The sequence below is a fragment of the Amblyraja radiata genome, chromosome 8 (genome assembly GCF_010909765.2).
Source record: "Amblyraja radiata isolate CabotCenter1 chromosome 8, sAmbRad1.1.pri, whole genome shotgun sequence".
Taxonomy (NCBI): Eukaryota; Metazoa; Chordata; class Chondrichthyes; order Rajiformes; family Rajidae; genus Amblyraja; species Amblyraja radiata.
The window spans coordinates 940061-1084239 of NC_045963.1; the positions used below are offsets into that span (position 1 = coordinate 940061).

The 144179-nt window shown below is 42.5% G+C and overlaps 2 protein-coding genes across 2 annotated transcripts; one reads left to right on the forward strand and one right to left on the reverse strand.

Moving 5' to 3' along the window:
* The first annotated feature begins 24169 nt into the window (after window positions 1-24169).
* On the forward strand, window positions 24170-25940 carry prr18 (proline rich 18). Its single transcript, XM_033025028.1, has one exon. The coding sequence runs from the start codon at window positions 24424-24426 to the stop codon at window positions 25099-25101; it is 678 nt and encodes a 225-aa protein (XP_032880919.1). The 5' UTR covers window positions 24170-24423; the 3' UTR covers window positions 25102-25940.
* A 3585-nt stretch (window positions 25941-29525) lies between these two features.
* Window positions 29526-84023, reverse strand: sft2d1 (SFT2 domain containing 1). The gene is made up of 8 exons (XM_033025029.1): window positions 83809-84023; window positions 64532-64618; window positions 62044-62126; window positions 59323-59404; window positions 50197-50232; window positions 48218-48276; window positions 33192-33221; window positions 29526-30619 (listed from the first exon to the last, which is right to left on the reverse strand). The coding sequence occupies exons 1-8, from the start codon at window positions 83869-83871 to the stop codon at window positions 30580-30582; spliced, it is 480 nt and encodes a 159-aa protein (XP_032880920.1). The 5' UTR covers window positions 83872-84023; the 3' UTR covers window positions 29526-30579.
* Between the last annotated feature and the right edge of the window lie 60156 nt (window positions 84024-144179).

Genomic DNA, 144179 nt, shown 5'->3' on the forward strand with positions numbered 1-144179 from the left:
GGGCCCCATACGAACCGGCAGTGTTCTTCCTGCCGATATGGGGTTCAAATTCACCGCAAATGCAACGTTCCAATCGATCGCGTTCCAGAAGCAAGATGATTAAAATGACCTTTTTTTTTGGCCAATCATGTCATAAGCCGTCCAAATTGTCTATATTTTGAGTTATTCTCTTTCCATGATCATTATGGGTAAAAAGTTGTTCGGCACGGACTTGTAGGGCCGAGATGGCCTGTTTCCGTGCTGTAATTGTTATATGGTTATATGGTTATATGGTTATTATTTTAAAACTAAATATTCACGACAGTTTGAGTCACATGTATTGCACAAAAAACAATCATTTTGATTATATTTTGCGTGGATGTTTCTGGATTAATTTATGGGAATTAAACATTAAATTTCTTCCATCTGGCATATAAATTCATGACACATAAAACATACTCACGGATAGACTATTTTCTTGTGGATACAAAATTAATTCCGCACACTATGAACCCTAAATACCACACTAATGCGATCTCAGACCACTCCCCGTTAACTTTTGTTTTAAAACTAGAAGGAATGTCTATGAATAAATCGTTCTGGAGGTTTAACTCGCAAATTTTAAAAGACCCACAAGGGAGTATATATCTAAAAAAACAGATGGACCTATTTTTTGAGATAAATGATACACCAGATATATCCCCCACGCTATTATGGGAATCCTTCAAAGAATTTATTAGAGGAGTCATTATTTCATTTCAAGCTTATCAAAATAAAAAGAATAAGAATGAACAAAGACATTTAGAAGAACAAATAAAACAATTAGATACAGATAATGCTAAAGATCCAACTATGGATAAACATAATAAAATCCTATTATTGAAATTCAAGCTAAATAAATTACTGTCAGAGAAAGTTATAACATTATTTCAAATCACAAAACAAGAACACTTCGAATTCGGGGATAAACCCCACAAACTTTTAGCACGCCAACTGAAAAAACGGGAAAAAGAGAATGCAATATTAAAGATTAAATCAGATAGAGGGGAATTATTAACATTACCCAAGGATATCAATAAAAGATTTGCTCAATTTTACCAGAATCTATACACATCTAAAACGTTAATAGACAATAATAAAATTTCAGAATTTCTAGATAACTGTAACCTACCACAATTAGAACTGAGGGAACAAGAGGAACTGGGAGCACAAATTACTTCTAAGGAGATAGAAGACACAATAAAAACACTAAAGAATGGAAAAACACCAGGACCAGATGGATTCAGTAATGAATTTTATAAATCTTTTTATCACATAGTTACTCCACGATTACAGAAAATGTATACATATGCTTTTGAGGAGCAAAGCTTACCTGAAACACTAGCAGAATCAACGATCATATTAATACTTAAAAAATATAAAAATATAGAAGAACCAGGTTCATATAGAGCTATTGCTTTGTTAAATACGGATCAAAAAATAATAGCGAAAACACTAGCCAGTAGACTAAGCAGGTATGTTAGTAGACTAATAAATGAGGATCAAACAGGATTTATACCTAAGAGACATTCATTCAATAACTTGAGACGTTTGCTTAACATAATGCACTCACATAAATCTCACGACCAAGAGTTAGCTATCATCTCACTGGATGCAGAAAAAGCGTTTGATCAAGTAGAATGGGATTATATGATTAAAGTATTGCAAAAATTCCAATTGGGAGAGAACTTCATTGCATGGATAAAACTATTATATAACAAACCTACGGCTAGAATACTAACTAATAATATATTATCCTCGAAATTTGAACTATCAAGGGGCAATAGACAAGGTTGTTCATTATCTCCGCTGTTATTTGCTTTGGTAATTGAACCCCTTGCTGAAAAAATAAGAACACACCTGGATATTTACGGTTATAATACAAAATATTCAAATAACAAAATATTCCTATATGCCGATGATGTACTACTGTACATCACAAAACCACAAATTAGTATACCGAATATATTAAATTTAATTGAGGACTTTGGATCCTTTTCAGGATATAGAATAAATTGGAACAAAAGTGAAATTATGTCGATAAAACCAAAAGACTCAACACATCTCAGGAAATTCCCCTTTAAAATAGCTACAGAAAAATTCAAATATTTGGGAATTGAAATTACTAGAAATTACCAGGATATGTTTAAAGCCAATTATAATCCTCTACTTAAGAAATTAAATAATTTGATTAAATTCTGGAAAACACTTCCGATGTCCTTAATAGGCAGAATAAACGCTATAAAAATGATTTTCTTACCACAAATTCTATACCTATTTCAATCAATACCTATATATCTCCCAAAAAAGTTTTTCAAAAAATTGGACTCAGACATTACAAATTTCATATGGGATTATAAACCCCATAGAATACAAAGAACACACCTTAATAAACGAAAAGAGTGGGGGGGTCTAGCGCTCCCTAACTTTATGTATTATAATTGGGCAGTAAATATTAAAAATATGATTCACCTGCTGGACAATTCTGCCGAGCAGGCGGACTGGATTGTAATGGAAAAAGGGGATTGCTCCCCGAGTAATATAGGAGCGATTATCCTCTCACCAATAAATCTGAATAATAAAAATTATAATAAAAACCCAATTATACATAGCACAATTAGAACATGGAAACAAATAAAACAGAATCTAAAATTAAGAAACCTATCTCTCTCAATACCAATAGCCAATAACCCATCGTTTAAACCATCAATCATAGACAAATCATTTATACATTGGGAAAGAATGGGAATCAAAACGCTCGAAGATCTGTATGAAGTGGGAAAATTACTATCATTTCAACAACTACAACTGAAATATAATTTGAAAAATAACCAATATTTTAAATATCTTCAAATTTGTGATTATTTGAAAAAATACACAAAAGACTATCATAATATGCCTTCCGACTTACTGGATGAAGCAATGAAGACAAAGGCGGAATCAGCTAACTTAATATCGTACTTATATAATATCATTTTAAACATAGAAATACCCACAACAGATGGAATTAGAAGAGACTGGGAACAAGAATTAGCTATAAAAATTTCAAAAGAGAGCTGGGATAAACATTTACTACAGGTGCATAAATGCTCGATCAATGTACGACATACGCTTATCCAATTCAAAACATTACATAGACTATACTATTCAAAAACTAAATTAAATAAAATCTTTCCTAATGTCTCACCAATCTGTGATAAATGTCTGTGTCAAGAAGCTACCATAGCTCACTCTTTTGTTTTTTGTACAAAAATCCAAAAATTCTGGCATGGAATATTTGATATTCTTTCAAAATTAATTAAAATAAAACTGGTACCAAAACCAGAATGGATCATTTTTGGGATATCGGAAGGTATCCCTGAATTAAACGTGTATCAGAAGAATTTACTCAATTACGGGCTAATAATGGGAAAAAAGCTCATACTTAAATTCTGGAAAAATGCGCCCACACCAACAATAAAAATGTGGATATCAAATATGTTTGAAACATTACATCTGGAAGAGATGAGATTCCTCTTAGCAGATAAAGCAAACCAATTCCAAAAGACGTGGTCTACGTTTATGGACCTATTACAAGCATGAGGTGCAATAGTAATTTTAAAAATAAATAAATGGTATCAGGACCTGGCATTGGGAGATAAAACAACAAAAACAGACTTGGTTGGTAATCTTTCTGTGGAGTTTAATGTTATAATAGAGCGATTGTCCTTACTTTCTTTTTCTTTCTTTTCTAGGGTCTACTTTCTTACTTTACTTCCTTCTCTAACTTCTTTTCTAAGGGGCTTTCTTTTCCCAACACTCTCCTGCACTTCACAACTCTTGCGCACCTTCTTTACTTTCCTTACTTCTATCTTTTTCTTAAAGCTTTAAAAAAAAAAAAAAATGAAGCGGTACAAAAAATGTATTAAGATATATGTGTTGTGTGTTATTGTAATTTACCGTACTTCTAATAAAAAAAAAATAAATAAAAAAAAAAAAAAAAAAAAAAAAAAAAGAATAAAAATATAAATTCATGACTGAGATTTAAAATTCATGTTATATTGTGAATTCTTGTGTGAATGGGATTAGTTTGTTATTTGGATACTTAGGCTATTTAAAAAAATTATCCTTTTCTTAAGAAATGGAATCTACAGGACATTCTTAATGGGAAAGTAGTGGGCAGAAAGGCATGTCATGCGTGGTTTGAAGAGCAAAAACTTGTAGTTTATAATGCCAAAATTGAAAAGTTGAGGAAAAACAAGGTGTACAGAGTTGCTTATTGGTTACAATCTGAGGAGTATGATGATGCTACTGATTATGATATGCCAATGTACCAGCTAGCAACTGATCTTCTCCATAAAGACTTGGTCTATTGCTAGAAATTGTAATTTATTTACCTATCTGTTACGGACTTGCAGCATATAATACAATAATATTATAGTTCTGATCTTGAGAATATCACATCTTTGAATTTTCAAGGCAGTCTGGGTGTTTATTACTATTTCCGTCACAACGGTCAATTTTGTAATTAACTACAATTAGGTAATTAACTAATTATATGCTTTAATTTCAGGTCATCCAAGTAACATGTTTATATTTGTTTCAGAATGGTTCAATCTATAATAACTGAACATTTCATTCAGTTCTCTTAATTTTTAAGAAAGTTATGGGCTTTTGACTGTCCTCGATCGCAGCTTTTGTGTTAAGTCAATGGAAAAGCAATAGGGAACAAGATGCTAATTTCCGAGTATGAAAATAGCCATAACTTGTTTAATACTGAAGATATGAAAGTGAATTAGGTGTCAAATTAAACTTCTTTTTATGCTTTATCTGATGGGATAAATTGCAGACTTGATTTTTAAAATCTCAAAATGTTGTAACATTGCTACATATGACACCTGGGTGTCCTTGTACATCAGTCACTGAAAGTAAGCACGCAGGTGCAGCAAGCAGTGAAGAAACCAGTTGGCCTTCATTGAGAGAGGATTTGAGTTTAGGAGCAAGTTGTACCTTTGTCGGGCCACACCTAGAGTTCTGTGTGCAGTTTTGGTCTCCTAATTTGAGGAAGGTCATTCTTGCTCTTGTGGTAGTGCAGCGTAGGTTCACCAGGTTAATTCCCGGGATGGCGGGATTGTCATATGATGAAAGAATGGGTCAACTGGGTTTGTATTCACTGGAATTTAGAAGGATGAGAGGATATCTTATAGAAACATATAAAATTCTTAAGGGATTAGACAGGCTAGATGCAGGAAACATGTTCCCGATGTTGGGGGAGTCCAGAACCAAGGGTCACAATTTAAGAATAAGGAGTAGGCCATTTAGGACTGAGATGAGGAAAAACCTTTTCATCCAGAGAGCTGTGAATCTGTGGAATTCTCTGCCACAAAAGGCAGTGGAGGCCAATTCACTGGATGTTTTCAAGAGAGAGTTAGATTTTGCTCTTATGGCTAAAGGAGTCAAGGGATATGGGGAAAAAGCAGGAATGGAGTACTATTGAGTACCTCAACAGGACAGGCAGCATCCTTGGATAGAAGGAATGGGTGACCTTCTTCAGACTGAGAGTCAGGGGAGAGGGAGACACAGAGTGGCAGGGAATGGGCAATCACTTTTACCACTGTTATTCAATGTTTCTGAACAAGCCTCCTCATTAACTGCAACCCATAAGATCTAGTAGCTTTCAGCCATTTAATGCCCCAACTATACAGCTTCAGGGGTTTAGTTTAGTTTAGTTTAATTTAGTTTAGAAATACAGTGTGCGGAAACAGGCTATTCGGCCACCGAGTCTGCTCCGACAAGTGATCCCCGCACATTAACACTTGTACATCTACAGTAAACCAATTAACTTACAAACCAGTATGTCTTTGAAGTATGGGAGGAAACCGAAGATCTCGGAGAAAACCCACACAATCACAGGGAGAACATATACGCTCCGTCAGACAGCACCCGTCGTCAGGATCGAACCCGGGTCGCTGGCGCTGCAAGCACTGTAAGGCAACAACTCTACCGCTGCACCACCGTGTGCAAGGCATTGGTTGACTGATTCTAAAGTTGCAGATTGACCTGAGAGTTTAGTTATCTAAACGATATCAGCTTTAGATTTCTCTCAACATCATGGTGTGGTGGCACCCGGTGGTTGGGCCACTTGCTACACGAACCCTCAACAGTCGGGGGTAGGGTCACGTGATTTGGCAATGGCAGGGAGGAGTTGTCACAGGGTATAGGGGTGTGACCTAGTATATATCTCCCCGTTGGATTGCAACCTTGTCGGGGTCGGGGAGCTTGTGTGTCTCAGTGACCCCTAGAGCTATGCCAACAGGAGATTCGTCTCCTGTTAGGGTCTCCCATGCTGGACAGGTCGAAGGATAGAGGCGAGACGGAGAGCGATCCCACTGGTTCTCCAGGTTGGGGGTTGAGCACAGGGCTAACAACCCTGTCTCGTAAAACAAATATGTTACGGAAACAGCAACTGAAGGAATCAACGAGGAGTGGAGGACCTTCATTGCTGCCCTACATGCCAGGAGGCACAATAGGCAGTAAGTAAGTAAGTACTAGTATATATAACAAACCCCGGGTCAACCCTCTCTCTCTCTCTCTCTCTCTTCTCTCTTAGAGGACACTGTCCTACCATCTCAGCAAGACCTCAACAGCCTTGCAGCAACAACAATAACTTGTGTTAGAGGACTAAACGTGCATGGATATCTAACCTATAATGCCTGAATAAAGAAACCGTTTATTCACAATGTTCAGTGCCTCTGGCTCATTTCAGCTCATGATTTCACAGCAATAATCCTGTTGCAGCAAGCTACTAGATCATATGGGCTGCAGTTTATGAGGAGGCTTCAATGGACAGCACCGTTCAGAAATATTGAATAACAGTGGTAAAAGTGATTGCCCATTCCCTGCCTGAGATGAAGGGAGTGGACCTGTCACGGGAATCCAGACAGTGCATTTGACCTGCTGTGCCTGGTAATATGTTCTGATCAGAAGTCACACAAGGTGCTGGAGTAACTCAGCGGTTCATCTCTGGAGAACATGGATAGGTGCCCATCTTCTGACTCAATATTTTCTGATCAACTCAATAATCTTATGGGCCACGGTTTATGAGGAGAACAGAGAGATCACCATTAAAGTTAACACAAACTACATTTTAAGGCTGACAAATAAATATAGGCAATTGAAAGTTAGGTCAGAAGGGCTTCTGACAGAGATCATGAAAACGGCTCAATCGTCTTTGTTATGGGGCAACTAGGTGTGCTTCCCCCATGGAATATATGCAGGCAATTAGGAAAACAAAGTTGTGTAGGAAAGAACTGCGGATGCTGGTTTAAATCAAAGGTAGACACAAAATGCAGGAGTAACTCAGCGGGACAGGCAGCAACTCTGGAGAGAACGAATGGGTGACGTTTCAGGTCGAGACCCTTCTTCAGACTGTTAGGAAAACACAGTTGCCACATCTGAGGATATAAAGTCTAAAGGTCATAAGTGATAGGAGCAGAATTAGGCCATTCGGCCCATCAAGTCAATTCTGCCATTCAATCATGGCTGATTTATCTCTCCCTCCTAACCGCATTCTCCTGCCTTCTCCCCATAACCCCTGACACAATCAAGAATCTATCTATCTCTGCTTTAAAAATATCCATTGACGGCCTCCACAGCCTTCTGTGGCAAAGAATTCCACAGATTCACCACCCTCTGACCAAAGAAATTCCTCCTCATCTCCTTCCTAAAGGAACATCCTTTAATTCTGTGGCTATGACCTCTGGTTCTAGACTCTCCATTAAGTTTTCACATTAGGTGAAGTAACTGGATTTGGAGAAATATTCCTGTCATTGAGGTATTTGGCAATAATAACATCACCTGCATCAACTGCAGTGCTGGCAATTTTGAAGACGCGATGCAGATGTTTATTTGAGCAATAAATGAGGCCACGTCATAAATCAGTTGGTCCAATAGTTCTGAACAAATGCTGTACAATTTGCAAACTCGATCTAAAACACAATCTAAGGTAGCTCAAACAAGATCTATGTAGCTATGAACAGATTGTTTAACAGCATCTGCATTATAAATGTTGCAATTTATTGACAATCAATTCTGTGGGAACGTGACCAATACAGTTCTAATTATCCTTATATTAGATGAGTAGGAATCTTTCCCCAACAGGGTGGCATGGTGGTGCAGCGGTAGAGTTGCTGCCTTACAACACTTTCAGCGGCGGAAACCCGGGTTCAATTCCGACTACGGGTGCTGTTTGTACGGGGTTTGTACATTCTCCCCATGAACGTGTGGGTTTTCTCCCAGAACTTCGGTTTCCTCTCACACTGTAATGATATACAGGTGTGTAGGTTAATTGGCTTGGTATAAGTGTAAATTGTCTTGTGTGTGTGGGATAGTGTTAATGTGCGGGGATCGCTGGTCGGTGCGGACTCGGTGGGCCAACGGGCCTGTTTCCGCGCTGTATCTCTAAACTAACTAGAACCCAAGCAAGAGAAGATTACCAATCAACTAAACTTGCTTCATTCCATCCTGCATTTAAGCATTGCCTTTGTCCTCCCAATCCACTGCATGTGAGATGACGCAGCATTTATGGCCCTGTTGCCACGGTAACATTGTGCACCATGGAGACTCACAAACAATGTTTAAAATCATCAGGCAGCAATTAGTTTGTGCTTGAAGGGTGCTCATTATTGGCTCTCTGAATCAGAGCAGCAGCTTGGAGTCTGATTTTCAAATTTGAGTTAGGAATTAGATACCAGCGATGCGATCCATCCAATCTACCAGTTATAGTAAGCACAGACTATATGGGTCTGTATTCCTATAGCCTCAGAATTGAAACATTTTAATTTATTTTGGTAGATTCATGTGCTTCACCACTTACACAAATATTTTTAGTTTAGAGATACAGCGCGGAAACAGGCCCTCCGGCCCACCGAGTCCACGCCGACCAGTGATCCCTCCCCGCACATTAACACTATCCTACATATACTTGGGCCAATTTCATAATTTTACCAAGCCAATTAACCCACAAACTTGCACGTCCTTTGGAGCGTGGGAGGAAACCAGAGATCCTGGTGAAAACACATGCAGGTCAACGGGGAGAACAGACAAACTCCATAAAGACAGCACCTGCGGTCAGAATCGAACCCGGGTCTCTGGCGGTATAAGGCAGCAACTCTACCACCACGCCACCTAGTTGCCTAATGTGGGTACTAAATAAGGGGAAAAGAGACTTGTGTTTCCATCACTAGGTGATGATCCTTGGCATTTGTTATGGCTATTTCAATGGCATGTACAAAATCAGTAATATCCAAAGTAAATCACACGAATGCCAGCTCATAGACATTGTGCCACTAATGTGAAACTAGTAAACTAAACTGAACTTTGTGTCCTTTGCTCATTCACATAATACATTTAGAACTTCTGAAGTCCCATCTGCATCCTTCTTGTAGCCAATAATGCTTTCCATCTCTGTGTCAGGCAGTTCCAATATGCCCTCTGTGGAGAAACCTGCACCTCCTATCTCCTTTAAATATCTTCCATCTAACCTTAAACCTGCACCCTCTAGTTCAAGACTCGCCGACCCTGGGTGAAAGACTTTGACTATCTAACCTATCTACACTCCTCATAAACTTCTACATTGCAAAGATGACTGCATTTCGGTCTTGCCTATAACAAAGTTTACTTTAATTTATTCACATAATTATTCTCTGTAGTGAGTTACTACCAACGTCCTGGTGTATCAGTCCATGTATTTTCTGGTCTCACTGGGTGTGTTGCTCAGTTGATGTTCCATAAGATTTTACTTCTTTCACTGCTCCCTTCCCAATATTTAGAGAGTTAGTTGTTTTATTCGCCCGTGGAATCTAGGCATTACCTGTAACATTTGTATTCAATGGACATCCCTATTTGTTCATTTCAATGTTGCAGCGAGAAGCTGTCTTTACAAATACCAATACTCCCGTGGTTTCTATGAGTTGGCAGGATTTTGAGCCACTGGCAATGAAAGAATGGTAATATATCTGCATGTCCAACAATCTACAACTTGGAGGACAACTTGTAGGTGATAATGAAAGTTTAATAATGTTTTCTGAGGGATTTTGAAGAACCACAAAAATGTATTACAGTACAGTTTTGTGAGTAACAATATGATAGGCTGACCTGCAACTCTGCATCATTCCATGTTCGCTCCTGTATAAGAATTTTTGTTGTATCTTTTAACAATCCGTGATACATTTCATCCAGGCCAATCCACCCATGCATTTTTAAATATTTTATATCATTTCAGATTTCCTCTCTTACTAAACTTATCCCATTCACTATTTTTACAATTGTCCAACTGAACTACATCAATCATAGAAATATAGAAACATAGAATATAGGTGCAGGAGTAGGTCATTCAGCCCTTCGAGCCAGCACCACCATTCAATATGATCAGGGCTGAACATCCAAAGTCAGTACCCCGTTCCTGCTTTTGAATATAAGCCCAGTCGACCCATTCTTTCATCATATGTCAGTCCCGCCATCCTGGGAATTAACCTGGTGAACCTATGCTGCACTACTTCAGTAGCAAGAATGTCCTTCCTCAAATTAGGAGACCAAAAACTGCACACAATATTCCAGGTGTGGTCTCACCAGGGCCCTGTACAACTGCAGTAGGTCCTCCTTGCTCCTGTACTCAAATTCTCTCGCTATGAAGGCCAACACGCCATTTGCTTTCTTCACTGCCTGCTGTACCTGCATGCTTACTTTCAGTGACTGATGTACAAGGACACCCAGGTCTCGTTGCACCTCCCCTTTTCCTAATCTGACACCATTCAGATAATAATCTGCCTTCTTGTTCTTGCCACCAACATGGATAACCTCACATTTATCCACATTATACTGCATCTGCCATGCATCTGCCCACTCACACAACCTATTCAAGTCATCCTGCAGCCTCATGGCATCGTCCTCGCAACTCACACTGCCACCCAGCTTTGTGTCATCCGCAAACTTGGAGATGTTACATTTAATTAATTTGCCTAAAGAATCAACATCCTGTTTTTTCTATTGTGAAGACAGCCATATATGATTCCTTCTTGTTTATCCACTTAGGAACACAAAGAATAGAAGGAGGAGAAATAGAAGGGTGGCATGGTGGTGCAGCGGTAGAGTTGCTGCCTTACAGTACCAGAGGTCAGGGTTCGATCCTGACTACGGGTGCTTGTCTGTATGGAGTTTGTACGTTCCCCTGCTTGGGGTTTCTCTGGGATCTCCAGTTTACTCCCACAATCCAATGACATACAGGTTTATAGGTTAATTGGCTTGGTATTAATGTAAAAAGGTGTGTATAGAATAGTGTTAATGTGCTGGGATCGCTGGTCGGTGCAAACTCGATGGACCGAAGGGTCTGTTTCCGAGCTATATCTCTAAGCTAAACTAAACTAAACCAAGGTATAGGTTACTCAGCCCAATAATGTCTGCTCTACCAATCACTAAGTGTAGTGGCCATATGGCCTGTTTTGCATGTCATTGATGATGGCATGTGTCTTTAAATTTTAGACTGGCCGTTATATTGTGTGTGGTATTTATGACGTGTTTTTGGCCGTGTTTGGAGCTAAGATGCTTGCGCAGAAGTTTAGTTTTTAGTGTAATTTGGAGCGAGCCAGTGAGAAGGTTAACACTTTGACCAGGCGAGCCATGCCAGATCTTGCGGGACCATGCAGGCCACACGCCAGATCAGGCGGGATCATGTGAGTTTTAATGGAGATCATGCCAGTGTAACGGAGATACGAGGAGATTTTAATGTTTTAAGTAACAAGCTGGAGTTCGATCAAGGTTGCAGCAACGAGTCGGAAGAAACATGGATGTATCTTACTGTTTTCTTTCAACAATAAAGCATTTATTCATCAAAAGACTGTGATTTTAAGCCATATCTGTGAAGAAGCTCTGAAGGTCTCTGTGAGCCAGCTCGTATGCGTATCGAAGATGTTCCCCTTATCCCTGCGCATCCTTTTAGCGACTACTGAGTTAATTTCCCGAAAGATATGAAAATCTGCCGCTGCACTAAGTTCATTGCTAATCTTTTACCTCAGCACCAACTTGCTTGATTAACCACACATCCTTCCACTTTCCTACCACATATACCTACATTGATTTTGTTTTATCTCTGTGCACTTTGAAGAAATGTGATTGCTCATAACTTGTATGCTTCAGTTCAATTAAAAAATAAAAATAACAAGAATATCACAATCAGGATACAGAATCAGTGCACAAATATGGCTACATGCCTAATTACATTGACGTCAGTAATCAAATGAGACATTTGATTCTGATTGCAAGGTTGGTTAGTAAGGATAACAATGTCACATTGGTGGGATTATATTCACTTGGGAATATATTGGGTGGAGCTTCATTGTTCATCTAGTTCTGAAATGCAGAACTCAAACTGGGGAAACTGCTTTACTCAACAAAGAACAATCAACTTCAATATTTTGGGATATTTTAGGAAAGAAATTATGACAATAAAAGTGTTCTCTTTTAATTTCCCACATCTCCTGATATCTTTCTTTTAACAAATGCAAAGCATATTATCAAATGAAAAGTTCTAATTTCAGCACAAGTGTCCAGGTAATTTATTCCTAACTTGCAAACCAGCCAACAACTTGCCATTGTATTTGGAAGCATAGTAATGAAAATTAGATGATGGGTTCTACCTGTTTCTTGAGCCGTGGTGGAAGGTATGCATCCAAGAGAGAAGGAAGGCTGCTTTTCATGTGTGTGCACATTGTAGTTGAAGGATAGCTGCAACAAAAGGAATTTGTTATTCATTTCTGTAAGGCTATCTTCAGTGTACCAGTCTGAGTGTCGCATCTCCAGCTGCATGCCTGGGGCAGTGGAGCACTCTGCAAAATACCTCTAGATTGGTTGACTGCAGACCTGAAGGGCGGCATGGAGGCGCAACGGTAGAGTTCCTGCCTCACAGCGCTTGCAGCGCCAGAGACCCGGGTTCGATCCCGACTACGGGTGTTGTCTGTACGGAGTTTGTGCATTCTTCCCGTGACCTGCATGGGTTTTCTTCGAGATCCTTGATTTCTTCCCATACTCCAAAGATGTACAGGTTTGTAGGTTAATTGGCTTGGTAAATGTAAAAATTGTCCCTAGTGTGTGTAGGATCTTCCAGCATTTTGTGTCTATCAATGTTAATCCTGGCCAGATTGGAGGGGCTAAGACTCTAAAATTGGGTAAAAGCTTCAGGGCTGCTGGGAGATTTGGTCAATTTAGAAGTGCTCTCTGTGGAACCTGCAGAGCGGTGCCAGTTTTTCTAGAGCCTAGATCCAAGCTGCAGGAAAAGAATAAGAACATCTACAGACCCTGTCAATTAGGTGCAAAATGCATTGAATGAAAATTGGATGACTGCAAAGCAGACATACACCTTGTAAATAATTGTAAATAATGTTGCAGAGTTACACTTTGCCGAATGTTGATTGGATGAGGTATTGAGCCTTGTCTGGTTTTCTTGCAGATCAGGGTGAATGTTGCTATGTTTGCTTCCCTGAGAAGCCCTGTTTGAATATAATGTATTAGCTGTTGTATTATTGGGTTAGGGAAATGTCTGTTATGTATGGGGTTAATCGATATCTGTAATTGGATTGCAAGGAGACCACCCCCATGTGGTTCGGCCCCTCAAGGTCCTATAATAGCGTGCCACGTGCCACGAGGTCCCGCTTCTGGGAGAGCGCTTGGGACTGCGTGACCTTCTGGAGTGTCTCTGTTTGAGCGAGGCCTAGAGGGCTTGATCAGGCAGATACGAGGATCGAACCCGCGGTGGGATAGGTACAGTAGTTGAACTGTAATTGTGTTTTGTCAAAATAAAGATTAGTTGATCAAGTGCTTTATTCAGTGGTTTTTGAAGCTTAAAACGAGCTATTTACATCTTCGCCAGAACAATAACCTTGCTCTCAACATTAGCAAGACCAAGGAGCCAATTGATGACTGCAGAAAGGGAGAGCTGAGGATCCATGAACCTTCTTCATCAGTGGGGTGGCGGTGGAGTGAATCAACTGTCTGGGCGTGAATATTTCTGAAACATAGTACATTGATGCTCTTGGGGCACATGGAATCAAGGGATATGGGGAAAAAGCAGGATCGGTACAGATTTTGGATGATCAGCCATGATCATATTGAATGGCGGTGCTGGTTTGATGGGCCGAATGGCCTACTGCTGCATCTATTTTCTATGTTTCTATGGTGCAATCAGAAAGAAAGCTCATCAAGACCTTCCTTAGAAGATTGAGGAGATTCTCTATGTCGCTGAAGATTCTATCAAACCTCGTCAGATTAGAGAGCATACCTCCTGGTTTGGTAACTCGAACACCCAGAAACAATGCTGAAAGTGTAGATATTGCCCGCTCCATCATAGACATTGACATCCATGCCATTGAAGTGATTTACAGGAGGCGTTGCTTCAAAAGACAGCAAAGACGGGTTTGATCCCGGGTTTGATCCTGACTACGGGTACTGTCTGTATGGAATTTGTACGTTCTCCCCGTGACCTGCGTGGGTTTTCTCCGAGAATTTCAGTTTCCTCTCACACTCCAAAGACGTACAGGTTTGTAGGTTAGTTGGCTTGGTGTAAATGTAAAAACTATCCCTAGTATAGGATAGTGTTAATGTGCGGGGATCGCTGGTCAGTGTTGGAATCGGTGAGCTCAAGGGCCTGTTTCCACGCTAAATCTCTAAACTAAACTAAACCAAGATTGTGGTTTGGCTTGTGCAAGTCGAAGTTGTCAGTGAATGCTCTGACCAGACTGATGTATGTAACAAATCCAATGCTATTCTAGAGGTAACTTCAGAGTCCCTTTCAGTTCCAATGTACTTTAGGATGCCTGTGTTGGTGGATGGCCCTCTGAGAACTTAGTCCGAAGGGCCAGTTTCCGCGCCGTATCTCTGAACTAAACTAAATCACACTGGCCACATATCATCTCACTGATACCATTGGGATGAAGGTACAGGAGCCTGCAAAGCACAACCTCCTGCTTTATAAACAGCTTTTTATCTGGAAATCATCAGACTCTTGAACCACAGTGCACAACCCTCACCACAACCCTATCTCAGCAACTATGGAATGTGGACAGTCTGGTTACCAAGTATTATTGATTACTAAATGGTTGTATTATTAATTATTGTGCATTTAGTGGGTGGGTTATTGCATTAGTGGGCCGGTAAACCAGCAGTTAATAAGAATTTCATTGTTCCATTCTCGGTTCATATGGCAATTAAACACTCTTGACTCTCATGATTCTTGACCATGTCAACGAAGGAAAGTGAATCAGGCACAACAAAATGTAGTTCTGGTCCAACATATCTTGGGTACCAAACACTTCAAGAGATAAGTAGTGTAGGAAGGAACTGCAGATGCTGGTTTAAACCGAAGATAGACACAAAATGCTGGAGTAACTCAGCGGGTGTTCTCGTTATCATCGTTACTTTTTAGTTTGTTTGTTCTATATCTCTCTACGTCTCCGTGTCCATATGTCTTGCTTCAGTCCGAAGAAGGGTCTCGACCTGAAACATCACCCATTCCTTCTCTCCAGAGATGCTGCCTTCCCCGTTGTTACTCCAGCATTTTATGTCTACCTTCGATTTAAACCAGCATCTGCAGTTCTTTCCTACATTTTCAAGAGATAGATCGTTGATATATCATTGCTCATAGAACAATGCGAGTCTCCATGGTCACTTCAATTGCAGTTGCAATAAAAGCACCGGGCACTTGCAGAGCTTCTTCTAGTTGTGGATATCAAGCAGGATCATCACTTACTTAAGATAGACACAAAAAGCTGGAGTAACTCAGCAGGTCAGACAGCATTTCTGGAGAGAAGGAATGGGTGACGTTTCAGGTCGAGACCCTTCTTCAGACTGATTCTCTCATTTCATTTACCTTATCCACATGGTGTACCGTTTTCATTATTTCAAAGTTCTTTTTGGCAAGCCGGTGTATATTAATGGACAGTTACCATACATTCCTATATTTAACGTGTATGTGAATATGAAACGTACAGTATTTAGCGAGGAGGGATGGCGGTGCGCGCTGGTGGTGCATTTCGGAGTCGTGTGCGGATTTCCATATGAACCAGCGTTTCTTAAATTCCCGTTTTATGCTCCATAAACACTAATGCTCTTCAAACCGTAGGCATAACTTGATTTGGAAGAGTTAACCATCCACAGACCCACTGGGGACATTGTAATCACCGGTAATACACTACGTTAAGAAGGAAACGTGAGCAGACTGCATCAGGTGGCAGCGTCCGGCGTAGAATAGGTAGAAAGAGCATGCAAGATCTAGACACTAAATGCTTAAAATGCACGATGGCTTTAGATTTTGTGAATCGGGGATCTTTCAGGCAGTACTTGCGCGTTTAGTTGTCAAAGAAACGATTACATTATATGTTTCCAACGAAGATAAACACAAAATGCTGGAGTAGCTCAGCGGGACAGGCAGCATCTCTGGAGAGAAGGGTCGAGACTCGACGAAAATGCTGGAGAAACTCAGCGGGTGAGGCAGCACCATTTCTTCAGACTGAGAGTCAGGGGAGAGGGAGGCACGGAGACAAGGGAGGGAGATAAGGAAAGAACAGGGTGCTTCCAAAACCAAATCTTCCAACAAGAAGGTGAAAACGGCAGAGTTTAAGAGCAAAAAGACTTGTGGAGGAGCAGTGGTGTACTCACCCCTAGCGGGAACGGTCCGCCAACTCCCGCATAGTGGTTGCTCGGGGAGATGAGAGACGCTTCATCAAAGGCATCTCGCCTCCTGCGGCTCGCCCGCCAGCAGCCACCGCCTTACCCACCTCCTGTGGGATCCCAGTATTTATACGGTTTGAAGAGCATTCATTTCTATCAGATTCCTCGCCTTTCCGTTAACACTAACCTCCTTATGACTGTAAATCAGATCATAAGGCATAGTAATAATAATATATTTTATTGTTAGATATTATTACTATGCTGTACTTATGATGAACTTGTTATTATTAATATTATTACTATTGTTACATATTATTATTACTTTCCGTTAATACTAACCTCCTTAAGACTGTAAATCAGATCAGAGATGGTGGTTGACTTCAGGAGGGCGGGAAAACAACACCATACACCTCTGCGCATCGATGGAGCTGATGTGGAAAGGGTCAGCAGCGTGAAGTTCCTAGGACTCCACCTGTCAGATGACCTGACGTCCACGACCAACACCACAGCACTGGTCAAGAGAGCCCAACAGCGACTACACCCTCTCCGAAGACTACGGAAAGCAGGTCTCCCCACTACACACCTACGAACTTTTTATAGGGGGACAATCGAAAGCACATTAACCTACGGCATCACTTCCTGGTTCGGGAGCTGCAAGGCGTACGAAGGGCACCAACTAGACAGGATTGTGAAGACCGCCAGCAGGATTATTGGTGCTCCACTCCCTTTCCTGCTGGACATATACAGGAAGAGATGTATCAGCAGAGCCATCTCCATCATCAAAGACCCCTACCACCCATCGCATCACATATTCTCCATCCTGCCATCTGGGAAGAGGTACAGGAGCATTAGCTGCAAAACCAGCAGGATGCTCCTCAGCTTCTTCCCGCAGGCTATAAGACTGATAAACGGACTTTGCCCCCTGCCAAAGTATCGCGCACCAACCACCAACCTGGACACACGGCAGCAGAGCCACTGTCGTGCCGCTGCCGATCGGAACGCCTGTTGATGTTTAGTAGAGAGTAGAGTGTTTAATTTGTTCATGATATATGTATTTTTATTTCTATTTATTTTTTACTGCACACTGAATGGACACTGGTTGAGCAACGTTTTTTTGTTTCCTCTGGGTATGTGAGTACTCAGGAAAATGACCATAAAGATATACTATACTAAACATAAGACATAGTGGAGATTTGGGCCATCAAGTCAGCTTAATTGTTCCTTCTCACCCCCATTCTCCAGCCTTCTCCCTGTAACCTTTGAAACTCTTACTAATCAAGAACCTATTAATCTCCGCTTTTAAAAAAAAGACTACCTATGTGGCAATGAATTCTGCAGATTCTCCACCCTCTGCCTATATAAATTCCTCTTCATCTTCATTCTAAATATGTCCTTTTGTTCTGGGGCTGTGCCTTCTAGTCTTTAGACTCTCCCAATAGTGGAAACTTCCTCTCCACATCCACTCTATCCAGACCATTATTTGGTAGATTTGAAGGAGATCCCCCCCCCCCCTCCCTCCCTCATCCAGTACCGGCCCATAACCATGTACTGGATGATAGATGGTCAGTGTGGGCTTGGTGGGCCGAAGGGCCTTTTCCACACTGTTTTTCTCTAAAATAATGTTGGGGCCCAAAACTACTCACAATATTCCAAATGTGGTCTGGCCACTGCCTTATAAAGCCCCAGTATTACCTCCTTGCTTTTATATTCTAGTCATCATGAAATGAATGCTGACATTGCATTTGCCTTCCTTATTACTGCCTGCAAATGAATCTTTTGGGAATTGTGCACCAGTGCTTCCCAAGACAAGGGGGTTGGGTAGGTTAATTTGCCTCCGTAAATCCCCCCTCATGTGTAGGCAGTGGATGAGAAAATAGGATAACGTAGAATGGGGTGGACAAGTGATTGCTGTACCTTGTGGACCCAGTAGACCAAAGGACCTGTTTCCATGCTGTATCTCTAAACTCCCAAATCCCTTTGCACTTCTGATTTGTGAATCCTCCTCCTATTTAGAAAAGAGTCTGCATCTTTTTTCCTGCCACCAAAGTGCATGACCCATGCTGTATTCCATTTGCCAGTTTTCTGCCCACTCTCCCAACCTGTCCAAGTAATTTTGTAAACTCCCTGTGTCCACAACGCCAGCTGTCCCTCCACCTATCTTGATATCATCTGCAAACTTGGCCACAGAGCCAACATTTCCATCATCCAGACCTACGAACAGATCAGGAACTCTGGTCAAATTATCCATTAGTGCAGATCTTTTTACCTTAAACTAAATAAACTGTGAGTTGTTTACCAGCACAGACAGGACCTCGGGTCTGAAACATTCACTGTTTCTCTTTACACAGATACTGCTCGAGCTGCCAAGTGATTCCAGTATTTCCTGTTTTTATTTTAGACAAATAATTATGTTTCTTCCACCCCTGGTCGCAAAAGCTGAATTTTTATAGCACCGTATTCTGAGATAAACACACCTGCAGATATTAAAAACAGACACGCCAATTTGCAGCAGTGGAAAATAGTTCTTTTGTTTGTTACTTTATTGACCCAGTATTTATGGGTAAGAGGCTGGACTTCTTGCAATATTAAGGGCAGCTTTCGTTGTTCTGAAATATAATTTGCAAGCATTTAATTTGGTCATTTGGGGCGGCACGATGGCGCAGGCTCCGGTAGAGTTGCTGCCTCATACCCCTGTCCCACTTAAGTGATTTTTTAGGTGACTAGGCTGTCGCCACATGGTCGCCGGGGTGTCGCCTATATGGTCTCCTCAGTCGCCCAAAGAGTCGTACTTTTTTTCTGGTCGCCGCTGGATTTTGAAATGTTCAAAACTTTTCGCTGACAGTCGGCGCCCGTGGGCTTGACGCCAATGATCATAGCTTGACGTAGGCGCTGCCGCCAGGATGACATAGGTTGACGCCGGTGCTGACCTCGGTGCATTCCATTGGCGACTACCTACATCAACCGGCAACAGGTACTGGCGACTGAATTGTCTTACTTTGTCGTAGATTGTCGTGGGTGGACATAGGTTGACGTAGGTAGTTGCCAATGGAATGCACCGAGGTCAGCACCGGCGACAACCTATGTCATCCTGGCGATAGCGCCTACGTCAGGCTACGATCGCCAGTTGTCGGTAGCTTGCCGTCAACTAGGAGGTAGGTTGTCGTAGACATTGTCATGGGGGGCCCAGTTGCCGGTTTTTCGGCGACCTGCTATGACTATGACAGTCGGTGGCAGTCTCCGAAAAAAATCGCCTAAGTGGGACAGGCCCATTACAGCACTTTCAGCGCCAGAGACCCGGGTTCGATCCCGACTACGGGTGCTGTCTCTACGGAGTTTGTACGTTCTCCCCATGACCATGTGGGTTTTCTCTGAGATCTTCAATTTCCTTCCACACTCCAGACATACAGGTTTGTAGATTAATTGGCTTAATATAAATGTAAATTCTCCCTAGTGTGTGTCGGATAGTGCATATGCGCGGGGATCGCTGGTCTGCGCTGACTCGATGGGCCTGGTTCTGTGCTGTATCTCTAAACTAAATTTGTATTTGAATTATCTCATCACATTTTTAGCAAAAAGTGTATTGAGTTGGATTTACTGCATACCCACCTCTCTGGTTATTATCTGTCAGTGACCAAGATTTTAAAATGTATATATAAAGCACCTTTGTTAAACTGCCTTCTGCTGGAGAATCATTCAGATGATATGTTTCTTTACAAATAGACAAATAGGACTGGGGAAATTTTAGTTCAGGGTGTTATTGGAGGAGGTTATAACAATGAACAGAATTCTAATTTAGCATTAATTATACAAACATTCCAGCCAAGATTTGCAGTTAGAACATTGAACAGCACTGCAAAGGAATAGACCCTACGGCCATAATGTCCATGCTGAACATGATGCCAAGATAAACTAATATCTATTGTCTGCATGTGATGCATATTCCTCCATTCCCTGCAAATTCATGTCTTTATCCAAGGGCCAAAATCCAGTTACATTCAAATATCCGAAAACTGCAACCTGACTTGGACTGTTCTGTTGCAAACGTTACAAAATAGACGAAGGGGAACAAAACATGAGTTGGAAGAACATGGACTCCTTTTTGTTGCTTCATATAACAATCATATCACTGAGTAGCACAACACTGTCAGATATTCATGGCCGTCTTCTAAACATGATACGGGTGAATCACCAAAATTCAAAGCATACTTGACCTGATTGGCAATGCCCTTTGACACTCATCCTCATTTAAGAGTCAGGTGGGTCACCGATTTCAATGATCTCTTCCCTTCTCTCATCTGCTTGTCGATAAGGGTGATTTTGCATTTCCTGATAAGTGTTGATAAAGTGACAGCAAGAAGGATGGTATGGAACACTTCCAGCAAGTCTGAGCCCGGTAGTCCTAAATAGCCAAGTGCAACTCAGTTGGTAAGCTCACGAAGGCAGACACAAAGTGCACAAGTAACTCAGCGGAACAGGCAGCATCTCTGGAGAGAAGGAATGGGTGACGTTTCGGGTCAAGACCCTTCTTCAGACTGGTTAGGGAGTAGGGAAACAAGAGATATAAGCTATCACTTCTGGGTGTATTTTCATCTAAAATGAATTGTTAGACCTTGTTACTTCATCAAGATTTTGCTTGCACATTTTTTTGCTTTCTCTTGTTTTCTTGACTGGTCCTGACATTAGACCACAAAATCAGCATGAATCAGTTAGGTGAAATGCTTCAGTGATCAGTTAATCATAGCTGGCAGGGTCCAAGCTGTTTATTCCTGCTTATCTCATAGTCATACAGCATGGAAACTGGCCCTTTGGCCCAACTTGTCCATGTCAAACAAGACGGCCCTTCTTAGTTGGTCACATTTGACCAGATTGGCCCATATCATGCTAAATCTTTCCTATCCATGTACAGTACCTGTCTAAATGTTGTTTCAATGTTATAGTACCTACCTCATCTACCTTCTCTGAAAGCTTGTTCCATTTCACCCACCACCACCTGTGAAAAAGTTGCCCTTTTGAAGAAGGGTCCCAACCCGAAATGTCACCCTATCCATGTTCTCCAGAGATGCTGCCTGACCCGCTGAGTTAATCCAGCACTTCTTTGTAAAGCAGCATCTGAAGTTCCTTGTTTCTATACTTAATACCCAGAGTGATGAAGGCCAATGTACCGCAAACCTTCTGTACCACCACTGTCAGGGAACCATGCACCTACACTCCTATATCCCTCTGCTTTACAATGTTCCCCAGGGCCCTACCATTTACCATGATGTTTTGGCCCTGGTTTGACTTCCCAAATTACAACACCACGCATTTATTTACATTAACCTCCATTAGCCGTACCTCATCCCACATGCCCAGCTGATCAAGATCGTGCTGTAATCGTTGATAACCACCTCCATTGTCTAACATTACACCTACTTTAGTGTCATTTGCAAATTTACTAATCATATCTTGTACATTCTTATCCAAATCTCTGACACTTTAGCTCAGTGTGATTGTTTTAAAAGTGTCAATAGTTTCAAGATATTTCTGTCCTGATTATCTACTTATTTCAAATAGATTATTGCATTAATTGGTTCTATGTATGTATCCATGTAGTTGATTCTTGTATATCCTCTGTAAACTCCTACTTGAGACACTCTACTCAGACACAACCAGGGGTGGACAATTGGAAGGCCCCATCTTCCCAAAAATAGTTTGTTCAATAATCTTTTTTGTCTTTCTGTCCTGGGCCTCCTCTACTGCAGAGTGAGTCCAGCGCAAGTTAGAGGAACAGCACCTCCTATTTCGCTTTGGCAGCTTACACCCCAGTAGCATGAATATTGACTTCCCTAACTCCAAATAACCCTTGCCTTCACTCTCTCTCCATCCCTCCCCCTTCCTAGTTCTCCAACCAGACTGACTGTCCCCTGGTTAAATTTTTATCTATTTGCTTCGTTGTCACCTGCTCCTAACTAACATTTTACTTTTCTACATTCTACATTTTCCTTGTGCTTCATCTTTCCTGATGTCTCGTTTTTACATCTTACACTTCCTTATTTCTGTGTTTCCCTCTCCCCTGACTCTCAGTCTAGAGAAGGGTCTCGACCTGACACGTCACCCATTCCTTCTATCCAGAGATGCTGCCTGTCCCGCTGAGATACCCCAGCATTTTGTGTCTATCTTTATCTTTTTTTATATCTCATCCTAATTTACTCTCGCGATCTATTTTTTCCTCATCATCTTTTTTCCCCCATCTTAGCCTCCTTTGTTAGCCGTGGATGGATTACTTTTCTTGGCATTTGTTTTTCTCGGTGAAATGTCTATTCGGTGCATATTAGCCGAGATACCCATTATACCACACAATTAGGTTCATGAGTTCAGGACAGTAGTTTACAACCTAATTTGAACTATCCTCTGTACTAAGAAGCATGTTCAATGTTGGAGTTCAGTCAGTAAACAATTGAGTGGAAATGTTGTATATTATTATTCCATGGAAATGCCAAAGATGCAGAAAGCAAACACATATGTCTGGTTACATGAATAATCCTCAGCATTTCTTGCCTTTCCTACCTTCAGTCAAATTATTCTTCCACATTTCTTACTGTATCTGATTTGCAATTGAATTCAACCCCTTTAATGCACTGTGACTGCAAAGCCCAGTACAATAGATGGAAAATGTGTGATGATGAAGTCTGAAATCGTGTATTCTCACCATACTGCAGAATACTTGAAGTACTAGATACACAAAAAGCTGGAGTAACTCAGCGGGACAGGCAGCATCTTTGGAGAGAAGGAATGGGTGACGTTTCGGGTCGAGACTTTTCGTCAGACTGGTTTGATAAGGGAAACGAGAGATATAGACGGTGATGTGGAGCAATAAAGAACAATGAATGAAAGATATGCAAAAAAGTAATGATGATAAAGGAAACACACCATTGTAAGCTGTTTGTTGGGTGAAAACGAGAAGCTGGTGCAACTTGGGTGGGGGAGGGATAGAGAGAGAGGGAATGCGGGGCTACTTGAAGTGAGAGAAATCACAATTCATACAGGTGTTGCATCTTCTGCAGGGGAAGGTATATATATATAAATAATATTATTCAACAGTTGCAGTTCAAAGTCAAACAACTACTAGGAGGGAATAAATAATGGGATAAGTGAGGTCTTTTGTTAATGAAATATCACCTGAACTCTGTAACGTTTAAAATTACAAGGAGAGGTGGTAAATCCTGGAAAAGAGAACAAAGTGAACGCCTGTTACAGGACTGAGTGATACAAGTGGTAACTAATACCACGTCGACTGTTTGTAACTTAGTGCAGCAAATGCTGTGTAATTAATTTCTGCTATTTAATCTAGTATCTGGGGATCTAATTTCTTAGGTTGGAAGGCGCGGGTGCAAACTATTTTAAAGTCTAACAATTACCCCCGTTGTGTTCTTACCACTCGAATGAAACACATGAGGTAATAAAGCTGTGTAGGAAGGAACTGCAGATGAAAGATCTTATCGCAGAGCTCCGCTATGGGATCTTTGCTGCAAAGCTGTGTGTGGGCGGTGGTTTTTGAGCCGGGGCCGAACCAGGGTCTTGGCCACTTAACCGTGTCTCCGCCCCCCGGACTCGGGCCGCCGTCCAGTGGCCAAATTTAGTGACAGTTTTCGCGCTGATCCGCCCACCCTGCCTCTATAAAGTGGCCGGTGGCGGCGGGCTGGAGAATCTGGCTGCACCTTGTCTTGCAGAATGAAGACGGAGATCCCAGCCAGGAGCGCGGTGCCTTTCCCCCCGATCCGCAGCCCAGGCAAACAGCAGGAGCCCAGGCGGGCACCGAAGAAGAAAGTGCAGCCGCCGCAGCCGCCCACCCCCCAGCCGGCGGCGGCGCCGAGCTTTTCCCACTCATGGCCCAAGGCAGCTTTCCAGCTGGGCGGTGTGCGGCGGCCGCAACAGCAGGAGCAGCAGCAACAGCAGCAGCGCTTGTTGCCCCCCAGGACAGCGGGCGGTTCGTGTGCCAGCTCTCCGCCCTCCACCGCCGGGAAGAGCAGCAGCCCAGCTGGCGCCGGAGCGGGCGAGGCTGAGCAGCAACGCTTCTCTCTCAGCCTGACCCCCGAGGCCGTGCTGGTCATCCAGAAGCGCAACCTGGAGCGGCGGCTGCAGCAACAGCAGCAGCATCGGCTCACAGCCCGGCCCAGGGGGAAAGCACCGCCTTGCTGTCCGGCCGAGCCACCCCCGGCCGACGTGGGCAGCTTGCTGAAGATCTCGCTGCTCAACGAGCAGCACAAGTACGACGACGTGGAGTACGAGGAGGACGGCGGGCCGCCCGACCGCTCGGTGCTACACAAGTGCCTGGAGTGGCTGCAGGGAGTGGAGAACGCCCGTGGGCCGACGACCAGGCAGCCTGGGCTACCCCAGCTTGCCAGCTAACTGCTGCTGCAAGACCACCTTGTCTTCAACCACATGTACTTCCAACCACCACTGAAGGAAGGAACTGCAGATGCTGGTTTCTGCCGGTTAAGATAGACACAAAATGCTGGAGTAACTCAGCGGGTCAGACAGCATCTCTGGAGAGAAGGAATGGGCTGAAGATCTGGAAACATCATTCATTACTTCTCTCCAGAGATGTTGCCTGTCCCGCTGAGTTACTCCAGCATTTTGTGTCTACCACTGTTCTGCAAACTAAACACCTGGGATACCGTCTCGAGAGAAATTGTTGCATGAATGTTTCAAAAAAAAAAGAGCTACATGAACAGCAAGATAACCAATTGTTGGAGGAAGGGTCTCGACCCGAAAGCTTGCCCATTCCTTCTCTCCAGAAATACTGCTTGTCCCGCTGAGTCGCTCCAGCGTTTTGTGTCTATTTTCGGTTTAAACGTTTAATGTAATGTTTTCTGCGACATCTAAACACGCAAGTACTGCCTGATCGATCCCTGATTCACAAAATCTGAAGCCACCGTGCATGTTAACATGGCCGGGGGGTTGGAACCGTAATTTGGACACAAGATGTTTAAATGAATTACACCGTGTTTCTAATACCAACCCAATTTCTAGATGAGCCACTCTTTTCAGGAACTGGAATGGGCGTGCACTGGAGAGAAAAATCGAAAAGTGGACAATGAGTAAACGTTTATTTTTGTAGCTACTAGTTGCTGGCAACATGTATAACTGCTCAAATTGTACAGTAATTTTTCATTTACATGGAACATTTTAGTTAGCCAGTGTACCATTTATTGCATACGTTTTTTAATAAAAGTAATTCCTTTGTATTCCTGGTATTTCATAAATTGGCGAAACCACACGCGTGTATATAATAGAAATTTAAATACACTGTTCATTGAGATCAATTCACACATCTCGTTTCTAAAATGGTTGTCGAAAAACTTTCCATTTAGAACAACTTCCTAAATTATTCAAATTGGGTAAGAGAATACCATAGGGAACTAGTGGAACATTTTGAGGAATTGTTGACTTGGAAATGTGGATAGAAAATAACAAGAAGATATAATTGGCTATCCAGTTACTGCTAATAGGATTAGACATTTTTGAGTATAATCTAAAAAATAAACCTCGAAGAGTATAAATCAACATATTGTTTGCAAATAAATTACACGATAGTTGTGGATGATTTTAATCTTCATAGATTCTTAATTTATTGTCTCCTATTCATGCAGTATATTTTGATTTTCTGACTGCAAATACACAGTGGAAATATGTAGGGGCGAGAGAAGGACAACGTTAGATCTAGTATGCATCAAGAAAATATTAATGAAAACTGGTAATCATGTTATAAGGGATCCTCTGGGATAGAATGATCGTAATGTTTCTCATTCATTTAAAGAACGCCAAACCGGTCTGAAAGTAGTCTTAAAAGCATTTCCAAAAAAGGCAGTCGACTATTGTCAACTGGATTAAAAAATGTGTAAGGTAATCTCAATAAGCAGTGGTTTAAGAAACTTATGTATTTCATAATTTTCCATTCTGAAAACAGTCCTACAAAAATAATCTATTCATAGCTAACTCGGGATGGGTGGTGGTGGGGACCAAATTGGAAAAAACCCCACATGCAAACATTGCTGGTCGGAAGAAGATCCCGCATTCTTTGCTATGAAAGGATAAGTGAAAAAGGAGGGAGAAACTGCATTGAGACAAAGAGAGCAGTTAAGGTAAATGCTGGCCCTGCAAAAATGGTGAATTAATGTGAAATATGGAAATATTTCATTTGTTTTCATGAAGGCATTAAAAGCAGGCCGAAAATAATAGAACATCTTTGGGCAAAAGGGTGGAATTTAAAGCAATCACCAGCACGCAATGAAATTATCAGTAGGACCAAATACTGCCAACATCCAGACTTACTATAAAAGCAGAAAATGTTGGAAACATCTAGAACAGGCGAATTGCATGTCTGATCTGCTTCCAGCAAATGGTGTTTTTATTTCAGTAAAAGTATCTGCAGTTTATGGTTTTCATCTCTTGGACTGGATGACTTGCATTCTTCGGTCATAAGAAGTGACAAGAGATAGGACGATCACAACGAGTGCCTCCACAGCAGTCTGGAAAACTACAAATGTATAGCCATTCCTCAAGAAAAGGGTCAGAAACAGAACACAGCAAAGTATTGGTCATTGAGGAAAGTAGTGGAATCTATTAAGTAGCAAGGCATTTAGAAAGTGTAATATAAACATGGTTTTATAGAAGGAAAGTGAAAAATATATTGGAATTCTCAGCCTGTAATGAACAAGGTGAGGAAAGAACAAGAAGTGTCTTCAAATCAAATCAAGTGGATGTGGTGTACTTGAAATGCCAGGTGATTTTCAATAAGAAGTTAAATGCAAAGCCACTGCACAGGAAAGAGTTGATAGTTTTAGGTCTAAAATATTCACCCAGATTAAGGTTTGACAATAGGTGCAGGAGTAGGCCATTCGGCCCTTCGAGCCAGCACTGCCATTCAATGTAATCATGGCTGATCATCCTCAATCAGTACCCCGTTCCTGCCTTCTCCCGATATCCCCTGACTCCGCTATCTTTAAGGGCCCTATCTAGCTCTCTCTTGAAGGTATCCAGAGAACCAGCCTCCACTGCCCTCGAGGCAGAGAATTCCACAGATTCACAACTCTCTGTGAGAAAAAGTGTTTCCTCGTCCGTTCTAAATGGCTTGCCCCTTATTCTTAAACTGTGGCCCCTGGTTCTGAACTCCCCCAACATCGGGAACATGTTTCCTGCCTCTAGCGTGTCCAAGCCCTTAACAATCATATGTTTCAATAAGATCTCCTCTCATCCTTCTAATTTCCAGAGTGTACAAGCCCAGCCGTTCCATTCTCTCAGCATATGACAGTCCCGGCATCCCGGGAATTAACCTTGTAAACCTACACTGCACTCCCTCAATAGCAAGAATGTCCTTCCTCCAATTAGGGGACCAAAACTGCACACAATACTACAGGTGTGGTTTCACTAGGGCCCTGTACAACTGCAGAAGGACCTCTTTGCTCCTATACTTGACTCCTCTTGTTATAAAGGCCGACATGCCATTTGCTTTCTTCACTGCCTGCTGTACCTGCATTCTTACTTTCATAGACTGATGAAGAAGGACCCCCCAGATTCCGTTGTACTTCCCCTTTTCCCAACTTGATGCCATTTAGATAGTAATCTGCCTTCCTGTTTTTGATACCATAGTGGAACCTCACATTTATCACATGGACTAACTATATTTCAGCCAAATTTGATTAAATGAAGCGGCTTGAAAAACAAATTATGAAGGGGACGCAGAATGTACAAATGGATACAGGTAGATTTAGTTGAAAAATGCAAGGTTTGCCTGGAGGTAAATCAGAATATTTGTTTAAATGATAAGAGACCACAAAGTTGTGGCACCAAACACACTCACTATCTTCCTGCATGAAAATGTTAGCAGGCAGGCATAGCAAGTAATTACAAAAGCAAATCGAATGTTGGTCTTAGTGTTCAGAAGAAAGTAGAACCAATTCTGAAGAGGTTTGACAAGATAGAAACTGACTATCTTCTCAATGGGCAACTGAAAATAGAAAACAGTTTTAGAATAAAGGGTGGCCTTTGTGAGGATCATGACTGTTTCTTTTGTGAGGAATTTGACAAAGTTTTGTTCCAAAGGGTAATTAAGGATTATCAGGGATAGGCAGAAATGGTGTGTACAAGATTATCTATTCAATGGTGGAGCAGGCCCAAATGGCCATTTGAGCTATTCTTGCTTTAATTTTTTTTTGTTCTTTAAGTTGAACACATTTCTCTTCCCCCCCCCCCTCCCTCCCCCCCCCCCCCCCCCCCCCCTCCCCCCCCCCCCCTCCTCCCCCCCCCCCCCCTCCTCCCCCCCCCCCCCCCCTCCCCCCCCCCCCCCCTCCCCCCCCCCCCCCCCTCCCCCCCCCCCCTCCCCCAACCAACCACAACACCTTGCAGATGTTGATTAGTTGTCATATTAAAGATGAAAAGATAGTTGATTAAACAGTCGATGGAATCGGAGTGCAGTTCATCCACAGCAAAACAAAATCATTCTGAATAATTTTCAGGCAGAGATAGATAGATTCTTGATTAGTACAGGTGTCAGAGGTTATGGGGAGAAGGCAGGAGAATGGGATTAGGAGTAAGAGATAGATCAGCCATGGTGGAGTAGACTTGATGGGGCGAATGGCCTAATTCTACTCCTATTCCTTATGTCTTGTGATTCAATTGACAGAGTCCCGATAATAAAACAGACAATTTACAATAGGGGTTTGTACAATAAGGGATAGGAATGTTTGAAAGGGAACCATACTCAATGGATACTTCCCTTCTCTGGATTCTTCAAAGTCAGTATTTATTTAAAAAAAAGACATTTGCATTACTTTCATTTTTGTCCATTTTTATTTATTTGCAAATGCACCAAATGTAACAGAAACAATTCAAACTTTGAATGCAGAAAAACAATGTTGCCAGTAGCACATTCTGCTCCTTCAATATCTACATTTGAACTTGGGGACCCTCTAATCCAGTCCCCTGCCGTCCTCTACCCTAAAGATTAATGGAATGTTTGAAAGCTCTCTCAAGGTGAAGAGAGGGAAGAGATCAAGGAATAAGTATAAAGCAAAGGTGCAGTATCGCTGCCCCTAATCAAACCATATCATATGTACAAGAGAGGTAAGTATTTTGAAGTTTAGTATAAATTGACTCCACTAAGATTTCACTTCTGAAACAACTTAATTCTGCTTTTAAAACGTTAGCTTTATGGATATAAACTAAATATTTCATACTGCAATTCAAAGGTTTTGAATGAATGGAAGTCAAAGAAAAATTATTCTTCATACAGTAATAACACTTTCTTGCATTTGCAATTTTAAATAACTTAGCACCCTTTCTGGCTGCAAGAAAATAGTTCAATAAAACTCACAACTACGCAATTTTAATTAATTGGCGGATCTTTAATTAAGTGAAATGCTGCTTCAAATTTTATAAACAGGCTCATTTCTAGTAATAGGAATATTCAGCACAAAGTGGCACACAGTTTTAGTCATTGCAAAATACATGTTCATTATAATTATATTAGCTTTACACAAATGTATCAGTAGAATTTATTTATCACATCAGCACAGCAATTTAAGGCATAAGTAAGGTAAATGCATCAGAATGGTATCAAATGTGAAATAATTACTTTTAGAGATAGAAATTCCTTGTAAAAGGATGAAGGCTTGATTCTTTGGTTCAGTATAATCAGTAATGTGCAGTAGAGATTTAAAAAACAAAATATTACATCATTTTCTTTGTAATACATCAAAATAAACAAATACGTGGTACTTAGTTACCAAAGTAACAAAATATGCAGTCTGTAGATCTTTCTCCGTGGCCACAAAGAGCCATTGGAAAGAGTCTTGGGATTTAACAAGTTTTTCCTTCTTCCTGGACTTATCCAATGCAAGAGGTGCAACACTTTATTATAGCATCTCTGAAAGGTAACCGAAAAGAATTCGTAAGTCACAGAATAGCTTACAAATATTGTGCTTTTCATTACCTCAGGAATAAGTACTTTTCAAATGTAGTCACTGTTATAGGGCAAAATTGCAGTAAGGAATATGGTAGACAAACAACATACCTAACTAATTGTGCTAAAACTATGGAAACAGCAGACGATCTTGGTTGCTCAATAGGATTTGTGAGATTGGTGCAAAAAAATTCTGATGTTGGAAGTTCAAAGCAAAAACAGATTTAAAACATGTGAGCTGTATGTACCTTCCCCTGCAACCGCAAGAGATACAACACCTGTCCCCTATACCTCCTCCCTTGGCTCCGTCCAAGGATCCTGACAGTCCTTTCAGGTGAGGCAGAGGTTCACTCGCACCTCCTCCAACGCCATCCACTGTATCTGTTATTCCAGGTGTGGACTCCTATAAATCAGTGAGACCAAGCACAGGCTCGGCAATCGTCTCGCTGAACACTTCCGCTGAGCTCGCCTAGACCTACACAATCTCCTGGTTGCTAAACACTTTAACTCCCCCTCCCATTCCCATACTGACCTTAGATGGACACAAAAAGCTGAAGCATCTCTGGAGAGAAGGAATAGGTGATGTCTCAAGTCTTGACCTTTCTGTCCTGGACCTCCTCCACTGTCTGAGCGAGGCCCAATGCTAATTGGAGGAACAGCACCTTATATTTTGCTTGGGCAACTTACAACCCAGCAGTATGAATATTGATTTCTCCATCTTCAAGTAACCCTTGCTTTCTCCCTCTCTCCATCCCTCCCCCATCCTAGTCCTCTGACCAATCTAACTATCCCCTTGATTAAATGTTATCTTTATATGCTTCATCTACCCCAGCTAACAATGATCTATTCTACCTTTTCCTTGATCCTCATTCCCTTTCATGTCTCGTTTTCACACCTTACCCTTCCATATCTGTGTCTCAGTCTGAAGAAGTGTCTTGACCCAAAACGTCACCCATTCCTTCCATTCAGAGGTGGATTTGTCTTTCTTCCCTTTATAATTACTGTGCTTAAACTTACTGAACTTGTCCAAGCAACTTAATAATTATTTTAAAGATACACACAATAAAATATTATTTTTATTATTTTTTTTTGCTGATACATCACAACTGCAGCAAAGTCATTGTATTTAGTATCAAATGGCTCATAAAAGAAAATAAACAGAATCTGCACACATGTTGTGCAAGGAAAAGCAAAGCTTTCTGTGATTTATTGCCACCAATTTTTACCAATGGTCCATGTTGCACCTTTTAATTCACGTGCTACTCTGAGTTAAATATTGCTTTCAACCACACCTGTGAAATGCAGACCGTTTGATCATTTTTGGGCTCCACATTTAAATCTAGAGATAAATGATCCTGGTTAAATCCAAGCTAAGCCCGAATGAATGAGCATGATTAAGTGTTGGATGCTACTTTCACGGTCAAACACGCACATTACCCTCGATCCTACCTTCACTTTAAGGTAGCTTTGTATTTCTCCTAGCAAGTCTTTCTTGTCTCCTCTCTGAATCAAGGTTTGAAGATATTACCAAGTCAATTAATTACCGATGGCAGTAACTTATAATTCCATTATAGTGGAAGGCAATCAATGCCTCACTGCACCCTGCTTTGAACTGCATTTATTTATTTGCCTCTGTACTCCACAATTTGAGATTTGTAATAGAAAAAAAATAATCATATGTGATTAAAGTGCACATTGTCAGATTTTAATAAAGGCCATTTTTATACATTTTGGTTTCACCATATAGAAATTACAGCTGTGTTTATACCATGTCCCCCCCCATTTCAGGGCACCATAATATTTGGGACACAGCAATGTCATGTAAATGAAAGCTGTAATTTCTACATGGTGAAACCAAAATGTATAAAAAATACCCTTTAATAAAATCTGTCAACGTGCACTTTAACCACATGTGCTTTTTTCTATTACAAATCTCAAATTGTGGAGGACAGAGGCAAATAAATAAATGATGGGTCTTTGTCCCAAACATTATGGAGGGCACTGTATCCTTCCCATTTAGCACCTAAGCACCACCACACTATACAACACAATTTGTGTGAAGGCAGAATTTCACCTCCAGAGATATTCACTGGTTTTCAAGATATTGACATCCAGACCCAATACATTCTTTGATCTTGCATCCTAGTCCTTCTTTCAAATGATGTTCAACCCATAATTTCATGTTCTAGGAGCAGAATAAGGCCATTCGGCCCATCAAGTCAACTCCGCCATTAAATCATGGCTGATCCATCTTTCCCTTTCTACCCCATTCTCCTGCCTTCTCCCCATAACCCATAATGTGTCCCCCAACTTTACGCCCCTAAATGGGGGAGAAACAAGACTTTTGAAGGATTATTTCTTGAAAGGCTGTGCATTTACCCATGATAAAGTGGAGAACTACAGTCCATGCATTTAACATTAAGATGAGGAAAATATTCTTCAATTAGGTCAGAAAGCAAAGGAATCTACACTTCAGGAGGCTATGAATGCTCAGTCACTACATGCACAGCCAAAAACAGTTTTTCCAAGGACTCACCTTGCAAAAGGAATATATGACAGGCTGTACCTGAAAAGAAAATTAGGACAAATCTTGAGAAATCTGAATAAGCTTTGACGGTAATCTATCTATCATTATGAAAGGGTTGAACACACATTTCATAATACTATAAATATTTTACACTTAAATTAAGCTGAATAAACATCATACTCCAGCACAAACCAATTGTTCAGGGTGGTTCAATGTAAAACCCCCCACTATTATTAGGAAACATTTATATTAGTTCAATAAAAATACACATACTTCTTTACATTCTTTGATATTTAATAACTTAAGAATAAGTATCCTTAATATTTAATAAATATGCACAGATGGAATTCAATTGAAGGACACCCTGTTATCTGGCTCATTTCCACCCTCTGTACCCTAGAAAGGAAAAATGCTGCATGATTTCTAGTGTTGAAAAACAATAGTGAATTTTACATGCAAAGAACAGTGCACCAGATTATAGACCGGAAGGGATAAACAAACCCTGATTAAAAAAAATAGCAGAAAGCAAATTAGGAAAATGATCAGATGATTTGTTTTGGAACTATTAATTGGGACAGGAATATTGGATAGGATAGCAGGAGATATTTCTTGCTACACTTTGAATAATCACATAGATCTACAATATCCATCAAAAATGTTCAAAACCTCAGCTAAATGTCCCCTTTAAAAAAATCCACACAAAGCAGCACTCCCTCAGTGTTGTACTGGAGCATAAGCTTTGGCAGTGTTCCAATGTTGCCTCTAAGGAATAAAGCAAGTCACAACTTTTTGACACCTTTCATAATTTCAGGATATTAGAGTCATAAAGTCGTAGAGAGATGCAGTACTGAAGCAAGCCTTTGGCCATCAAGTTCTGCTGTAGAATACAAAATGCTGCACTAACTCAGTGGGTCAGGCAGCATCTCTGGCTGACTGTCCTAAAACATTATAGAGTTAATAAAGAACTAAATGTAATTGCTACTGTCATATACAAACACAGAAGGCAAAATGCACACTGCACGATCCCGCAAACATCAAAGTCAAACAAACAAAGACAACAGATTAGAAAAATAGCATTTGCTATCTGAAACAAAAACAAAAAATATCCAGGTCAGGCAGAATCTGTGGGAAAGCATTTCAGGTTGACAACCTTTGATCAAAGCTGGGAAACATTAGAAAACATGCATGGATTAAGTGATGTGAGGGAAGGAACTGCAGATGCTGGTTTAAACTGAAGATAGACACAAAAAGCTGGAGTAACTCAGCGGGGGGACAGGCAGCATCTCTGGAAAGATGGAATGGGTGACGTTTCGGGTTGAGACCCTTCTTCAGACTAGTCAGGGGAAAGGGAAACAAGAGATATAGACAATGATGTAGAGAGATAAGAGTGAAGAGTCAAGAATGTTTTAAAGGTCGGTGGGGGCGCTGCGAGACGGCTGCCCTGCCAGCAACGTGTTCGTTATTTCTACTTTTTCCATGTCGCCTCCCTCGCGGCCTAACATCACCAATTGGAATGGTCTTTCCCGGAGTTGGGCCCAGAACATCGGCAGCAGGCGCAGCGTGGACATTCGATCGCGGAGTGGGTGAACCCTTGCCGGGAGTCGCCAGAGAGGAGTGCTCCGATTGCTGGCCTGCTGTCGTTGACATCGTGGGGCTGTGGTCTGCGGAGCTTCTAGCCACGGGCGGGTTGTGGACTTACCATCCGGAGCCCGGGATCCCTCGTTAGGGATCGCCAGAGAAGAGCTCCGTCCACCGGTCTATAATATCCTGAAGCGACGGACTCCGGTAGGAAAGTGCCGATTCGGGCACTCCAAGCCACGGAGTGTGTTCGACCGTTCATGGCCCCGCCCACTGGCTGAACTTTGTGCCTTCCACCAGTGAAGAATGCTGCGGTGGGTGTTTGTGTTAAATCTTATTGTGTATTGTGTGTTCTTTTAAATGTATCACTGCTGGCAAATTCATTTCACTGCATGTAACGTGCATGTGAGGAATGAAATTTACTTTGACAACAGAATATGTTTACAATGATAGACGAGAGAAGACACACACGCACGCACACACACACACGCAGAGACCTCTCCATCCGTAATCCCCTGGTCAATTCGCCACTCCCCACCCCCTCTCCTGGTACTTTCCCTTACAACCGCACAAAATGCTACACTTGTTGCTTTACCTCCCCCCTCGACTCCATCCAAGGACCCAAGCAGACTTTCCATGTGAGGCAGAGGTTCACCTGCACCTCCTCCAACCTCATCTATTGCATTCACTGTTCTAGGTGTCAACTGCTCTACATCGGTGAGACCAGGCGCAAGCTCGGCGATAGCTTCGCCCAACACCTCCGCTCAGTTCGCATTAACCAACCTGATCTTCCAGTGGCTCAGCACTCCAACCCCCCCTCCCATTCTGAATCCGACCTTTCTGTCCTGGGCCTCCTCCATGGCCAGAGGCCCACCGCAAATTGGAGCACCTCATATAGGTATGTTGCAAAGCCTACCTGAAGCGTCGCTGAAAATCTGTCGCTGCGGGTGTGCGCGATTTTGACGCCGTTTAGAGGGGGCGGGTTTAAAACGCGATTTTCTCTAGGCTGTTCAAATCGAAGATGTTCAGCGTTGTTAATTATTAACGAAAAATCGCTGGAAGACCCCATCGCAAAAGCTATTATTAGTTTTAAAGGCCTTGGATAATAGTTATAGTAGTTTAAAAATCAATCTATAAACCCGCGACCACCGACAGCCGTCAGGGTCGCATAGAGCAAACCACAGAAGGTATGTAGCTTATTTTTACATTAAAAAGGGCTTCTTAAGATCCCTTTATACAAAGTTTAATATTGCGAGTAGCTCATTTTGGCCCCATTATATCCCGCAGTATTTTTCTGGGCATTTGGGGGCACAAATCTACCGCAATGTGAACGTTCTAAACCAGCGCGTTCACAGGATCCCACTAGAAAGCTGATTTAAATGCACTTTAATTTACAGCAATTGAACACTAAATTCCTTCCATTTGGCCTATAAATTAATGTAAATGAGATTTAAAAATCATGTTTTATTGTCAATTATTTATGAATATTATTTGCACACTTAGGCTATTTAAAAATGTTAATCATTTATTAAGAAATGGATAGATGTTTAGATTAGTAATTGAAGTTTGAAATTAGCTACACTTGGGTAACTAACTAATTATATGCTTTAATTTCAGGTCATCCAAGTAAGATTATTTTATATTTGTTTCAGAATGGTTCAATCTATGATAACTGAAAATTTCATTCAGTTCTCTTAATTTTTAAGAAAGTTATGGGCTTTTGACTGTCCACGATCACAGCTTTTTTGTTATGTCCATAGAAAATCAATAGGGAACAAGATGCTAATTTCCGAGTATGAAAATGGCCATAACTTTTTTAATACATGAGATATGAAAGTGAATTAGGTGTCAAATTAAACTTATTTTAATGCTTTATCTGATGGGATAAATTACAGACTTGATTTTTTAAATCTCAAAATTTTGTAACATTGCTACCTCATATTTCGCTTGGGTCGTTGACACCCCAGCGGTATGAACATTGACTTCTCCAATTTCAGGTAGTCCTTACTTTCTCCCTCCTTCCCCTGACCATTTCCGGCTCCCCCATAGCCTACTGTCTCCACGTCTTCCTTTCTTCTTCCTGCACCCCCACCCCCACATCAGTCTGCGGAAGAGTCTCGACCCAAAATGTCGCCTATTCCTTTGCTCCATAGATGCTGCCTCACCCGCTGAGTTTCTCCAGCATTCTGTTCACATATATATATACACACACATACTCACAAAAAAAAATCAACAATCAATCATTCAACAATGAATAAAAGATATGCAAAAAAGTAATGATGATAAAGGAAACAGGCCATTGTTAGCTGTTTGTTGGGTGAAAACGAGAAGCTGGTGCGACTTGGGTGGGGGAGGGATGGAGAGAGAGGGAATGCAGGGGTTACTTGCAGTTAGAAAAATCAATATTCATACCGCTGGGCTGTAAGCTGCCAAAGCGAATTAAGTGAATGCTTGTAATATTAACTGAACATTTGCCTCTCCACTGGTGCTCCCTAAACTGCTGATCATTTCCATATAACCATATAACAATTACAGCACGGAAACAGGCCATCTCGGCCCTACAAGTCCGTGCCGAACAATTATTTTCCCTTAGTCCCACCTGCCTGCACTCATACCATAACCCTCCATTCCCTTCTCATCCATATGCCTATCCAATTTATTTTTAAATGATACCATCGAACCTGCCTCCACCACTTCCACTGGAAGCTCATTCCACACCGCTACCACTCTCTGAGTAAAGAAGTTCCCCCTCATGTTACCCCTAAACTTCTGTCCCTTAATTCTGAAGTCATGTCCTCTTGTTTGAATCTTCCCTATTCTCAAAGGGAAAAGCTTGTCCACATCAACTCTGTCTATCCCTCTCATCATTTTAAAGACCTCTATCAAGTCCCCCCTTAACCTTCTGCGCTCCAGAGAATAAAGACCTAGGCAGAGAAGAGTAGTGGGGGGTGAAATAAGGTTCAGGGCATAGGGAAGGGGGGGGGGGGGGGGGGGGGGGGGGGGGGGGGGGGGGGGGAGAAAGGAGGGAGGTGTGGTTAGTATTAGGTTACCTAGCATTGGAAAATTCAATGTTTGTACTGTTGGGGTGGAAGCTACCCAAACAGAAAACGAGGTGCTGTTCCTCCATTTGAGTGTGGCCTAACTCTGGCAATCAAGGACCCCAGGACTGACAGGTCAGTATGGGAATGTAGAGAGGGGAGTTAAAATGGTTAGCAACCGTGAGGCCTAGTAGGCCTCTGTAGATCGAGCGCAAGTGTTCAGAGAACACAATTGGAAACAATTAAAATAGTGGTGAAAGATAGGAGACAAGAGATTGCAGATGCAGGTATCTGGAGCAACAATCTGCTGGAGGTACTTAGCAGGTCAAACAGCAACTGTGGGTGGAAAGGACATTTTGGATCAAAACCTTACATTAGTGCAGAGGGGAGATGGCCAATAGAGAGGGGGAGTGATGAAATAGAAGTGAGGGGTTTGGTGAACTAACAAGGAATGTAAGATAGACATAAAATGTTGTAGTAACTCAGCAGGACAGGCAGCATCCCTGGAGAGAAGAAACGGGTGACAATTTGACTCGAGTCTGAAGAAGGGTCTCGACCTGAAATGTCACCCATTCCTTCTGCCTGGCCTGCTGAGTTATTTCAGCATTTTGTGTCCATCTTTGGTGTAAAAAACAGCATCTTTAGTTTCTTCCTATACAAAGAGTGTAAGATGACAGGTATGTGGAGGTAGGGAGGAATGGATGTTGGGAGGGATGGAGTTGGAAAGCTGAGGCATGTGAATGATGGAGGCAGGCGAAGATTAAAAAAAAGAGGCAGATGGGGGAGGGGAGGCCAAAGTGGAGACAGCTGCTGGGAGGTGATGAGCAGGAACACAATGGCTGCCAGTTCTGGAATCTTATAAACAAGGAAGGTGATAATGGGTAGGAACTGCAGATGATAATGGGAACCATTAGAGGAGAGATGCAAGGCAGATGGAACCTGTATCAGGTGGTGGTGAAGCCTGTGGGGGAGTGGGAAATCTTTGGGTGAAATTTGTTTGTAGTAGGTGGTTTGAACCATGAGGGAGAGACAAAAAGGGGGAATCAGGAGAGCATCAGGAGAGGGGATGGTGGCAAAAACATCTGAGGGGAGGGTTACCTAAAATTGGCAAATTCAATGTTTATATCATTGGATTGTAGACTATCCCAGCAGAATACGAGTGTTATTCCTTTGGTTTGAAAGTTAGTAGGAAAAGGTTTTTTTTGACATGCAAAGCGTGAGCAGGAAAGTAAGATACTTCATGGAAATATAGAGGCACTGGTGGGTAGATGGAAGATAAAGTTTAATGCTGGGGATACGCATAGTGTGAGATGTTGGTAGTAAGAATAAGAAGAGGCAATTTGAACAAAGACACAATTGTAAGACAAAGAAATATGGGGGTATAAGTGCATTGTTTATTGAAGTGCCAGAGCAAATCACAAACTCAAGGCAAGAGCTGGGAACTCATGAAGTATCTCTATAGAAGTGGAATATGGTCTCCTGTTAGGAAAGATGCAAGCTTCAGCAAGAGGGCAGAAAGATTTACAAAATGATCCCAGAGACATTAGTTATGTGGATAGATTGTCCTGATTTCGAATACCGGAGGTTTTGAGGGGACAGCATTCATTGAACTGGTTGCTGGTCCACCAAAAGTTGCATTTAAAAATTATTAATTTTGTGTTCAAGGTTCTCAGGATGCTGCTTTTCATTAACTCCGTAAATCGTCAAAGAGGTTTCTCCAATTCTAAATTAATCCCTATTCCTTCCGCCACATCGTTGGTTGCCATGATTCCACTCACTAAATCTGCAATTTCTCAGAATTCTTCCATTTTTCTTTAATTCAAAAGGCATTGACTAATGAGTACCGTTAACCATTATTTTAAAAATTGATTCTAAAATTTGGTTTGATTATACATTCTGAAATGCTTCTTACATGGAAGTTGGAATATTCTACTGTTAGAAAAGAACTGGTAATCTTAGTATATTTCATCTATAAATCCAACACCAATCTAAACAGCAACTCAAAACTAAGTGAATAACCTAGGGCCTTGTTCATGAGGTCAAGTGATAGTAGAACTTAGGCCATCCCGGCCCATCAAGTCTACTCCGCCATTCAATCATGGCTGATCTCTCTCTCCCTCCTAATCCCATTCTCCTGCCTTCTCCCCATAACCTCTGACACCTGTACTAATCAAGAATCTATCTACCTCTGCCTTAAAAATATCCACTGATGGTCTCCACAACCTACTGTGGCAAAGAATTCCACAGATTCACCATCCTCTGACTAAAGAAATCTCTCCGCATCTCATATTGTTCATATCATATAATAGTGATGAGTCTGCATCAAGCATGTTGTATCCCGTCCTGATTATTACAACACAAGGGCGACATTCAATCATTGCATATGTACCATTTAAAAAATATATTTTAATGTCTATTTAAATCTCTTTCCATTAAAATAAAAAGGGCATTTTATTAGTGCACGTTATCCCGCTTATTAGAAATTAATTTCCCAGAATTTCCCAGTCTTATTCAATTCTGCAGCTTTATTTTTGCACAGCACTGTTCATGGATGCATTGATTTAAATAAAACACAAGCCCACTTTGTCAATAGACTATTGTTGCAGAGATTTCTCTCTTGCCATACTCCTCCCACCACAGGCATTCCAACAGGATGAACAGCAGCCTGTAAAACAAACCTAGCAAAGGAAGTCTTGCTGCTTGCTGGCCGTGCTTTTGGATTCACAAGGTTACAAGTGGTTGCCACATCAAAATATTTGAAGAATGCAGCAATGACTCAAGCTGCCGTTTTGCAATATCTCACAAAGGCATAAATTAGCTTTCAATAACACTTACAATTGGAATTCAAATATACAGAGTAGCAGGGAACCCCTCGAAGTTAAAGGAGGGTAGACAATTAAATGAACCAATAGTTTTTTTTTCTCTTTGTTTTTAATTAGCAATTGACAATGGAGGTGGAATTGGGGCATAGCAAAGTTTGGAAATCTCCACACGATGAAGTTGGAAGACAAAGACATTTTATTACATAGAAACATAGAAAACAGGTGCAGGAGGAGGCCATTCGGCCCTTCGAGCCAGCACCGCCATTCATTGTGATCATGGCTGATCATCCCCTATCAATAACCCGTGCCTGCCTTCTCCCCATATCCCTTGACTCCACTAGCCCCTAGAGCTCTATCTAACTCTCTCTTAAATCCATCCAGTGACTTGGCCTCCACTGCCCTCTGTGGCAGGGAATTCCATAAATTCACAACTCTCTGGGCGAAAAAGTTTTTCTCACCTCAGTCTTAAATGACCTCCCCTTTATTCTAAGACAGTGGCCCCTGGTTCTGGACTTGCCCAACATTGGGAACATTTTTCCTGCATCTAGCTTGTCCAGTCCTTTTATAATTTTATATGTCTCTATAAGATTCCCCCTCATCCTTCTAAACTCCAGTGAATACAAGCCTAGTCTTTTCAATCTTACCTCATATGACAGTCCCGCCATAGAAACATAGAAACATAGAAAGTAGGTGCGAGAGTAGACCACCAGGTCCGTCGAGCCCGCACCGCCATTCGCTCATGGCTGAACACTAAACAGACACACTTACCCACAAACAGTAGACACAAGACACAGAACACAAGACACTACCCTCCCCTTCATACCGCTATCACCCCTCTCCACCCCAAGAACCGCGTGATCTCCTGGGGGAGGCAAAAAACCGGATAAAAACCCAGGTCCAATTCGGGAAAAAAAATCCGGGAAATTCCTCTCCGACCCCAATCCAGGCGATCGACACTTGTCCAGGAGATCACTCAGGTCTTACTATACTAACCATACCTAGGTCCATATCCCTGCCCTCTCCACGTAGCCCCTTATCCCCTCGGCAGCTAAAAAACCATCTATTCTAGACTTAAATATATTTAACGTTTCTGCTTCCACTGCTCCCTGGGGCAGTGAATTCCATAAATTAACCACCCTCTTGGTGAAGAAGTTCTTCCTCATCTCAGTTTTAAAAGAGCCCCCCCTTATTCTGCAACTATGTCCCCTAGTTCTAGTTTCCCCGATCATTGGGAACATCCTCAGTGCATCCACCCGATCAAGGCCCCTCACGATCTTATATGTTTCAATGAGATCGCCTCTCATTCTCCTAAACTCCAAAGAGTAGAGCTCCAGCTTACTTAACCTTTCCTCATATGTCAATCCCCTCATTGCAGGAATTAATCTTGTAAACCTTCGCTGCACTGCCTCCAGGGCTAGTACATCCTTCCTTAAGTATGGACCCCAGAACTGTACACAGTATTCCAAATGTGGTCTCACTAATACTGTGTACAGCTGCAGCAAGACCTCCGTGTTTTTATACTCAATCCCCCTAGCAATAAAGGCCAAAACTCCATTGGCCTTCCTGATTGCTTGCTGCACCTGCATACTGACCTTTAGTGATTCATGTACTAATACCCCTAGATCCCTTTGCGTTGCATTACAACGCAGCTCCTCCTCATTTAGAAAATAACTTGCCCTATCATTTTTTTTCCCAAAGTGAATGACTTCACATTTATTAGTATTAAATTTCATCTGCCAAGTTGTTGCCCACTCACCTAGCTTATCTATATCCATTTGCAGACTCTTCCTATCCTCCTCATCCCCAACTTTTCCTCCCATTTTTGTATCGTCCGCAAATTTTGATATATTACACTTGGTTCCCTCCTCCAAATCATTTATATAAATTGTGAACAACTGGGGTCCCAGCACCGACCCTTGCGGAACCCCGCTAGTTACCGGTTGCCATCCCGAGTATGAACCATTTATCCCCACTCTCTGCTTCCTATTTGTCAGCCAATCCTCTACCCATGCTAATATATTACCCCCAATCCCATAATTTTTTATTTTTAGCAATAGTCTCTTATGTGGCACCTTGTCAAAAGCCTTTTGGAAGTCCAAGTATACCACATCCACCGGTTCCCCTTTATCCACCCGGGTTGTTACTTCCTCAAAGAATTCGAGCAGATTCGTTAAACAGGATTTCCCCTTCACAAAACCATGCTGGTTCTGTCCGATGAAGTCATGTTTATCCAAGTGCCCCGTTAGTGTTTCTTTAATAATTGTCTCTAACATTTTACCCACCACCGATGTTAGACTAACCGGTCTATAGTTACCCGCCTTCTGTCTACTTCCTTTTTTAAATATAGGTGTTACATTGGCCATTTTCCAATCCACTGCCTCCAGGGAGTTTTGGAAAATTATCACCAATGCATCCACAATCCCCACCGCTATCTCCCTCAAGACCCTTGGATGTAATCCATCAGGCCCAGGGGATTTATCCTCCTTCAGTCTCATTAATTTCCCTAATACCACCTCCTTGGTGATCTTAATAGTATTTAGCTCCTCCATTCCTACCGCCCCCTGTTTATCCAGCGTTGGAATATTTTTTGTGTCTTCTATGGTGAAGACTGATACAAAATACTCGTTTAATGCCTTTGCCATTTCCATGTTCCCCACCAACAACTCTCCAGTCTCACCCTCCAATGGACCAACGTTCACCTTAGCCACCCTTTTTCTTTTTATATAGCTATAAAAACTCTTACTATTAGTTTTTATGTTGTTCGCTAAATTCCTTTCAGTCTATTTTCCCCGTCTTAATTAATCTCTTAGTTATTCTTTGCTGACCTTTAAATGCTTCCCAATCCTCTACCCTCCCACTATCTCTGGCTACCTTATATGCCCTTGCCTTCAGCCGAATACTATCCTAATACCATCCCAGGGATCAATCTCGTGAACCTACGCTGCACCGCTTCAATCACAAGGATGTCCTTCCTCAAATTAGGAGACCAAAACTGTACACAATACTCCAGATGTGGTCTCACCAGAGCCCTATACAACTGCAGAAGAACCTCTTTACTCCTATACTGAAATCCTCTTGTTATGAAGGCCAACATTCCATTAGCTTTCTTCACTGCCTGCTGTACCTGCACGCCAACTTTCAGTGACCGGTGTACAAGGACACCCAGGTCTCGCTGTACCTCCCCCTTACCTAACCTAACCCCATTGAGATAATAATCTGCCCCCTTGTTTTTGCCGCCAAAGTGGATAACCTCACATTTATCTATATTATACTGCATCTGCATTATTAACATTTGATTTTTTTACAGGAGTTTTCTATGAAATTAAAGTGCGTTTATGATAAATTCATGTTATCTATCGGAATGAGATGAATGAAAATAAAAATGAACATTTGGAGTCATAGTAGGTCATACAGCACAAAATCTTCGACCTAAATTACCCATGTAAACCAAGATGCCCCATCTATGTTAGTCCCACCTGCCTGTGTTTGGCCCACATCAATCTCAATCTTTCCTACCCAAATACCTGCTTAATATATTTTAAAGTTGCAGTATCTACCTCCTCTGGCAGCTTGTTCCATATATCAACCACCTTCGGTGTGAAAATGGTGCCCCTCAGGTTCCTATTAAATCTTTCCCCCATCATAAACCTATGCTCTCTGGTTCTTGACTCCCCTACTTCGGAAAAAAGACTGTACAGATAATTCCTCTCATGATTTTATTCACCTAAATAAGATCACCTCATCAGCGTCCCGTGCTCCAAGGAATACAGTCCTTGCCTGCCCAATCTCTCCCCATAGCCCCTGGCAACATCCTCACAAATCTTCTCAGCACTCCTTTCAGCTTAATGCCATCCTTCCTTCAGCAGAGTGACCAAAACGGAACACAATACTCCAAATGCAGCCTCACTAACAGCCTGTAACATTACATCACAGTTTCTATATGCAATACCCAGACTTTAGAAAACTCTTTCTTCCAGTGGCTAAAATAAAGATGGAAAATGTTAAAATTGGAGCTTGACCCATTGCGGAAGGAATTCACTCTAAATACCCAGACCTTTAAGATTGAGGTTCCAAGATTCTATTTGATGAAGGATGTATGGAGTACAGTCAAAGACAGGGAAATAAATATGGAGACACAAAAGACTGTGGATACTGGGAGCTGGAGCAAAAAAAACAAGATGTTATAAGGTCATAAGTGACGGGAGCATAATTAGGCCATTTGGCCCATCAAGTCTACGTCATTCAATCGTGGCTTATCCGTCTCTCCCTCCTAAACCCATTCTCCTGCCTTCTCCCCATAACCCCTGACACCCGTACTAATCAAGAATCTATCTACCTCTGTTTAAAAAATATCCATTGACTTGGCCTCTACAGCCTTCTGTGGCAAAGATTTCCACGAATTCCACAGATTCACCACCCTCTGATTAAAGAAATTCCTTCTCATCTTTACCCTAAAGGAAAGTCCTTTAATTCTGAGGCTATGACCTCTGGTCCTAGACTCTCCCACTAGTGGAAACATCCTCTCCACATCCACTCTATCCAGGCCTTTCACCATCCGGTACGTTTCAATGAGGTCCCTCCTCATCCTTCTGAACTCCAGCGAGTGCAGGCCCAGTGCCGTCAAACGCTCATCATATGTTAACCCACTCAAAATGACCAAAGATTATTCACCATAAAACGTTATCACAGCATTTGGAGCTTTCTGAATCTAAAAGGCAAGGATGTGGTGGCTCTAATATTTCCATAAACAGGATAAAGAACCAGTAATTTATGAAATAGATTCAGGATAATTTATTTGGGAAATGACATTGTGGAGAATATATTTTGATATAGAGCAAACCACACTCATTATGTCAAATCAAAAATTTAGATTGCACTAACATGCAAATTCAGAAACAATTCCCAATTATTTTTATGACGATATTTGCACCTTCATTCTACCTTTCTGTTTATCCTTCAGAGAATCAGGGCATTAAAATCTAGTTAACAGAAATTATTTTGTCATTATTATTGTTTGTGAATCAATTTGCGTTGGTCACCACCCTTTATGCAGTATAACCCTTGCTTTTCAATTTACTCTATTTCAACAGCATATTAGAACATTCTTGTATTCTTGGTTCAGTTTCTTTCCCCAAATTGTCTTCAATCTGTTCCGATGGATGGAAAGTTCATTGAAAGGCAATCACTCTATAGTACCTCCTCCATGCGGTTATTCTTCATACACGCTTTGTGAATTTTGACAAGTTATTTTACCCCTAGAGTCATAGGAATCATGCAGCATTGAAAAAAGCCCTTTGGCCCACCATGGCTATCATGTCCATCTATACTAATCCCACTTGCCCGCATTAAGGGCCTGTCCCACTGTACGAGGTAATTCAAGAGTTCTCTCGAGTTAAAAAAAATAAATCAAACTCGTGGTAAGCACGTAGAATGTACGTAGCGGGTACGTCGGAGCTCGGGACTTCTCTTAGCTGCTCGTAACGCTAACGGCAGGTACTCGGGAAATGCGGTAAGCTCGTGAAGATTTTTCAACATGTTGAAAAATGTCCACGAGAGCCCCGAGTACCCACGAGCGGCTATTACTGTAATTCTCCGAGTTGGAATCAGGGGAAACTCGGGAGAACTCTTGAATTACCTCGTACAGTGGGACAGGCCCTTTAGTTCATTACACTTCTCTGCCCTGCTCATTCCACGACCTGTCAAGATGTTGCTCAAATGTTGTTACAATTCCAAGCTCCACCACTTCCTCTGGGAGCTCCAACAAGATACCAGTTATACTGTTGGAAAAGAATCACCATTCAGATCTTCTCTAAACCTCATCCCTCTCACCTTAAACATTTTCCCTCTAGTTTTAGAGAGCACTACTATGGGAAACACATACAGATCATCTATCGTATCTACGCCTCTCAGTTTTATAAACCCCCATGTCATCTTTTAGCTTCCTTCACTCTATAGAATACAGACCCAGACCTATCCAATGGTATGCTTGCCTTTATCATTTAGGACATTGAGCATAAAAGTTAAGATGCCATGTTGCAGCTTTATGGCAGTTTGGTCGAGCTTAATTGGGAGTATCGTGTGCAGTTCTGGTCGCACCATGACAGGAGGGAAGCAGAGGTTGTGGACAGGGTGCAGAAAAAGTTTACCAGAATAAGACACAAAGTGCAGCAGTACCTCAGTGGGTCAGGCAGCATCTCTGGAGAACATGGACAGGTGACGTTTCTGGTTGGCACCCTTCATCAAACATGGTCTGCGTTACTCCAGTGCATTGTGCTTTTTTTTGTAAACAAGTATCTGCAGTTCCTTGTATCTTCCAGGTATAGGGTGATTTCACTAAAGGTCACTGGAGCGTAGATCCGCACCCACGTGACCGCAAAATTTAACTGGAGCACATGCGTCACTTCCGGTACATGTTAGTGAATGGGAAAACACGCACTTTCACACCCGTTAAAAACATCGAAAACGGCCTGTTTTTGAGCTGCAATTAACTGTGCCAGTCGGGGTGACCGTGAGGCACAGCTACCTAAATTTACAGTCCAAAAAAAAGATAGAAACTAAGGTAAATTCAAGAGGGAGCTGAAGGTGCAAAAACAGCGGAAGTGCTTTTGATCGTAAACTATCAATGCGTTTTGAAATAAATTTTACTGATTGTGCAGGCTTTAAACAAGAAACATTGAGAAATATATTTTGGCAAATAATAAAATGTCCTGATTTTGTCCAACTAACAGCTGACAATTATCCCATTCCTTAGCTTGCATCTGAGTAAAATGTATTTCAAAACGCATTGATAGTTTACAATTATTTAAATGGTAAATGGAGCTTCAGAAGCGTTTTCATTTTGCATGTCAAAACCCACCTGAGAACCATGGGCGATTTTGCAATTTTACTGACGGATTTTTCACTTTTAATACTTTTCATATAACAAATGAATAAAGATAAAAAGTCAATAATGCCACTTTTGATGAAATGCAGCGAGCAAACGCGATAATTCCCGATATTTTCGATCTTTAAATCTCCACGGCAAATGTCCGATAACAACTTCCGCTGTTTTGACACCTTCAGCTCCCTCTTGAATTTACCTTAGTTTCTATCTTTCTTTTGGACTGTAAATTTAGGTAGCTGTTCCTCACGGTCACCCCGACTGGACAGTAAATTGCAGCTCAAAAACGGGCCGGTTTCGATGTTTTTAACGGGTGTGAAAGTGCGTGTTTTCCCATTCACTAACATGTACCGGAAGTGACGCATGTACTCCAGTTAAATTTTGCGGTCACGTGGGTGCGGATCTACGCTCCAGTGACCTTTAGTGAAATCACCCTATACCCGGATGATGCGTGGAGGGTATTAGATAAAAGGAAAGGTTAGACAAACTTGGATTATTTTCTTTAGAATGTTGGAGTTTGAGGGAAATCCTGGTAGAAGTATACAAAATTATTAGAGGCACAAAGTGCAGCAGTACCTCAGTGGGTCAGGCAGCACATGGTGCTGCAAGATTCCTATGACCACAACTTCAAGTGCCATTTACAAGCATAAAAATATAATTGTCGGTATATTTTACATTCATTTAATTTTATTTTAAGATACAGATGATGAGTCTTACCAAGTTGTTGCTAGGAACTGTAATATGCAGAAGATTAGAGCAAGTCCTTTCTTGTGCCACTGAAAGACCAAACAAAATCTAACTTGACCACCAGGTATATAAAAGGTTGGAAATATTCAGCACTTAATTAGTAGCTAACAGCCATAATAGAAACCCATATACTGCCATGCAATTTCTCCTTCGACATATGCTATTAAACAACATGCAGGGTATCTGTTTGAGAGCATAATGTGTTAAAATTCTAGTTGTAATATTTAATTTTGCCAATTTCTTGCATTACAGCAAAATTAATTTTAAAAGTAAGCAAATGTAAGCAACACGGTACTCTTGCCTTTTCATTCATATTTTTTATTTAGATACAAGCATCTAAAGTACTCAGGATACATTGCCAGAACCAAGAGCATAGATACAGTGGTGCAGTCGGTAGAGCTGCTGCCTCACAGCACCAGAGACCCAGTTCGATCCTGACCCCGGGTGCTGTCTGTAAGGGGTTTGCATACTCTCCCTGTGACCACGTGGGGGTTTGCACCACATTTACTGACAACAACATTCTCCCAGACCTGAAGATATCTCAATGGGAAGAAATTCAAAGGTGGTTGTTGGCCCCCGAGCTTGTTTTTGTACACAAACCTCTGGGCTGAAGAAAAAATATGTAGACAAAAAAAGCGAGGGAAACAAAAGGTTCTGTATTTCCAATGCGAATGATGAGATTGTAAGATCCAAGCGGTCTGTCAACATGTGGAGCAACTGATGCCCGTTCCCATGTTCACCCCCTTGCCCAGTATGAACTTGAAACCCACACCTTGGTGCTAAGTGGCTACACTGCTCATCCAACCATGCCTAACAGCAGCTTTCACTGGAAAGACACAAAAAGCTGGAACAGGTCAGGCAACATTCCCGGAGATCATGGATAGGTGACGTTTCAGGCCGGGACCCTTCTTCAGACTGATTCCAGTGACGGGAGAAAATAATGCTAGACACTGGAGGCCTCATCCACCGAGGCAATATAGGTAGAGGTCAGAACCAAGAAAGATGCTGAGACTATGAAGGGAATATTCTAAAAGCCATCAAATAGCCAACGGAAGATAAAGGAACAGATATGTAGGCAGATTACGGAAGGATACAAAACAGCAAGGTTGTTTCCTGAATAGGTTTCTGGGACTTCCTTAGCGCGAGAGGCTTAGATAGGGAAGACGCCTGGCATCTTTTGCTCTGCAGGATACCAGTATATGGAGTCAAGAAGATAGCAAAAGCTTAAAAATTATAGCTACACTATTCAGTGACACCAGTAAGTGTTTATTCACAAAAAGCTAGCAGAAATGTGTGAATCTCTCAATCAGAAGGCTATCTTGCTAAGATTCAGTTACATTTTCAATTGACAAGAGTGTTTGTTGAGTTTGTTAAGTAAGGATATCACAGCCAAGCCATACAAGATGGAGGCAAGCTATAGATCACCACATGACCAAAATTAATGGCAGAATGGCCCCCTCCAATTGCCATGTCCTTAATGTTTTATAAGCAAGATTTTAGCTACAGAACAGTCAGTGGCACAGCCAAGGAGGCATCGGCTTATAATATTCCATAGAAATTTAAGTTGTCAGTTTACTGTGACAACAAATTTGGAAGCATCAGCTGAATTATGAACATGGATTCCAATAATTCTTTAGGCGCATGGCTCTCAGGTGGCTGTTCTTCATCTGAGAGTGATTACCAGCAATGCAGTTCAAATTTAATGCCACCTATTCACACTTTCCAATAAACATCACAGCAATATTTAACTTGAAGAAGCAGCACAAAAGTTAACTGTTAGCATTAATTCAGTTTATCAAAAAAACTAATATTGAACAAGAGACATTCTAGTCCATATAGCATAGAATTGTAGGAGTTAATCATCAATTGGGAAGCCACCGTATTGTGTAATTTTTAAATATACTGACATTTTATTCCAGAGCATAAAGAACATAGTAAATGATACCTACCCAAAACACTGCACATAATGTTAAAACGAAGCACAGCTGTAGAATAAAACAGAGAATAATGTTTTACTTTTTAAAACAAGAATACTGCATAAGTTAGTTCAGTCATAAACAAATCACTGCCTCGGCTGATTGCAATGTTCCTTCGGAAGAACGAATGTGCAACTGTTCAATCGATAAGAATTTTTCCTGCAAAATCTATATGAACAAACGTTAAAGACTGGAGAGAATATTTTTTAGGTTAGAGGGGAAAAGTTTAAAGGAGTAGAGTACGTTTGTTTCTTACAGAGTGGTCAGTGCCTGGAATACACTGCAAGGGGTGCTAGTGAAAGCAAATGCTTCAGTGGCATTCAAGAGGTTTTTAGTTGGCACATAACTATGCAAGGAATGGAGGGATATGGATCACATGGAGGCAGAGAAAATTGGTTAACTAGCCAGCATTTTGGCACAAACATTGTGGGCCATAGGGCCTGTTCTTGCGTTGTACTGTACTATGTTGCTTTAGTTTGCATTGGGTTTCACCCTTGCCACATTCCTCACCATGTTCTATGTCCTTTTAATACCCAGTTTACATTTGTGTTGTATTGTAATCATCTATGGCCACTGATGGATGAAAACCAAATACCTTTTACCCAAGTCATTATTCATTCCAGACACAAGGATTCACAGATGCTGGTTTACAATGACAAAGTGTTGGAGTGACTCAGTAGGTTGTTGATAATTCTTCAGTAATTCAGTTTACGCAAGCTGTCCAAGAAAATTAACCGTCTTCAGTTTAGTTTAGTTATACAGTGCGGAAGCAGGCCCTTCGAACCACCGGGTCCGTGCCGACCAGCAATCCCCGCATATTAACACTATACACCCACTAGGGACAATTTTTACATTTACCAAGCCAATTGACCTACAACCTTGTACGTCTTTGGAGTGTGGGAGGAAACTGAAGATCTCGAAGAAAACCCACGCAGGTCACGGTGGAGAACGTACAAACTCCGTACAGACAGCACCCGTAGTCGGGATCGAACCCGGCTCTCCCAGGCTGCAAGGCAGCAACTTTTTCGCTGTGCCACAGTGCCGCCCAGTCTTGGGGATGGAAATATTAACAGGCGAGTTAATGTTAGCAATTAAATGATATAATTAAATGATATAAGCCCAGATTTTGTTTGGTTTTGCCATATGGAGCTGTTGGTGTTTACCCAAGAGCCTGCAAATTTTGTAACTCCTGTGCGAATGCCAATATCTGGATCTAGGTGGCCAAGTTCTATTGCAATTTCCCAGTCATGCCCTGTCACTGGACTCCAAAAGGAGTCTAACGATGAATAACAGCTAAATGAAATTTGCTAGACTTTGCCGTAAGGAAAATGCTCAGGTTAGATTAAGGAGAGATGCTTGAGCTCATTCATTTGAATAACAATTGTACACAAGTGAGAAAGGAAAGATTAAGACAAATGAGTGATTCTAACTCAAGTGATTTATAATTTAAAAATAAGTCATATAGTTAATTTTCAATGTTAGCTGTACCCAGAGGCATTGAAAAAATATATAGCTTTGACCAGAATTGTATACTGGAATAGTGATGATTTATTGAAGATTTCAGTCTCGGGGATGGTACTGTTTCTATCTTAATTATTATTTTGAATGATAATCAAACAAAGCTTAAGGTGTCATAAATCCTTTCTGAACCACAAATAGGATAATCATAGAGTCATACAGCACTCATAGAGATAGGCCTTCAGCCCAATTTATCCATGTCCACCAATGTGGCTCATCTAAGCTTGTCCAATCTATTCACATTTGGCCCATATCCTTCTAAACCTTTCCAGTCCACGTACCTGTCCAAATGTATTTTAAATGTTATTGTACCTGCTTCAACAACTTCCTCTGGCAGCTCATTCCTTACACCCACCACCTGCTGTGTAAAAAACTTTGCCACTTAGGTTCCAATTAAATAATTCCCCTCTAGTTCTCGATTTCCCTAGTCTGGGAAAAAGACTGTCCATCTACCCGAAATATTGCCCTCATGATTTTATACACCTTCATAAGACCACCCCCTCCTGTGCTCCAAGTCCTAGCCTGCCCAACCTTTCCCCATAGCTCTTGTGTCATGACAACACCCAGGTATGTTGCAAAACCTACCTTAAGCGTCGCTGCAGATCTGTCCAAGCCCGTGTGCGCGATTTTGGCGCCGTTGAGATGGGGGCGGGTTTAAAAGGCGATTTTCCCTAGGCTATTCAAATCGAGGTTGTTCAGCCTACTTAGTTGCTGATGAAAAATCGCTTGGAGGTGCGTTCGCCGGAGCTATCTTTACATTTAATTGGTTAATTTAATTATTATAGTAGGTTAAAAATTATCCTCTAAACCCGTGACCGCCGACAACGGTACGGATCTCATACCGGGGACAACGGAAGGTAGGTTGTTTATTTTTACATTAAAAAGCGCTTCTTAAGATCCCTTTATACAAAGTTTTATGTTGCGAGTAGCTAATTTGGGGCCCCATTAAATCCCGCAGTATTTTTCTGGGCATTTGGGGTACAAATTCACCGCAATGGGAACGTTCTAAACCAGCGCGTTCCACAGGATCCCACTCGAAAGCTGATTTAAATGGCCATTAATTTACAGCAATTGAACACGAAATTCCTTCCATTTGGCCTATAAATTAATGTCAATGAGATTTAAAAATCATGTTTTATTGTGAATTCTATGTGAATGTTATTTGGACACTTAGGCTATTTAAAAATGTTAATCTTTTCTTAAGAAATGGATAGATGTTTAGATCTAGTAATTGAAGTTTGGAATTAGCTACAATTGGGTAACTAACTAATTATATGCTTTAATTTCAGGTCATCCAAGTAAGATTGTTTTATATTTGTTTCAGAATGCTTCAGTCTATAATAACTGAAAATTTCATTCAGTTCTCTTAATTTTTAAGAAAGTTATGGGCTTTTGACTGTCCACGATCACAGCTTTTTTGTTATGTCAATAGAAAATCAATAGGGAACAAGATGCTAATTTCAGAGTATGAAAATGGCCATAACTTTTTTAATACTTGAGATATGAAAGTGAATTAGGTGTCAAATTAAACTTCTTTTTATGCTTTATCTGATGGGATAAATTGCAGACTTAATTTTTAAAATCTCAAAATTTGTAACATTGCTACAACACCCTTGTAAACCTTCTCTGCACTCTCTCTAGCTCAATGGCATATTTCCTATAGCAAAGTGACCAAAACTGAACACAATACTCCGTGTGACTTCACCCACATCTTGTACAACTGTAACAATGCCCCAACTTCTTCACTCAATTCCCTGACTGATGAAGGCCAATGTGCAAAAAACGTTTTTCTTTCATTGTAACTATCTGCAACGCCACTTTCAAGGAATCATATGCTTGCACTCCTAGATTCCTCTGCTCTACGACAAGCCCCAGAGCCCCATCATTCATCATGAAGGTTCTGCCCTGCTTTGACTTCCCAAAATGCACCATCACAGTTATCTGAATTAAACTTCATTTGCCATTCCTTGGCCCACTTGATCAAGTTTCCATTTCAATTTTTGGTAATCATCTTCACTGTCTAATACCAGTTATTTTAGTGTCATCTGTAAATGTACTAATCATTCCTTCTACTTTCTCATCCAAATAATTGGTACAAATAACAAATAGAAAATGTGCCCGGCACTGATCCCCGATCCCCGATCCCCCATCTGTGGAGAGAATGGACAGGCAAAGGTTTTGGGTTGGGACCCTTCCTTAGACTCTGAAACCAAAACCTTGCCTGTCCATTCCTTCTCCAGAAGTTGCCCAACTCACTGACTTCCACCAACACTTTGTGTTTTCCTCAAGATTGCAGCATTTACAGTTTTTTTCTGTCCACAATAAATTTAATCCTCGATCTGTCTAGATTTGCATTTTTTTCTTAAGCAGAAGTACAGATGATGTAGTAACAGGGGACGACAGATGGCACAATGGGCTAAGTGTTCGGCTGGCGACCGGAAGGTAGCCGGTTCGAATCCCGCTTGGAGTGCATACTGTCGTTGTGTCCTTGGGCAAGACACTTCACCCACCTTTGCCTGTGTGTGAATGTGTGTGAGTGATTGGTGGTGGTCGGAGGGGCCGTAGGCGCAGAATGGCAGCCACGCTTCCGTCAGACTGCCCCAGGGCAGCTGTGGCTACAGAAGTAGCTTACCACCACCGAGTGTGACTGAGGAGTGAATGAATAATGCGATGTAAAGCGCCTTGAGTATTAGAAAGGCGCTATATAAATCCCATCCATTATTATTATTATTATTAACAGGGCCCAAATTCAAATTAACTGTGTGCTGAGCAATCATTGTTCTAGTAACACAAATGGAAATAGGTAGACTCATGACTGGATTCAGCAGCGATGGCCTCAGTCAAATAGCTCTGCCAATATTGTACACATTAGTATAATATGCCCAGTAGCCTTTGAGCTAAACTTTAATATTGAGTGGGAAGTAAACCAACGCATCCCCATTGCAAACCATTTCTACCAATCTGTGGCTGAACCAGACATCACAATCTTGCTATAGTATCCAAAACTAAAGTAAGCTTTTACTTATTTCACTGGCTCTATCCCAACATCACCTGATTCTTAACTCATTTGTATTTGAAACCCTCATTAATTCCTAGTCAGGTCTTATTCTTGACATTGCTTACAATTTCAGGAATACATTATATAAAAGACACCTCTAAAGGTATTAGGTAGACAAAAATGAGGGAGAAACGAAGGGTCTCGACCCAAAACGTCGCCTAATCCTTCTCTCCGTAGATGCTGCCTCACCCGCCTAGCATTTTTACCTACCTTCGATTTTTCCGGCATCTGCAGTTCTTTCTTAAACAAAGTAAGCATGCAGGTACAGCAGGCAGTGAAGAAAGCGGATGGCATGTTGGCCTTTATAACAAGAGGAGTATAGGAGCAAAGAGGTCCTTCTGCAGTTGTATATGGCCCCAGTGAGACCACACCTGGAGTATTGTGTGCAGTTTTGGTCCCCTAATTTGAGGAAGGACATTTTTGCTATTGAGGGAGTGCAGCGCAGGTTTACAAGGTTAATTCCCGGGATGGCGGGACTGTCATATGCTGAGAGAATGGAGCGGCTGGGCTTGTATACTCTGGCATTTAGAAGGATGCGAGGGAATCTTATTGAAACATATAAGATTATTAAGGGTTTGGACACACCAGAGGCAGGAAACATGTTCCCGATATTGTGGGAGTTCATAACCAGGGGCCACAGTTTAAGAATAAGGGGTAAGCCATTTAGAACAGAGATGAGGAAACACTTTTTCTCACAGAGAGTTGTGAGTCAGGAATTTTCTGCCTCGGAGGGCGGTGGAGGACGGTTCTCTGGATACTAGCAAGAGAAAGCTAGATAGGGCTCTTAAAGATAGCGGTCATGGGATATAGGGAGAAAGCAGGAACGGGGTACTGATTGGGGATGATCAGCCATGATCACATTGAATGGCAGTGCTGGCTCGAAGGGCCGAATGGCCTACTCCTGCACCTATTGTCTATTTCGTCTAAAGGTATCAGTGTTGTCAAGTAGATCCAGCAATACATGTCTGACAGATATTTAGTTTAGCTATGACAAAGTCTGTACTTAAATGTTGACCTGAATATACAAGTAAATCAACCTAAAAATAACTTGTGCTGGTTTAAATCGAAGGTAGACACAAAATGTTGGAGTAACTCAGAGGGACAGGCAGCATCTCTGGAGAGAAGGAATGGGTTACGTTTCGGGTCGAGACCCTTCTTCAGACAATAATAATAATAAAAATAACGTTATACACAAGACAAATTCCTGAGCAGCTTTACTAGTAACACTAGCCAGAATTTACAAAAGGTATACTGTAAACAAAGTAACTGAACAGGAAATAAATTGCCAGGATATGGCAATTATGAGTCACATGCGAATAACCCAAGAATTTCTCTGACGCCATTTCATGATCAGAATTAATAACTGAAAATTCCAACAGTTAATTATTAGCCAACAAGAAAGCTTGGGCTCTGCATTAAACAGGAGAAAGGAACATAATTTTGAATAAGAGAAACTGCCGTTACGTCACGTTGTTTTCCCAACCATGAAGGAATTTGGCTTTGCATTTGGATGCGTCCGATCAATGCCCTGCTGCTGGAATGTGGCCATAGTTCCTGTTTACATGACAAAGTTGCTGTGAACATTGCTCTAATTTAAGGCAACCTTGTAGCTCCTATCAGGGCCGGTTGCCTGAAAACAGGACAGTTAAATAACTGATAGCTGCATACATGTGACTACACCTGATCCAGCAACATCGACCAAAGTAGGCAAAAATGTAACCAATGTTAGTGTCTTGAAAATCCAATCTCTCGTGCCTCTTTCCGAATTAGAACTGGGGTACAAAAGCAGCCTTAAGGGGCTGTCCCACTTGGGCAACCTAATTGGCGAGATTAGAAGAGTTTAAAAAAAATGACATGTTGAAGACCACCTTCGACCTCCTTCAACTATGCTGAAGACCAGCTTCGACTAGCTTCAGGAAAATTGGACACCGAATAGTGGAGAGTGAAGACGACCTCCTTCGACCTCCCTTCGACTATGATGAAGACTATCTACGACTACCTTCAACTACCCTCGATTACCTACGACTAACATGCCGACCTACTACGACTAATAAACCTACGAGTAAAAAAAGCATCGATTTTTTCCATGGCGACCTTTTTATTTTACTCAACATATTGAATAAAACGCCGCAACCTAGCTGAGGCCTCGAGTACGTGGAGACCACTCTCGAGCATGAAGGAGAGTTACGAAGATCTCCTACGACCTCGTGTCGACCATGCTGCGAGTATGAGGCGAAGGCAAACTCGCCAGAACTCGCGGATTAGGTCGCCAAAGTGGGACGGGCTCTTTAAATAAGATCATAAATCTAAGTTGGAAAAAAAATGTCCAAGATGGTCTTCGCACATTCCGTTGAGGAAAAACGAAACATGATACCATGGGGGTCATTTATCTTGTTCACATAGCAGGTGGGAATATACAAATGCTCAACCCAGGAATTATTACAGATCAGAAGTTGCAGTCACAATCAAAATTAAAAAGTGAACCAAACAGATTTGTTCAAAATTTGCCAAATCATCAAACATTCAACTTACTAAGACAAAAAAACAGACCAATAATACCTGTTGGGAACAGTAAAGGCCAATATTCTGCAGGGATAGAATCCTGCATTGCAATTTTTATTAAGATGGTCGGCATACAATCCTCAGTCTGTTATACTATTCAATAACAATATATTCTGTTCTCCATGTCCACTCTGCACACCTGCTCCTTCACCACCCAACTCATTTCCATTTCCTCTGACTCTCTTGCATCTTTCATCCTGTTTTGAACATACCACAATATACATTTCCAAATATTATATCCCTTTAAAGAACACATGAAATTCTGTACTGAATGACCAACTTTTTATTCCAAGACCATTGTCACTGGCTTTAGATACTATCGCTAAAGGAAATAGCCTTTTTGCATCCATCCTGCAAATTTCCTTTGTTTAGTTAAATTCATTTACTTGTAATGTCATCCATTGTCATAGCACTATACTCTCTTCCCATGAATCAATTAAGGATGAATGAACCCAAAAAAACAAGTCTATTCTTCTCCAGGTATGACAACCAAAGATGGACACAAGATGCGAAACAAAGACAAATCCAAAAGTCCTATACAATTTCAGTAAACTTTACTTTTTATTCTCGAACTTCTGTAGTGGGCAACTTTAACCCCCTACATTGAAAGGGACCTAGTTAGTGCAAAAGGCTTAGATGGGGCAGAATTTGTTAAGTGTGTCCGAGAGGGCTTCTTAAAATGGTACGTGGACAGTCCAATATGAGGAGGGAGCATACTGGATCTAGGATGCTGGATGCAGTACTGGGAAACAAGACTGGGCAACTGACAGGTATTTCTATGAAATTGCATTTTTGGGATAGTGTTCACAAGTCTATAGGTTTTAAGATCGTTTTGAATAGGGATAACCGTGGACCTTGGCGGAAATGAGTAAATTGCAATAAATCAGATTACACTGTTTTTAGGCAGGAGCTAGGGAGAGTAATTGGGAGTATTTTTTGTTGGGCAAGTCTGCATCTGACATGTGGGAGCCATTTAAAAGCAAGTTGATCATGTTCCAGTATGGAAGTGCAATGAAGATGGCAAGGTAAGGTAGCCTTGGATGTCCTAAGAATAGTAAAATGGTTAAAAAGAAAAATGAAGCGTATGTAAGCCTTTTAAAGATGAAATCAGACGGGGCTTTGAGGAATATAAAGCATGGAGGAAAGAATCTTTACAGTAAGCAGTGGGGCCTGGGGAGCGTTTTGGAACAACGGAATGTGTGAAGGCCATCAGGGACATTTTCTTCCATCTGAGAATTATGATTTAATTTAAGGCTGCATTTGTAACCCAGTTCTAATAAACATGTTTTGTTTTCAGGAGGGTTTCGGTTCTATGATTTGAAATGAAACCTCAAAAATGTTAAACCATCCAGCTAAAAGTAACATGCCAATTAGAAAGTGTTTTGTTTATTATTATTACCAAATGTAGAAGCACCCGATTATTGCATATTGTATATGGGAATTTGAAAAAAATTCCAATCACAAAAAATGAAATCACTTTCAACCTCAAGTGTTAGGATCCAAGTCAAGTGAGGATCTTTTCCTCACGCTTCTGGCCGCCTGCAGTTTAAAAGAGCCGAGTACAAATATTTTCCAAATATGATAGTGATTTTTGTTTAGAGCGGCTGGGCGAGGTTACTGGGAAAGAAAGAGGAAAAGAAGAGTGATAATAATAGTAAACCAGCTCATGCTGTTACACTTTGAGTTTGTGAGAACTTCAGACCTTGATCTCCAGTCTACTTTGTAACAGCTCATGCAGTTTTTTTGCTATCTTTCTGTGTAACTGTAATACTATATTCTGCACTCTGTTCCATTCTTGTTTTGAACTAGCTGTTATACTCATGTATGCTATGACTGTCCTCATGTGTGGTATGATTTGCCTGGATAGCAAGCAAAGCAGTTTTTCCACCGTATCTCCATACACATGGCAATAATAAACAAAATAATAAACAATATTAAAAATGGCATAAAATGGCAATTACCAACATAACAATGGTGGCAGCCAAGCGGTTTGGGTCAACCATTTTCTTCAGTTGCTTCAGTGGTCCCATAAGAAAACAGGTGCTAGAGATGAAAAGACAGACAACAGTTTAAAACTCTGAGAAATTAGTTTTTTAAATTTGGCAACATCAAGGCAGACTGTTTCATGAGAAGGAAGGGCCAACCACAATTACCAATTCATTCACGTCAAATTATGCATAAGAAACCTAGATCAGAATTACTTCTATAACTTAATTATTAAAAAAAGTTCAAGATGTTCTGACCATCATCAAACAACTTCGTCATCATTGGACAATAGTACATACAAAGCAATAAACTTGTGATGTTAATGTGAGGTCAGCATTGGCATAATTTCTCGACTTTAAATTCAAAACTAGTCATTAAACAACGAGGATTTTATTCCATTTGGGCTTTCTGAAATATCTTTCTCTAATACCCCTCCACCACTACCCTCAGTCATTTATAACCAAGCCAATTCTGTATTCAATTTACCTGGATCCCATGTGATTTGATCTTCTGGATCAGCCTTCCATGGGGAACCTTGTCAAATACTTTACTAAAATCCATGTAGACAACATACCGACCTTCATAAATCACCATCATCACCTCCTCATAAACCTCAATCAAATGTGTGCATCAGGACCTCCTATACACCAAACCATGCTGACTATCTGTATTAAAGCCTTTTGTTCGAAATGAGAGCAAATTCTGTCCTCAAGAAACTGCTCCTGATCACAGGCCTATAATTTCCTGAATGGTTCCGCTTTTATATCCCTTTCTGTCAATTTAAATGTTGGAGCCTTCAGTTGCCTACCCTGCCTCTCACTCAATCAAGTTTCTGCAATGCGCATTAGGCTAGAGAATACTCTGGCTATCTGGTTATTCTGTAGTTTTAGGGGTAGGAAATATAACCCCAACATTTAAGAAAGAAGGAATAGAAAAAAAAACACAACCACCAATCTATTGGCCTATGGTCAGTAGGCAGGAAAATGTTGGCACCTATAACAAGGGATGCAATAACTGAACATCTTAAAAAATAATAGGACCGCATTTAGGTTAGAGATACAGCGTGGAAACAAGCATTTCGGCCCACCGAGTCCATGCCAACCAACGATCACTCGTACACTAGTTCTATCCTACACACTTGGGACAATTTGCATAAGTCAATTAACCTACAAACCTGCACGTCTTTGGGATGTGGGAGAAAATCGGAGCACCTGGAGAAAACCCACACGGTCACAGGGAGAACGTACAAACTCCCACAGACAACACAAGTAGTCAGGATTGAACCCGGGCCTCTGGCGTTGAGGCAGAAACATTAGCGCTGCGCCACTGTGCCGTACAAAACGCCACATAGTTGTCATGTATTTCTGAGTTAAATCATGTTCGGCAAAAATGAATTTACAAGAATTTACAACAGCTCCATGAGAAACAGACAAAAGCAAACATGATTAGTAGTTGTAGGAAAAATGCAAAAAGTCTTCAAGGCAACTTCGACCACTTGATTGAGCAGATGCAATACAATGTGGATAATGGTGGTCTGATGAACGGCCTTTGACTTGAAAGGTTAACTCTGTTTCTCTTTCCACAGTTGTTTCCTGGCCTGCTTCTAGAGTGTTTCTGGCATTTCAGTTCTTACCTTAGCATTTAAAATCTCATTTGAAGGTTAATATGCCCAGTGACAAAGCTCCCTCTCAATTATGTTCTCAAGTCTCTTTTTAATTCGGTAAACAATATTGTCCAATGGCATAAACAAGGTAATTTATTGAACCTCTATTTTATGTCAAGTGGCCAATCTAGGTCAGGGCTAACACATTAGAACTGCTCCACGAGAAACAGGCAAAAGCAAACAAGATTAGCAGTTAAACTGTTCCCTTGGGAACCAAGGCAACAATGTGGTGGACATATTAAACGGCACTTGGTATCAATAATCAAGCTTCATTGCCATCTAATGTCAGATCACAAGAATTACCACATAAAATATTTGTTGTATAAGTGCAAAGAATTTTGATCACCCAATTAGTATTTGATAAGCTGAAGGAGATAATTTTAATTCTGTAAAAGTAACTACAAAACAAAATATATAAAAGTAATGGGCCAAAGGTGATTTTTTTAGGCGACTACAGGCGTAGGTTGTCGTAGGTGTTGTCGCCAGGTGTAGTAGGTGAATTCCATTAAAATTAGTCCATGGCAGTCGCCTAAAGAGTCGCCTAAGTGGGACAGGCCCATCACTTGGCAAAATACAAGTATTCTTACCGTATTCTAAGCTTACTTCAAATCTTTGAAGTTTCTTGGACTTTTACTATGTGGCCACATGGGACAAATAAGAGAACTAATCTATTAGAACGACTAAAGAGTGATAGTTTTTACATGTAAACCCAAGATAATTCCTTTGTACACAGACCACAAAAACAAATGATCTACAAAAACAAATGAGAAGCAAATGATCTACATTTGTCACAAGTGATCAGGCGATTTTTTCTCATCTATGTAAACTACTTACCTATAAATTTAATTATGCACGCCATAAAACTACAGGGTATTGTTCATAGTAATGAAAATGCTTCTCCATTTTGAGAATTGATTGTCAATATTAGGTAAACCAATGAATTGGAGATATAGTGGGGCAGGGCAAATAGCACATACACTGCTTGATGTACAACAAAGGAAATCAGTTTATTCAAAATACTGTAAACACCTACCTGGTAAGCGCAGCAATATTTCCTATTGTGTAAAAAACTGCAAATAATTTTATTCCATTAGGAAGCCAGAGCAAAATTGTTCCCTGAAACAAAGGTATACAATGCAAAAGGTGATTAGTCAGTGATCATATGAGCTGCTAAAATTCTGCCTCTTAATACAGTAGGTGACCTTCACCTGTATCAAAGTCCTGCAAAAACATATTGAGGGAAAGGAAAATAAAATGTCAACGTAGGATTTTGTTTTGTGGTTTATCTAATGGCTGCGAATTAGCTCATTATTCAAAATGTGTTTCACTAATAAACACTAGGTGAGAAAGAAAAAGTAGTGTCTGAAGAAGTTATGTTGACCAGCAATTTGTGGCAAGGTAGACATATTGAGAATTATTAGTGACCATCAGATGTGGCCAGTTTATGTCGCTCCATTGTTGTGAAAGTGTCATCCTGTTCTGGTTCTTAATGCTCCTGTGATTAAATTGCTAAATGGGCAGATTAACTTCCTGCTAACGTCAACTCAGAAATCTAACTGCGTCACTTTTGCACACATAGTCAACACATGAAAATGTCAGATTATTTTCTTGAACACACACACACACACACACACACACACACACACACACACACACACACACACACACACACACAGTGATTTCACTAAAGGTCACTGGAGCGTAGATCAGCACCCACGTGAGCGGAGATTTTAACAGGAGCACATGCGTCATTTAGTGTTATGTTAGTGAATGGGAAAACACACACTTTCACACCCATTAAAAACATCGAAAACGGCCCGTTTTTGAGCTGCAATTAACTGTGCCAGTCGGGGTGACCGTGAGGAACAGCTACCTAAATTTACAGTCCAAAAAAAAGATAGAGACTAAGGTAAATTCAAGAGGGAGCTGAAGGTGTCAAAACAGCGGAAGTTGTTATCGGACATTTGCCGTGGAGATTTAAAGATCGAAAATATCGGGAATTACCGCGTTTGCTCGCTGCATTTCATCAAAAGTAAGGCATTATTGACTTTTTATCTTTATTCATTTGTTATATGAAAAGTCTTAAAAGTTAAAAATCCGTCAGTAAAAATGCAAAATCGCCCATGGTTCTCAGGTGGGTTTTAACATGCAAAATGAAAACGCTTCTGAAGCTCCATTTACCATTTAAATAATCGTAAACTATCAATGCGTTTTGAAATAAATTTTACTGAGATGCAAGCTGTCAGCTGTTAGTTGGACAAAAGCAGGACATTTTATTATTTGCCAAAATATATTTCTCAATGTTTCTTGTTTAAAGCCTGCACAATCACCCAAACAACTTATTTATTTATTTATCATCTAATAACAGACAAGCCTGCAGCATGGAATGATGTCAACAATCCTGATTGGGCACCCACTGTGAGCAGGATAGACAATGTGCACAAGAACGCCATGCACGTGCAACAAGAAGTGAGTATTAAAGCAGATTTGTTTGCAGCTCAAGCATCAATATTTCCTGCATGTGAGCTGTTGGTGGTTGCTGAAATTTACCCAAATTATTCTTCACACGTGACCCTATACATTTTATTGTCACACTTTTCAATCAAGTGCCGCGCCCTTGGTCTAATTGGGATGCTTTTTCACAGAGGTGATTAAATGCAATGATTAAATGCTGTTGTGGTTTATGTAGTGCGTATAGTCTGGAGTATGGCTTGTGACAAGGTCCAACATGGAAGAATGATGCAAAAGGTAACAGCTCCTGGTATCCAGGGCAAGTTGGCAGTGGATCCAAATTTGGGTCTGAAACTGGCTCGATAATGAGAGAAGGAAGTAAATGGCCTAGAGTTTTGCGATTCAGAAGCCCTCATCTAGTGGAGTAGCACAAGGATCTGTGTTATGACACTTAGTGGTTTTGAATACATTGATGATCTGGAAATCAATGTGGCAGGTATGATTGGCAGGTTTTGTTAATAAAAAGGGATACAACTTGTAAACAGGCCCAGCGGCCCACCAAGTCCGCGTCAACCAACAATTACTCATACACTAGTTCTATGCTGTCCCAGTTTCGCTTTCTACACACTAGAGGCAATTTACGGAAGCCAATTACCTCACAAACCTCTAAGTCTTGGTCACAGAGAGAATGCACAAACTCCATACAAACAGCAACCAAGGTCAGGATCAAACCTGGGTCTGTGTTGGCAGCAACTCTACCGCTGTGCAACACAAGTATGCAGATGGCTTGAAAATTGCTGTTGTTGATAGTGGGTAACGTAATCTTCAGCTAAAGAATGATATTGAGGAATTGGTAAAATGGGCAGAACAATGGCAGATGGAATTCAATTCTTAGATTATACATTTTGGGAGGAGAACAGGCCAATTGACTTGTTCCTCGATTTTTTTTCGTGCCTTTTATGTATTACCTGCAACTTGGAATGGTCAGTTTTAAAATTATGACATGATAAATCAAATAGTAATTTAACTTAATTAGCTACTACTTAAAAAAAAAGCAATGGAGTACTTACAAGAATTGAACAACAAACTCCAAAGGCAAAGCATATTGCAAACCATTTCACCCTTGTCCCAAAGCTGAGTGAAGTTGAATCAAGGACCTTAAAATAAAATCACATATTTAAGAGATATTTTCCCACTGGCATATATAAAATAGTTCAGAAACAAAAATTGTTTGGTAACTAGATATATCCAAAAAAAATTAAACTTCAAACATTTAAGTGTCTGCAAACATAACTCCAAAATGAGTTGGAGGGCACAGGAAAAATTATTTCACAGAGACAAAAAAAACTGTCCCAAAATTAAACTATCAGCCAGCTTTATTCCAGTTTTTGAAGAGCAAAATAAAAATGAATATTGAAATCAGATCCCAGATTCTATAATTAAGATTCGGGATTGTTAAAATGGAAATCACACTTGAATTATATTTGTTAAATGTTGCATAAAATGATAACTAATTTCTTATAAGCCGGGAAGCATTGCGAGAGTCATGTTTTTTTTTTTTACTTCTCCAGTACTTTTAACAACACGGCTATGGTGCAAAATTACGAAGATGCGGGTGGATGCTCCATTGGTCCTGGATCACCAACTACCTGACTGGACGACCATACTATGTCAGGCTACAAAACTGTGTTTCAGACATGGTAGTGAGCAAAACAGGGGCCCCACAGGGGACATCCTCTCTCCCTTCATGTTCGCCATCTACACCTCGGACTTCAGATATAACTCGGACTCCTGCCACCTGCAGAAGTTTTCAGATGACTCTGCAATTGTGGACTGCATCAGTGTAGGAGGGAAGCTGAATACAGAGGTGCAGTCAACGACTTTGTTGAGTGTGGGCTGAATCACCTACAGCTCAATACCGTCAAGACTAAGGAGTTAATGGTGGACGTTAGGAGGAGAGGAACACCCCTGTCCCCTGTCTCCATCAATGGTGTAGATGTGCAGTTTACCAGGGAGTACAAATACCTTGGAGTGTACATGGAGAGTAAACTGGACTGGTCCAGGAACGCTGAGGTCCTGTACAAGAAGGGACAGAGCCGGCTGTACTTTTTGAGAAGGCTCCACTCCTTCAACGTCTGCAGTGAGATGCTGCAGATGTTCTACCAATCGGTGGTAGCCAGTGCCATCTTCTTCGTTGCCGTGTATTGGGGCAGCAGGGCGAAGGCTGCGGACGCCAACAGGATCAACAAACTCATCAGTAAGGCTGGCTCTGTCCTGGGGGAGGAGTTGGATTCATGGCAGGTGGTCTTGGAGGGGAGGATGCTCCTCAAACTGCGGAGCATCCTGGACAATACAGCTCACCCCCTCCATGACACACTGGTCAATCTGAGGAGCACCTTCAGCAACAGACTGGTTCCACCAAGGTGCAGCACAGAACGCCACAGGAGATCCTTCTTCCCTGTGGCTATCAAACGGTACAACTCCTCCCCCTTCTGTCCTGGGGTAGACTGAGACCGACTTCCCCCCCTCCCCAATCTTTGCACATCCCCAATCCTTTCCACTCATCACTTTAATTTCATGTTTCATGTATTTTGTGTTTTTATGACAGTTGGCAGATCAATTTCCTCCTGGGATATATAAAGTTGTATCGCATCGTTATCAATTGATCTTAACAAACTGCATAATGATATTAACAAGTCACTCAGTAAAAATGTTAAATCTGGTTACAATTTAGGAATCAAAATGAAAAACTAAATAGATTGTAATGTTTGTGATGAATACTCTCATCAATGTCAAATTTTGATATTTGTCCAGCATGCCAAAACATTACAATACAAATTTAACGTTCCGTTTTAAGCTTTAAATAGGAGGGCGGAACAGATAACAAAATGTCCCCAGTATGTTAACATTTTAACCACATTTGTAGCCACTGCTTCAAATTACAAAGGCGGCACCCACAATAAGATTAAAATAACTTAAATTAAAAGTGATACGTAACCAATTATTTTTTGAAAAAGTATATTTATTCAAATACTGAAAACCAACTGAAATACATTCTTCCTGGGAGACTTGGACTACAGAGATCTGTATAAATTATTGAATTAAACAATTTATCTAATCTTCAGAGGCACAAGGGACCACAGATGCAGGTATCTTGAGCAAAACACAAAGTGCTGGAAGAACTCAGTGACTGCTGGGAGTAGGGATGATAAAAGCTGGGAAAAGGGTGCAAATGAGGCAAAGCCTGGCAAGTGATAGGTAGATACAGGTGCAGGGAGGGGGGTGGGATCCGATTGTAATAGTAGTGACAAATGCTAGATAAAGGTGTCAGATAGGGAGAGAAGAGGAAGAGTGAAATGTAAAGCCAGAGGCAGGGATGTGGGTGGAAGGGGTGGGATGGAGTAATAAGAGGGGTGGGATGGAGTAATAAGAGGGGCGGTAAATGGGAAATAGATGATTGAATGTAGTCTAGTGCAGCCTGTGTGGCCTCTTTTACATCTGTGAGACGAGTGTTTAGCCTGAAAATAGCATGAAGCTTGGAGACTGAAATAGGGTCCTGACCTAATATGTTGTATGTCCATTCCCTCTATCAATGTTATTTCACTCGCTGAGTTCCTCAGGGATTAAAAAAAAAAATTTAATCTTTGATTATCTATTGACAATTTGTGCTATTTTTGGCAGTGCTACAAAAAAGAACAATAACAGCACATTATTGAATTCATCTTATGAACTTCTTAAAAGCATAGGTTTTGGTTAAAATAGAATACATGAAATATATGATACATTAAAAACATGAACCATATATGGCAACGTTTTCCACACTTTAACTAGCCACTGGTTTGGAGATTATCCCCATTCATAAGCTTCCCTTTCTTTGAGGCAAAAAAATAAATAAATTGTGAGTTAAATATCCACTCAGTCATGTTGACGTACTGAGATAATTAATTTCTGTCAGGATCCCTCCTGTCAAACAATGATAAGGAGATGTCACATAAGTGTTTTGCACTTATCCCATTTAGCTAGAGAAGTTGCATTATCAGACCTTCACAGGAGAACTCAGGATGTTTCAAAATTGCTAAGTTCCAGAACTCCTAAGGGATTGTGATAGTTGCTTCTGGTAGAACTGCAATCAATTAGAACATACGTCAGAGGGTTCTAATAGATATCACATCTGTCCTTTCAGAAGTAACAAGGATTTAGGCATCATAATATTCAAGTTAAAAATCCAGTGGTGAACTCCCCTCATGCACCTGTTCCGTTATATGCTGTATTTGTCCATTCCATTATCCAGTCCATTGCTCTTATGCCTTCTGGAAGGAAACTCTGCTCTGCCTTTCTTTTTAATTCATTTCAGGAAACCTTGCTTGACATTTCTCATTGTACACTACAAATACAGTGATATTTAAGTATTACACTTACACAAAACAGAATTTCACACAGTTTTTGTAATAGTCAAAGCATTGGGAGGCCCGTAATAGGTAGCCTTACTTACCACATCAGATCCACGGATTTATCCTTAAGCAGCATGAAACAAAGAAATTTACAGTGATTTATCATTCATTCTTTATTATTCACGAACATTAATTTTACTTGGAAGCAGCAAAATTGTGATTTTAGCTTTCAGCAAAATCAGCTATTTAGGCAGAAATTTTGATCATTTCAGTAAGTGGCTACACAAATACATTTCTTTGAGAATCCCATGCATAAAGTGTTCACAATTATAATATGCAACATTCATTACAAATTGGATGAGATCATCATCTTCAAAAAATTGTTCACAAAATTTCTCCCCATTTTCGCCTTTCAATTCTGAATGGATTAATTCATTCTTAAGAATCCTCCAAGCTTAGCCGTTCTTTAATATTTTAATCATGTCACTGCCATTCGTTACAATAGCCTAAACACAAATCCTACAAACTGTTAGATTGTTGTAACAATTCACACTGAGCTTCAATTCACTCCATATTCATAACTAAGTTGCAGTGAGAACAGAAGTTATTAGAAAGCAATCGTCCATTATATTGAGATTGTTGGATGCATGGGCCAGAATAATGCTGTTTCTTCTAATATATGCAACGAGACCTGGGTGTCATGGTACACCAGTCATTGAATTTAGGCAGGTACACAAAAAAGCTGGAGAAACTCAGCGGGTGCAGCAGCATCTATGGAGCGAAGGAAATAGGCATCGTTTCGGGCCGAAACCCTTCTTCAGACTTCGGCATGCAGGTGCAGCAGGCAGTGAAGAAAGCGAATAGTATGTTAGCATTCATAGCAAAAGGATTTGAGTATAGGAGCGGGGAGGTTCTACTGCAGTTGTACAGGGTCTTGGTGAGACCACACTTGGAGTATTGCGTACAGTTTTGGTCTCCTAATCTGAGGAAAGGCATTCTGGCCATAGAGGGAGTACAGAGAAGGTTCACCAGACTGATTCCTGGGATGTCAGGACTTTCATATGAAGAAAGACTGGATAGACTTGGCTTGTACTCGCTAGAATTTAGAAGATTGAGGGGGGGATCCTATAGAAACTTACAAAATTCTTAAGGGGTTGGACAGGCTAGATGCAGGAAGATTGTTCCCGATGTTGGGGAAGTCCAGAACAAGGGGTCACAGTTTAAGGATAAGGGGGAAGTCTTTTAGGACCGAGATGAGAAAAATATTTTTCACAGAGAATGGTGAATCTCTGGAATTCTCTGCCACAGAATGTAGTTGAGGCCAGTTCATTGGCTATATTTAAGAGGGAGTTAGATGTGGCCCTTGTGGCTAAAGGGGTCAGGCGGTATGGAGAGAAGGCAGGTACAGGATACTGAGTTGGATGATCAGCCTTGATCATATTGAATGGCGGTGCAGGCTCGAAGGGCCGAATGGCCTACTCCTATTTGCACCTATTTTCTATGTTTCTCTATTCCAGGATGAAGTTTTCTGCTAGGAGTCTAAGTTATTATGCAGCCTCTAACTCATTGGCTGTGAAGGCTGTCATTGTTATGATCATTTTTGGATGTCTTTGACAAAAACATACAAAATCATTCAGAAAATGTTAAAAACAGAGGATATTAAAAAAAAATTAAAGACTGCACACATACATTCTTGAAACTATTGAAACCATTAAAACATTTAAATTCCTTTAGTTAAATTATTAAAAATTCTTCCTTTCTCTGAACAGCTATTTCCTTCTTTTCATTTCAAAGAACTTGTACTTACACCAGATTAAAGTGGTGTGGGTTCTGCTGGCAGATTTTCCTGCCAGAAAACTAGGAAATCTGCATACATTTAGGTTGGATTCCAGCAACATGTTTATTGTTCTCCTGCTCTCTATTCTCCTGAACAGGCTGGTTATGGGTTTATAAGCCTGCAGATCCGTACGGATTTCAGCGAGAGATCACGTCACACCATTTGCATCTCGCTTACCCTGTAGTGCCCAAGACAGACTATGGTGCTTCAGTTAAAATGGACATTAGAAACATAGAAAATTAGTGCAGGTGTAGGCCATTCGGCCCATCAAGCCAGCACCGCCATTCAATATAATCGGAACTGATTATCCAAAATCAGTACCCCGTTTTTGCTTACTCCCATATCCCTTGATTTCATTAGTCCCAAGAGCTATCTAACCCTCTCTTGAAAACATTCAGTGAATTGGCCTCCACCGCCTTCTGTGGCAGAGAATTCCACAGAATCACAATTCTCCGGATGAAAAAGTTTTTCCTCATCTCAGTCCGAAATGACCTACTCCCCTTATTCTTAAACTGTGACCACCTGGTTCTGGACTCCACTAACATCGGGAACATTTTTCCTACATCTGGCCCGTCCAATCCCTTAAGAATTTTATATATTTCTATACGATCCCCCTCATCCTTGGAGGAATCTGAGTTTGTATGTTCTGGCCAGTAATCTACTATGAGGTGCTTTCACCTAATAAGAAGTCATAAAGGAAGCACCAGAAGAAAATATAATTAATGAATATAGTCAGGCTTTATATATTGCAGGTGATTGAAAAGCAGTGTTGATCTTCCAGACTAATGAGTTGGCATGCAGGCGTGTAACCTGGCTGTTCAAGAGACTAGTTTGTCGTGGAGTTACAACCATAATATATCTGTGGTATATTGCTGGAGGCAAAGACTGCTGCTTGAACTTCCACAGACATTTCTTGATGATATGATTTTATAGAATACTGACCGGTTCCTGTTTAAGAAGGAACTGCAGATGCTGGAAAATCGAAGGTACACAAAAATGCTGGAGAAACTCAGCGGGTGCAGCAGCATCTATGGAGCGAAAGAAATAGGCAACGTTTCGGGCTGAAATCCTCCGGTTCCTACTGTTTTTATTCAAACCTGAACTCACTAAGCAATTTGCTGCAATAAAATCTCTTATTTATAGGTAAACAAACTAATTACAATCCCATATTCAGCTTTTAAATGAATCATTATTATGGCTGTCACATGAATATAACCACAATAGAAAGTGACTTTGAAAACAATGTGCACTATCGTCACTTTTCTTTATCTGATTTATGCAGTTGAACAAACTTGCATAATCTTTAAAAAAAAGTGAGTGCTGGAAACCTTAAAAACAAATTCCTAGAAACACTCAGGTCAACCATTATCTGTGAAACATTTCAGGTGTTCCCATGAAGGAGCTTCAATCTGAGTTGATAACGACTTCTCCTTCCACTGATGCTGCCTGACCTTCTGAGTTTCTGTTTTTATTTCTCATTATCTTCTGGAGTTCTCTATTAATAACATAGTCTTGCACAGCAGGGGCAAGTTAGACAGTTTAAAGCCTGCATCTGTTGTGTTATGGTTTTAAATATTTAAAGATAATAAAATATTTCGCCTCTAATTCATTTTAACATTTTATGAAGCTGAAAGCTGTTAATATGCAAACTTGGAAAAAAAAATCCTCTGTTGATCTTTAGTCTCAACATCAAGTACCAACTCACAAGTGTAATGTATTCATGCATATTCATTATATGCTAATGAGTTGGTCTTGTATATAAGTAGGGAATGTTGGGTAATAAAACTCTCTTGTGATCCAGCCAGCCTGCGTGTAAGTTATTGTTCATTCTACTGTCCGGAATATAACAAAATTGGCGACGAGGATGGGATAGAGTTTGTGAACTCATCCTTTAAATACAGTGCAGGATTGTTTTACAACACGCAGGATTGTTTAACAGTTTAAAACAGTCAACACGGAGTTGTGTCGCAGTTGTTTGCGAGCTGGACACGAGAGGCCTGCAGATCCTTCTAGGCAGGGGGCTGTAGTAAAACAGCAGCTGGAGAAATTGGCAAGAGTTTCACAGGCTATCTCTATGTTGTGTCTACGTGGCAAGATGTCGTCCTTGGGAGTGTACAGCTAAGTTTTAGGTGAATTGTTACACCAGAACAGACAGGAATTTGGGGTTTTGAACGGACCTATTATTTAATTTTAAAAAAAAGGAGAACGACACGATGGCAGCGTCCACAGGCTACATTGGGAACCTTGGAACCTTTGACAAATGTAGAGAGCCATTCAGCTCCTACATGGAGAGAGCAAACATGTTTTTCACGGCAAACAATATATTAGAGATTAGTGGTGAAGGAGAGATAATGGCTGAAACAAATAAGGCTGTTTGCGAACGCATGAAAGCAATTCTGCTAACGGAGATCGGTCCTGAAGTGTACGGCACACTCGTGAATCTCCTTGCATCCTTAAAGGCAAAAGACGTGCCATTCAATGACATTATAAATAGGTTGGAGGAGCACTTCAACCCAAAGCCTCTGGAAATTGCAGAAAGCTATAAATTTGGCACCAGAAACCAGAGGCAGAATGAGTCAATCAATGATTACATTGTTGCCTTGAAAAACTTAAGTTTACATTGTAACTTTGGAACATTTCTTGGACGAGCACTACGAGACAGATTTGTTTGTGGTCTAGTGGATGAACAAATTCAGTCCAAACTGATGAACACTCCAGATCTCACATTCGAGAAAGCATGCAAGATTGCTACCACAATAGAGATGGCATCAAAGAATGCTCGGGAGTTTCGTCCACCACGGACTGCAGTGGCCGTTTACAGTCACAAGGCAGTGCCTATGGCCAAACCAAGAGGTGCTAAACCAAAACTAAAGTATGGCGGGGAGCCAAGTTTAGCCAGTTGTTATCGTTGCAACGGTAATCACTCATCCCAATTTTGTCAGTTCAAAATGGCCAAGTGCTATAACTGCCAGAAGAAAGGCCATATCGCCTCAGCATGTCGGGCCAAGCATAAAACAGGAAACCAACAATCTGCGGGAATCAAGCAACAACACCGAAGAGGAGTTCACAACTTGGAGGTGAACCCAGATGGAAATGAACTTGGGTTGTACACCATTTATGCAACCAACATCGTTAAGCCTACAACCAGCCAAGGCAAGGACTTTCAAACTAAACAATTGATTAATAAACAGTTAATCGATATGTGTATTGACACGGCAGCAGATTGTTCGGTCATGAGCAAAGACCTGTACGAAACAAAGTTCCCAGAGATACCATTGTTTGAGAGTATGGTCAAGCTGAGAACCGACTCGGGCGAAGTTTTGGAGACTTGTGGACAAATGAACTGTAAAGTTCAGCATAATGGTCAGTCAGTAACACTGCCCATCATAGTGGCCAGCTACAGAAATAAACCAACCCTCCTTGGAAAGGATTGGCTGAGTAGAATACAGTTAGACTGCAAGAACATTTTCAGCGTCAATTTGTCCAAATCACGTCTTGAAAACGTCATAAGCAAACAAGCAAACATTTTTGCTGACAGTGACACGGGAATAACAGGGTACTCTGCACACATTCGACTTAAGCAAGATGTGAGGCCTGTGTATTGTCGACCAAGACCTGTACCATATGCACTAAAGCAACAAGTGGAGGTAGAACTTGACAGATTAGAGCGTAATGGAGTACTTGTGAAGACAGACCAGAGTAACTGGGCAACGCCAATTGTGGCCATACCCAAGGCTGATAAAACTGTTCGACTATGTGGTGATTACAAAGTCACAATCAACCAAGCCGTTGATGACGAACAGTATCCATTACCAACCTCACAAGATCTATACGCAGAACTTAGCGGAGCAAGTCTTCACTAAATTGGATTTGTCTCACGCTTACGCCCAACTCAATGTTGACAAGGAAAGTCAGCAGTACTTGACTATCAACACACATAAGGGTTTGTATTCATATACAAAGCTGCCCTATGGTGTGAAATCATCCCCAAAAATCTTTCAGTCGGTCATGGATCAAATATTACAAGGCATTCCACACTGTGTGCAACCAGGATGACCTATTGATATTCACTGAAGGCACGGTAGAACATCTGGAAATCCTAGAGCAAGTTCTCATAAGACTGAACTGCCACAATGTCAAACTGCGTCAAAGTAAATGTGCATTTGCACAGTCAGAGGTGGTCTACCTTGGACTCAAGGTAGATGCCAACGGACTTCGCCCAGTGAAAGTGAAAGTTGAAGCAATTGTGAATGCTCCAAAACCCAACAATGTGTCAGAGCTACGATCATTCCTTGGGATGGTGCAGTTCTATGCACGATTCCTTCCAGATTTAGCAACGGTGCTAAAGCCACTACATCATCTGCTACAAAAAGACGTGAAATGGACGTGGGGAAAGGAACAGCAACGTGCATTTGACATCTGCAAGGAAAACTTGACAAGTGACAAACTTCTTGTTCACTATGATACGACACGTGAGATGAAACTTGCTTGTGATGCTTCAAGTTATGGTGTAGTTGCAGTGATCTCCCACGTAATGAATGACGGACAGGAAAAGCCTATTGCTTTTGCATCCCGCACCCTGTCATCGAGTGAACGCAACTATGCGCAGATAGAAAAGGAAGCACTCAGCATCGTGTTCGGAATCAAGAAATTCCATCAGTTTCTTCTCAGCAGACCATTCACCCTGGTAACTGATCACAAGCCACTATTAGTGATACTGGGTCCCAAGTCAGCTATACCTTCCATGGTGGCATCAAGGATGCAGCGCTGGGCAATTTTGCTGTCCCAGTATGACTACAAGGTGGAGTACAGGAGCTCCAAGTGCAACGCAGTTGCAGATGCGTTGTCCCGGTTGCCCCATGAGAACTCTGACGTGTGAAGTGAGAACTCAATCTACACAATGCAAGTGGTAGATGAAGACTTTCCAGTGACTGCAACAGAAATTGCAGCAGAAACAAAGAAAGACAATGTGCTGAAGTGGGTTTATGAACAGACATTGAATGGTTGGACTGAAATCGATAGTGGATTGAACAGTTCTGAACTCAGAGCTGAAGCCTTTCCATAATCGACGCCATGAATGATCATGTGAGCAGGGATGCGTTAAATGGGGTTACAGAGTGGTTGTACCAGAGTCTTTGAGAAACAAAACTATGAACAAACATCATGCCGAACATCCTGGCATAGTAAGCATGAAATCAATTGCCAGAAGTTTAGTGTATTGGCCTGGTATTGACAGTGACATTGAGTCACTGGTGAGCAAATGTAGCGTCTGCCAAAATTGCCGGAGTAAACCACCAAAACCACCACTGCAACCCTGGTCATGGCCAAGTAGACCTTTTCAGAGAGTTCATGTAGATTTTTGCGAAAAGGGTAATGATCACTTTCTGGTGCTGGTAGATAGTCATTCCAAATGGATTGAGGTTAAACATATGGGGTCAAGCACTACTACTGAGCGTACCATAGATGAGTTGAGATCAATTTTTGCATGCCATGGTTTACCTGAAGAACTTGTTTCTGACAACGGGCCTCAGTTTCGTTCAGGACAGTTCAAAGAGTTCATGCAACGGAATGGTGTGAAACACACACTTGTTCCCCCATACCATCCAGCCTCTAACGGGGCGGCGGAAAGGTCTGTTAGAGTTGTCAAAGATGCTCTCAAGAAACAGGTTTTGCATGGTAGTTCAAAGCTCAGCATGAAACATCGTTTGGCTAGTTTCTTGCTGAAGTACAGAACCACACCACACACAACAACAGGTTACTCACCTGCAGAACTGTTGATGAAAAGAAGGCTAAGAATACGCCTAAGTCTAGTTCAACCCAATTTGGCTTTGAGAGTTGAACAAAAACAATTAAGTCAAACACTTCGACTCCCACAAAAAGGAGAGGTACTTCAAGCCAGATGAGCAGGTTCGTGTTCTCAGTCCTCCCAACAAGTCCAGTAGAGACAAATGGGACGTTGGGGAAATAGTGGAAGTGTGTGGAACAAAAAGATACTTAGTTGAAGTTGGAGATAGGATCAAAAGTGTTCATGTTGATCAAATGATTCCAGCCAAAGATGAACCAAAAACTGAACATGAAGTCCTAATCCCTGAGTCTTTATCAGAAAGTGAGTTGGAAGAGCCAACTGTGATTGAAACACAAAGTTCAGTTAGTACAGACAAAGAAACAGATTCCTCTGGTCAAAGTCAGAGTACTAAAACAGAGCCAAACAAGTCTACAGTTGAGTCAACACTTAAACCTGTTACACCTGTTACTGTTAGACGATCAGGCAGGATCCGTAAACCAGTAGTCAGATTAGGTTTTTAAGTTAAGTAACTCACTGTCTAGGTAGAATGAAAATGTGTAAATATGTAAAATAAATATATTGTGTTATCATTTAAAATTGAATGAAAACTGGTTTAAATCAAGTATCATAACAAGAAAATTGTAACTGTGTACTTAGATTTAATACTTAAAAAAGGAGAGCAGTGCAATGTATTCATGCATATTCATTATATGCTAATGAGTTGGTCTTGTATATAAGTAGGGAATGTTGGGTAATAAAACTCTCTTGTGATCCAGCCAGCCTGCGTGTAAGTTATTGTTCATTCTACTGTCCAGAATATAACAACAAGATAAATTATTTACAGAACATGAGAGGGAGGATTAGATCAGGTAGATGCACAGAGGCTCTTACCCAGAGCAGGGGAACCGAGAGTCAGAGGACATAGGTTTAAGGTGGTGGGGGGAAGATTTAACAGGAACCCAAGGAGTAACTTTTTCACACAGTGTGCTGGGTGTATGGAACAAATTGCCGGAGGAGTTAGATGAAGCAGGTAGAATTGCAACGTTTAAGAAACATTTAGATAGGTACATGGATAGTTATGGGCCAAATGCAGGCACGGGGATTAGTGTAGATTGGACATGCTGGTCGGCGTGTGGACAAGTTGGGTCGACGGGCCTATTTCCACACTGTATGACTCTATAACCACATTTGCACCAGTGCTCATTTTGCACTGACATGCAGGTACTCCTATCTTATAGGTATGTTGCAAAGCCTACCTGAAGCGTCGCTGAAAATCTGTCGCTGCGGGTGTGCGCGATGTTGGCGCCGTTTAGAGGGGGCGGGATTAAAACGCGATTTTCTCTAGGCTGTTCAAATCGAAGATGTTTAGCCTAGTTAATTATTAACGAAAAATCGCTGGAAGACCCCGTCGCAAAAGTTTAAAAATCAACCTCTGAACCCGCGAACACCAGCAACCACAGGGTCTCATAAAGCAAATAGCAGAAGGTAGGCTGTATATTTTTACATTAAAAAGGGCTTCTAAAGATCCCTTTATACAAAGTTTAATATTGCGAGTAGCTCATTTTGGGCCCATTATATCGCGCAGTATTTTTCTCGGCATTTGAGGGCACAAATCTACCGCAATGTGAACGTTCTAAACCAGCGCGTTCCACAGGGACCCACTGGAAAGCTGATTTAAAATGGGCATTTATTTACAGCAATTGAACACTGAATTCCTTCCATTTGGTCTATAAATTAATGTAAATGAGATTTAAAAATCATGTTTTATTGTGAATTATTTGTGAATATTATTTGGACATTTAGGCTATTTAAAAATGTTAATCATTTATTAAGAAATGGATAGATGTTTAGATCTAGTAATTGAAGTCTGAAATTAGCTACAATTAGGTAACTAACTAATTATATGCTTTAATTTCAGGTCATCCAAGTAAGATAATTTTATATTTGTTTCAGAAAGCTTCAATCTATGATAACTGAAAATTTCATTCAGTTCTCTTAATTTTTAAGAAAGTTATGGGCATTTGACTGTTCACGATCACAGCTTTTTTGTTATGTCCATAGAAAATCAATAGGGAACAAGATGCTCATTTCCCAGTATGAAAATGGCCATAACTTTTTAAATACTTGAGATATAAAAGTGAATTAGGTGTCAAATTAAACTTATTTTTATGCTTTATCTGATGGGATAAATTGCAGACTTGATTTTTAAAATCTCAAAATTTTGTAACATTGCTATATCTTACACCAATGAATGGCTATCAGACAGGTTTTTACATCTTTCCATTTCTGAAGACCTAAGAGTCACCGAATAGAAACAACTACCACATCCCAAATTTTCTAATGTGCACATGATCAAATGCATGTAGTTCTGTTCTAACGCAATGGCCATGTTTAAAAAAACCCTCATAATATAGATCATGTTATAAATGGGGGGGGGGGGGGGGGGGGAATGTTTTGGCAGGATTTTCAAAAATAAAGTTATTTTCCATACCAATTAATTTAATTTTTGTGAAATCTAAAAAATAGTAAGAAATTGCCTGTCTGAAGAAGGGTCCCGACCCAGAACGTAACCTATCCATGTTCCCCAAGATGCTGCCTGACCTGCTGAGTTTGTGTCGATTTTACTGCAAACTGGTATCTGCAGTTCCTTATTTCTATTGCGACTAATATTTACTTATTGCCAAAGATTTATTTCAGGGAATATTATTTAATATAGCAGTTACTAAACATAATCCCTGGTTGATTCAAAATCTATTACATGGCATTCTTGGATTTTAGAGCACTTTGGAATCCATTTCAGCGATTCTACAGTGTACGATAAAAAAAATACATTCAGAATTGAATTTTTGTTTCATCTATTGAAAAAGAGGCATATGCGATATGTTGTTTAAGAAGGAACTGCAGATGCTGGAAAATCGAAGGTACACAAGAATGCTGGAGAAACTCAGCGGGTGCAGCAGCATCTATGGAGCGAAGGAAATAGGCAAAGTTTCGGCCCGAAAAGGTGCCTATTTCCTTCACTCCATAGATGCTGCTGCACCCGCTGAGTTTCTCCAGCATTTTTGTGTACCAGGCATATGCGATAGTAGCGTTTAAGATGCTTTTGGATCGGTCCATAGAAGTGCAGGGAATAGAGGATTATGGATCATGTGCAGGCAGATCAGATCAACTGGGCACCACGTTCGCCACAAACATCGTGAGCAGAAGAACCTGATCCTATGCTGTACTGTTCAATGCCCAATGAGACACTTTCACGTGACAATTCCACTGAATTAAGAACGGAAATTACAGCTTGTACACATTTCAAGAAAACTGGCACAGTGCACTGTGTTGATGCACATTTCTTTCCCAGTACAGAATACACACGATTGTATGATGATCATTTGGAATGGTTCCAAGACGACAGTTACCGCAAAACATTAATAGCAGCAGTTTTCAGGTGCAACTACACACTTTGCCTAGGTCCATTCGTGTATTGGGCAGATTGTTATGAATGAGCTTTGTCAATTCAAATTAACGTGACAATTTCCCACGTGAAGAGAGTGGGATGTAATGAATCTTTGACGAGCTTTGGCAGTGATTGAGTAAAAAACATGAAACTGATCAATTCATGGATTTATTCCACATTCCATGGATAGAAATATTTTTAAATCACATTTTTTTTTAAAATAACCACAGGAAGTACCAAAGTGAACTTATGAATGTGTGAAAATTGTGCTGGTGTTCAATTTGTGGTATAAAAGTTTTCAAGTCACTAGCATAGTTTTTATACAATTCTATAGGCTCCTTCCCCACTATTGCTTCCTCCCTGTACAAACTTGTTTCATTTTTGGGGAGGGAAATTAGAAAAACCCATAATATATTTGAAAATAAAAACATTGCAGATGCTGAAAGTGCCAAAAACCGTATTCCATTTATCTCACAGGGTGATGGTGATCTTGTAAGGTTGAATCCGTTTCCTGTTTGGGATGCAACTTGTATTAAGAGGCTTCAGATAATGTACCAACTTCTGACATAACCCATTCTAGAATTACAGAAACTTTTCATTGGATTCAGATTTGTGAAAATCCTGATTTTCAACCTTAACAGAAGCCTGGAATTATCAATTAAATGTAGGAGAAATAATATGCTAAAGCATATTTTAACATTAGTTTGCAAAATGTAGCAAGTGGAAATGGATGATCACATTAGGGGAAATAGGGTAACCTGAGAGAGAATGGGATCTCTCAGGAATCAAAGCGGTCAACTCTGGGTGGTGCTACAGGAGATGGGCACGGTTCTCAATGTGTATTTCTCCTCTATTTTTACTGTGAAGAAAGACATGAGGACTGAAAAATTACTAGAGAGTATTCCGAGAGATAAGATATACATGCATTTAGATGAACAAAGGCTGATTAGGGAGAGTCAGCATTGTTATCTTTTGAAGAGGTGATCAAAAAGCTTGATATGGCAGAGCTGTAGACATTGTGTGTACAGATTTCAACAAGACGTTTGACGAGGTATCATGAGATACGATGTACTGTGCATAAAGCCATGTTGACTGCCCGGACGGAACCAGTAGATCCTGTTTCTCAGAACCTTCCTATAACTTACACACCACAGGTATTGGGCTCACCAGACCGTATTCTCACAGCTTTAAGGGCCTGTCCCACTTGGGCCGTCACTTACGCGACAGGTGACTGACGCGAGACGGTCCCGCGAGTGTCGCGTGCGTCATCATGCGTCCGAACATCCGTCTGGAGCGTGTAAAGTCATTTGAAGATAGACACAAAATGCAGGAGTAACTCAGCGGGACCGGCAGCATCTCTGGAGAGAAGGAATGGATGATGTTTCGGGTCGAGACTCTTCTTCAGTCTGAAAGAAGGGTCTTGATCCGAAACATCACCCATTGCTTCTCTCCAGAGATGCTGCCGGTCCCGCTGAGTTACTCCAGCATTTTGTGTCTATCTTCAATCTTCTTGGCCCCGCTTTGGGAGTAGGAGCGAATCCGGATCCGCAACGGCCGTGAGCACCAGGCCGAGTTCGACGATCGCTTGCCTGCTTCTGCTGCTGTTGGAGGTGAGACGTTGCGCCGCGCCAGGGTCTTGGGCCTGTCCCACTTTGGCTGTCAGTTACGCGACAGGCCTGTGGCGCGTGAAGATTTTGTGCAGGACGAAGTGCACACTCCTCCACGCCACTCCATGCACCCATCCTGCGCTACACACATGCTCCCACACACTAGCAGGTCACGTGGGACTGGCCCTTTACTTCTTAAATAGAAGCACAACTTAGCAATCTACCAGTCTTCCGGCACGTCACCCATGGATATCGATGATACAAATGTCTTTGCCAGGGCTCTCTCAGTTTCTTCCCTCAGTCCTCAATGTCCTCAGATACATTTGATCAGGTCTCAGGAATTTATCTACCATTGTGTGGTTTAAGCCCTTCATTTCCATGTCAGACTCTAAATACATCAATATTTATTTCCCCAAGTTCCTAATCATTCATGTTTTCCTCCATGGTAAACACAGATGAGAAATATTCACATTCCACCGTACCCATCTCCTGTAGCTCCACACCTACATGACGATTTGGATCTCTGAGGGACCCTGTTCTCTCCCTAGTTACTATTTCGCCCTTAATATACTCAGAGAATCTCTTTGGATTCACCTTTATCTAACAAGACTATCTCATGCCACATTTTTCCCAACCTGATTTCTCTCTTAAGTGTACTTCGAAAGCCCCTTATTCTCCAACTGATTCACTGTTTCCATAGAGAGTGGTAGAAACAGGTACAATTACAATGTTTAGAAAAAAAAATCATTTGGACAGGTATATGGATAGGAAAGGTTTACAGGAATATGTGCCAAACGCAAGCAAATGGGATTACCTTAGACAGGTATGTAGGTCAGCATGGATGAATTCAAATGGTATCTGTTTCTATACTGCATAACTCTAAAATATGAACAATTAGAGTGGCTTGCAAAAGTATTCATACCCCTTGAACTTTTCCACATTTTGTCACGTTACAACCACAAACGTAAATGTATTTTATTGGGATTTTATGTGATAGACCAACACAAAGTGGCGCATAATTGTGAAGTGGAAGGAAAATGATACATGGTTTTCAAATTCTTTTACAAATAAAAAACTGAAAATGTGTTTATTCTCTCCAATACAGCTCCCTACTTCCTCGAGGTCACGGACGTTGCCCGGCCTTAAATACCAACTCAGGTACCGACCCAGTGACTAGCGCCTCCCACACAAAGACGCCGCCCTCCAGAGCCAATGGTTCGTTGTGCCCTTGAGTTGCCACCAGGTGCCGCCACATAGCCCCCCCCACAGAACCAGAGGCACCTAACAGGACAGGACGCCGAACGAGGCGGCCCGAATGCGTAGATACAATCCCGCGCCCCAGGGGCTTGCTCGGTTCAGAAGAATCTCCAGGCGCCCGCGACAGGGCGGTTGAGCCACATGGACTGGCTCGCTCAGGTCCAAGTGGGCCGGTTTCAATCATGCCAGAGACACCGTTTCACGCCGGCCTCCCATGTCCAAATCAAATGTAGTAGGCCCGTGCTGCAGCATGCGAAAGGGACCTTCATACGGGCGCTGCGAGGGTGACCTGTGGGAGTCATGCCCATCAGCAGCAGTGGCACATGGGAAGGGGCCACTCCATGACGCGACATTGGGATGGGAGATAGGGCGCCGACCCTCTCCCGCAAGCGAATCAGCACCGATGGCGGGGGTTCCTGGGACCCATCAGCAGCAGGGGAAAACTCCCCGGGGACGGTGAGCGGAGCACCATACACCAACTCCGCGGAGGACGATGACAGATCCATATTCCATAGGTCACACTGACCCATTGTGGATCGAAAGCTCCACATTCAAAGCCAACATTGTTTTCATCTTGAGTCCTCACTTCTTTAAGAACCCATCTTGTCCTTGGACTCGCCATAGTGCCTCACCAATGTCACCGGGCGCGGGCAGCGCCAATCTTCCGCAGGAAGGCGGCGGCGGAGAGGCGGGGGCCGATGGAGCCGGGAAGAACGCGGATGAACAATATCTAATCTTAGATATCACTAAATTCATATATTATGTGTTAAATAACACAATAAATACAATCACAAAGTAATAACTTAATTGTAAAATTTGTCATGGTGTACAACAACTATAGCTTTCATATCTGTCAACCCAATAAATACCAAAAAAAGCATAAGTAGTGTAAACAGCAGTGGGCCATTTAGCCCTTCAAGCCTGCTCCACCATTCAGTTAGATCATGATTAAACATTCCTCGTCCACTTTACTGCTTTTCCCCCCAAAACCCTTGATTCCCATCATTAGATCATTAAATCTATATCAGCCTTAAATATCAATGACGCTGCGATGCATAATGCAAATAAAACGACAAAATGATTGACAGTAGAAAAAAAATATTCCAAAATCTTAAGCGATATATTGCACACATTGCAATCTAGAAACACATTCAATGTTTACATCCTATACGAACAGAAGAATAAAAGGCTACACCTAGATGTTGAGTGGAGTGAATTTTGTTAAATTAAATTAGCTGCATCAGCAGAAATATTACGCACATTGCTCACATTTTCAATCATAAAATGTATGTAACAATTGAGCAAGATATGTAAAAACACTGTTAATATGAGAATCTTAAGATAAGATATCTTAAAAACTACAAAACCCCGGCAAAAGCATAAAACATACCAATTTACAATATGTGTCCCCACTGCATAAATTACACAGCATGTGTAAATGATCAATCTGCCTCGCACCATAACAAAGGCTTGTTGTTTACGCCAAATAATGTGCAATTCATGGCAGAAATATGAAAAACACGCGCCTTGGAGAAACGGATTGGGGAGGGGGCTACCAGACAGAAGGATCAAATGCAGATGGACACAAATGCTGGAGTACAGTGGGTCAGACAGCATCTCTGGAGAAAAGGTCTCGCCATCCATTCCTTCTTGCCAGAGATGCTGCCTGTCCCGCTGAGCTACTCCAGTTTTTTGTGTCTATCTTCGGTTTAAACCAACATCTGCAGTTCCTTCCTAGAACACAAATGCAGACAATAAACCGAATAAGAGAGAGAGAAGCATGAGGCTTCTTTGAAGAAACTTGATGATTACTCCCGTCAAACTCTACTTCGGTGTGAAATTCTCAATTTCAGTTCGGCCAATACAGACTTTCTTTTAATTTCCGCAATAATGTGGAAAGTGAAGGGAAGTGAAAGTCAGGTCAGTTGTGCTCATGTAAACTGGTGCCAAATGCTGCAGCCACTACCTGGGCCGCCCACGCCCTGACTGACTGACTGACTGACTGTGAAACCTTTCTCTTACCTGCGTCGTTAGGCCTTGCTCCTCGTCCTCCTGGCCGCTCAGAACTCTCCGCAATTTCTCCATTTAATTCCCTCCCCGCGCAAAGTGGAAGAAAAAAAACCGAAAATGAAACTTGGGTTGAAATCCTCCAGAAGCGGTGAGTGACCCGGGAAGCAGCTGGAAGGCAGCGGTGTCACCACAATGCCGTCCCCACGTTGCCCGCCCGCCCAGCAGCGGACAGTAATGGAGGCGACACACGGAGGCCCAGGGAGCCGGTTGCTGGGCAACAGCACCACAGGGTACACACCAAAGATTATAGACCTTTTGTACACTTTACAGATTATATGTATAGATTATATATATATATATATATATATATATATATATATATATATAGATTATAGAGCTTTGGTACACACTAAACGCTGGAGTAATTTAGCTGGAGGGACAGGCAGCATCTCTGGACAAGGAATGGGTTGCAAGGAACTGTACAATTTTGGTTGCCCAATTATAGGAAGGATGTCAACAAAATAGAGAGAGTACAGAGGAGATTTACTAGAATGTTGCCTGGATTTCAACAACTAAGTTACAGAGATAGGTTGAATAAGTTAGGTCTTTATTCTCTGGAGCGCAGAAGGTTAAGGGGGGACTTGATAGAGGTCTTTAAAATGATGAGAGGGATAGACAGAGTTGACGTGGACAAGCTTTTCCCTTTGAGAAAAGGGAAGATTCAAACAAGAGGACATGACTTCAGAATTAAGGGACAGAAGTTTAGGGGTAACATGAGGGGGAACTTCTTTACTCAGAGAGTGGTAGCGGTGTGGAATGAGCTTCCAGTGGAAGTGGTGGCGGCAGGTTCGTTGGTATCATTTAAAAATAAATTGGATAGGCATATGGATGAGAAGGGAATGGAGGGTTATGGTATGATTGCAGGCAGGTGGGACTAAGGGAAAAAAGTTGTTCGGCATGGACTTGTAGGGTCGAGATGGCCTGTTTCCGTGCTGTAATTGTTATATGGTTATAAGGAACTGCAGATGCTGGTTTACACCAAAGATAGACACAAAATGCTGGAGTAATTCAGCTGGAGGGACAGGCAGCACCTCTGGAGAGAAGAAATGGGTTGCAAGGAACTGCAGATGCTGGTTTACACCCAAGATCGACACAAAATGCTGGAGTAATTCAGCTGGGAGGGACAGGCAGCATCTCTGGAGGAAAGGAATGGGGAATGTTTTCGTTCCAGAGCCTTCCTCAGACTGAGAGTCAGGGGAGAGGGAAACTAGCACAGAGGTGGGGGCAGCGAGAGGGGGTGTTGCACAAGTCTCGTTGGAGAGCTTGTTCAAGGTAGGCATACTTTGAGGTGATTTTGCAGTGAAGCAAAGGAAATGTGTAGGGAGGAACTGCAGATGCAGATTTACACCCAAGATACCACTAGTCACAGGCACCCCAACACAAAGCACACCTCTACCATCAGAAGATAGATACAAATTGCTGGAGTAACTCAGCGGGACAGGCAGCATCTCTGGAGAGAAGGAATGGGTGATGTTTCAGGTCGAGACCGTTCTTCAGACTGAGAGTCAGGGGAGAGGGAGACGCAGAGATATGGAAGTGTAAGGTGAAAGCAACAGATCAAAGCAGATGGCGATAATGACCACTGAGTTATGGTAGCAGGCTGACTGAAATAAGGTGAGATAAAGACAGCACCGCACATTGACACATTACAGTAACATCTACAGTGGATGTAAGGGTGAAATGAATTCATGCTGATAATCTGAACCTTTTTTAGGGAGCAAGGATTTAGATTTATAGACCATTGGAATCTCTTCTGGAGTAGGGGTGACCTGTACAAAAGGGACAAGTTACACCTTAACTGGAGGGGGACCGACGTTCTGGCAGGCAGGTTTGCTAGGGCTACACGTGTGGGTTTAAACTAAATAGTGGGGGGGAGGGATTGACAAATTGTGAGTATAAAGATGGAGTTGAAGGGGAAGTGAGTACAGGAAAAGTTACAAAAGACTCTTGAATTAATGGGAAGGAAAGTTCGAGAAGGGATAAGAGAGCAAGGTCAGGGCCAATTACGAGCGGTGCGAGAGGGGAGGCTCAGTTAGAAATTGGCAAGTATGATGTTGTGGGAATTATAGAGATATGGCTGCAAGAGGGCCAGGGCTGGGAACTGAATATTCAAGGGTATACGTCCTATCAAAAAAACAGACAGGTGGGCAGAGGGGGTGGGGTAGCTTTGTTGGTGAGGAATGAAATTCAGTCCCTTGCAAGGGGTGACATTGAAACAGGAGATGTGGAGTCAGTATGGATAGAACTAAGGAATTGTAAGGGTAAAAAGACCCTAATGGGAGTTATCTACAGGCCCCCAAACAGTAGTCTGGATATAGGGTGCAAGTTGAATCAGGAGTTAAAATTAGCATGGAGTTAAGGTAATGCTACGGTTGTAAGGGAGTTTGTGGAGTGCCTCCGTGATGGATTCTTAGAGCAGCTTGTATTGGAGCCTACCAGGGAGAAGGCAATTCTGGATTTAGTGTTATGTAATGAACCGGATTTGATTAAGGAACTTGAGGTTAAGGAGCCATTAGGAGGTAGTGACCACAATATGGTCAAGTATAATCTACAATTGGAGAGGGAGAAGGGTAAATCGGAGGTGTCAGTGTTACAGTTGAATAAAGGGGACTATGGAGCCATGTGGGAGGAGCTGGCCAAAGTTGACTGGAAAGATACCCTAGCAGGGATGATAGTGGAACAACAGTGGCAGGTATTTCTGGGAATAATACAGAAGGTGCAGGATCAGTTCATTCCAAAGAGGAAGAAAGATTACAAGGGGAGTAGGGGGTGACCGCAGCTGACAAGGGACGTCAGGGACAGTATAAAAATAAAAGAGAAGAAGTACAACGTAGCAAAGATGAGCGGGAAGCAAGAGGATTGGGTAATGTTTAAAAAGTAACAGAAGATAACTAAAAATGCAATATGGAGGGAAAAGATGAGGTACAAAGGTAAGCTAGCCAAGAATATAAAGGAGGATAGTGAAAGCTTCTTTAGGTATGTGAAGAGGAAAAAATTAGTTAAGACTAAAGTTGGACCCTTGAAGACTGAAAAAGGTGAATTATGGGGAACAAGGTTGGGGAACAAGGCAGATGAGTTGAACAGGTACTTTGGATCCGTCTTCACTAAGGAGGACACAAACAATCTTCCTGATATACTAGTGGCCAGAGCATCTGGGGTGACGGAGGAACTGATGGAAATCCACATTAGGCAGGAAATGGTGTTGGGTAGACTGATGGGACTGAAGGCTGATAAATCCCCAGGGCCTGATGGTCTGCATCCCAGGGTACCTAAGGAAGTGGCTCTAGAAATCGTGGATGCATTGGTGATAATTTTCCAATGTTCTATAGATTCAGGATCAGTTCCTCTGGATTGGAGGGTAGATACATAGAAAATAGGTGCAGGAGTAGACCATTCGGCCCTTCGAGCCTGCACCGCCATTCAATATGATCATGGCTGATCATCCAACTCAGTATCCCGTACCTGCTTTCTCTCCATACCCCCTGATCCCTTTAGCCACAAGGGCCACATCTAACTCCCTCTTAAATATAGCCAATAAAGTGGCCTCAACTACCTTCTGTGGCAGAGAGTTCCAGAGATTCACCACTCTCTGTGTGAAAAAAGTTTTAAACATTTCGAGAGGAGGATGGTAAAGGCCCTTTGAAGTCAATACTCAAACGTTCTATAGGTTGAGTAGCTTTGATCAATCTTCCTTCTTCAGGACGGAAGAACCTTGGTTTTAATTCAGCACAGATTCTACATGAAGCACACGTCATCTTCACATCTTCAGTAGAGAAAGGTAAGTTTTTGGAACGAACATAGTGTAACAAACGAGTGACTCCAGGATGACACAGCCCATTGTGAAGATCAGTGAGTGCAGAAGAATGAACAGAGGCACAAAATGCTCGAGTTAATGTATCCGGAGCAACATTATCCTTACCAGGGCCGTACTCAATTGAATAACTATATGCAGATTCATGAATTTTACTGTTTTTAATCTTTGTTCTTCATGAATTTTACTGTGAATCTTTGTTCGTTTCTGATTATCCAGCATAAAAGCTACTGAACGTTGATCTGTTATCAAAGTGAAGTGCTGGCGAGCAAGGAAATTATTCAATTTTCTCACTGCTTCAATAATTGCTGTAGCTTCCTTTTCGATGGGTGGGTAGTGCAATTCACTACCTTGGAGAGTACGAGACATGAAAGCAACTGGTCGTCCTCCTTGATTTCAAGTTGCTGATACTGCTGAATCAGAGGCATCACATTCAACAACAAAGGGGAGATCCTCATCGATGGCGTGTAATGTCGCAGATTCTAATTGTTTCTTTAAAGAAGTAAAGGCACCAATTGCTGTAGAGTCAAGGGGGAAAGATTTTGCTCTAATCAAAGGTTGAATTTTGTCAGAAAAATTTGGTATCCATTTAGCATAATATGCAAACATACCAAGAACCCTTCGGAGAGAGTTTAATGTAGCTGGAACAGGTATCTCTTTGAGTGGCCGGAGTCTTTCTGGATCAGGCTTAATTATTTCCAACCCAATAACCAAGAATATTAATTGATGACACTGATGTTACTGACTTAGCCTCATTTAATGTTAGATGTTTAGAATGTACAGCATCTAAAAACCGTTGTACATTTTCATCATGTTCAGCTTGGTCTTTTCCTGCAATAGCTATATTATCAAGATAAGAGAAAGTATCTTTAAGGTTTTCCTGTTCAACAAGTTTGTCCATCTCTCTCTGAAAAACAGCCACACCATTAGTTACAACAAAAGGAACTCCGCAGTAGTGATATAATTTCCCATTTGCTTCAAACGCAGTGTATTTCTTCTCTGATTCTTTCAAAATAATTTGGTAGTAAGCACTTTTTAGGTCAAAAGTAGAGGATATCTTATACTTAGCTAAAGTATTGATAATCTCTTCTATACGAGGTATCAAGCTCCGTGAACTGGTTTATAGTTTGAGATTCAAGAACTAGAGGGCAGTAGGAGGAGGTGTTGGAGATCTTGAAGAGCATTAAGGTGGATAAATCCTCAGGACCTGATGGGATTTATCCCAGGTTATGGAGAGAGACAAGAGAGGAGATTACAGAAGCCTTGACGAAGATCTTTATGTCTTCTCTAGCCACAAGTCAGGCCCCAGAGGACTGGAGAGTAGCTAATGTTGTCTTTTATTTAGGAAGGGAAATAGAGAGAATCCAGGGAATTATAGGCCAGTGAGCCTAACGTCTGTGATAGGGAAACGATTGTAAAGGATCTTTCAGGATAGGATTTGCTCTCATTTGGCAGAGAATGGGTTAATTATGGACATTCGGCTAGGCTTTGTTCACAGTTGGTCGTGTCTTACTGAATTGATTGGGGTTTTTTTGAGGTGACGAAGGTGATCGATAAATGTGGAGTGGTGAATGATGTCTATATGGATTTCAGTAAGGCATTTGACAAAGTCCCTTGTGGTAGGCTGATCCAGAAGATTAAGATACATGGGATTAACAGTGACTTGGTTGTATGGATTCTTAATGGATTACTGACAGAAGACAGAAGGTTGTGGTGGAAGGACAATATTCAGGCTCGAGGTCAGCAACCAGTGGAGTTACCCAGAGATCTGTGTATGATATATAAATGACTTAAACATAAACACAGACGGGTAGGTTAGTAAATTTTCAGATTACACTAAGATTGCTGAGGTTGCGGACTGTGAGGAAGGCTGCTAAAGAATACAGTGGTATATAGATTGGATGCAGTAATGGGCGGAAAAATGGCAGATGGAGTTTAATCCAAGCAAGTGTGACGTGTTGCATTTCGGGAGATCACATTTAAGGGCAAATATACAATTAATTGCATGAGCTTTAACAGCATTGATCTACAGAGGTTCTTGTAGTCCAAGTCCATACCTCACTGAAAATGGCACTGGTAAAGAAGGCATATGGTATTCTTCAAATTCCCAGACGTGCATATCTCTGAAGCTCTGTCCTGGACCCAGCACATTAATGCAACCATAAAGAAAGCCCATCAATACATCTACTTCCTCAGAAGATTGAGAAGATTCGGTAAGTCGATGAATACTTTCCTAAACTTCTACAGGCATTGCTTTCATTGGTTGGGCATTGAATATAAGAGGCAGGAAGTCATGATGCAGCTTTTTCAGACTTTGGTTAAGCCGCACTTGGAGTATTGTGGGCAGTTTTGGTTGCCACGGTAGAGGAAGGACGTGGAGTCTTTGAAAAGGGCGCAGTGGAAGAATACCAGAATGATGCCTGAATTAGGGGGTATTAGCTATAGGGAGAAGTTGGACAGACTTGGGTTGATTTTTCTGGAATGCCAAGGGGTGTAGGGAGACCTGATAGAAGTGTGGACAATTGAGAGGTATAGACAGGATAGACTGTCAGAATCCTTTTCCCAGGATGGTAAAATCAAATACGAGAGGGCACAGAGGCAAAATTTAAAGGAGATGCGCAGAGCAATTATTTTTTACACAGAGGTTGGTGAGTGCTTGGAATGGGCTGCCAAGGTGGTGGTTGAAGCAGTTAGTGGCATTTAAAAACTATTGGAGAGGTATATTCAAGGCAATGGCTGCCTCACCAACAGTCTGTCTCGTCCTTTCCTTCTTTGTTGTTTTATAGTATGTGTTAAATGTATGTGTTAGTGTTCTTTCGCATATTTTAAGTGGGGGGTGGGGGGAGGGATGGGGATGGGGGGAAACTTTGTTTCATCTCTTACCCTGACGGAGATGCGATTTTTTTCCGTATCGTATCTCTGTCCGCGCTGCGGCCTACATCGTGGAGCTGGCGGCCTCTGCTGGGGACCGACTTTGGGAGCTCCAGGCCTCAGGAGCTTCGACCGCCCCGACGCGTGGGCTTCGATCGCCAGCTGTTGGAGCTTCGATCGCCCCGACACGGGAACTTCAGTCGCCTCGACACGGGAGCTTCCATCGCCACAACGCGAAGGCTTCCATCGCCAGCTGTGGGAGCTTCGATTGCCTCGATTGTGGATGGTTCGACTGCCCCGATCGCAGGAGAATAAAGAGGAAAAATATGAGACTTTGCCTTCCATCACAGTGAGAAATATGGGGAATCCGCTGTGGTGGATGTTTATGTTAACTTTTATGTAGTTGGGTGTCTTGTTGCTTTTTTAATTATGGCCGTATGGTAATTCGAGTTTCACTGTACCTTAACCCGAGGGGGGCCAATATCCTGGCGGGGAGATTTGCAAAGGCTACTGGGGAGACTTTAAACTAGAACGGTTGGGGGGAAGGACTCAAATAGAGAAAGCTAGTAGACAGAGTGTGAGGCAGGAGGCAGAGAAGGGAAGCACTTGGACCCAAAATCTAGGGGAGAAAGAAGAAAAAGAAAATAAACAGAGAATAAGAGGCGGTGGGTTTCTTAAATGTGCATATTTTAATGCTAGGAGCATTGTAAGAAAGGTGGATGAGCTTAGAGCCTGGATCGACACCTGGAAGTATGATGTTGTGGCGATCAGTGAAACATGGTTGCAGGAGGGCTATGATTGGAAACTAAATATTCCATGATTTCGTTGCTTCAGGTGTGATAGAATTGGAGGGGCAAGAGGTGGAGGTGTTGCATTGCTTGTCAGGGAAGATATTACAGCAGTGCTTTGGTGGGATAGATTAGAGGGCTCGTCTAGGGAGGCTATTTGGGTGGAACTGAGAAGTGGGAAAGGTGTAGCAACACTTATAGGGGTGTATTATAGACCGCCAAATGGGGAGCGAGAATTGAAAGAGCAAATATGTAAGGAGATAGCAGATATTAGTAGTAAGCACAAGGTAGTGATTGTGGGAGATTTCAATTTTCCACACACAGACTGGGAAACACATTCTGTAAATGGGCTGGATGGGTTGGAGTTTGTAAAATGTGTGCAATACATAGAGGTACCTACTAGAGAAGGGACAGTGCTGGACCTCCTGTTAGGAAATGAGACAGGTCAGGTAGCGGAGGTATGCGTTGGGCTCCCCAACTTGGGGAGCACTTCGGGTCCAGTGATCACAATACCATTAGTTTCAATATAATGATGGAGAGGGTCAGAACTGGACCTAGGGTTGAGATTTTTGATTGGAGAAAGGCTAACTTTGATGAGATGCGAAAGGATTTAAAAGGAGTGAATTGGGACATTTTGTTTTATGGGAAGGATGTAGAAGAGAAGTGGATGACATTTAAAGGGGACATTTTAAGAGTACAGAATCTTTATGTCCCTGTTCGGTTGAAAGATACTTAGAGATAATATATATAAGCATCTGGATAAACAGGGTCTGATTAGGAACAGTCAACATGGATTTGTGCCTGGAAGGTCATGTTTGACTAATTTTCTTGAACGTTTTGAAGAGGTTACTAGGGAAATTGATGAGGGTAAAGCAGTGGATGTTGTCTATATGGACTTTAGTAAGGCCTTTGACAAGGTTCCTCATGGAAGGTTGGTTAAGAAGGTTCAATTGTTGGGTATTAATGCAGGAGTAGCAAGATGGATGCAACAGTGGCTGAATGGGAGATGCCAGAGAGTAATGGTGGATGGCTGTTTGTCAGGTTGGAGGCAGGTGACTAGTGGGGTGCCTCAGGGATCTGTGTTGGGTCCACTGTTGTTTGTCATGTACATCAATGATCTGGATGAAGGTGTGGTAAATTGGATTAGTAAGTATGCAGATGATACTAAGATAGGTGGTGTTGTGGATAATGAAGTAGATTTCCAAAGTCTACAGAGAGATTTAGGCCATTTGGAAGAATGGGCTGAAAGATGGCAGATGGAGTTTAATGCTGATAAGTGTGAGGTGCTACATCTTGGCAGGACAAATCAAAATAGGACGTACATAGTAAATGGTAGCGAATTGAGGAATGCAGTTGAACAGAGGGATTTAGGAATAACTGTGCATAGTTCCCTGAAGGTGGAATCTCATGTAGATAGGGAGGTAAAGAAAGCTTTTGGTATGCTAGCCTTTATAAATCAAAGCATTGAGTAAAGAAGTTGGGATGTAATGTTAAAATTGTACAAGGCATTGGTGAGACCAATTCTGGAGTATGGTGTACAATTTTGGTCGCACAATTATAGGAAGGATGTCAACAAAATAGAGAGAGTACAAAGGAGATTTACTAGAATGTTGCCTGGGTTTCAGCAACTAAGTTACAGAGAAAGGTTGAATAAGTTAGGTCTTTATTCTTTGGAGCGCAGAAGTTTAAAGGGGGACGATAGAGGTCTTTAATATCTGCTGGGAACCACCCAGCACCCTGGACAGTGCTCTGACTGAGCTGAAGCCAAAGGAGCAACAGCTACATCCAATTAGCCGGGATAGGATCTCTTTAACCCTATTCCTTAAAACTAAGGTAGTTCCAGCCAGCAAAAGAGAAGGTGGGGTGCCTCCAAACTGTATTTCCCATTGCAGGCTTGGAGGAAGATTGAGTCACCGGGATAAGTTCGAGACTGCCAGCACCTCTTCACATGCCCATAGACGACAAGGGGTTTGCATCCCCACACAGAGAGAAAGACTGAGCCACCAGGCCAAGCCTAAAGCGGCTTTTTCACGGGGCGACTTGACGCAAGAGTTAACCAGAGTTTAACATCGTGGGAACCTCGTGCGATAACAGTATGGCATTCGTGGACCACCGTGGACCACCGTAGCGCTAACGGCAGGTAATCGTGTAACTTGGTGACTCGGGAGAAAATTCAAGCAAGTTTGAATTTCTCCAAGAGTGACTTGTACACTTGTGGTTGAGCATTGCAACATTATATGAACGTAGTGGCCAGTGCGATATCCGTGCAATATCCGTATTGACTCTTGCGGTTACCGTGGGAACTCCTGCGAACGGTGAACCCGGAAGCTGGACAGAGGGGACAGAAGGTGAGTAAAAATTGTCTTCTGTAGGATTGAATTTAAAAAATAAAGATTTGCATCCGCATATGGACATCAACTTATTCATGAGTTATGTTAATAAGATTCAAGAAAATAGCTATAATCTTTAAAAGGGACTTTAAAAGGGACTTTACTGAAAGGTCCCGCATTTTTATGGTCCGTGAGAAATTTTTCACATGTACTTCTTTGAGAGATACAGCTCGGAGTCCTCGCCGACTAGCGATCGATGCCTTTCCGAAGCAGGGTCCGGAACGCTACCAATCAATGTTCTCCAGAGACCCGTGTAAGGAGTGAACTGCACATGCTGGTTTAAACCGAAGACAGACACAAAAAGCTGGAGTAACTCAGCGAGTCAAGCAGCATCTCTGGAGAAAAATAGGTGATGTTTCGGGACGAGACACATCTTCAGACTCAATTCCGATTAGGATGTCTGAAGAAGGGTTCCGATTCGAATCGCCACCTATTCTTTTTCTCCAGAGATGCTGCCTGACCCGCTGACTTACTCCAGCTTTTTATGTTTTTCTTCCCAGATCTGACTTACCTGCTGAGTTACACCAACATTTTGTGTCCTTTTGTGCGTATTAACCAGCATCTGCAGTTCCTTTAGACATTACCTAACTTCAGATTTTAGAGATATAGCGCGGAAACAGGCCCTTCGGCCCACCGAGTCCGCGCCGACCACCTATTCTTATCCGGCTTCAGAACGGTTCTTCCTTCCATTCGTTTGGGCACTGACCCGACCTACCAACCTACCTCAATGCGGACATTAGACTTTTCCCCCCTGGAACTGTCCTGAAAACATATATTCGGAACTCTGGTATTTTCCTCTTCGCTCTACCTGGTGTTCTTGTGCATGTGTCGGAGGGAACAGCAGATGCCGGTTTAAAGATAATGCTGGAGTAACTCGACGGTTCAAAATGCTGGAGTAACTCAACGGGACATGCAGCATCTCTAAAGAGAAGGAACGGGTGACGTTTCGGGTCGAGGCTCTTCTTCAGACTGTACGTGGCTTGGTTATATTAATGTATAGCGTTATCTGATATGATTGTATAGCACGCAAACAAAAGTTTATTCCCTGCATAGAATCATACAGCGTAGAAACAGGCCCTTCGACCCAACTTGCCCACACCGACCAATATGTCCCATCTACACTAGTCCCACTTGCCCGCGTTTGGCCCATAACCATCTAAACCTATCCTATCCATGCTTCAGTCTAATGCGTCTTAAACATTGCGACAGTACCTGCCTCAACTACCTTAACGGATAGCTCATTCCATACACCCACCACCCTTTGCGTAAAATAGTTACCCCTTAGGCTCTCATTAAATCATTCCCCCCGAACCTAAACCTGTATCTGCTGGTTCTCGATATGAGACAATAATAACAAACCAAAGCGAGTTAGGACATCAACGGGGAGATCCTGGATAAACCCAAGGTAGCCACAAAATGGAGGAACTCAGCGCAACAGGCAGCATCTCTGGGGAGAAGGAATGGGTGACATTTCGGGTCGAGACCCTTCTGATATGCTGCCTGTCCCGCTGAGCTACATGTTGTGTCTATCTTCGTTTTAATCCAGCATCTGCAGTTCCTTCCTGGCCGAACCCGATTGAAAGATGAGAGGCTGGGCGATAGAGCACTGGGTGTGACAAGGATCAGGCTTCAGTAAGCAAAGTAAAGAGAGGTGGTAATGTTATGGAAATGAAGCGGGTAATCCGAGTGATGGCGAGACGGTATCCTCTAATGTGTCGGAAAGAACTGTAGATGTTGGTTTGCGCCGATGATAGACACAGTAATACTGGAGACAGACATAAAATACTGGACGGGCAGCATCTGGATAAAAGGAATGGGTGACGTTTCGGGACGAGACTCTGAAGAAGGGTCTCGAACCGAAACGTCACACATTCCTTCTCCCCAGAGATGCTGCCCGTCCCGCTGTGTTACTCCAGCATTTCGTGTCTATCTTCCGTATGCTCTGTGATGGTCATCTCGGAGTCAAGTGGCAACTCTGGTCTGTAGACACGAGGAAATGCAGATGGAGGAATCACGAGCAAAACACAGAGCGTTGGACGAGCCTGACCCTTTGTGTTCCTCCATCACTTTGTGTTGAAGTCAGGTCTGGACATTGCTTGGCTCAGTCTCAGGCGCCGGCTAACTAGGAAGGTCGAGTCAAAGTCCAGCACTAACACTCAAGAAATAACGTTTGCGGCCTGATGTTCCCAATATTTAATTGAAATCATTAATAAAGTAAATAAATAGATACCGGTCTAATCAGTATCTACGGGATTGGACAGGCTAGATGCAGGAAGAATGTTCCCGATGTTGGGGGAGTCCAGAACCAGGGTCCCAGTTTTACAGTCTACCATGGGAACGCTTTAACTCAGTAAAGTGAAGTAAAGTAAAGTAGCCTTTATTGTCATATCAGTGCACAGGCAGCAGTTGATTGTTGCTCTATTCAGTTTCCCAGGGGGTCGGGACGGGACTGGAGTTGGGAGGGAAAGGTGGGGGAGTCGAGGGAGAGGAGGGGGAGACAGATGGGGGTGTCTTCATTTACTGGCGGCGGGTGTCTGTCACTGAAACAGGCAGGTGAGATTTCACATCCACCTTGTGTGTGCCTCTCTCTCTCCCTCCCTCCCTCTTACACAGGCTGAGAGCCTCTGTGAGTGTACGTCTCTTTCTCCCCCTCTCCCACACACAGTAAGACCGAGGTACTGTGCTCAGTCCATCTGTGTCTCCCACATACACAGTAAAACATGTCTCCAAATGAGCCAATTCAACCAAGGGAGGATATTTATAGTGTGAAAAAAAAGTGACATCATTTGTGCCACGTGATGATTTAACAACACTTCACAATGTTCATTCAAGATTTAACGGGAAAGCTCGGGAGACGGACAAGTCACTCGCACAAATAACAGAAATGCCGAGTACCGTGGGAACTCTTTATCTACCCCCCGTTATATCGTGTGATATTGTGCTAGACCACGACCACTTCACTCTGGTTACATCTTGCGTCAAGTCGCCCCGTGAAAAGGCGCTTAAAGACTGCCAGCCATTCCTCTCAAGGCGAGACTGAACCACCAGGACAGGCCAGAGCCTCCTCACCTGTCCACAGATGACAAGAGACTGTAACCTCCTCTTGGAGAAAGACTGAGCTGCCAGGACGAGACTGCCAGCACCTCATTGTTTGCCCCCAGTTGACAAGCGGACAGCGCCCCCATGTGGACATGGACCTTCTTGTCACCATTGTCTTTCACTGTAAATAAACATTTTCATGTAAGTTCACCCTAGCACGTGACAATAAACTAAACTGTAAATTGTGTCGGTGTAGTCAGTGTTGATCCAGTGTCTTCCCTGACGCCACTATACATAGGATTCATGTTAAAAATTGTGCCTAATAAACCAAATTCAAGGTCAATGTGGGCTGATTGATTGATAATCATAATTGATCTGCTTTACTGTAATTATATATCGATGAAACACCTTAATTTGTTACTAGAATCATTGCTTGTGCTAATCAGGGGGAAAACAACTTTAGCAGGCTATTTTCAAAAACTAAATGTCAAATGTGTGTAGCTTATCCCATGAAAAGTTTTCCAGATATTAACCGATCAAAACATTGACTGTTGGAGAAAATCAAAAACAAGTGTATAGGCTGGAAATGTAAACTAAAAACCAGAAAATGATGGAATCACTGGCAGTTAATTGTATTGCAAAAGAATCACCAGATTGCAAGTTCAGCTTATTGTATGAGAAGAAACGGGAGTGTTGATCCCCACTCCATGCATTCAGAAATTCACACATGGCTGCATAACAGTTGCTTCTGTTAACTCTGGCCCAGCTGCTGTCAACCCCAGTGAAATAATTTGCAAATCTTGGTCTATGCTTATGGATATTATTGTCCTCCCGATCTTACTGTAGTTTACAAAAGGACCCAAAGTGTTCAGTGGTAGAGATAGAGCATGGAAACAGGCCATTCGGCCGACTGAGCCCACACTGACCATTGATTGCCTGTTTACACTAGTACTATGTTATCCCACTTTCGTATGCACTCCCTACACACGAGGAGTAATTTGCAGAGACCAATTAATCTACAAACCCGCACGTCTTTGGAAGAAACCGGAGCATGCAAAGGAAACCCATGCTGTCCACATGAGAACAAACCATGTGAATAAATAAGGTACACAAAATTGCTGGGGGAACTCAGCGGGTGCAAATAAATAGTTAGCTTGCTCTAGGCTTGTGGCTTTCTGGGCCATTAACACTTATAACATTATTCAAAAAATCTCAAGGTCTATATTTCATCCTGAATGGTGATTAGAACTGAAATTATAATTTTGATTCTTCTGCAGATGATGGATTTTGAAACTCCGTTGATGGTGGGGCAAAAGAAGAACATTTTAGAGAGGCCCAGGAGAAATGTAAGTTCTCTTTAAGTAACTCTTCAACAGATTATCAACTCCTCAGATAATAGGGCCACCAAAATAAATTAAGAAACAATTGGGATTGGAAGCTACTTTTTCCAGGTATGAATAAAGGTGGGTTAAAGAAAACAGTTAACATGGTATATCTATGTATTATATATATGAAAGGTCTGGTAGTTAATAGACATTGGCGTTACAATGCAGAAACGGTCGTTAATTATCTATTAAGCAAAAACCAAAAGAATGAAGGTAGTTGCAGCTTTACATTGGATGGTGCCTCTCAGTGACAAAAACTAGTTACTGCATTTATATTCTGGAGAGACACAAAAAGCTGAAGTAACTCAGCAGGTCAGACAGCATGAAAAGGAATAGGTGACGTTTCGGGTCGAGATCCTTCTTCAGACTGATAGTCAGGGGAAAGAAAAAAGAGAGATATAGTCAGTGATATAGAGAGATATAGAACAAAAAAGATATTCGAAAAAGAAACGATGATAAAGGGAACAGGCTGTGATTAACATTGGATACTCTGATTAACTTTACAGCAAAACAAGGGCCCAAATAGTTTACTGCTACTTGTCCTTCTCCAGCCTGAGAAGTAGGTGCCCAGATTTTACATCGGTATCATTAAATTTGGAAGTGATTGCTGGAATTTCTTGACACTTTGTTACAGAGAAAGGTTAAACAAGTTAGGGCTTTATTCTTTGGAGCGCAGAAGGTTAAGGGGGGACTTGATAGAGGTTTTTAAAATGATGAGAGGGATAGACAGAGTTGACGTGGAAAAGCTTTTCCCACTGAGAGTAGGGAAGATTCAAACAAGGGGACATGACTTGAGAATTAAGGGACTGAAGTTTAGGGGTAACATGAGGGGGAACTTCTTTACTCAGAGAGTGGTAGCTGTGTGGAATGAGCTTCCAGTGAAGGTGGTGGAGGCAGGTTCGTTTTTATCATTTAAAAATAAATTGGATAGTTATATGGATGGGAAAGGAATGGAGGGTTATGGTCTGAGCGCAGGTATATGGGACTAGGGGAGATTATGTGTTCGGCACGGACTAGAGGGGTCGAGATGGCCTGTTTCCGTGCTGTAATTGTTATATGGTTATATGGTTATATGGTTTGTTCAATGTTGCAGTTATGACAGCAGAATCCAGTTTGAGTTAGCAATTCAGAATGACTTGCAAATACCTTTGACATACTCTTTCTATATAAATTGTAATTTACAATATATAGATATTTGGTGATTTATTGAGTTCAGCCGTTTAGTCTCTTTGTCACCTTACAACCCAGCAATATAAATTTAGATTTATCTAACATCAAGTAACCCTAGCATTCCCATTCTCTCCGACTCTCCCCCACCCTCAAGTCCTCTTGCTAATTTCACCGTTTGTTTTCCTTTGTTATCACCTCGTCCCCAGCCAACAGTGGACCATTGTGGGCTCCACCTTTCCTCAGTCATTGATGCAGGCTCTGCTTTGTTCTGTACCTTCCCACACAGTGTCCCCCTCCCTGACTCTCAGTCTGATCAAAGGTCGTGACCCGAAACGCCACCTATTCCTTTTCTCCAGAGATGCTGCCTGCCCCGCTGAGTTACTCCAGCATTTTATGTTTATCTTTAATCTCTTTATCATCTGTACATTATTGATATTTTATTTACTTTGATTATTAATCCATTTGGGGCCACACCTTTTTTACCCAGAGGTTGCTGGTTTTATTTGTCTTTATTCTACCCGCTGAACATTATACTTTAAAATTAATTCTACATTATTTTATCATCTTGAAAGGTCAACATAATTCTGTTTCTGACTCATTAAATTTTGTCTTACTGTTCACAGAATTTTCCATTTTTAGTTCCTCTTTCCAGCATCTAGTCTATTTATTTTAATTAACTCATTACTTAGTGTCCCCTTTTGATGAAAATTCTCTGAATCGCTCTTTGTCTCAACTTTATTTTTAAATTATAATTTCTCTTAAGTTAGACAAAAATGCTGGAGAGACTCAGTGGGTGAGACCCAAAACGTCGCCTATTCCATCTTTCCATAGATGCTGCCTCACCCGCTGAGTCTCTCCAGCATTTTTGTCTACCTTCGATTTTTCCAGCGTCTGCAGTTCCTTCTTAAACATTTCTCTTAAGGTATCTCTTTTGAACTTCATTCATTTGTGTTCCTTTTTATGCTCTTTTAATATTTGGTATCTTCAGAAACTCCCACATATAATGCACCAAAACTTCAGGTTAGCAGTTGCCATGACTAATTTTCTTAAAATATAAACGGAAAATGCTGCAAAGACTTGGTGACTCATGCAGCATCTATGGACAAATGAATAGTTAATGTTTCACGTGAATGGGAAGAACAGACTTATTCAAGAAAGAAGCAGAGTGGACAGAGGTACATTCTGGTTGTACAGGTATGTCTATGATAAAGACTATCCCCGTCTACTGATACTCTCCTCCGTCCTTTCCTTTAACAACTTTTCATTTGACTCCTCCTATTTCCTCCAAATCCAAGGCGTAACTATGGGCACGCGCATGGGCCCCAGCTATGCCTGCCTCTTTGTAGGGTACGTCGAACAATCCTTGTTCGAGGCGTACTATGGCCCTATCCCAAAACTCTACCTCCGCTATATCGACGACTGCATTGCTGCTACCTCCCGCACCCATACACAACTCACTGACTTCATCCATTTCACCACTAACTTCCATCCGGCACTCAAATACACCTGGATCATTTTCGACATCTCCCTACCGTTTCTAGACCTCACTATCTCCATCGCAGGTGACAGACTACTAACCGACATCTACTATAAATCCACTGACTCCCATGGCTATCTGGACTACACTTCTTCCCACCCTGCTTCCTGTGAGGACTCCATCCTCTACTTCCAATTCCTCCATCTACGCCGCATCTGCACCCAGAAAAAGGTGTTCCAAACCAGGGCATCGGAGATGTCCTCATTCTTTAGGGAACTATACATGAGGCTCTCACCAGGGTCTCTTCTATACCCCATAACTCTGCTCTCACTCCCCATCCCCCCACTCTTAACAAGGGCAGTGTCCCATTTGTCCTCACCTTCCACCCTACCAGCCGTCACATACAACATATAATCCTCCGACATTTTCACCACCTCCAACGGGATCCCACCAATGGCCACATCTTCCCATCTCCTCCCCTGTCTGCTTACCACAGAGACTGCTCCCTCCGCAACTCTCTGGTCAATTCGTCCCTTCCCACCCAATCCACCCCTTCTCCTGGCACTTTCCCTTGCAACCGCAGGAAATGCTACACATGTCGCTTTACCTCCCCCCTTAACTCCATCCAAGGACCCAAGCAGTCTTTCCAGGTGCGGCAGAGGTTCACCTGCACCTCCTCCAACCTCATCTATTGCATCCGCTGCTCTAGGTGTCAGCTGCTCTACATCGGTGAGACCAAGCTTAGGCTTGGCGATCGCTTCGCCCAACACCTCCGCTCGGTTCGCAATAACCAACCTGATCTCCCGGTGACTCAGCATTTCAACACCCCCTCCCATACCAAATCCTACCTTTCTGTTCTGGGCCTCTTCCATGGCCAGAGTGAGGCCCACCGTAAATTGGAGGAGCAGCACCTCATATTTCGCTTGGGTAGTTTACACCCCAGCGGTATGAACATTGACCTCCAATTTTAGGTGGTCCCTGCTTTCTCCTTCTTTCCCCTCCCCTTCCCATTGGCTCCGCCTCTTCCTTTCTTCTTCCCGCCCCCCCACCCCCACATCAGTCTGAAGAAGGGTCTCGACCCAAAACGTCGCCTACTTCCTTCGTTCCATAGATGCTGCCTCACCCGCTGAGTTTCTCCAGCATTTATGTCTATCTATGATAAAGACTATCTGATTGGGATTCGGGAAATTGAAACTCTCACAGTGAGAGACGAAGGTGTCATGCATATGAATGTAAAGGGACTGGACCAGAGGAGAAAGATGAAGAATTTAGTTTGAGGGTGCAAGAGTAGGTTGTAACAATGGGTCTGCCTGAACAGTGCTAACTATAGATGTTTGGCAGTAGAAATGGGCTGTGCAAGTTCAGGTGATAACAAGGCAGGAAACTGTGGAGGGAAGATCTGCCCAGGAAAGAAGCTGTGTGAGGGGGAGATAATGGATAATGGATTAATAGAACATAGAAAATAGAAAAGTGCAGCATAGGAACAGGCCTTTCAGTTTCCAACGTCTGTGCCAAACATAATGTCACAATAAACTGACCTCATCTGCCTCAACATGATCCTTTCCTCTCCATTCCCTACATGTGCCTATCTAAAAGTCTCTTAGATGCCACTCTCATATATTCCATCAGCCATGCCAGTGTGTTCCAGGTACTCCAAGTGTGGAAAAACTAGCCCTGCATATTTCCTTTAAGCGTTGCTGCTCTCACCTTAAAGCTATGCCGAAGCAACATACTGGTAAAACTCTTCTGCATCCTTTCCATATTTTCCACATTCTTCCTGTAATGGGTCAACCAGAACTGCACGCAATGATTCAAATACAGCCTAACCTAAGTCATATAGAGCTGTATAATTTCTTCCTGGCTCTTACACTCAATGCCCCAACAAATAAATGTAAGGATATTATATGTCTTCTTTACCACTTTATCTACTTGTGTAGGGACCAATGGACATGTGGCCCGAATATCCTTCTGCATATCAATGCTGTTAAGGGTCCTGCCATCAACCATATGCCTTCCCCTTATGTTCGACCTCTCAAAGTGCAACACCTCACACTTGTTTGGATTAAATTCCATCTGCTATTTCTCCATCCCTTTCTATGGTTCTATATCTTCCTGTACACTTCACCAGCCTTCCTCACTGTTCTTACTTGATGTTCAGTGGTGAGGGCATGGACTAGGGGGAGGTATGAAGAAGTGTTTGAGAGCTACCAGACAGACCCAGGTAACTTCCGTCATCACTTTTTTACTTTCAAATTTTGTACATTTCCTTTTTTATTGTTTCCACATCCCATCTTTTTTTGATTTGCTCTTACCAAATCCAAACATTTTATTTCCTTCCTCATTAAGATCTAGTAGAAAGATATGAATCTCATCCAAAATTAAAATTCATAATAAGTGGAACATGTGCACGATTTTATCGGATGTATTTGGAAACATTACAAAATTGCAGAATATTAAAAAGTGATGTTCATTTATTTTTGTGTTATTGTTATAATTTTTTTATTGTGTTCAGTTTTGGGCAAAATGTTATGGTAAAGATTTTGTCAAGCTGGAAAAGGTGCAGAGAAGGTTTACAAGGAATTTGTCAGGACTGGAGGGCATGAGCTAAACGAACAGGTTGAGCAGGCTCGGAGGATGACGGGTGATCTTATAGAGGTGTACTAAATCATGAGAGGCATAGATCGGGTAGACGCACAGAATCTCTTGCCCAGATAACGGGAAACCATGAACCAGAGGATCGGTTTAAGATGAGGGGGGGGGAGGAATTTAATAGGAACCTGAGGGGTAACCTCTCTGTACAGAGTGGTGGGTGGATGTAACGAGCTATCGGAGGAGGTAGTTGCCAGGTTGTGAGTTTGTAATTTTGACTCTCTCTAAACAGAGTCAAAAAGCACAGAAACAGACCGTTCGATCCAACTTATCCATGCAGACCAAGATGCCCCATCTACACTAGTCCCACCTGCCTGCGTTTGGCCCAGATAATAATAATAATAATAATGGATGGGATTTATATAGCGCCTTTCTAATACTCAAGGCGCTTTACATCGCATTATTCATTCACTCCTCAGTCACACTCGGTGGTGGTAAGCTACTTCTGTAGCCACAGCTGCCCTGGGGCAGACTGACGGAAGCGTGGCTGCCAATCTGCGCCTACGGCCCCTCTGACCACCACCAATCACTCACACACATTCACACACAGGCAAAGATATCTTTAAAACTTCTCTATTTATATAGCTGTTGTATTAAATGTTGTTATAGCAGTTGTCTCAATTACCTAATACAGGTATGCATCGTTTAAGAAACATTTGGACAGGTACACGGATAGAGGATAGGTTGAGGGATATGGACCAAAGGCAGGCAGATGGGATTAGTGTAGATGGGACATTTTTAGTCGGTGTGGACAACTCGGGGCGAAGGGCTTGTTTCTACCCTGGATGACTCTATTGTTCAGTCAAAACGTTGAAGACGAAATTTTTGAAATAAGTCCCCCAATTTACTGCAGTAATGTATTGTTTGCATGGACGGACATGACTCGGTCGCCTGCCGCTCACACGTTGCCGGCAGCTTCTTGAATGCAGCAGGAGCAGCACCTTTTCAGGGGGCGAGGATGTGCTTTGTGATTGGAGAGGCACATCACACGGGATGCCCGACCTCGCTGACGAGTGAGTGCAGGTGGAAAGCAGAAGGATGGCTGCGACTGCGACTGCGACCCAAGCAGATTATTCTCGCATCTGGATTGCTTTGAAGAGACTGGATCTGAATGGTAGGCGAGCCGCCAGAAAAGACTCCGAACGAAATCCCTATTCTATTTGCTATTGCATGCATTGGTGAAACATGTGAAACAGTGCCCTCAAATGGTTGAATTTAATATGTCCGTACATGTATATTTATCGACTCCGGCCCTCTCCTAGAAAGAAAGAAACTGAAAGGGGACGAGTCTGATCACAACTTGATCACAACGTTGGTGTCGTGTCCTGAGTTGAAAGTCATAAAGACCATTGTGTTAATGTAACGCATGTTAACTCTTGACAACCATTCCTATTGGCACTGTAACTCGCCTCGAGCCTCATTATTAAAGATTTTGACTTTTGTGAGAGGTCTGGGATATATGACCTAACAATTTCGACCAAAATCCCAGCCTTTAGACCAACAGTTCAGACCAATAATCCCGGATGTACTGTTTTGTTTTCATCCTGCAACCTCAACAATTTACAGTAGAATATTGACATGAAACAGGCAAGGGAGATCTAATCACCAATAGAATGTTTTATTAAGTTATTGTGTCAAGTACTTGCATAGTTTTAAATTTCAATATTGTGTGAACGCATATTTCACTGCAAATTGCATTGTACATTTGTTTTCCATTCCTTTACTGATGAATATTGACATGGGAAACTGATAACAAAGGTGCAAGGATTACTTTGTGGATTTTTTTCCCCTGATATTATTTGCTGCCAAACATTAATAAGAAGATTTCTAACTTCCAGCTGCCTTGGAAGTCAAGTTGGCAGGGTAGCCAATAATATAAAGCATAATAATTGATGTTATCATTCCCCACTAGTCTTTGCCATCACTAAAGCTGTTAGCAATTTAATGCTACAAATCAACATAGAGAATTATAGAACTAGAGTAAATAGGAGCACAAGTAGGCGGTTGGTGATTCAAGCCTGCATCGCCATTGAGTGTAATTATTAATAATAATAATAATAATAATAATAATAATAACAATAATAAATACTTTATTGATCCCCTCAGGGAAATTCAGATGTCCAGAAGCCCCCAACCAACAAACCCACAGATTCACAACGAACGCAGACAGAAAATACATAGAATACAATGTGGACACTACCTGAGAGCAATAAATACTTAAAAAGACCAATAATTAACAATTAAAAATTAAAAATTGCAAAATGCATCCCCCTACAGCCTAGTGGTCCGAATTATAAAATCTAATGGCTGCAGAGGTGAAGGATCTCCTGAACCGCTCCGTTCTACAGGGCAGGGAGAGGAGCCGGTTGTTGTTCCGAGTGCTCTTTTGACTCTCCAGAATTACATGGAGGGGATGCCCGGGGTTTTTCAGGATGACCTGCACCTTGTGCCTCATACGCCTATCAGGCACATCTATCCCAGAGTCTACTCTCCCCTCCAGCACTGAGCTAGCTCGTTTAACCAGTTTGACCAGCTTCTTGTTGTTTTTTGCACTAATGCTGCTGCCCCAGCAGACAACAGCGTAGAAAATAACACTTGCAACCACAATGTTGTAAAACATGTGCAGCATATCATTACACACATTGAAGGATTTGAGCCTTCATTTCAGTGCTACATTCCAATACTGTCTCCATACCCTTTTATGTTATTTGTGCAGAGAAAAAAATCTATTTTCTTTTCAGGCATATTCAGCAACTTAGCCTCTACAGCCCTCTGTCGCAATTTAGTCCACACATTCACCCGTTGCATGAACAAATTTCTCCTCATCACTATCTTTAAACATTTATCCGATTAATCACCGTGAGCATTGTAACAAATCTCCCAGTTGCTTTGAATAAAATATATAAAGATATACTGGATAGCTGAGTGTCTTCTGGATCAGGAGAGAAGGTCCATGGGGAGGAGCGAATGCCACCTGAACACAAGTCGTGATCTGATCAACCACGGCTGGGTCGCCTGGGCGAGGGGGTCTGATGTTGAAAGACCCAAAACACCCAATGACCCCACTGATGATGTGTTCAGGAGCATCAATAGATGTATTTTATATCAATCAGGAATATATCATCATCGTTGAAAACATCAATATTGTGTGAATGCATATTTCACTGCAAATTGCATTGTACAATTGTTTTCCATTCCTTTATATTGCCTTACAATGCTATGTACGACAGTGATCGCAACTTCTACTGAAGTGTGGATGGTCGTTGGATCATCCGCCCTTTGACAGGTCTTGTTTCTGGTCCTGCTGAGGGTCCACAGCCCCCTCCTCACCTGGGAAACCAGGTGGGGGAAACAGTTTAGTTGCCGACTATCCGACCGTGGGGCAGGTAGCACAGGATTACATGGTACCTGTGGTGGGGGGAACTCCCCGCGACCTGACCTGTAAATATCAGGAATATAAACGTTTGTTTGTAAATGTGGTCATTTTTGTTCTGTTTCATTTCCCCATCTCGGAATTTGTTCCTCACTGTCCCGGAAATCAGTGAACCCGAATGGTAGTACTTACAGCTCACAACTGTGAGAAGTGTCCTGCACACAATCTGTGTTAAATAGTTACAGGGAAAATCACATATGAGCTTGCTATGTTGTGGGCGGTATTGTAAGATAGACTTTAATATTCTCCAAACTTTATTCCATTTTGTTCATTTATATAACTTATTAAATGGCCACATTATAATGGCTTTGAGGGGCCTGGATTAAAAAAACATGAAAATGGTGCACATAACCCAAACCGAAGTTAGTTAATATATCCTTCTTGTTATTTTCATGACAGTTGACTGAGCTTCTCCCATCTTGGAGAATTGTCTGAAGGGTCTCGACCCGAAACGTCACCCATTCCTTCTCTCCAGAGATGCTGCCTGTCCTGCTGAGTTACTCCAGCTTTTTGTGTCTATCTTTGGAGAATGTGGAGACGATCATCATATTTAAGAACAATTCCTAGTGACATTCATAATTTGCAGCTGCTAGATAAAGTACTTTATCCATTCCATCATATTGTTTTGACATTATGTTCATCAAATCTACTGTGATTCTTCTTCTTGCATATAGGGGGTGAACAGCCTAAGGTTGTTGGTCAACTTGTTTTATTTGATCTTGTTTGTGCACGTCGGGTTGATTGCATTAGTCGAAACAGGGTGGACCACGTGAAGGTTGCAATCTCCCACCCCTCCTACTGTGATTAACCAAGCAAGAATCTGTTTTTTAAAGTTGATTTTTTGTCACCATGGTTAAGTAGAAGAGACCAGCAGCAACACATGCATTTCCAAAGGAGTTAATATGGTTTTCAATATGAAAACCATGCACTCAGGGATTCATCCACTTAGGAGGGAGAGATAAATCAGCCATGATTGCATGGCAAAGTAGACGATGGGCCGAATGGCCTAATTCTGCTCCTATCACTTATGAATTACGAATTCTAGAAATGTTGAGTGATTATTGTCTTTGGATAAAGTGATTTTATTGTTTGGGTATTTCATGGAGTAATCATAAAAATAGGAGCAAGAATAGGCATTGCTATCCTTCGAGCTTGCTGCACCATCCAATAAGATTGTGACTGATCTTTGGCCTCAGCATAGTTTATTTGCACACTCTACATAACGTTTGACATCCTTTGACTTACAATCTATCTTGAATGTACTTAATAATTTAGTATACACAAAAAATAATTCCTCTTTATTCAATCTTGAGATGAAACCCGTCTGAAGGGTTTCGGCCCGAAATGTTGCCTATTTCCTTCGCTCCATAGATGCTGCTGCACCCGCTGAGTTTCTCCAGCTTTTTTGTGTACCTTTGAGATGAGACTTGGTCCCCTAGATTCCCCATCAGGGAATATTTCCTTACAGCATCTTTACCCCAATCCCAAATTTGTTATATGTTCCGGTGAGATCCCTTGGCATCTCGTCACAATCTATATTAGTGATTCATGTGAAGGAAACTTCTATCCAAGTTTTGCTGATGATTCAATCCAAACCTCATGAATTGTTGGAATAAATAAATGACTGTTCTCACATTTTGTTTTCAGATAATGAAATTACTATTGTGAAAGATGTTTGGATTTTACAAGGACTAGACACAGCTGCTGCTAAGCAGGTACAATAGGAATGTTTGTTTTTAAGTTCAAGATTTCCGGCACCTTTCCAATTTTGTTCTTAAAAGGAGATAAAAGAATGCAGATGCTGGAATCTTCAGCCAAAAAAACAAACTGCTGGAGGAACTCAGCGGGTCAGGCGGTATGTGTGCATACTGTCGTTGTGTCCCTGGGCAAGACACTTCACCCACCTTTGCCTGTGTGTGAATGTGTGTGAGTGATTGGTGGTGGTCGGAGGGGCCGTAGGCGCAGATTGGCAGCCACGCTTCCGTCAGTCTGCCCCAGGGCAGCTGTGGCTACAGAAGTAGCTTACCACCACCGAGTGTGACTGAGGAGTGAATGAATAATGCGATGTAAAGCGCCTTGAGTATTAGAAAGGCGCTATATAAATCCCATCCATTATTATTATTATTAATTCGCACTAGCTTCTCAATTTCACCCGACAAACAGCTTACACAAATTGCATCTTTCATTCATTGTTCTTTATCTCTCCACATCACCATCTATATCTTTTGTTTCCCTTATCCCTAACCAGTCTGAGGAAGGGTCTTGACTCCCGAAACGTCACCCATTCCTTCTCTCCAGAGATGCTGCCTGTCCCACTGAGTTACTCCAGCTTTCTGTGACCACCCAGGACACAAAGCTCACATGTTTGGCACCCATCTCAAACCCTGAGTATTTGTTTCCTCCATTTATAGTTGATAGTGTTAAATCTGTTCTTCTTTCCAAGGCGTTAACATTGTTCTGACTCTGTAACCCATTAAATACTTCTACTGGAGCTTTACCACTATTTGTGAATGTTTAATTTAACTTTCCTAATTTGGCAAACTGTGGCATTCTTTGTATAAATAGGATTCCAGATGTTCTTTTGGCTGTTTTCTCAACGTCTTCATACCATCTCAGATTTGACTAAATATGCATCAGGTCCCGCCTCCTGCACTGTTTAAATTGTACCAATTCCCTTATGCTGTCTCTTCAGGAATGACTTCATCATGAATCTCCCCAAAGAGGTAATGATCCAGTTTCAGAAGGGTAATTATGAACAGCCAACTGGTAGCCTTGGCATTTGTCATCACCACCATCTTGCTCCAACCCCCCCACCCCCCTCCCCCTTCCACCCCCTACGCTGCCCAGCTGCAAGCTCACCACCATCTGCTCTTGCTTCAATCGGCAATCTAGCATGCATCTATCTGGGAATGTTATCTAGCACATTGTTCTACTGACCGATCACTGTGTAATGACAAACAGTGATCAGGTCCCGTGTATACCTTTCCCTTGCCTTTCTTTCTATGTCCTTCCTGCAGTGTGACCACTGGATTTGTACATAATACTGCAGGTGTGGATTGAGGAAAATTTATAAACTTGTACCATAATCTCCTTCCTAATGTATTCTTTGCTCCAGCCGGTGAAACCAAGTAACCCCATGCCTCCTTCACCATCTTAGCTATATGTGTTGTCTCCGGACGGCATTGCTCTCAAGATCTCAGGTCCACACAAGCTTCTCTACCACAACAAGGTGACAATCCACGGAGAAGAGTCTAATATGCCCCTGTCCCACTTAGGAAACCTGAACGGAAACCTCTGGAGACTTTGCGCCCCGCCCAAGGTTTCCGTGCGGTTCCCGGAGGTTTTTGTCAGTCTCCCTACCTGCTTCCACTACCTGCAACTTCCGGCAACCACCTACAACCTCCGGGAACCGCAAGGAAACCTTGGGTGGGGCGCAAAGTCTCCAGAGATTTCTGTTCAGGTTTCCTAAGTGGGGCAGGGGCATAAAAGACTACAGTCCTCATAATCAGTAACACCACCACCAGTGTTTACGTCATTTTCAAACTTGGCGATTGTACCTCCTGCGCTCATATAACAATTCGAAAGGTGCCCAATACCATTCTCTGTAGTACACCTCTGGTCACAGACTTTCAATCTCAAAGACAACCTTTTACATTACTTTGCCTGTTTTGAATTGAATTTGCCAACTTTGGATTCCATGGCTTTAACTTTTTGGATCAGTTTCCCATGTGGTATCTTGTCAAAGAATTTATGAAAAACTAGGTAGATGACATAAATCACGTTGCTGTCAATACATTTCCAATGGTCCTTTATTGTCACATGTCCCGAGGTACAGTGTAATTTTCATTTACCATACAGTCATACCAAAATAGCAACAAGATACAAAACTACATAGAGATTAAACATAAACAGCCACCACAGCGGCGTGTGAGAATCCCTAGGGCACACAGCATGAGCGGAGACCCACAGCCCTCAGTTCAATGTCCGGGCCACACATACACACCTTCACCGTGATGTGACCAGAGTTGTACTGACCGCTGTCACTCTCTCTGCAGTCTCTGTCCACCCGAACAGTCAGAAAGCCGTCAACACTCACACCAGCCTCCGGGATGTCCTCATGGCACGATGTACCCGCAAACACCGAGATCGCTGCACTAACGGCACATTTTGTTACCACTTGAAAAATTCAGCCAAATTTATCAGACAGTTGTCACCCTCACTAAGTGATGTTCGTTGATCATCAACTAAGTTCCTGCCTTTCCAAATGTAGATTTCCTTTTGTCCCGCAAATTTTTTTTCCAATAATCTCTCCTACATTTGATGTTCCCTGAAATTATTTGCCCAATCCCTGCTGAATAGTTACCCCATTTGCTGACTTCCAATCATATGGCATCTCACTTGTGGCTAGCAAATGTTTTAAAAGTCTGTCAGTACCCGACCCAGCTCCTCTCTTTCTTTCCAGATATACATCACCCTGGGAATTTATCCACTTGCTAAGGCATCTAATACCTCCCTTTTAAGGAGGACACAGAAAGCATTCTATTGGGATGCATCAGTACAGTAGAGAGCATATTGACTGCTTGCATCACGGCCTGGTTCGGCAACTTGAATGCCCAGGAGCGAAAAAGACTGCACAAAGTCTCACAGGTTCAGGAAAAGCTACTTTCCTACACCTATAGGTCTACTAGTTCATGAACCAACCTATACAACCCTAATGTGTTCGAAGAAATTGCAGATGCTGGTTTGCACCGAGGATAGACACAAAGTGCAGGAGTAACTCAGTGGAACAGGCAGCATCTCTGGAGAAAAGGAATAGGTGATGTTTTGGGTTAAGACCCTTCATCAGACGTCTGATGAAGGGTCTCAACCTGAAACGTCACTTATTCCTTTTCTCCAGACATGCTGCCTGACCCGCTGTTACTCCAGCATTTTGTGTCTATATCGACACAACCCTAACGCTACCTTGACAACGGAACACTAAGGCCCACCTTTTGCACAACCATGAACTTGTTTTTTCCTTTTCTAATAATGTTTTGTACTAATGCCTCAAGAGCGGAACTCGCTATCAAAACATGGAGGGGACGGGGGACACAATTTTTTGGCGGCCACACGCGCATGCACACACTCACACACACTCGCACACACTCGCACACACTCGCAAGGCTTCGGAGGCTCACTCCAGCGCTAAAAACAGAGATTTTTAAATCGGGATCACAAAAACTTGGGGGGGGATGTCCCCCACCTCTCAAAACATGGGGAGGACGTGTCCCCTCTGCCCCCCCCCCCCCCCCCCCCCGGTTTTTCCACCCATGTGATGCCTTGTTATTTTTGCACTGTCTTTGCTTTAGACCTTTCTGTAATTTATGTTCAATTTATGTATAATTTGTTTATTTTATGTATTTGTCTCAGTGTATGTGCCTGTGATACTGCTGCAAGCAAGAGTTTTCAAAGTACCTGTACCTCTCTGTACTCATGGATGTGACCATAAACTTGAACTATACTTCACACGACCTTGGGAAAATAGCCAGCATTATCAAGGACTGTTGACGCCCATTCTCTCTTCTCTCCTCCCCTGTCCGGCAGAAGTTACAAAATCTTGAAAGCACGTACCAGATTCAAGAACAGCTTCTACCCGCTGTTACCAGACACTTGAACGGACCACTCGTATGTTAAGGATGTATTCCCGATCTTCTAATCTATCTTGTTGTGTCCTCTGCACTTTCTCTGGAGCTGCAACACAATATTCTGACTTTATTTTCTCTTGTGCATTGTTGTACTCGTGCATAATTTGCCTGGATACTAACACAAAACAGGTTTTTCAATGTATCTCAGTACACATGATAATGTTAAACCAATACCAAGAACATGTTATAGAATTTCGTCATCCCCTCCCTGAATTCTCCAACTACAACGTCATTCCCCTTAATGAGTGTAAATTTGAAGTATTAATTTAAGATCTCACATCCTCTGGCTCCATGCACTGATTGCCCATTTGTTGCCTAGATACCTTACTATTGAATGTTTTTGGATTTTCCTTTATTTTACCTGGTGGCGCCGGGTGGCGCCCGTAACGGCCGCCTCGCCAGCAGTCTGTCTTGTCCCTTCTCTGTTTTTATTATTCTAAGTATGTCTTGAATGTTTGTTTTAATGTCTCCTGGTATATTTTATGGGGGGGGGGGGGGGGGGGGGGGGGGTGGGATCGGAGAAAACGTTTTCCAGTCCCTTACCTCGACGGAGATGCGATTTTTCACTGTGTCTCATCACCGTCCCCCCCGTGGCCTACAACATGGAGTGGTGCAGCCTTTCCCGGAGACCGTCTCGAAGCTTCATGCCGTGCGTGCGGCGCGGGCTTACCATCGTGGAGCCTGGGATTTTGTGCCGAGGTTCGCCAGTGTTGGAGCTTCGACTGCGGGGCCTGTGGACTTTAACACCATGAAGCAGCGGTCTCCAGTAAGAAGCGGCCGACTCGGAAGCTTTATGCCGCGGAGTGTTCCAATCCGTCCCGACGCCGGAGTTTTGATCATCCCGACGAGAGGGACTGTCGGCAACGGCCCCGTTCAAAGGCCCCGACCACGGGTGAACAAAGGAGGAAGATTGACTGAACTTTATTGCCTTCCATCACAGTGAGGAATGTTGATTCCACTGTGGTGGATGTTTATGTTAAACTTTATTTTATGTGCTGTGTGTATTTTTGCTTTTTACTTAGTATGGCTGTGTGGTAACTCAAATTTCACTGTACCTTAATTGGTACATGTGACAATTAAATTGAACCTTGAATCTTGGTGATAGTTTTTTGTCTCGCTTGCCCTTCTAATTTATTTTTTAAGTTCACCTCCTCACTTTGGATACTTCTGAAGAGTCTCCACTGTTCCTAGTTATTTCTACCTGTCATGTACTTACAATTTTCTTTATTCAACCTTTAAGTATCCCTTGACATCAAGGGTTCCTTAGATTCGCTGTTCTTATCTTTCACCCATATGGAAATATGTTGGCTTTGAATTCTCTTTATTTAATTTACGAATGACTCAATTTGTCATTAACTTTTGAATGACTCAACTTGTTAGATGTAGACCCACTTACCAGTAGTTGCTCCCAGCCGACTTTTGCCAGGTCCTTTTGTACGATAGTGAAATCAGCAGTACATTAACTTTGGGGCAAATTCCCCATATCTCTCAGCAAACCTATGGAGCTATAGTCACTGACTCCAAAATGCTCTTCACTGACACTTCAATCATGTGCCTGCGATTATTCCCTCATATTTGGTCCAGTGCTGTCTGTTTGCTCATGGGATTATTCATGCGCAGGTTCAAAAAGCTCACGTTGATGCACTTGAAAATTCTGCCCACTTCTAGGCCTTTCACACTAAGGTGATGACAGTTAATATTGGAATACCATATCACAACAGCCACTTCATACCAGTCCATTTAATGTACTGGAATAACATGTGGTAGATTGAGGAACAGGGTATTTGAAGTTCCACACCTCAAACCTGGTACAGGTTTATTGGGTAATGGTAATTGCTGTTGTTCCATATGGTTATGAGACCTGGGCTACTGACAGTAGCCATTTCAAGATAATGGAAAAGTACACCATTGCTATCTTTGCAAATTCTTCCTAATTCATCAAAAGGATAAATTTCATGTTCAAAACCAGACTCTCAAAACAAATACTCTGTTCTGAGATTGGTCATAAGAAGAAATTATAGGCTGACCAAGCAAAAGACTCAAGGTTGTGCTCAAAATCTCCTCGAAGGAAATGCAACATCCTCACTGAGTCTTGGGAATATCTGGTCTATGATCACACAAAGTGAAGGAGTGTTTAGGATGATACTGAGAACCATATGTTAGAGCAACACAAAAGCACTGTGTGTGACAAATGTACTGGACCATCTCTCAAGCAACTCATCCACATGGTCTATCGGTCATCCACTGCCCCATTTGTGGAAGAGTGTGTGGCTCACACATTGTCCTTAATGGCAACCAAAGTAAGTTATCTTTGATCATCGAAGAATGTTTAAAAAACTAATTGTCAATCACGTGCATGTGTGTAGGTGATCAGCAAATGTAACATTTTTTTTCTATGGTAGCAAGAATCAATGGAAGAGTATGTTGTAGGCCAGTTAATTCGTCAGATCCATTCATTTCATTCTGAAAGGGCTTCGGATGCAGATAACATTAAGGGACTTTTAAGCATGCATAGATAGTGGAATATATGAACTTGCGTTTTAGAAATTCTATAATGTGTTAAATTATTTTTACCATTTATACTTTATATGTTTTTAAACTACAGGTCATCTTTCATTCCTTTGGGCTGGACGACAGCATCCTTGTCTTGAAGGTAATAATCATCAAAGCATATTCAAATAAATGTGCTTGATTAATGATCATGTTTAAAATTAAATTTATGGATTCCATGATTGAATATGTAGAATGATGAAATGAGAATTATCGACGAGGATAAATTAAAAGCAACATTTTAATCAAATGCATTGATTTAATCAAAGTTTTAATCAATGCCTATTTACCCTAGATTCAAAATAAATACATATCGTGTATTCTTAAGGGCCTGTTCCACTTAGCGATTTTTTTTGGCGAATCTCGGCATCATTGACTGACGTATCAGGTCACTGAAAAAGTCACGTTGTAATGCAGCATGACGAGGCGTGACACGGCGTGACGACGTATTGATGCGTGGTGTCTCCTCAAGTGTCGCAACATTCTTTTTCGTTGCCGCTGGATTTCGAAATGCTCAAAATCTTTTGGCGACCTGATACATCAGTGGGACAGGCACTTTGTGCACTTAGTGTATTTTTAATTGATAACTTTAGTTAAAGTACCTAATTTTAATCCCCTAATAGTTTAGTTTAGTTTAGAGATACAGCGGGGAAACAGGCCCTTCGGTCCACCGGGTCCGTGCCGACCAGCGATCCCTGAGCATTAACACTATCCTACACCCACTGGGGACATTTTTTCATTTACCAAGCCAATTAATCTACAAACCTGTACGTCTTTGGAGTGTGGGAGGAAACCGAAGATCTCGGAGAAAATCCACACAAGTCACAGGGAGAATGTACAAACTCCGTACTGACAGCCCCCGTAGTCAAGATCGAACCCGGGTCTCCGGTGCTGAATTCACTGTAAGGCATCAACTCTACCGCTGTGCTACTGTGACCACGTATCAATCATGGAGCAATTATTTTTTTATGTTCCATTTTATTTTATTTATAAGGATTGTTATAAAACTCGATTGCATGAAAACAAATGAAAACATCATGATTGCCAGCATAATAACTTGACAATATTGGGAATAGCAGTAAGTGTCCTATGTAACTAATACATAATATCTCTCTTTTTCTCTTCAATTCCCATTAGAAATAATGACAATATTCCCTTAGCTGTTCTAATCATGTGTGCTCGCATAATAACAGTAAAGTATAGACATTCAGATCGTCTGCTTCTCAGAGCTTTACAATCAACATAACATGCTTCATTTTTATTATCCTGCCAAAGTAGACATTGTATATATGTTTTGGCATTATAATCTATTTACTGGATTGTTTACTCACTCATTCAACCTATCTCTGTCCATTTTGCTTCCTTATGTCATTTTGACAGCTTACTTTTCTCCCTATCTTTGCATCATTAACATGTTTTGTGATCATATCCTTCATGCTTTCATCAAAGCAATTTATATAATTTGTATGTTTGAGGCACAGCACTGATCCCAGTGCCACACCCCATGCTACATCTTCTATATCAGGAAAGACCCTCTTTTGTTTTCTTTCTGTTTCCTATCAGCCTGCTAGTCTTGCATCCATACCACTGTGCTATCTGCTACACCATAACCATTTCTTTCACAGAGTCATACAGCGTACAACTTTGGCTCAACTTGCCGACACCAGCTAACATGTCCAGCTACATTAGTCCCCTCTGCCTGTGTTTGGCTCGTATCCCTCCAAACCTGTCCTCTCCATGTGCCTGTCTAATTGTTTCTTAAACGTTGCGATAGTCCCTGTCTCAGCTGCCTACTCTGGCAGCTCGTTCCATACAACCACCACCCTTTTTTACCCCTCAGATTCCTATTAAATCTTTTCCCCTTCACCTTAAACCTATTTCATCTGGTCCTCGATTCCCATAGTCTGGGCAAAAGACTCTGTGCATCTACCCAATCTATTCCTCTCATGATTCTATACACCTCTATCAATGATTTTATACACCAAGATCAAATCCCTTGTGCAAATCCCTTTGATATGGCATCTTATCAAGTGCTTTCTGCAAAGTGGAGTACATTTCGCTTCAAGTCAACTCAAGTGATGTTCATTGTCAGAAAAATGAACAAAAATAAAATGTGCAATAAACAAGACATCAGTGCAAAACAAAATTAGAAAACAAGTCCATGGTAGTGCATGAGATGGTCCATAGTTTTCTGTTGCTGAGGTAGAATTGGGGAGGTGCTGGTCAGTTCAAGAATCTGCTGGTTGTAGGAAAGTAGCTTTTCCTGAACCTGGTGGAATGGGACTTCAGGCTTCTGTAACTCCTTCTCAGTAGTAACAATGTGAAAAGGGCCCAGCTTGGCTGGTGGGGATCCTTAATAGAAACATAGAAAATAGGTGCAGGAATAGGCCATTCGGCCCTTCGAGCCTGCACCACCATTCAATATGATCATGGCTGATCATCCAACTCAGTATCCTGTACCTGCCTTCTCTCCATACCCCCTGATCCCTTTAGCCACAAGGGCCACATCTAACTCCCTCTTAAATATGGCCAATGAACTGGCCTCAACTACCTTCTGTGGCAGAGAGTTCCAGAGATTCACCACTATCTGTGTAAACAATGATTTTCTCATCTCGGTCCTAAAGGATTTCCCCTTTATCCTTAAACTGTGACCCCTTGTCCTGGACTTCTCCAACATCGGGAACAATCTTCCTGCATCTAGTAAGATCCCCTCTCAATCTTCTAAATTCTAGCGAGTGCAAGCCGAGTCTATCCAGTCTTTCTTCATATGAAAGTCCTGACATCCCAGGAATCAGTCTGGTGAACCTTCTCTATACTCCCTCTATGGCAAGAATGTCTTTCCTCAGATTTAGAGACCAAAACTGTACGCAATACCCCAGGTGTGGTCTCACCAAGACCCTGTACAACTGCAATAGAACCTCCCTGCTCCTATACTCAAATCCTTTTGCTATGAATGCTAACATACCATTCGCTTTCTTCACTGCCTGCTGCACCTGCATGCCTACTTTCAATGACTGGTGTACCATGACACCTAGGTCTCGTTGCATCTCCCCTTTTCCTAATCGGCGACCATTTAGACATAACCATATAACCATATAACATTTACAGTATGGAAACAGGCAATCTCGGCCCTTCTAGTCCGTATTCTCCCCTAGTCCCATCTACCAGCACTCAGACCATTACCCTGCATTCCTTTCCCGTCCATATAACTATCCAATTTATTTTTAAATGATAAAATAGAACTGCCTCCACCACCTTCACTGGAAGCTCATTCCACACAGCCACCACTCTCTGAGTAAAGAAGTTTCCCCTCATGTTACCCCTAAACTTCTGTCCCTTAATTCTCAAGTCATGTCCCCTTGTTTGAATCTTCCCTACTCTCAGTGGGAAAAGGTTATCCACGTCAACTCTGTCTATCCCTCTCATCATTTTAAAGACCTCTATCAAGTCCCCCCTTAACCTTCTGCGCTCCAAAGATAGAAAGTAGATAACAGTCTACTTTCCTGTTTTTGCCACCAAAGTGGATAACCTCACATTTATCCACATTATTCTGCATCTGCCATGCATTTGCCCACTCACCCAGCCTATCCAAGTCACCTTGCAGCCTCCTAGCATCCTCCTCACAGCTAACACTGCCCCCCAGCTTTGTGTCATCCGCAAACTTGGAGATGTTGCATTCAATTCCCTCGTCCAAATCATTAATATATACTAGACCAAGTGCAGACCCGTTGGGTCTGTTCCCCCAACGTGCGGTTGTGGGGGGGGGGGAGGCGGCATGCAGCGTCACACACACTAACTATCCCCCCCCCCCCCCCCCCCCCCCACCGCACTCACGCTAATTACCCCCATGATATTATATTAATATTATTAATTTGCTCCTTTTACCCCATAACCACCCTATCTACTGACGCATAGCCCCCAACTTGCAGTCACATCTAGAGGTGGGGTGGGGTGGGGGGTAGATAGTGAGGGCAGAGAGAGAAGGGGCAGAGACACAGAGAGAGACAGAGACACAGAGAGAGGGGAAAGAGGGAGAGGGGGGTGGAGAGGAGGAGAAGAGGGATGGTGGGTGAGGGGGGAAAGGTGGGGGAGGAGAGAGAGGGGGAGAGGAGAGAGGGGGAGGGATGAGAGGGGGGGGAGGGGGAGAGGGGGGGAGAGGGAGGGGGAGGGGGGGGGAGGGGGGAGGGGGGGGGGGGAGGGGAGGGGGGGGGAGGGGGGAGGGGGGGGGAGGGGAGGGGTGAGGAGGGGGGGGAGGAGAGGGGGGGGGGGGGGGGGAGGGGAAGGGGGGGGGGGGGGGAGGAGGGGGGGGAGAGAGGGGGGGGGGGGGAGGGGGAGAGGGGGGGGAGGGGGGAGAGGAGAGGGGGGAAGAGGGAGGGGGGGGAGAGGGAGAGGGGGAGGGAAGGAGAGGGGGGGGAGAGGGGGGGAGGGAGAGGGGAGAGGAGGGGGGAGAGGAGAGGGGGGGGGGAGAGGGAGGGGGGAGAGGGGAGGGGGAGGGGGAGAGGAGAGGGGGGAGAGGAGAGGGGGGGAGAGAGGAGGGGGGAGAGGAGAGGGGGGAGAGGAGAGGGGGAGGAGGGGGGGAGGAGAGGGGGGAGAGGAGAGGGGGGGAGAGGAGGGGGGGGTGTAGAGGAGAGGTGTGGAGGAGGTGGGGGGGGCGGGGGAGAGGAGGGGGGGGAGAGGAGAGGGGGGGATGGGGAGGGAGGTGGGGAGAGAGAGGGGGAGAGGAGAGAGAGAGAGAGAGAGAGTGCCTTTTTACTTCAACCCAAACCCCCCAAACAATCATTTGCAGGCAGTGCTTTTTTACTTCAAACTAACCATATTTTCATTTTCAAACCACATTAAGGGTACTCACATTTGTGTAGACATTTGTTCAGTGTCATTCAGAGCTCAGAGTGACCACCATATTGCAGATTGAGGCACACCACTTCCTGGTTTTATAGTCCCTCCCCCTCCCTCCAGCAGGGGCAGCAGAGAGAATGGTGAATTTTTTTAAAACACTAATTTCTCTCTGATTTTTCATCGATGGGAAAAATACTCTGGTCCAGGAAGGGAGACGTGGGCTCTGATCGAGGCGGCCGAAAATGACGGCCGTAGGTGGCGGCGTTCTCTCGGAAATCGCAGCACAGTGGGCCAAAAGCGGTCAAGATCAGACTTTTAGTAATATAGATTGTAAATAGCTGGGGTCCCAGCACTGAGCCTTGCGGTACCCCACTAGTCACTACCTGCCATTCTGAAAAGGACCCGTTTACTCCTACTCTTTGCTTCCTGTTTGCCAGCCAGTTCTCTATCCACATCAATACTGAACCCCCAATACCGTGTGCTTTAAGTTAGTATACTAATCTCTTATGTGGGACCTGGGATAATGAGGCCAGAATGTTTGACCTCTGAAAATCACAACTGTCATCTTTTGTGCCATCAGCCATTAGAATATTTTTACTTTGATTCCCATTGACTACAGTTTTACTAGAGCACATTAATGCCACGTTTGATGTCAAGGGCAGTTGTTCTCGCCACCACTCTGGACAAGACTAATGGAGTCTTCTGGAGCCATATGGCCCTGGCAAAATCCAAGCTATCCATTCTTCTGACTTGCCACCCATCTTGCACATGTGCAATCCATGTGTTTTCTTTATGTTTGTACTATCTTTAACCTTTTTAGTTAACCACATTTGGTAGAAACTCCCTATAGATGATTACTTTAATGTTGGAATGTATCTGTTTTGTGTATTTAGAAATATTTCTTTAATGCTGCCAATACACGTGCATTGGGTGTACCCTTAACCCGAATGTGTCAGTTCTCTTGAATTAGCTCTGCCCTCATAATTGCCCAAAATTAATATGATATTAGACTTGAACCTGTTTTCTCCCTCAGGCTGAATCTAAAATTCAATCATTTTACAAGCTCTATCACCTCGGGTTGCCTTCAGGATTAAGTTATTAACAGGCCTGAGTGACTGAGCTGCCAGCCCACCAGGCCTGAGTGACTGAGCTGCCAGCCCCCCAGGCCTGAGCTGCCAGTCCACCAGGCCTGAGTGATTGAGCTGCCAGCCCACCAGGCACAGGAGTGAGGCTGACGCCCCATCAGGCCTAGTGCGAGCCAATGTGATAGCGTGTACCCACTGTCAAGTGCCAGCCCCCAGCTGGGGATTTGGCTGATCATCCACGAATCACATGATACTGCCGTCCCCTGCCTCTTCTCTCTCCCACATTCCCTGACTCCGTTTCTTTAAGAGCCCTATCTGCTCTATCTTGAAAGCATCCAGAGGAACCGGCCTCCGCCCCCCGCTCTGAGACAGAGAATTTCCACAAACTCACAACTCTCTTGAGGGAAAAAGTGTTTCCTCGTCTCTGTTCTAAATGGCTTACCCCTTATTTCTTAAATGTGGCGCCTGGTTCGTGACACTCCAACATCGGAAAATGTCTACTGCCTCTAGCATGTCAAAACCTTAATAATCTTATATGTTTCAATAAGATACAATCTCATCCTTCAAATTCCAGAGTGTACAAGCCCAGTGGCTCCATCTTTCAACATATGACAGTCCCGCCATCCCGGGAATTAACCTGCTGAACCTACGCTGCACTCCCTCAATAGCTGTACTTTCATTTAGCAAATTTTCCAAAGAGGGTTCATCTTATCTATTTCTTTCTGAAAATTCAAATAATTTATTTTGACTATAGCCATTATTAGTTGCTTAAATCACCTTCTTAAGAAAACTGCAAAAAAATGAATTGATTAATTTAATAACCGGTCTCCATGATGTTCTCAGTAACAGGAAGATGCCAACTTGAATTCAAAAAGTTACCATGACAAAGCTATTTTGTGCTTATTTCTGTTTATGCTGACAAAGGGCCAAGTACATTTTGATTGGTTACTTCCTAGCTTGCTGTTGCCAAGGCAGAGATAGACAGATTCTTGATTAGAACGGGTGTCAAGGGTTATGGGGAGAAGGCAGGAGAATGGGATTAGGCAGAGATTAGCCATGATTGAATGGCGGAGTGGACTGGATGGGCCGAATGGCCTAATTATACTCCTATACCTTATGAACTTGTGAAAATGTAAATATGTAATGTTATTATTTGTACTACATGCCAAAATCTTGTTTTCCAGCTTCGAAACAGTCATGGTTCTTTGATTCCAATTAGCAGCAAACTGAATGTAAACAGCAAACAATCGTAAGTAAATTACAATCATTCTACATTCTTTATTACTACATTCTTCAGTCAAATGCAGCCGGTGGCTGGGGATGAGTATGTTATGAATCTAGTGATTTTAACAATAATAATATGCTCCTTGAAGTACTGTCATCCACCAAATTACACTTTCCATGGCATTTCATCCACTACTCTGAAGATGTATTGCCTCCATCATTAGTGCACAATGACTTCTGTGTGTGCCATTTATGGAAAAAAAATAGCGCATTAACATGTCAAAACAGCACCACAAACTTGTGATCTCTACAATTGAGAAGAACAAATGTAGCAGCTGCCCCCTGCAAGTTCTCCAGATCATACATTACCCAGACTTGGAGAATGCTGTTCCATTACCATTGCAGGGTGTAAATTCTTGAGCTTCCACCAAACACTACTTGTGGGTATAGCTTCATTAGAAGGACAGCAGTGGTTCATGAAGGCAGTTTATCATCAGCTTAAAGATAATTAGATATGATTATTAAATGTTGGCCTTGTCATTGTCCACGATATGAATAAAAACATTATTTTATGAATATCATTTTTACAGATCCACAAAATTGCTCATAGTTTTCACTATCCCCAGAGAAGAGTCTGTAATTCATTTACCCTGAAACCAAGGTTTTGTGTCTATGTTTGGTTTTCTAACAATTTCCTGGTTGATGTTATTAAAATTAGCTTTTTTTGCCACCCAATTGCCATTGCAGCAATCCTCCAAGCTTCTCTCAGTTATCAATTCAGGATTCTCATTCTTGCTCACAAATTCTTCTTGTTCTTGCCGCATCTTACCTTTGTCATCTCCTCAAGCCTTACGCATCATTTCCCCCTCTAATACTGGACTCACCAATTTTGTGCAGTTTAGCATTGCTTTTTCAGCCCATTGTAATTCCCCAACTAGTTATTTCTGGCTGTGAGGAGTACTTTAAGATTTGAGATTACTTTAAGATTGCTACTTTGTTGTATTTTCAAATAGTTCTGCAGTATTTATCAAGGTTGCTGTTTTGTTCAATGCTGGACATGTCCTTAATATGGTAGACAACCATATAACAATTACAGCACGGAAACAGGCCATCTCGACCCCTCTAGTCCGTGCCGAACACATAATCTCCCCTAGTCCCATATACCTGCGCTCAGACCATAACCCTCCATTCCTTTCCCATCCATATAACTATCCAATTTATTTTTAAATGATAAAAACGAACCTGCCTCCACCACCTTCACTGGAAGCTCATTCCACACAGCTACCACTCTCTGAGTAAAGAAGTTCCCCCTCATGTTACCCCTAAACTTCAGTCCCTTAATTCTCAAGTCATGTCCCCTTGTTTGAATCTTCCCTACTCTCAGTGGGAAAAGCTTTTCCACGTCAACTCTGTCTATCCCTCTCATCATTTTAAAAACCTCTATCAAGTCCCCCCTTAACCTTCTGCGCTCCAAAGAATAAAGCCCTAACTTGTTCAACCTTTCTCTGTAACTTAGTTGCTGAAACCCAGGCAACATTCTAGTAAATCTTGACAACATATCAGATGTCAAATATTATGCTATACTATTGCATTTACACTATTGGCACCATTTCAGAAAAAATATTGGAAGCATTACTGTTGTTTTCTGAAAATCTTTTTTCTTTCAGAGTGAAAAGATATTGTGATTATTAGTGAGGCAAACTGTGCTGCTCAAGAAATTCAGCTAGGCTCGTCCAGCCGTGAATCGTGATTGTGTATCTGACATGTTTCTCTATGCAAGGAGTTATTGTCCACCATATATACTGTCAAGTCTTCTAATATTTTTGCAGTTTCCTCGCTTGAAAGGGATTTAATTTATCTACCCCGAAATGATGAACTGGATTCACTCAGACCAAACACTTCTTTTCCACCTTTTATTTTCTCCTTCTCTTATTTTGGCAGATTAGTTTTTATCAGTTTAGGTCTTTATCAGTTTTGGTCTTTAACAGTTTTGGTCTTTATCAGTTTTGGTCTTTAACAGTTTTGGTCTTTAACAGTTCGGTGGTTTTTAACAGGTGAAAAACCGGCTGCCAATCGGGTCTGTAGAAAAATCAGTCCTGCTTGCCTTTTCTGGCTATCGCGGCAGTCTTTTCGGACAGTCTTTTTGATTTACTGCTGGATTCACTGCTCGCAAGTTTGTTGTCTCTCCTTCCCTGGCTTCTGGTGCTCTGTGCCCTTTTGACCCACAGGCAGAACTCGGCAGGCTGGGGTTCCGCCCACTTTAATCACTTCTCGTGATTTCAATTGTAGCATTTCTCTGCTCGAAAGTTTCTTGCATTTCAGTTTGACTTGACACCTCCCACTCGATCTTCCAATGGAACCACTTGGGAGATCGACGCTTTAAAGTCAAACTTTGAATGGGGGTTTGAACTTAGTCACCTGATGCATTTTTGTCTTGTTCTTCTACTGGAAGTAAGACAACTCCCCAGACTTTGAGTTTTACCCTCTTCTTGACGTCATCGTGTACGTGGTAGGGTCCAAAGAGGTCTACTGTTGTAAACTCAAAAGGAGCAGCAGGTTCAGTTCTTTCAGGCGGCAGATCACTCATTACTTGTTGACATTTCTTTGCTTTTGCTTCCTTGCAGATTATGCAGTGATCAACAACTTTTTGAGCAATTCTCCTTCCTTTTATGACCCAAGCCTTTTTTCTCATTTTAAGCAAGGTCCCAGCCACTCCGTCATGACTCTCCCTGTGAGCCTCCCGAGCTAGCAGCATGGACACCCAGGCATCAACGGGTAGGATGGGAACAGCAACTTTATCCTCTTCAAAGCTCTGCACTCTGCCACCACAAACCATCAGCCCAGAATCTTGGTCTTTATAGGCTACCAGTCGATCTGTTGTGGTGCTTGGGAAAGTTGTGCCCAATTGCGCAGCACAAAAAATGTCTTTTAGAGCATTTTCTCGTTCTCTTACTGTAATGACTCCTGTCAAAGAGATGGCCTCCCACTTTGGATTGTTTAGGGCTTTCCACAAGATGATACCACTTCTCCACTTGAATTTGACTGTGTAACTCAAATACCTCTTTAAACGTGAGGCGAACACTGCTCCACACATCTCTGCTTTAACAGCGTCTCCTCTGTGGTCCAAGGGAGTTAACTTGGCTTTGGATTCCACAAGTCTGACAATTGGGCCATGGTCTGAATCCCATCTCACGTACATCACTGCCCCGTAAGTGTGCTCACTTCTGTCAGAAAAGGTGATTCCCAAGGGTTCAGTTGCGGAGCAAGAGGGAGTCAGTGCCCTGACGAACTTGACTTTTCCAAGTTGTTCGTACTCTTCAAAGAGCTTAATTGCATCCTCCCTGAGTCCATCTGAGAGTGCCATGTTCCATGTGTCTGACCGAACAGCTTCCCTCTTTTGCTTCTTGGAAAGCTCTGCGTACTAGAATCGCTCCCTTTTGCTTAACAGGAGCCACTATGCCGATGGGGTCATATAGCCCTGCTACCTGGCTGAGAAGCTCTCTTCTTGTTAGGGGATTTGGCGTCTGAGTTCTGATTTGCTCTTGTAGAAGGCTTTGACCAAGCCGCATCTTTTTCTTTCTCTTGGAGAAATTGATTTCCACCATAACGTGGAGCATGTCCTCTTCTACAATGTAGCCCAGACCAAGTGCCTTGTTATCATCATCATGCATTTGGTTTGGGCTCTTGTAGAAGGCTCATGCTTTTTGTTTTGCTTTTCTTTAAAGCGTCATTGTCCTCCTTCCTCCCACTTTGGCCAGACAGAACCCAAGGCTTGAGCTCAAACCCACCAGCTTTTAGGATTCGTTCCACATTTGCTGTGATGATTCTCAACTGGTCGAGGCTGTTGTGAGATGTGAGGATGTCGTCAACATAGCTGTCTTTCTGGAGTACTTGCTGCTCATCCTTGAGGTGGGTAAAAGAAGGAAGATTAGCAGTCTCACGCATTGCCAACTGTGCAATGCACCCCGCAGGTTTGTCTCCGATGTTCACTCTTGTGATAGCATATTCTCCCAGCTCCTCGTCCTCGGAATCTCGCCAGAGGAATCTGTGCAAGTGTACTTCACGGTCCTCCAACCAGACTGAGTTATACATCTTCTTTATGTCTCCCAGAGCAGCATAGATTCCGCCTCTGAATCTGAGGAGGACGGCGCGAATTTGGTTGAGGACGTCTGGACCTTTCATCAGCAAATCATTTAAACTGACACCATTGCACTTTTGGCTGCTGTTCCACACTAGTCTCACTGGGGTTGTGACAGAGTGGGGGTTTGGAGCAATAAGGTGACTCACATACCACACTGGTCCCTTCCAGTTTGCAATCATGTCTTCGGACAATTTGATTGCAGCCTTTCGGTCCACCATGTCGTGCACCTGAGCTGTGTAGGCACTTTTCCATTCAGGTTCTCTGGATAGCTGCCTCTCCGTCCTGAGAAATGTGGCTTCCACTGTCCTTTTATTATTTGGTAGAGAAGCTGGGTCTTCCAACCAAGGATAGCTGGCATGCCAATGTGGGTCTTTACTGTGACGGTCTCCTGTTACGTAGGTGAGGCCTTCCCTTACCACTTCGAGCTCTCTCTCTTCAGCAAGAGTCATTTCTTTTCCGCCTGGCTGGCAGTTTCCACAACGGCAACCCCCGCACTTTGGCTCACATGCTGCTCCAATGCTATCCCACTTCCACCAATCCAAGAAGTCCCGATTGGCGGTTGATGTACGTGACTTCTGGACTTTGACGGCGACCTGTCCGTTTGGTGAAAGTTCCTCAGGGACTGGGGCAGTGAGCTCCTCATACTTTAAAGCAGCTGCTCTCATTGATCTTGCGAAGTGTGTTTTGGACATGTGGGCTGACATGGTAAGCTTCTCAAACAGCTCAGGATGACAACCTCCAACAGTCTTTCCCAGTGGTCCATCCCACAGAATGAGATCTCCAACAGTTCTAATCCTCTGAGGCGCTAGCTGACCTTCTCTATGGCTTATGAGCAAATGTATCTCTTTTGGTCTCACAAGTTCCTCAAGTGGGACGTCTGGAAAGAACTTTTGCAGCTGCTGTGGTGTCACATGTTTGTGAACATCTGCGATGCTGTCCAATCCATAACAAACTAACTGGTGCGACTTGAGTGTGCCCTTGGGAGTCTTCACTCGGATCTTTAGAAGGTAGCGCATTGTCTCTACGTGGACCTTCATCCCCCCAACTCCATGGACGATAAGCGTGATGTCTTCACTCCTAAGGTTCAGTCTACTCGCAGCCTTGTGAGTTATGTAGTTGGTATCTGAAGCCAAGTCAATTAATGTCCCAACCTTTTGTCCAGCATTTGCTATGACCTCCAAAAGCATCATAATCACTGGATGCTCTTGCAGTCCACCTTCCTTTAGGAGACTTGGCTGATGCCTTGCAGTGTTGAAGGCTCTTGATGCAGTGTTGGAGAACACATCTCGGCATTGTTTTGCCAACTCTGGTGGAAGTTTGCTGAAAAACTCCTCTTGGTGCACTGTATATTTCTTTTTGCCTTTATCTTCCTCTGGACCAAATTTACTCCTTCTCTGATCCACACTGCTTTTCCTCATCTCATAATTGGGGCACAGATAAAAATGATGCTCAGGATTCTGTTCATCCTTGCAGATTTGATTTTTACACAGATATGCAGGTTTGCAGTATGAACCATCATCATGAACTTCAAGACACTTTTTGCATGCTCCCAACTTCTTTACTGCAGCTCTTTTCTCTGTCAGCTTTAGCCCTCGAAACTGCTTGCAGAAGTACAGCTTCCTTTTATGCTTTATGTCACCACAGACTACACAACTTGTGTGGTCATTTTCTGACTTGGTAGACTTGGTTCTGGCATGTCTTGGTTCAGTCCGAGTTTCCTTTCTACTCGGCTCCTCGTCCCTCAGTTGCTCGAGCTGTTCGTATATGCTCTCCTGCTCTTTGAGAAATGACAAGAGACTGTCAAACCGTTTCTCTGGTGCCACACCATTCCTCTTGTCAGCTACATAAACCAGCCATTCCTTCTTAAGGGTTTCTGGAAGCTTTGTTTCAATTGATTTTGTCATCAGTGGATTTTTAATGGCGCCTGTGTCTCCGAGATCGCTCAAGTCATTAAGCGCCTTTTCCACAGCTTGAATTAATTCCACTATTTTACGTGGCTGATGTCCTCTGACAGGTGGGATTCTCTGAAGCTCCTCCACTATCTCAATAGCAATAGCTGTTTGATTTCCAAACCGGTTCTCTAGGACACGAAAGATATCATCTGCAGTGTTATAACTTGTGAGGCGGAGGTCTCTTGTAATTTTGTCCTCCAGACTGTCCAGCAATTGAACCTTCTTCACCTCATTTGATCCAGTGGGTTCACCTTGCTTTTGCAGTGCTTCCCAATCCTTCCTCCATCTATAAAAGTCACGCTTGTTTCCAGTAAACTTAGGAAGGGCCGTGGGCCTCAGTCTGATGGCTGGTGAAGGATAATTGAAAGCTTTCGCCGCTTGTGCTAATCCTTCAGCGTCCTTCTTTATTCTTGCCTGTATGAAGTCAGCCTTCCTGGAAACCAGCTTGGGGACGAGAAGCTCGAGTGTTCTTAGGTGTTTCTGGAAGCTCTCTTGCTCATCCAGAGGGACCCAACGTTTCCACCGACTGTACGTCTCCTTTGCAGTCTGTACCAGTTTCTGCAGGTGGTTAAGCATGAATTCGTATGCTTCTTGGTTGCTATTTGATGGTACGGTGGCAGCAGCAAGTTCACATGCACCATCTGCTGTCTGTAGTGAGGTGGATAACTCAACATTTCCAAAGTTTGCCCATAGAGTGTCCTGGATGAGCCCTTTGACCTCTTTTAGTTTCGACTTACACTCCTTTGCTGTCTTTGCCAGGTCGGCATTTTGCTGTTCAGTTAACACAGTTTCTTCATCTGCGTCCAGCTCCGCCTCCAGCTCTGCAATGAGTCCAGCCTCCACATCGTCATTGGCTTCCATTACTTTATCGGCCTCCTGCATGAGTTTGTTGAAATTGTTCCTGAGCTCCTCTTCAGACATTTCTTCATGGTTCCTAATGATGCTGTTAACAAGGCGAGAGAATGCCCGTTTTGCTGTTGTCCTCTTCAGCTTGAGCTGCTCAGCTGACTTTCCAGCAACTTCATCAGCCATGATTTATCTTGACTTAACTGTCTTTTTTCCAGGTTTCCAGATATCCTGGCCCCGCCCGGTTTTTCACTGTTAAGTCTTCTACTGTTTCCAGATCTCCTGGTCACAACGGTTTTTCACTGTCAAGTCTTCTAATATTTTTGCAGTTTCCCCGCTTGAAAGGGATTTAATTTATCTACCCCGAAATGATGAACTGGATTCACTCAGACCAAACACTTCTTTTCCACCTTTTATTTTCTCCTTCTTTTATTTTGGCAGATTAGTTTTTATCAGTTTAGGTCTTTATCAGTTTTGGTCTTTAACAGTTTTGGTCTTTATCAGTTTTGGTCTTTAACAGTTTTGGTCTTTAACAGTTCGGTGGTTTTTAACAGGTGAAAAACCGGCTGCCAATCGGGTCTGTAGAAAAATCAGTCCTGCTTGCCTTTTCTTGCTATCGCGGCAGTCTTTTCGGACAGTCTTTTTGATTTACTGCTGGATTCACTGCTCGCAAGTTTGTTGTCTCTCCTTCCCTGGCTTCTGGTGCTCTGTGCCCTTTTGACCCACAGGCAGAACTCGGCAGGCTGGGGTTCCGCCCACTTTAATCACTTCTCGTGATTTCAATTGTAGCATTTCTCTGCTCGAAAGTTTCTTGCATTTCAGTTTGACTTGACATATACACTGCGTTAGTGCAGGTTGTTCCAAGGGGCAGCCATTGTTGGTTACTCACAGAACAGCCATGCATTTAAATGCTTCCTCTCTCTTTGCAACTGGCACCTGGCCTCACCTCCTGCTACATGCTTCATACAAACACATCTGATCTGGTGCCCAACTTTAACTTGCACTAAGTTAAATCCCTGCTACCCCTAAGTTGCCAATAGTGTAAATGCAATAGTATAACATAACATTTGACATCTGATATGTTTGCCATATTAAGGACATATTAGACATGTCCAGTATTGAGCAAAACAGCAACCGAGATCAATACTGCAGAACTATATGAAAATACAACAAAGTAGCAATCTTAAAGGAATCTTAAATCTTAAACTACTCCTTACAGCCAGAAATAACTAGCCGGGGAATTCCATTGGACTGAAAAAGCAATGCTAAACTGTACACAATTGGTGAGTCCAGTATTAGAGGAACAAATGATGCGTAAGGCTGGAGGAGATCACTAAGATAAGAAGGGGAAAGAACAAGGAAGAAATTGTGTGCAAGAATGAGAATCCTGAATTGAGTAACTGAGAGAGGTTGGAGGATTGCTGCAATGGCAATTGGATGGCAAAAAAGCTAATTTTAATACCATCAACTAGACAATTGTTAGAAAACCAAAGATCGACACAATACCTTGGTTTCAGGGTAAATGAATTGCAGACCACACCCTTGGAGATAGTGAAAGAGATACGAGCAATTTTGTGGATCTGTAAAAATGATAAAATTCATAAAAGAATGTTTTCATTCACCAGATTTCTCTCGGAGTCAGGCTGCATACCCACCACTCACAAAAGGTGCAATCCGCAGGCATCCAACCTCCCCGCTTCCACCGTTTCTCTCAGGTTATCAAAATCGAGCCAGCAGTCACAACCACCCACAATTTGCCAGCCCCACGTTTCCCAACTCTAACTGAGCGATCTATTTTCAACCATTCGCCTTAAGAAGGGTCTCGACCCGAAACGTCACCTATTCCTTCGCTCCATAGATGCTGCCTCACCCGCTGAGTTTCTCCAGCATTTTCGTCTACCTTCGATTTTTCCAGCATCTGCAGTTCTTTCTTAAACTTTCAACCATTCGTCAGTCACCACAATTCCCAAATGACAATATCTTGCCATTGATATCCAGCTAGTCACAATTAATCTTCCTCCTGTCAGAGAGATCCGTTTCTGTCTTCCATTCTTCTCTTATTTCTCACCCTTTAGTCTTGGTGGTCCTTGAGCACTGCTTACATTTGTAGTGGCAGACTCATAATTGAAATAATTTGTTGACATGCAACGTGTAGGACATATGTGGCCTATATCATTTGAGGAAGGTGCTCCATATTCCCATCCAAATGACAATCAAAGATTTATTTGTAAAATTGAAAAAAGGCTGCGTATTGTGTAGGTGTTGCTCACTGGATTTTCCTTGATGATCTTTGCATACTTGTTTTGCACCTATAAATGAACGTGGTCATTCTCAAGTTAACCTTTATTAGTGTACATTGTATCTTGTATATCTCGTATGTATTATTATTATAAGGAGACCTGGCATTTGTGAAATTTGGGCATTTCATTCTTCAACATGCAGTCAAATGTTATTTTGCTTCCTAAAATTTCTGCATTTAACGACTGATGTTTCAATATTGCAGGCCTTATATCCTGGAAGTAGTGAAATTGTTTCAACATGGTATGTATTCTATCAATGTACTCTATGAGTATTGATAAGCATTTCTCTTTTAAACAGATTGGTGATTATATCGTATTACTTTCCCGTTCACGAGGTTAATTCCCAGGATGGCGGGACTGTTATATGTTGATAGAATAGAGCGGCTGGGCTTGTATACACTGGAATTTAGAAGGATGAGAGGGAATCTTATTGGACCATATAAGATTATTAAGGTACACAAAATTGCTGGGGAAACTCAGCGGGTGCAGCAGCATCTATGGAGCGAAGGAAATAGGCGACGTTTCGGGCCGAAACCCTTCTTCAGACTGATGGGGGGTGGGGGGGGGGAGAAGGAAGGAAAAGGGGAGGAGGAGGAGGAGCCCGAGGGCGGGCGGATGGGAGGAGACAGCTTGAGGGTTAAGGAAGGGGAGGAGACAGCAAGGGCTAGCAAAATTGGGAGAATTCAATGTTAATGCCATCCGGACGCAAGGTCCCCAGACGGAATATGAGGTGCTGTTTCTCCAATTTCCGCTGTTGCTCACTCTGGCAATGGAGGAGACCCAGGACAGAGAGGTCGGATTGGGAATGGGAGGGGGAGTTGAAGTGCTGAGCCACCGGGAGTTCAGATAGGTTATTGCGGACTGAGCGGAGGTGTTCGGCGAAACGATCGCCCAACCGACGCTTAGTCTCCCCGATGTAAATCAGCTGACATCCAGAGCAGCGGATGCAGTAGATGAGGTTGGAGGAGATACAGGTGAACCTTTGTCGCACCTGGAACGACTGCTTGGGTCCTTGAATGGAGTCGAGGGGGGAGGTGAAGGGACAGGTGTTGCATTTCTTGCGGTTGCAACGGAAAGTGCCCGGGGAGGGGGTGGTGCGGGAGGGAAGGGAAGAATTGATGAGGGAGTTGCGGAGGGAGCGGTCTTTGCGGAAGGCAGACATGGGGGGAGATGGGAAGATGTGGCGAGTGGTGGGGTCACGTTGGAGGTGGCGGAAATGGCGGAGGATTATGTGTTGTATTTGCCGGCTGGTGGGGTGAAAGGTGAGGACCAGAGGGAATCTGCCCTTGTTGCGAGTGCGGGGATGGGGAGAGAGAGCAGTGTTACGGGGTATGAATGAGACCCTGGTGTGAGCCCCATCTATGGTGGCGGAGGGGAATCCCCGTTCCCTGAAGAACGAGGACATTTCCGATGCCCTGGTATGGAAAATCTCATCCTGGGAACAGATGCGGCATAGGCGGAGGAATTGGGAGTAGGGGATGGAGTCATTACAGGGGGCAGGGTGGGAAGACGTGTAGTCCAGATAGCCATGTGAGTCAGTGGGTTTGTAATGTATGTCGGTCAGGAGTTTGTCACCTGCGATGGAGATGGTGAGGTCAAGGAATGGTAGGGAAGTGTCGGAAATCGTCCAGGTGTATTGGAGTGCCGGATGGAAGTTGGTGGTGAAGTGGATGAAGTCAGTCAGTTGTGTGTGGGTGCAGGAGGTGGCCCCAAAGCAGTCGTCAATGTAATGGAGGTAGAGGTCGGGGATGGGGCCCTGGTACGTCTCGAACAAGGATTGTTCAACGTACCCCACAAAGAGGCAGGCGTAGCTGGGGCCCATGCGTGTGCCCATAGCTACGCCTTGTGTTTGGAGGAAATGGGAGGAGTCAAATGTAAAGTTGTTGAGGGTGAGGACCAACTCCGCTAAGCGGAGGAGAGTGTCAGTGGCTGGGTATAGGTTGCTCCTCTGGTCGAGGAAGAACCGGAGGGCTCCGAGGCCATCCTGGTGGGGGATGGAGGTGTAGAGTGACCGGACATCCATGGTGAAGATGAGGGGGTGAGGGCCCAGAGTGTGGAATGCGTGGAGGCGGCGGAGAGTGTCTGAGGTGTCTAGAACATAGGTGGGGAGGGATTTGACCAAGTGGGATAGGATGGAGTCAAGGTATGTGGAGATGAGTTCGGTGGGGCACGAACACGCAGAGACAATGGGTCTGCCGGGAGAGCCGGGTTTGTGGATTTTGGGGAGAAGGTAAAAACGGGCCGTGCGGGGCTGGGGAACGATGAGGTTGGAAGCTTGGTCGGGTTTGGACAAGCTTAGACGCAGGAAACATGTTCCCGATGTTGTGGGTTGTGAATCTGTGGAATTCTCTGCTGCAGAAGGCAGTGGATGCCAATTCTCTGTATGCTTTCAAGAGAGAGTTGGATGGAGCTCTTAATAATAGCAGAGTCAGGGGATATGGGGAAAAGGCAGGAATGGGGCACTGAGTGTGGGTGATCAGCCATGATCACAGTGAATGGCGGTGCTGGCTCGAAGGGCCGAATGGCCTACTCCTACACCTATTGTCTATTGTTCTTGTGACTAGATTCAAGTAGATCAGTGTGTTTTGAGTTAAACCTCACTTTGCAAAAAGAAAACATCTGAGAGGACCACTGCATTCTTATAAAGTGCACTGAATAAAGCATGAACTTTAAAACCTGTTGCCCTACATCAAAATTTTGTATTGTTCAGTAAATTCTGCACATAAGCAGTAAAACACCACCTACTACTGTTTGCTGCTTGGTAGCAACTGCCTAGAAATATGCGAAAGAACAGCAAGACCTAGTGGGAACGTTTACGAGCTGAAGACCTAAGCATACAATCATTTAGAAGATGTGGCATCACGATTACTACCACAGCATCATTGAAAATTCAAACTGATAATTCACTATTTCTGGGGAGGTTTAAAAAAGGATAGTTGGAATAAGAAAAAAGTGGAATATTGGTTACAGAAATACTTAGACCTGTGAAGAGGGATAATGTGTCAGAAAATGACAACTTGAAATGAATTGAGAAACAGAAAATGGGGCAAGAACACCACCAGGGGAATATTACAAACCAGTCAACAATCAGGGAGAGATAGCAGAGGATACATGCCAGCAGATCTCTGATTGATCTCCAGAAGGTGGCATAGAACTGCCTTCATGTCACCATCTGCACTTTGTAATGAGTGATTATCTTGGCCAGTCACGTTTCATGGATCTGGATTGCACGTAGACCAGATCATGTTAGCATAGCTGATTCCCTTTTTCTAAAGTTCCTATTTGTATCAATGTAAATGGGTACCTTTAGAAAATGGAGCCACCATTTGAACCAGATGGAACCAGCAGCAAAAAACAAGTTAACTCGATAGAAAGGGGAAAGAAATATGATTTTGTGAGAAAATGTGCATCTGATGTCAAAATGAATAGTAGAAATGTTTGTGGATATATAAAATAGAAGATAGTGGAGGTGGTTATTGTGGAACTGCAAGAGAATGAGGCTTGGGAAACAGTAGATACATTGAACCATTTTTTTGTATTGGTCTTCACCTTAGACTACACTGTAAATATCCTGATAATAACAGAAAGGGAACACTAAAATAGCATGTAAAAATCCCAATCATGAGGAACAAATTATTAGAAAAATACGTGGACTTAAGGATGACAAATTGCCAGGACTAAACGGCCATTACTCAATGGATTTAAAGGCGTTGCTTGCAGAGAAAGTAGACCCATTGGTTAAAGCTTTTCAAACCTCATTAAATTCTGGGATGGTCACATTCATATACTGTCATGTCTAAAGAGTGGAGTGGAAAATGTAAACGCAAAGCAGACTAGAGATTGTGCAAAACATAACTTTTTACATTAATCTGCTCTTTTATTTTCAGTTGTCCCCAAACCTCGTACAGCTACTTTGACAGTTATCAGTAAAGGTTTGAAGAACAGCCTGCAAAACATCATGAAAAGGGTATGAAAAAAAGTTGTGTGGATGAATTGCAAAACTAATCATTTACCAAACGTTCCCAAATCAGAAGATCAGTGGGGACAAGTTTAAACCTGCAGCTGGGCAATGTTTTAATAATGTTAATAATCTGCTTTAATAGAAAGTTTAACAAAACAAGGGGTAACTACTGAGATTGGTTATTTAAAAAGTTTAATAAAGAAAATACGCTTCTTTTAATTCTGCTTGTTTGAATGCATTTTAATAGAGTTTCACTGGCTTGTGCATGGGTGCAGTGTGTTTGGGTGGGATCACACTTAGGGCAATGCATATGAGAAGTATTATTGCTTTAGTTTTAAAGAACTGTCAATCTGAATGTTCTGCATATTGATCATTCCTTGCATGCCAAAGAGCTCTTTTTGTATACATTTTTGCCTGTGGGTTGTAACAGTTTCAACACATAGGGACAATGTACATGCGCCCTGTGTTGTGGCCGCACGTGGGAGGTTGCAACCTTCACGTGGTACGCCCTGGTTTCGACTAATGCAATAAACCCGTGTGCACAATCAAATAAGATCAAATAGAACAAATAAGATCAAATAGAAAAAGATCAAATAGAAACAAGCTTTAGGCTGTGCACGCCATACGCAAGAAGAAGAAAAAGAAGAAGGAGAAGATGTAGCTACCAGCACAGAAACAAGCATTTTGGCCCACAGTGTCTCTGCAGAACTTGATGCTAAATTAATCTCCTCTGTTTTTGTAAACTTTCCCCCTCTGCTCTTTAAGGTCTGTCCTCCAATATTTGACATTTTCACCTTGGGTAAAAGATGCTGACCGTCTAACCTATTTATGCCTCTCATCATTTTTGTACACTTCTATCAAGTTTCTTCTCAATTTCTGATGCTCAATCAAAAATAATTTAAGTTTGTCTACCTCTCCTTATAGCTAGTGCTCAGGCACTTTAATACCCATCTCATTCTCAAACTTCCCTCTCTGTTGTTGCTATACATTGTAGGGAATTGAAGAATACAGTTGAACAGAGGGATCTGGGAATAACCGTGCATAGTTCCTTGAAGGTGGAATCTCATATAGATAGGGTGGTAAAGAAAGCTTTTGGTGTGCTGGCCTTTATAAATCAGAGCATTGAGTATAGAAGCTGGGATGTAATGTTAAAATTGTACAAGGCATTGGTGAGACCAAATCTGGAGTATGGTGTACAATTTTGGTCGCCCAATTATAGGAAGGATGCCAACAAAATAGAGAGAGTACAGAGGAGATTTACTAGAATGTTGCCTGGGTTTCAACAATTAAGTTACAGAGAAAGGTTGAATAAGTTAGGTCTTTATTCTCTGGAGCGCAGAAGGTTATAACGGGGACTTGATAGAGGTCTTTAAAATGATGAGAGGGATAGACAGAGTTGAGAATGAGCTTCCAGTGGAAGTGGTGGAGGCAGGTTCGTTGGTATCATTTTAAAATAAATTGGATAAGCATATGGATGAGAAGGGAATGGAGGGTTATGGTATGAGTGCAGGCAGGTGGGACTAAGGGAAAATAATTGTTCGGCACGGACTTGTAGGGCCGAGATGGCCTGTTTCCGTGCTGTAATTGTTATATGTTATATGTTACATTGTTCCAACAATGCTCAACAGCATCTCATCTTCCATCAGGGCACTTTGCAACACTTGGCAACTCACTATTGAATTTAACAATTTCAGGCTTTCACCATTTTTATTTCTCTCTGTCCAAAGATGTCGCTGAACTTTATTGTTTAAATTTGCTTTTTTCCCCCAATCTTCATTGAGGATTTTTCAGTAATTGTTATTACCCTCAGCATCAATAATTTTAGTTTGTGCTCTATTAGAGACATTCCTTCTGTTGTCTCCACCCTCCTGCCTCTGCAGTGTACAACATGTTTATTTTCTCACATTTACAGTTCTGATGAAGAGATCGTGACTTGAAGTGTCGACTTTGTCCCCCCCCCACCCCGCTCGCTGTTCGATCTGCTGAGTGCTTACAGTATTTCTTGCTTTTGCCTACCCTGAACTTGCGCCTGACACCCACGCTGATGGCGAAAAGCATTTTCCTTTCTCCGGCAAAAAACAACGTGTTGGAGGAACTCAGAAGGTGAAGCAATATCTGTGGAGGGAAATGGGCAGACAATGTTTCAGGTTGGGACCCTTCTTCAGGGGCTTCCTGATTCATTTTCTGTCAGCTTACTGCTTTTTCTGGAGAAAGTCAAAGTAGGGATGGACAGGTTGGACATTAGGAAATCTCATAGGAAGGGTTTCTGGAATGGGATCCCTATCCAAACAAAGGATGGATCAGCTCTATTTTTAAGCATGGAACCCCCCATCCTTTATATCTGCACATATTTCCCCCTCTCTTGCTTCAGACCTGGATAAAGTTCTTTATTATGAATGGAAGGGTGTTGATTTCATTCTCAGCTTAGAGTGACACAAGACATAATTATGATTAAATTGGCCACCATTTTCACAGTTCTCTTCATAAAGTGAAAGGTGATATACCCCCAGTTGCTACCAAAGGGCAATCTATGACCAATATGGAATCAGATATCACAGTTCATACTCGAATAATTTAATTTGACGGAGTCAAATCTAGCAGCGCAGGTACTTCTTCTTTCCAGTGGACATGTGATGTTACCTCTGTGCATGATCTGGGTCATCCAATTATCCCATTCTCTGCACTGCTGAGAAGCAGTAGTTCCACCAGTAATGGGCCTGTGCCCATGAGCCTATTTTTAGGCGACTGCCGGCGACTGTCATAGTTGTAGCAGGTTGCCGTAAAACCGGCGACTGGGCTCCGTTCGACATAAAATTTGAAATAATCATTACATTAACAACAAAAAAAAACCGATCAGCAGCAGCGACAATCTACGTCACCTGGCGACAACCTACGTTAACCTGGGGACAACTACAACAGCACCTACGTCAGGAGAAGTCAAGCTACGCTCATTGGCGTCAAACCCACTGTGCGAGATCTGGGTCAATAATGATCCCATTTTCTGCACTCACTGCGGAGAAGCAGTAGTTCCACCAGTAAGTGTTCAATTGAAAGGAGCTTCTTAAATCAGCTCTGCAGCTGAAATTAGATTGAATTGAATTGAATTGAATACCTTTATTGTCATTCAGACCTTACGGTCTGAACGAAATTTCGTGCCTGCAGTCATACATACAATCATACAATAATAAACAACAATAAACACAAATTAACATCCACCACAGTGTATCATCCAAGCACCTCCTCACTGTGGTGGAGGCAAAAATCTTAGGGTTACTGTCTCTTCCCTCCTCTTCTCCCTCTGCGCTGAGGCGATACCCCACCGGGCGATGGTACAACAGTCAACCGCGAACGGGCCGGCTCAGACATCGCGGCCCGGGGTGGTCGAAGCTGCCGCCCTCCAGTCCAGCATACGCAGCCGCTGGCCCGCGGCTGAACCCAGGACTCAGGTCACCGCCGCCAGAACGCCGCCCCAGCCACCGGAGCACCGTTCCAGCCCCGAGCCGGATCGCCCTCACGTGAGTGCCGTTCCTCCCTCGGGCTGGGCCACTCCGACGGGAGTGCCATTCCTCCCTCGGGCTGGGCCACTCCGACGGGAGCGCCGTTCCTCCCTCGGGCTGGGCCACTCCGACGTGAGTGCCGTTCCACCCTCGGGCTGGGCCACTCCGACGGGAGTGCCACAGCCCCTCACGGGAGAGTCTCAGCCCCTCGCCAGGCCGTCCTCACGAGAGCGCAGTTCCAGCCCCGAGCTGGGCCGTCCTCACAGGAGCGAGCCCAGGGCAAGTCCTGACTGGCTCTGCCTCCGGAGCCTCGAGGTCGCCAGCTCCGCCATTAGGCCTCAGCGCAGATGGAAGCAGAGAAGGGGGATACGACAAAAAGTTGTATTCCCCCGAAGGAAGAGACAGCAAGCCCCGTTTCAACCTCCCCCCACATAAACACAACTTAAAAACCTAAAACGTAACTACACAAAACGAAAAAGAACAACACAAAAAAGTAAAGACAAACGGACTGCAGGCGAGCCGCAGCCGTTCCCAGCGCCGCCACTTCCGGATGAAACATTCACTGCTGTGAATTTGTCATATTTAGTCTCATAGAGCAGCTGCAGAAGAATGATCTTGTATTGTTCATCCCTGACCTCGATTTGTTAAAGTGGCCTAAATTGCAAACGAAGCTTAGGCCAAGTGAACCATATAGCAGTTTATAGTTGTTGTCATTGAAGTTAATTCTCGCTCTGGCTTTGTTGATTCAAAGCTAAAATATTCCTGATGCTGAAAATAATTTCTAAAATGCTGGACATTTTCAGCAAAGCAGTTCCCAGCATGTAATAGTAAAAAAGAGCAAGTCCTTGCGTGGAAACCTCCCTCCCATTCCTTCCATTGTCCACCAATGGAACTATTCCACATCTTCAATCCTTTGTTACCACAGCCCCTTCAGAAATGGGAGCATCTTATTAGTACAGAACAAGTTGGGTTCAAAGGAACAGACCATTAATTGCTCCAGATAGTGCACACAAGATTCCTCTCTTGGGTCAGGTGGTTTTATGCCAGCACAGACTACTTCTTATAAGGCCAATGCAGTATTCACAACTTAAACCGAGACGTGGCTGCAGGAGGAGCGGGCCTGGGAACCTAATATTCAGGGTAATACATCCTATAGAATGACAGGCAGGTGGGCAGAGGGGGGGGGGGGGGTAGCTCTGCTGGTGAGGGATGGAATTCAGTCCCTTGCGAGGGAAGACATAGGGACTGACGAGGTAGAGTCACTGTGGATTGAGTTGAGGAATTGCAAAGGCAAGAAGACACTAATTGGTGTTATTTACAGACCCCCCAAATAGTAGCCCGGATGTAGGGTGTAAGTTGCAGCAGGAGTTAAAACTGCCATGTAACAAAGGGAATACCATTGTGGTGATGGGGTTTTCAATATGCAGGTAGACTGGGAAAATCAGGTTGGTTCAGGACCCCAAGAAAGAGAGTTTGTAGAGTGCCTCCGAGATGGATTCTTAGAGCAGCTTGTAATGGAGCCGACTAGAGAAACGGCAATTCTGGATTTAGTGTCGTCCAATGAACCAGATTTGATAAGAGAACTCGAGGTAAAGGAACCGCTTGGAGGTAGTGATCATAATATGATTTGTTTTAAACTGCAATTTGAGAAGTAGAAGGTTAAATCGGAGGTGTCAGTGATGCAGTTGAACAAAGGGGACTATGATGGCATGAGAGAGGAGCTGGCCAAGGTAGACTGGAAAGGGATCCTAGCAGGACTGACGGTGGAACAGCAATGGCAGGAATTTCTGGGCATAATCCGGAAGACGCAGGATCATTTCATTCCAAAAAGGAAGAAAGATTCTAAGGGGAGTAGGAGGCAACTGTGGCTGACAAGAGAAGTTAGGGATAGAATAAAACTAAAAGAAAAGATGTATAACACAGCAAAGAGTAGCCGGAAGCCAGAGGATTGGGAAACTTTCATAGGACAACAGAAGGAAACAAAACGGGCAATACGGGCTGAAAAGAAGAAGTATGAGAGGAAGCTGGCCAGGAATATAAAGAAGGACAGTAAAAGCTTCTTTAGATATGTTAAGAGAAAAAGAGTAGCAAAATCAAATGTGGGTCCCTTGAAGGCAGACACGGGTGAAATTATTATGGGCAACAAGGAAATGGCAGAAGAGTTGAACAGGTACTTCGGATCTGTCTTCAATAAGGAAGACACAAACAATCGTGTTGTACTTCCGGTGGCGCTGGTGCCAGCAGCCTCCACCTACAGCCCGGTATCTTTTTGTTTTTTTGTTTATTTAGTTATGTAAAAGTGTGTTTTTTTGTGGGTTTTTTGTGTTTTTATGTGGGGGAAGAGGGTACGGTGCGGGGGATACCGTCCTTCAGCCGCTTCCTGGTGAAGACGCGACTATTATTCGAGTCGCGTCCTCGCCCCCCCCCCCCCAGCGGCCTACCTACTGGATTAGTGCGGCCTTTCCTGCCGGGATCGACCAGAGCTCCAGCAGCGGCGGGACAGCGCTGCTACATCGCGGGGCTGGCGATGCCTTACCGGGGATCGCCGTCTGGAGCCCGGAGTGCTGGACCTGTGGCACCGACATCATGGAGCTGCGGTTTGCGGAGCTCCCAACGCAGGCGGCGCTGATGGACAGCGCGGGGTCCTGCGACTCTGCCCGGCTCGGCCTGCGGACACGGGAGCTGCGGACTCGGGAGCTGCGGACTCGGGAGCTGCGGACTCGGGAGCTGCGGACTCGGGAGCTGCGGACTCCGGCTGCGGGAAGCGGCTGATCTGGAGGTCCGGGCCGCTGAGGAGGATGTTCACCGTCGGGGATCGGCGTCGGTGTTCCACCAGCCCGGCGTGAGGGCCTGAACATCGGGCCACCCAGGGCGGCGACTGCGGGTGCTAGGAAGGCCTCGACCACGAGTGAACATCTGGGAAGAACGGAGTGGAGGCTGGCTGGACTATGGTGCCTTCCTCACCTTGGTGCCACTGTGTTATGTTGTGTCGTGGACTTTCACTGTTTGTGCTTTTTTTTAAATTCTATTTTATTTTTAATATGTTTTGTTATTTATTATTATTTATTTATTTTTATTTTTATGATACTGCCTGTAAGGGAAATTCATTTCGTTGTCTCTAACTGAGACAATGACAATAAATTTGAATACAATACAATACAATACAATCTCCCAGAAGTACTGGAGGACAGAGGATCTAAGGGGGTAGAGGAACTGAAATAAATTTTCATTAGGCGAGAAATAGCATTGGGTAGGCTAATGGGACTGAAGGATGATAAATCCCCTGGGCTTGATGGTCTGCATCCCAGGGTCCTCAGGGAGGTGGCTCTAGAAATAGTGGACGCATTGGTGATCATTTTCCAATGTTCAATAGATTCAGGATCAGTTCCAGTGGATTGGAGGATAGCTAATGTTATCCCACTTTTCAAGAAAGGAGCGAGAGAGAAAACGGGGAATTACAGACCAGTTAGCCTGACTTCGGTGGTGGGAAAGATGCTGGAGTCAATTATTAAAGAGGTAATAATGGGGCATTTGGATAGCAGTAAAAGGATTAGTCCAAGTCAGCATGGATTTATGAAAGGGAAATCATGCTTGACTAATCTTCTGGAATTTTCTGAGGATGTGACAAGTAAAATGGATGAAGGGGAGTCAGTGGATGTAGTGTATCTAGACTTTCAGGAAGCCTTTGATATGGTCCCGCATGGGAGACTGGTGACTAAAATCAGAGCACATGGTATTGGGGATAGGGTGTTGACATAGATAGAAAATTGGTTGGCAGACTGGAAGCAAAGAGTAGGAGTGAACGGGTCCTTTTCAGAATGGCAGGCAGTGGTGAGTGGAGTGCCGCAAGGCTCGGTGTTGGGGCCGCAACTGCTTACCATATATATTAATGATTTGGAAGAGGGAATTAGGAGCAACACTAGCAAGTTTGTGGATGACACAAAGCTGGGTGGCAGTGTGAACTGTGAAGAGGATGTTAGGAGGTTGCAGGGTGACCTGGACAGGTTGAGTGAGTGGGAAGGCGTGGCAGATGCAGTATAATATAGATAAATGTGAGGTTATCCACTTTGGTGGCAAAAACAAGGGGCAGATTATTATCTCAATGGTGTTAGGTAAGGGGGAGGTACAGCGAGACCTGGGTGTCCTTGTAACATATAACATATAACATATAACAATTACAGCACGGAAACAGGCCATCTCGACCCCTCTAGTCCGTGCCGAACACATAGTCTCCCCTAGTCCCATATACCTGCGCTCAGACCATAACCCTCCATTCCTTTCCCATCCATATAACTATCCAATTTATTTTTAAATGATAAAAACGAACCTGCCTCCACCACCTTCACTGGAAGCTCATTCCACACAGCTACCACTCTCTGCGTAAAGAAGTTCCCCCTCATGTTACCCCTAAACTTCAGTCCCTTAATTCTCAAGTCATGTCCCCTTGTTTGAATCTTCCCTACTCTCAGTGGGAAAAGCTTTTCCACGTCAACTCTGTCTATCCCTCTCATCATTTTAAAAACCTCTATCAAGTCCCCCCTTAACCTTCTGCGCTCCAAAGAATAAAGCCCTAACTTGTTCAACCTTTCTCTGTAACTTAGTTGCTGAAACCCAGGCAACATTCTAGTAAATCTCCTCTGTACTCTCTCTATTTTGTTGACATCCTTCCTAAAATTAGGCGACCAAAATTGTACACCATACTCCAGAATTGGCCTCACCAATGCCTTGTACAATTTTAACATTACATCCCAACTTCTATACTCAATGCTCTGATTTATAAAGGCCAGCACACCAAAAGCTTTCTTTACCACCCTATCTACATGAGATTCCACTTTCATGGAACTGTGCACAGTTATTCCCAGATCCCTCTGTTCACCTACATTCTTCAATTCCCTACCATTTACCATGTACGACCTATTTTGATTTGTCCTGCCAAGATGTAGCACCTCACACTTATCAGCATTAAACTCCATCTGCCATCTTTCAGCCCACTCTTCCAACTGGCATAAATCTCTCTGTAGACTTTGAAACTCTTCTTCATTACCCGCAACCCCACCTATCTTAGTATCATCTGCATACTTACTAATCCAATTTACCACATCATCGTCCAGATCACTGATGTACATGACAAACAACAGTGGACCCAACACAGATCCCTGTGGCACCCCACTCGTCACTGGCCTCCAACCTGACAAACAACCATCCACCATTACTCTCTGGCATCTCCCATTCAG

What these genes read in the sequence shown, in the direction of transcription:
- sft2d1 (XM_033025029.1), bottom strand. Translation starts at nt 83,871, where the DNA reads ATGGAGAAATTGCGGAGAGTTCTGAGCGGCCAGGAGGACGAGGAGCAA. An exon ending in GAGTTTGTTGTTCAATTCTT is followed by an intron (nt 62,127 to 64,531) that starts GTAAGTACTCCA and finishes CCTTTGTTTCAG; the next exon opens with GGAACAATTTTGCTCTGGCT. An exon ending in TCATATATTCCTTTTGCAAG is followed by an intron (nt 30,620 to 33,191) that starts GTGAGTCCTTGG and finishes GTTACCTTTCAG; the next exon opens with AGATGCTATAATAAAGTGTT.
- prr18 (XM_033025028.1), top strand. Translation starts at nt 24,424, where the DNA reads ATGAAGACGGAGATCCCAGCCAGGAGCGCGGTGCCTTTCCCCCCGATC.